Source organism: Prinia subflava, chromosome 31 (genome assembly GCF_021018805.1).
Source record: "Prinia subflava isolate CZ2003 ecotype Zambia chromosome 31, Cam_Psub_1.2, whole genome shotgun sequence".
Classification (NCBI taxonomy): Eukaryota; Metazoa; Chordata; class Aves; order Passeriformes; family Cisticolidae; genus Prinia; species Prinia subflava.
In genome coordinates, this window is record NC_086277.1 from 977,044 (window position 1) to 1,104,233 (window position 127,190).

Consider the following 127,190-nt stretch of genomic DNA (forward strand, 5'->3'; position numbering starts at 1 on the left):
CCGTTTGGGTGGGGGGCTCGGCGGAGCGGCCCCTCCCGCCGCGGCCCCGCTGCCGGGGAGCGCAGCTGGAGCCCTCCCAGGCCCTGCCGCTTTAACCTGCCTCTCCCACGTGCTGTCTGGTTGTGCTGGAGACGGTGACGCAGGCAGGACGTCAATGGACGCTGTGGGAGAATTTAGACTTGGAGAGGAAGGGGGGCAGGGAGGAAGGCAGCGTTGGCAGGAGCGGGGGCCGGCGGGGGTGCACGGCCGGGGCAGGCGGGACCCCGCAGCCAGCCTTGCGGGGTCGCCTCGGGAGCATCGCTGGCAGCTTCGTCCGTGCAATGTCCCCCCCAACAAGGCATATGTTGGGGCCTGTGCCAGCTGTGAGGGCAAATAATCCTCCTCCCGCACCCACGCCAGGGTGGGCGGCGGGGGGGCCCGAGGGGCCGCGTGAAGGCGGCGCTTCCTCGGTGCCCGGGCTGCCCCCCCGCCTTGTCACCACACGGGTGACACTCTGGTCCCCTCGGGGCTGGGCACGGAGCGAGCGTGCCGTGCCGTGCCCTGGGCGTGCCAGCCCAGCGCAGCAGGCAGCAGGTCACGGTGCCCCACGAACAGGGCTGGCAGAGACCCTGGCGAGCAGCGGGGCTGTCCCTCGGCCCGGGGCTGGGGAGCTGGGAATGACCCTGTGTGTTCATCTCCGTGCACAGCTCTGCTCCTTTCCCCATCCTGAGATGGGCTGTGCCACTGCCAAGGCCATCAGCCCCACCCCGGGCCAGCGTCCGGCTGATGTGGCATGACAGGACCCCATCCCCTTCCTTCGCTTTCAGCTCTGCATACCGAGGGCACTGGCACTGCCAGGGACAAGCTGGCAGCAGCGCTTCCACTCCAGTGAGGGATGAGATGAGCCATGAACTTTAATTCCTCCCTGCATCCAAACCCAATCTTTAAGAGCTAAACTGATCGCCCCAAAACTCGCATGGAACTTTGCTCCGACTTGGTTCAGAGGAAGGAACACTGGCAGAGAGACACAAAAAGTTGTGGCAAGGAGGCTGGACATGCTGCTCTGCAATACAAGACTCTTCTCTTGGCCTCTTGGTTTTGCCCCCCGCCCTCACCCCACTCCCCTCCCTGAGCTCTGTGCAGGAAAGGAACAAAGCTCTTTCCCATTTTAGGTTTTTGGGTGTCTTTTTTTTTTTTTTAATAGCCTGAGGGTGTAGGTGGCTGCATATCTCAGAGGACCCAGGAGTCCTGCCTCCTTCCTGCTGGCATAGGGCAAGGGAAAGCAGTTTCCACTGTCAAGAGGCTGTGCACCAGCTGTACAAAGCAGCAGCCTGGTGTGGGAAGGGAGTTACTCAGCATTCAACTCCCAAGAGACAAAAAAAAAAAAAAAAAAAAGAAAAAAAAAAAGGCAGCTCAAACTGACTTTCCAAAATACTTTGAGGTTCATAGTAATGTTCTTGTCTTTGTCTCATAAATATCCTGGGTTGGATCCTTCCCTCATTTTCATCCCATAACTCACGGAAAGGCACCAGAGCGCGGCTGCTGCGTGTTATTCCGACTATTTTTATTTTTTATTTCTTTGGATACATGATCTCAGTTGATTGGAAAACAAACCCCAGAGAATCCTTGAGGAGAGACTGCAAACAGCTCTTGGTGAGATGACTAATCTCATCTCTATCTAAACCAACGGTGTGCTAAAAATAGCCTTATTTCTAACAATAAATATAATAAAATAACTAACTGACAACAAACATCCCCAAAAAGCCAAACACACTGAAAAGTCCACTAGAAATACATATTGGGATGGGGGAAGGAGCCAGCAGGAAACTGTGTCACTGAGTCAGAGGGGTGGCAGCGGCCAAGGTGTCCATGCCACCAGTGATGCTTGGTCAGATCCTGCCTCTCTGCTGAGACCATTGCTGCCTCTTACCCTTGCGCCTTTGCTTTCTTTGTCCCAGATCAGTGGCACCAGACCCAGGGGAAGCTCAGCCCAGAGTCACCATCCAGCCTCAAGCACCTGCTGGGAGCCCTGGAGTGGGACCCCCACCCCAGCTCCGGGTGCAGGTCTATCACCCCTGGGCTTGCTCCATAACCACCATCCTCCCCGGGCCCTGAGCTCACCATACACCTTGGATAATTTGGATAATTCTCCTCCTACTTTCCACACACCAGGAGCCTCCCACACCCAGCGTGTTGCAAAACAACCCCCTCAGCTGAGTCACTGGCATCGGGAACTTCTTCCTGCCCTCCTGGCCTGGGATGGGGCTCAGGGCAGAGCTGGCCATGACAAACAGCTGTGATGGGAGCACACATGTCCCATCCTGTGTCACCCCAGGCCTTTGGAGGAATTGGTTTGTACAGTGCCCTGTGTTATGGAGGCCAGTGCAGGGGGACCACGTGCTGCTGCATTAATGGCTACAGGCATCATCTGGGTCAAAACACAATGACTCTGCCCCCATGCCTGGCAGCTCCCCTGTGCTGGTTTTGTGCTCCTGTGACACTGGCAGTACTTATATTCCCAGAGCTCCAGCTGAATGTGATCCAGCAGGGCTGGGACATTCCTGTCACTGCCCCCTAGTCCCCCTTGAGCTGGGACAGTGGCTTTGTATCTGACAGAGACACCACTCAGTATTTTTGTGGGGCACTGGAGTTGCACCAGACTTGTGCTGGCTTCATGTCACCAGTATGGAAGGTGGGCTGCATTCTGCCAGTCAGGGGAACCCATGAAACATTTACTGTGGAGGCTCTAACCCCTGGCACCAGTCTTTTTCTGCCAGCAGCAGTCCCACACAGCCTGATTTTTATTTTTACTGCCTTGTTGGCACACGGGAGCCTGCCTAGGCCCACCATGCCACATTTGTCCCTGGAAAGGAAAGCCTGTGCTCCATGCTGACCCCCAGCCCTGCCATATGGCACTCCTCCAGCATTCCCAGTGGTGGGAGAGCTCATCCAGGGGATCACCAGGTCCCACCATGCCACTCAGTGCAGACCTGGGGTGTAAGTGGGTGGTCTGCATCCCCCCTGCCCCAAGGATGCTCGTGCTCACCAAGCATTGGCTCTGAGCCTGTGGATAAGCGGCACTGGACATGGTGGTGAGACAGGAACAGAACCAGTTACCCAAATGCCCTAAAAACAGATCTCTGCCCCAATTCATAGCCCAAAACCATCCTGGCACAGAGGTGGGAGTCACTGTTTGACCTGCTGGATTCCTTGTGGTTAGCACAGAGCAATTTGTCTGGGTTACAGCTACTTTAGGAGCCGGGAATGTGGAGCCTGGGCTCGGAACAGGGTCTGGACACTGTGGCCCTGCTGCCCAGGAGCACAGGGCGCCCAGGGCCGGTGCCGGGTGCTGGGCTGTGGACCTGGCACTGTGGGAAGGGCCAGGTTAGGTCTGGGAGCCCCAGGAAGACAGTGCAGCGAGGGCCAGAGGCAGCAGCAGCCCTGGGACTGTGTTCGGGCACACCGGGCAGCATCGTACCCACCAGGGCTCTGTGCCAGTGCCAGACACAGAACTGAGACCTTCCACTGCATCCGAGGGCTGGATCCAGCATCCCGGCAGCAGAACGGGGACCTTCGCGGGCAGCCCATGTCACCTGTGTAGCTTTAGGGACACTTGGATACCACTGACACACTGTCCTGAGCCCGACCCTCCACAGAAGCTGGGCAGAACCCACCATGCGCCCCTCATTACCCTGGCACAGCTGGGCTGGACATTCCTGCCCACCCTGAGGAACACGAGCGGGGCCAGGCCGGACCCTGAGGGTGGGAGAGGGGAGGTCCTGCCTCAGCACACGCCGGCTACGGCTCCCCCTCCCCGGCTCAGCGCACCCTCGGGCCTGGCTCGGGCCCCGGCTGAGCCCCGCTAGACCCCGGTTCTCGCCGGCTGAGCCCCGCTCGGCCCCGGCCCCAGCGCGGCCCCCCCGGCCCGCTGGCTCCCCCCCGCCGCGGCCATTGGCCGCCCGCGCCGCCGCCGCCGCCCCTGACGCTGGGCCGGGCCCGGCCATGGTCGCTCCTCGCCGGCTCCGCCGCAGCCCCGGCAGCGGCCGGTCCGCGCCCCGCTCAGGTGGGTCCCTCCCGCTCTCGCGCTTCTCGGCTCCCGGCTTTCCCCCCCCCTCCTTCTAATTGTTATTTTTAATTAATTTTGATTTCTTTGAACGTTTCGCGATTCTGGCGCTACTTCCGAGAAACAACCCCCCCCCCCCCCTTCCTTCCCCGGGCGGCCTTAGGGGGGGCGCGGAGCTCTGCTGCGCCCGGCCGTGTTTGGGGTGGGGGAGCGCAGGGACCCCCCCGACCCCCGCGGCGCACGGAGCCGCCCCGAGGCGCGGGGATGGGCGGGGGCGGGAGCAGCGGCGGCGGCGGCAGTGGCACATCCTCCCCCCGCGCCCCCCTCCTCCCTCCTCCCCCCTCGGCTTCAAAACAAACCGTCACCAAAATGGTGCAGAGGTGAAGGAGGGAGCGGGAGGAAGGGGAAGAGGTGGCGGCTCGGCCTGGGCGCTGCGGGGACAGGTGAGGGCGGCGCGGGACGCGAGGGGACGCGGGACACGGGGGGACACGGGGGGAAGCGGGACGCGGGACACGGGGGGATGCGGGTGCCGGGTGCGGCACACGGGGATTGTCCCGCTGGGTGCTGCCGGTGAGGTGCGGGCAGCACTGGGGGTGCCCACCCCGCTCCGGGGCGGGGGGCAACGTCCCCGTGAGACCCCCGCGGGGACAGACCGTGAGCCCACCCGCAGCACTGCGTCCACCCCCGAGTGGGACCCGCTGCGGCCTGGCGGGGACCAGGGAGAAGCAGGGCCCAGTGGATTTCGGGGGCTGGGGTGTGCCTCTGGCAGGACACAGGGTGATGACAGGGGGACTGTGGGGGGACCCGCCGGCAAGGCTCCGGGTGCCGCTGGGGGCTGCGGTTTGATTGGCAAGAGCAGATTTTGGGAGAGCCGGCGGTAGAACGAGTCCCGGAGCGCCCATGCCTTGGCCGTGCGCCGGCTCCGGAGCCGACAGCTGGGATTGTTTGTCCGGGGGGGCTCAGCGCCTCAGCTCCATCCGACAGCGGCCGGAGCGGGATGTCGTGGTGGGGCCAGACCGCGTCACCACTGCCACGGCCTCCCCGGGGTGCCGAGCGCTTCCTTGGCCGGAGGGACCGGCGATGCTGAGCAGGGATGCGGTGACAGGGCATCCGGCATCTGCGGCTGTTCGGCATCTGTGACGCCGGTTGGCCCGCAGCTTATCCCTTCCCTGCAGCTCCCAAACCCTTTTCGGCTTTGTCGTTGGTTTTTATTTTTTTATTTATTTTCCTTTTCCCCCCTCACGCGCAAGAGCAGCGCACCGTCAGTGAGACACACGCGTGTGCCACACACGCAGCTCTTCCCCCTGCACCCGTGCACCCGTGGAGCCCCGTGATACCCCCAGCTCTGCACGGCCACCAGCTGGGCTGTCCCCTCCTCTTCATCCTCCACAAGTGTCGGAGCTGCCACGAGGTTTTGGCTGGCGACTCCCCCTTGCTGCGGGCAGGGGTCTGGGCAGGGACAGAGACACCTGTGCTGGTGCAAATTCCCCTGGCACTTCAGCTCAGCACCTCTGGCTGCCCCCACCCCGGGAAGGCCTGATCCTGTCCCTCCAAAGCCCCTCCTCCCGCAGTGATTTTTGGGCTGGTGTTGCTTCACCAAGGTGGGTGTTCTCAAACCACTGTCCCAGGACAGGCAGCCTGAAATCTTGCTCCTGACGGGGAAGGGGCTGTGCTGGCCTCAGTGTGACGGGGACGCTCATCAGGCCAGGGATACAGGTTTGGGTGTTGGTAAGGGTTATTCTAATATATTCTATATATTTCCTTTCCTGAGCTAATTCGGTGCTGGTGACCCTGGTCTGGGAGTGCTGAGCTGCCCATGTCTCTTTGGAGCTCCATAGCGAGCTGCTTGCCCTGTCCTCAGGATCACTGCCATGGGCTCTTGAAGGTCACAGACCTCTGGACGGGCCTCATGGATTCTCCTTTCCACCCCCACCACCTTGCCCTTCAGCCCCTGCAGTTGTCGTGGCTTTGCCAAGCTGAGGCATCTGCACTTGTGCTGTCTCTGAGCAGGTGGCTAATGTCCCTGCAGCCGTGGGGGCCACTGCTCGGGTTTCGCCGGTGCCTCCGCTACAGCAGGGATTTAACGTGCTCGTGTTGAAGGGGCATTAGCTCCCGTGTCAGGTGGCTTGGGGCTTCCACTCCTGCATGGGCTCTGCCCCGGCACAAACCAGCTCGGGGGCTCCTCATGCTGAGTGGTCTCGTCCCTGTGTGTGATCAGTCCTGCTGGGGGGCTCTTGGGACCTTGGGAAGTGCTGGCTTTGTCAGCAGGTGACCTTGGACACGTCCCTTTGCTTCCCCACGCTTTGGTGTTCCCGGAATGGGGGAGGTGGTTAATGTGTTTAAACCCCCCCTCCTCACTGCTGTGGGGCTCTTGGCTCCTCTTGGGAGGTACAACTGCAGAGCTGGAAAGGGCTGTTGCTATTTTGTGCTGTCCCTGAGCGGGCAGGGCGGAGGCATGGACGGTGCCGGAGTCACCCAGGGTGGATTTTTCCCAGGCTGCCAAGTGAAACAAGTGGGGTCTGAGTCTCATTTAATGCTGCAGCCCTTTACTGTGACTCTGGCAACATAAAGGAGCCTAAATATGGTCATAAGCTGCATCCACTTCAAGGTCCCTTCGTGCTGCCAGGGCAGCCTCACGGCGGCTTTGTGAGAGGGAGAACAAAGCCGAAAGTGTCGGATGAAAAGTACGGGAGCGGGACCCAGCTGCCGCGGCGCTGGCGTGTGCCTGGAGCTGGTGCTGGCAGCTGCCTGGCAGGGAGGTACCGATGCTGGTGCAGGCCCTGGCTCATGAAGGAAGGATGGATGTGAGGGTGGGGGGAGATGCTGCTCGGCACATCCTGAAGGAGCAGGAGGGCTTCAGCTAGGTGTGGAGAGCTCAGCTGCAAGCTCTGCATCTGGCACTCTGGGCGAGTCATTTGAACCTAAGAAAGCATCTGTGGCGAGGGGCAAGAGATTGCTTTTCCCTCTTTCTTTCCAAGCCAGAGTGCTTCCCAGGGTCAGGTTGGCATCGCCTGGAGCATGCTGGGAGGAACCCGCTGTGGGTGCTGCATGGCACCTCTGCTCTGTGATGGATTGCAGGGATGTGACTGTTTTGGCAGTGAAGGGGAAAGAGGGAGAGGGTTGTGGGTTGCTGACATTGACTCCGCTCCCCTGGACCACTGCTGCCCTTCTGGGTGCCCCTGGCAGTGGTGGTGAGATGCCATGTGGAGCTGTGATGGAGTGAGCTGGCCTGGAAGGTGGGGCCTGAGGGGAGGAAGGGAGCAGGCAGCATCCCATTAAATCCTGGTAAGACCCGGGAGTGCACACGGAGGTGACCCAAGCCACGGTGAGCTGCACGGGTGGTGATGGGGCTGCCGTGCCGATGCTGTGCTGGACTTCCCCATCTGCAGCCAGAGCTAAAAATATCCCCCTGCCTCACCCCGCCGCCGTCCCATCTGTTTGGAGGGTGAACTCCTCAGGCCAGGGGCTCTTTCTTATTTTTATCACTATTTTGGCACTTCCTGGAGGCTGAGCCGTCCCGAGTTCAGAGGTGACTCTATTGTAAATGACAGTCCTGCTCCCGGGAAGGTTCAGCCCTGCTGCTGAGCCCGACGCAGTGAGCAGAAATCAAGTGAGGAGGAGGAAGGGGAGGAGGAGGAAGGCTGGGGAGGCACGGAAATGTGTGGCCGTGCTGGTGCCACAGGGTGAGCGCTGGGTGCCCCTGGCTGTGCTTGCCCTTCCTGTGCTTGCAGGACTGTGGGGTGCATCACCCCCTCACCTCCCCCCAACGCTGTCTGGGACTTCACCACTCAGTGTGAATCCTGGGGGTTTGGTTTTGTTTTTCCTCTCCTTTTTTCCTCTAATTAGAGAAGCTTTCAATAAAAACCTGAGATTTGTTAATCACTTTGTTTGATCAGAGCTCAAGACCTCTAGGTTTTTCCCTCTGCCTGTGTGAGCAGCAGTTTGCTTTTGCTTTCAAGATGGATCTCGCCGTCTGCCTGCCAGCAGCTCTGCCTCCCCGGATCTGTCGGTTTGCATCTTGCACTCCACTTTGCTTTGCTTGTGGTTCTTCTTTAATTTTTCCTTTCCCCTCACTCTTGGTGTCTCCCTGCTGTAGCTCCCCACTGCTTGCAAAACAGACAAGAGCCTGCATCCTTTAAAAAATCCTAAAAAAGTGCCCATGTGGAGAGCAAAGGTTTGATAAATACTCCAATTTGGAGTGATTTATTTGGGGGGAGGTGGGGTCTAGGTTTGCTTTTTCTTAAATGGAGTCTCAAAATACAGGGGCCTTGGGTCTCTGAGCTGCGTGGGAAGAGTTTTTGGGGGAAACTTGGCCTGTTATCGTGTGGGTCATGACAAGGCTGGGGGGACACAGCAGCTGCTCCATGACTCCCAGGCTGCTTCTGAGCCATAGGTAAGCACCTTCCAGGTATAAAAGAGGGCAGTGAGATGAGATGCATGCAGTGGTGGTGGGTCTGTGTCACCTGGAGGGGCCTGGCCACAGTGAATGTCCTGGTTGTGGTTGAGTGCTGGAACAGCTGCCGGGGCCTGTTCCCAGTGCTGGGCGCTGCCGTGGTGCCCAGTGAGACTTTAAACAGCTTTGTGCCCTCCAGTCCGCAGTGGAACGGGCGTGCGGTGCCGCTCCTGTGCTGCCAGAGCGGCAGGAGCAGTGCGGGGCAGGTCCTGATGTGCACGGTGAGGACACGCTGGAAGGACGGGATGGTGCCTGTGCTGGGATGTGTCAGGCTTCAGCCACCACCCAGGAGCCACCGTGGTGTCCCAGGAGCCACCGTGGTGTCCCGTCCCAGCTGGGCTGGGCCATGTTGGGGCCGCGCGTTTCGCTCTTTGTGCCGAGCAGGACGCGTGGCATGTCCCAGCTTGGTTTTGCTGAAGGGGGCACACTGCCCTGCCCGTGGGGGTCGGCAGTACCTATGGCCCGACCCTGCTTGCTTTGAGTGACCAGCACCAGTTGGAGTGCAGAGGTGGGGAGCTGAGCCCCTGCCATCTGTGCTGGCTGTGCCCTGACAGCCCGGTCCTGCTGGCACAATGGCTCAAGGTCAAAGCCGTGCACAGTGGCTTTGGGCTGCTGCTGGGCAAGAGCCGGCGCGCGGTGGAAGCACTCCCACCTCCTGTCCTGAGTCAGTGGTGGCTGGGCTTGGAAAGGGGGTAATTAAATGACCTATTTCTGGGCAGGGAGGAAGAGGAGGAGGAGGACGAATTGTTTCTCTTTCCAGAGCTTCAAACAGCTTCCTGCAAACGTCCGGCACAGAGCCCAAACCGCTTCCAGGAGGAGGTGCCTGCAGCCCCCCTGGCCGGGGTGCTTGAGGCATGGGTGGGGAGCTGGGGGCTGTGGGGAAGGATGACCTCCCACTGCAGCACTGCTGTTGCATCAGCCTTTTTTTTTTTTTTTTGAAGGAGGCAGGACAAATCCATGGCTCCTGAATTATTTTTTTACCTTTTTTTCCATCCCCAAAAAGTAGTAACGAGATGTGGGAAGCGGCACCTGCCTGTGGGGCCAGGTCCCTGACCCCAACCCACCCCAGGGCTGCCAAGGGGTCACCTTAGGATTCCTGGTAGGATTCCTCCTTCTCCTCTCTCCTCCTTCTGCCTTAGGAGGATTATCAGTATTTCCTGCGTGATGGATCCTGCAGCTCACGGCCCCGGGGGTGCTGAGGCTGTGGGCCTGGGGATGGCTGCTCTGGAGGGTGTGGTGGAGCTTCAGGTGCAAGGTGTTATTGATGGATATAAGCAGTGGTAAAAAATAGCCCTGCTTGGAAGTTTTCACCCTCCTTTTTAAATGGAAGAGCCTTTTGGAACAAAGTGACTTTCCTCCATCCTTTTCGAAAGCATCTTTTTTCTTTTCTTATTTTGAAGATGAAGTTTTTCTTTTTACTCTTAAAATTTTTCCTTTCCAATTATTGGAAGACTTCAGGGAAAAATTGCTTGGCGCCATACCCAGGAACACATCCCATGTCGTGCAGGTGGGGAAAATATGTGGGGTCAGATTCATCTGGTTTGGTTTTCTTTAAAAAAGAAACTGAGAATTCAAAATGTTAATGGCATCGGCGAGAATTTTCTATCAAAGCAGACAAAATTTGAGAGGCTAAAAAAATGGAGTTTACTCAAACCTGCTACATTAAGTGTAAAAAAATATATAAGTTAATAAATTAATTGGATAAAGAACTTCTGTTCAGTAAAAGACTGGCAACGTTTCTGGGTTTCTGTCTGGAATTTTTCAGTTGTAAAACCTGAAATCCTCCCCCACCCCTAGCAGTAACCTTGAGACATGGTGCTGGAGCAGGAGTTTCCACTGGCAGGGAAGAAAAAAATTACAATAAGGAATGTGGACAAATTATTTTGACCGATCAGCCTTTTTTTATTTTGCACAGGCAGTCACCGAGACCGTCCTGCCCTGCAGCTGCTGTGCTCAGTGCTGGGAACAGGAGATAAACTGCTGTGATGAGGGGCTGGGGCAGGGATCAGACTCCAGGCATGGCTGCTCTTGGTCCATGGTGACACACATGGCCAAGGACCTTCTGCAAGCTTGGGACAGCTAAGAAATGGGTGTTTTTCACCCATTTTGGGTGTACAGAGGCAGAGAGTGGCTGTGTGTTTGTGTAACTACAAGTGAGGGTTGAGCTGTCACTCTTTGTCTAAAATATTGTGATAAATGTCCCCGTGGACCTGGTACCCACAGGCTTGTTACTGGCATCTGAGCGAGCTGCCAGCCCTGGGAGGAACAGCCCACTTTGTCCAAATTCCAATAATTGGGAATGGTGTCCATCCCTGGGGTGCAGTGGCCTGTGGCACCCATGACGCCTCCTCTGGGTGGGGACCCTGGTGCTGCTTGGCTTGGTGATGTGTGGCAGCTTGGAGTGGCTGAAGACCCCACAGCTCGTTAAAATCCTGGTGTTGCTGGAGCCTGGCTCTGCCCCAAGCACCCTCCTCGTGCTGGGAGCTGTGTGCAGATTTTGGGCCTTTAGAATCCCCTGCAGGGAGCTCTGGCTTTGGCTCTGTCGGACACGGAGGTGCTTGGACCGGTTCAGAACTTGCTGGAGGAACCATGGGGGAAAGGAAGGTGTTTGTGTGTCACCAAGTGTCTCTGGTGCTGGCACTACTGAGGAGGTCACGGAGGTGCCTCTAGGCACAGTTATCACAGATATATGGAATGGTTTAGGTGGGAAGGGACCTTAAAAATCATCTCATTCCAACCCTTGGGGCTATCCCGGGGGATAAACCACATGTTCCCTGGAGACATGCCTCTGCCCCTAGGAAAACCCTGTGGTGGCAGCGAGTTTATTTCAATAACTGGAACAGGATGCGGGAGGGTTGGGTGAAGGCAGGGCTTACTTGGATGTGGGCTTGTGGCAGTTTTTCCTTGAGTGTTCTGGTGAGGAGCAGCATGTGGGATCACATGGATGGTGTGTTCATGCCCAACTCTCTGAGAGCATGGGCCAGTGTCGGGGCTCCTGGAAGGGCTCAGGGGGTTGGCGTGCAGCCAAGGGCAGGCCTCATCTCCAGCCTGGTCCCTTGGGTGATGCTTTCCCATAGAGCTCCATGGAGCCACTGGACATCTCACTTTGCATGGCTGAGGAGGATTTGACGCCCCATCTCCGGGGTTTTAAGCACAAGGATCAATCACGGATCCATCCTCAACCTTCCCCGACTCGGCGTGGCCGTCCTTCCCACGCGCCGGCAGCGTGCCGCCGGGAAAACTAGCACCTCTCGGATCGCTCGAGCAAAAATATCCCCAGTCCTGCGTGGATGCCGCTGCCAAGATGGGAGTGGAGCCGGCGTTACCTCTTAGCAGAAATCTGTCGCCTTGCTCGGCGGTGGGGAGGCTGGGAGGGAGGCTGGGATCTGCGGAGCGCTGAGCCCCAGCGCTTTCGAAAATAGAAGCAGAACAAATGGTTGGAGCAAGATGCTGGTGGTGAAGGCAGCCAAGGCCTCTTCCCGTGGCAGCTGGTGGCTGCTTCTTGCTCCTCCATCAATCCTCTCCCCAGAGCTGGCGTTTCCTTGCGGGGGTGAGAGGTGAACATCTGGCTCTTGGGGCGACCTGGGGCGTAGCGATGCTTTGTTGGGTTCGGTGTGATGCCCTGGGGTTTTGGCACACTTGAGCTTTGAGTGAGTTGTGGGGATGGCAGGGCAGGAGGGGATTCAGTTGGTGTGAGTTGGGGAGGAGACGGGGAGTCGGGTGGCGCCAGTTCCCAAAGGGACTTTGTCCCAAAACAATGGGACAGGTGCCGGGTTGAGCTGTGGGCACGACGTGGCAGCAGGTGCTGGCCTGGTGTCAGACAGCTGAGCACAGAGCTGCTGTGCCTTCCGCCTGCTCCTGGGAGGGATGGGTGTCCTGCTGGGGGTGAGCTCCTCGTTGCTCCTGGGGGCCCCGGGGGTCGTGGGAGCTGCATTGGGGTGGTGCTGGGGAAAGGCCAAGGCCTGGGTTCCTCACCTCCTGCTTCCCCATGGGCACTGCTCCTGAGGGGACAAAGCCACCTGTCCCTGTGCCAGCCACTGGCACCCGGGGGAGGAAAATGGTGAGCCCAGCTCTCAGCACAGATTGAGAGAGTTTGGAAAAATCCTGTTAGTTGCCCTCAGGTCTTTCAACTTTAGGGCCAGATGTGAGTGCGTGGTTTAGCCAGCAGGACTTCACACCTGCCTTTGTGATGGAGGGAGATGCTCCAGCTGGACGTGGGGTGGAAGTGGGAAGGTTGGGAAGATGCTTTCCTTTTGGGAAGATGTTCTTGCCTTGTCCTTTCCAGTGGAGAGGACCAGCCACGGTGAGCTCAGCATCTGCCTGGGTGACCTTCAGCGCCTTTGGTTGTGGAGAGAGGCTGCTTTGCATGTCCTCTCCCCTGCCAGCAACACTTGGACCAAGCATCATCGGGGTCTTTTTGTTATGCAAATGCAGCTTTGGTTTTAGCTTCTCAGAGATAAATACCTTTGAGGCTAAATTTGGAGCTCAGGGCACTGCTGAAAGCGCCCTGATGGCCCAAGGCCTGACAGGTCAGATGCTGAAGGTGGTAGTTTGGGGGTTTGGCTCCCCTTCAGCCAGAACGGAAACAAAACAGTCACGATATTTTTTCCACTGGGGTTATACCAGATTTTTTGAGTCCTGGTGGGGGATCCTTGGCACTTGCTGCCACCCCAGACCTGGAGTTCTCACTTTAGCAGTGATGTGCTGTGGTTTTATTTAGGCTTTCAGAGCTCAGGAGGCCCTTTTGCCCCACGCTGTCCTTCGAGGATCTCCACTGAGCTGTGCCCAGGCACCGGGGCTCCAGTGCAGCACTGGGACAGTGATGTCTCAGTGCACCAACACTGGCCACCTGAGTTTTGTGGTCAGGATCTCTCTCCCACCCCTCAGAGAGGCTGAGGGGTGCAGGCTGCGTGGCCAGAGGATGTGATGCCAAGTGCCACGCACCAGACCGGAGCTTTTTCTCACCTCCCCAGTTGCGCGTGGTGTGGAGTTGGCATCCCCCAGGGCAATGTGACTTCCTTTGGGACCCCGTGAGTCCCTGCAGCCCGTCTCTCTTGTGATGGGGTCACGGGCCGTTGGTCCGGGCTTGGGCAGAGGTGTTTGTGTATGATCTTATTTTTATTTGTGCATCTTTCGGAAATTTTTCGTCACAGCAGGTGCCGGTTCAGTGCCTGGCAATGGGGCGGGAAGGGGTGCAAGTGGGGTGGAAACGTGGCTAAAACTGGTTTGGCTTCTGTTCAAACAGTTTTACTATTTCTGTGCCACAGGAGAGCTTGAGGTCCCTAGGGTCTGGGGGGCTGAAGCCGTTGGGTTCCTGGTTCATCCCTCCTGTGGGATTGTAGGTCACCTGCCAGCCTGAAAACTCACAGACACCAGCCCAGGGGCTCTCTAGGGCTGAACCAAAGTAGAGTGATGTTAAGAACACCCAGAGGTATCTCATGCCCATGCAAAAACATGGGCAGGGGTGGTTTTATTCCAGCTGAGAGATGGACACAGGGTCTCCCACATCCTGCTCTCGATGGGATACCTTGGGAACCTGCTATGGGCAAAGTGGATGAAAAGGGAAAGGTGGTAGGAAATAGAGCTGTAAAGGGGAGGGCTGCTCCTTTGGAGCTGCTTCTTTGGAAAGTTTTGGCACTGGCTGGATGCTGAGCTGGGCTGGGCTGGGCTAAGGCCACCCCAAAATAGGGTGTTGCTGCTCAGGGCCGTCTCGGATTCCACAAGGTTTTCTGGGGGATTTAGGACTTGTCGCTGTGTCCTGGCAGGGTGGCAGCCTGCATCCCCCAAAGCCCTGCGGGGTCTGGAGTATCCATGCCCAGGGAAGCTGCTACCCCAGCGATGCCCCAGATTGGGTACTGTGGCTGAGGGACAGGAGCAGGTCCTCATTCCAGGGAAGGGAAGACTCTGGGTAAACCTTAGAGCCATTTCCAGTGCCTAAAGGGCATCAAGAGCGCTGGTGGTGACTTTGGACAAGGGCCTGGATGACAGCACAAGCAGGGAACAGCTTCACGCTGACAGGAGCCATGGTTAGCTGGGATATTGGGAAGAATTTCCTCCCTCTGGGGGTGGTAAGGCTCTAGCAAAGGTTGCGTAGGTTGCCCCATCTCTGTAAGTGCCAACGTCCCGGTTCTACAGGGCTTGGAGCAAGCTGGTCTAGTGGAAAATGTCCCTGACCGTGGCAGGGGTTGGAACAAGACCATCTTTATGGTCCTTTCCAACCCAAACCATTCCATGACTCCATGATCCCCTGCATCCCATCAGCTGTGACATGGCCCTGCTCCTCCAGCCTCTGCTGCCCAAGCCGAAGTGCTACCTTGGTTCTTTCTTTTTTTTTTAATTCTTTTTTTCTCTAAATGCATTACCAGTGCAGCTCATCCATATTTCCACCACCTTCTCCCTCCTGTTCTCGCACTGAAGTCTATAATGCTGAAATTATAGCATCCCCCTCGTCACCATGGCAACGCTCAGGGATGTATTTAAAAAAAAAAAAAGACCAGAAGCCCTCCAAGGATTATGACTTCAGTGAGGGATCAGGCTGGAGGGGAATCTGGGTCACGGCTGGAGCAGGCTTTTCTTCCAGCCTGTCTTCAGTAATTCCCCTTACAGTGCCCGGGGCCACGTCAGGGCAGGGCAGAGCAGAGCAGAGCTGCTGCTGGCACCCATGGGTGCCCTCAAGGGGGGGTCCAGCTGCTCTGGGAGGTGCTGCCTCCCTCTATATGAGATTGGTTCTTGCCCATGTACACTCTGGGAAAGAGCATCCTCTGCAAGCTCAGTATTCCCACCCAAAATTGAGGTGTTTTATCCAAGCCTTTCTGATTCCCAAACGGGTGGTGCCTGCAGGAGTGTCAGAGCCTCGCTCCCCCTCCACCCCACTTTGTGCAAGCTTTCTTTCTCATCCCCCAAAATAAACAGGATTTTTTAATATATTTTTTTTTTACCTCTTTTTATTTTTTTTCTCCCTTTTTCCACACCCCCAGAGCCGCTGTTGCTGGTGGCAGGGAGCCCAGACTCTGTAGGAACTCAGAAATGCTGCGAATCCAAGCCCTGGCTGCCCTCTCAGTTTCGCAATCCTTTGGAAAGAGGGAGAGAGAAGGAATAAAATGGGAGGGGATTTTTTTTTCTTTATTAGAGATTTATGGACTTTCCCACCAGTAGGGACAAGGAGCTGGAGCCGAGCAGCCAATTTCCTACACTAAGTTTCCAACACTGCTCCTCTCTGGGCTCTGCAAAACCCTCTGCAGCCTCGCCTATGGTGGGTTGGGTTGGTTAAATTTTTAGCAAACCATGGGAAATGCTGGTGGCGGGGGTTGGCAGGGTGAGGGGCTGCTGGTGCAGGGAGTGGTGCTGCAGCTTAGTGGGCCAGCACCTCCCATGGGCTAGGTGATGCTGAAGGGTGGGAAAAATCAGCTCAGGTGATGTTTTTGAGCTGTTAAAGCCTTTTTTCTACCTATTTTTTGGTTGCATGTGAACCCTTTGGCTTGAGCTTCGTGGTGGTGCTGTGACAGCTGCTCTTAGTTGCTGGTCCCTCCAGCCAGGCCCTGCTGTCCTCATCCCCCTCAGCCATTTGGCCTCTCGAGGTTTGTGGTGCATTTATTTTTAGGTAATTGCAGTGTCCGGGCGCTGGAGAGGCCGGTCGGTACCGCACAGCCAGACAAGGGAGGGGTTTGTTGGCCAGGGTATTTTAAGCAGTTGGTTTCTTCCAAGCAAGAGCTTGTCCAGCTCCTTGCACTGGTGTGGAGGGGCCAAGCCACTGCCACGGTGGCTCCTGTCCCCACAGATGCCACTTTACCCATGTCTAGTGCTGGACATGGGGCAGGGTGTGAGGGTTCAGCTCCTGGCTCTACTCTGCACCCTCATGCAGGATCTGACCCTCTGCCAGTGCTCCTGCTGGAGGAAAAAATCCTCCCTTAAGCTGTGCCTGGATGAGATCTGAGTGCTGGCAGCTCTGCTCCCAGTATCCAGTGATTAATGGGATTAAATTGGTGCCCCTAGTGAGGTTTTTTTATTTTGCATCTGGTTTTCTCAAGACTTTTTAAGCGGGGGGAGGCTGGGGCCATGTCGCACTGAGATCTGATTAGATAAGGGAGAGCTGCCTGTGAACAAAATTCCTACCGGATAATTATTTATACCTCCATGTGCGTCACTAATAAACATCTGGATCTGCTCCAAACATCTTCATTTGATTTGTTTTGTAGTCTCTCAACAGGGATGTTTCTCAGCTCCCCACCTCCCTCTTGTCGCGTGGCTTCTGAGGACTTGGCTGAAATGAGGGGTGGGTTTGAGCAGTTGCCCTGCAGCAGCCCCCAGCACCAGCCTTGCTCACCCATTTCCCCCTGGGCATTGGCACTCCTGGGGCTGGTTTAGCAAATTCCCACTCCTGGATTCCCGTGATGGGGTGGCAGTCACGTCGCCCTTTCTCAGGAGGAGAAAATTTGTGGTGTTGGTGGTTGCAGAAAAAAATACGAGTGGTCAAAACAAGCCAGAAAGCAACCCCAGATGTGTTGCCTTCTATTTTAAACATCCTCGTTTGATTTGGGGGCGAACCAGACTCCTGACCTTTCAGAGCACGTGGGGCTGGCAGTCACGCCAAGCTCTCCCAGGCCAGGGCTGACTTCTTGCTCTGTTTGTGTAGAGCCAAGAAATTACTATTAATAACTTTCCCTGAATGAGAGTTGAGTACCTGCTTCCCTGGGGCTCCTTGGAAGGCTCTGGCTCGGGCGGATAACATCAACAGTCATTAGGAACGGGACCGAGAGCATCGGGTGCAGCTGGGATGCAGATGGGAAGGGACTGGTGTGGGAGGGGAGAGATGAAGGAAGCCTCTGGCTGGCTGTGAAGCGCCTTGGGCAGGGCTTGCAGGCGCCACGAGCCATTTTTTGTGTGTTTCTCCATCCTTTTTACAGCCCTGGCCCCTCTTTGCATGAATGCGATGCAAAAACCATCCTGAGTCGCCAGCGGCGATTGCCAGCTCTGTCCGTGTTGTCTGTAATCTGCGTCTCACCTCTGCTGGGATCTCAGAAAAAAATCAAATAAATAAAAAAGTTTCAGTGCTGCACCCAGCCTTAATCTCTTTAAACTGTATTTCGCTAATCCTTCATTAGGATCTCATTGTGAGCTTGTTATCCCGTTAGGGCTGAGCCGTGCGTGGCGGCGCCCGTGGAGCCGGGTGGGAAGGGGCTGTGTCAGCCCTGCTGAGGCCACGTGCTGCACTGGGATGTGCTGGCAGAGCCAGCGAGGTGGGCTCAGCTCTGGGGATGGGGGTCTGTGCTCTGTCCTGCTGCTGGGGTGGGTGCTGGGGTGGGTTCTGGGTGGGTGCTGGGTGGGTGCTGGGTGGGAGCTGGGGGGTGCTGGGCACTGGTGGTACAGTCAGAACTGTGGGGAGGTTGTTTCTGTTTTACTTTTTCCTCCATTTCTTGATGTGCCCATCGGGAGTGCTGGAGCTGCGGAGGGGTTGTCACGTAGAAAGTGCTGGTTTTGGTTTGTACCAAGGCTTGGTCAGTCTTTGGAGTGTTTCTGGGGCCGCCTGCAGCACTGGGGTGGGTTTTAACTGGGGTTGTTACCCAGGAGGCTGGCGGGAGGTGATCCCAAGAGTCTCGCCAGGAGCGGGACAAACTTGATGTGCACTGATCCTCCTTCCCACTGCCACAGTAGTGTTAGAAAAGGGCATCAGTTGGACCCAGCATGCATAGGCAGATTCCTTCCTGAGGCTGTGCTGGGGCCCTGCTTGGTGCTGCCAGTCCTGTGTCCCAGGGGGCACAGCCATGCCAGCACTCTGCAGCACCCAGCCTTGGCACCCTCCCCTCCACATACTGACCTTCTGGGAGTGACTGGCAATGGCAGCAGCTCTGCTGCACCCACAGGGCTGGGATACCTGCAGGCCATGTTTCTTGAAGTTCTTGGAGGAGGAGAGTGGCCCTGCATGGGGCTGTAGCCGGAGAAGTGGGAAGTCCACCCTGCCAGCTGGTGGAGCTGGGCTGAGCCCTGCAGGCTGCGGTCGGCGAGAGCAGGAGCTGGTCTGTGGAGCCGGTGCAGAAAGCAAAACAAACCCCACACACCCACACATCCCCACATGGCAGCGAGGCAGGGAGGGGATCTGCCAGCAGCCAGAGTCGAGACTCGAGTTAATTTGCTGGAAAATGAAAACCATTGCGGCAAGCGAGAAGGTTCCTGGTTTTTCTTTTTCCTTCCTCAAAGAAAACGTTAGGTGGGATTTTTACCTTCCCCAGGTTTTGTTTTGTACAGAAACGTGGCTCTGAAGAGGAGGTTGATGGTTAAAAGAATTGCTGCCTGTTTTGTGCTTCCCTGCCCAGCCTCCTCCCTGCCGGAAGGTCTCGTGGGCACATGTGTCACCATGTCCTTGTCCACTTCTGCAGCGGGTCGGGGGAGGGAGGTGGCTCCTGTGACATTGCTCAGCAAGTGACAATGAACCCGGCTCTAAGCCCGCACGTGGCTTTGCCCGAGAGCCTTGGCTGGCGTTTCAGTTAATGCACGTTTATTTGCCTCCAGGCTGGGGAGCATCTCTGCAGGTTGTGCTTTTGGGCAGTGCTGGGTCACAAGGGCACAGTGAGGGGCTCGTGGCATTGTTCACCTTTGGGAGAGGGGGTCTCTGTAGGGACCCCAAGCCTCTCAGGTTCTGGGTGTAGGACTAACAGGCTCTGGTTCTGGGGCTGTGCTGTACTGACACCTGAGCTGTGCTGGAGCAGTGAGGGTCCTGCTCCCCCCGAGGGGCTTCCCCTCTACACCAGAGCACTTTGGAATTGTGAAGTATTGGGAGATGAGATTTATGCTGGCTTTCATCTTTCCAGAAAATGAGGATAGTGAGGTCCAGGAGGTCCAGATCCCTGGGATTCACTGTCCTTCCCTGGGTTTTGCAGCCCTTTGGGGTGCTCCCATCAGGAGCTTGGCTGTGGCCATGCTGCCCCGCTCCCCTGGCTGGGAAGGTAGAGTTTTTCCAAATGCCTCTCTCCCCTTTTCCTGTGCCTATAATTAGCCCTGGCTCCCCGCCACCATATACTGTACAATCCTGGAAAGAGGTCATGGCTTTGCTGAAATTCTTGGGAACAGAGCTGCCTTTGCAGCTGGGAAAGCAGCGCAATTTCCAAGCAGATAAGAAATAGGGCAAATGCAACTCTGTTCCCTGCTGTAATTTATGAGCTCTGGGGATGGCAACCAACAGCCTCCTCCCTCCCCTGGCTCTCCACGTGCTTGGGAGAGTCTGGATTGATGAAGAGGTTCCAGCTGGTTCCCAGCTCCGGTGTGCTGTCCAGTGGTGGCAGGTGAGGAGAGTCCTGTCTTCTCCTGGACTGCTGGGTCTGCTTTTCCCCTTCTGCTGGATCCTGTCGAGGTCTTGCCCACGGCTGGAGAAGGAAACAAACCCCTTTTTGGGTGTGCATGGTCCTCTGCACTTCTAAAACTTCTAATTTTTATGAACTTCCCCAGAATGGAACTTCCTTTGCAGCAGAAAAAGGATCATCTTGATGACCTTAAAAGTCTTTTCCAACTGAAATGATTCTATAATTCTATGATTATATGATTCTGGGCAATAGTGAGAAATAGGACTTGGATTTTCTCCCAAGGAGGGCAAAGCCCACAGAAGCAGAAGGGTCTGCAGGGCTGGGGAGGGTTTTCCCACCTCCGAACCTTCCTGTGCAAATTGGTGAAAAACTCAAAGTGAAAAGAGTATTTTGAAAAGAGAAAACTCCCCTCTTCAGAAAAGAGAGACAGAAACACAGCAAAATCCCCTGGTCAGAAGTTTCCCAAAGTTTTGCTATTGTTTCTCTGCCCCTGTACAGTCATTCTGAGAAAAAAACCAGGATAAATCCACCCAAAAAGAACAGGATTGGAGAGCAAGGACTTGAGTTTCTATTCCAGCTAGGACTCCACGCGTGCTGTATCCCCCTGGCAGCATCCTGCTGTTGAGCTGATCGTCCCTTTCCAAAGGAGAGATTAGCTAAAAACATCATGAGATTAAAAAGCAAAACACTTTCCATTGTAATTGTAATTGTAATTGGCTTCTGGGCCAGTGAGCCCCTTCCCTTCCCTTCCCTTCCCTTCCCTTCCCTTCCCTTCCCTTCCCTTCCCTTCCCTTCCCTTCCCTTCCCTTCCCTTCCCTTCCCTTCCCTTCCCTTCCCTTCCCTTCCCTTCCCTTCCCTTCCCTTCCCTTCCCTTCCCTTCCCTTCCCTTCCTTCCCTTCCCTTCCCTTCCCTTCCCTTCCCTTCCCTTCCCTTCCCTTCCCTTCCCTTCCCTTCCCTTCCCTTCCCTTCCCTTCCCTTCCCTTCCCTTCCCTTCCCTTCCCTTCCCTTCCCTTCCCTTCCCTTCCCTTCCCTTCCCTTCCCTTCCCTTCCCTTCCCTTCCCTTCCCTTCCCTTCCCTTCCCTTCCCTTCCCTTCCCTTCCCTTCCCTTCCCTTCCCTTCCCTTCCCTTCCCTTCCCTTCCCTTCCCTTCCCTTCCCCACTCAGTTTTGCTTTAGCGACTGAAGGATTTTGAGGGGATGCTTTCTGCTGGGTCCCCTTATAGAGCACTACGAGTTTTTCTGGTGATTCCAAGACTTAATAACCCCTTTTTTTTTTGCATTTACTGTTGCCAGTATGTCCAAACTGCGAGCAGCATTTGGGATTTGAACCTTTTCCAAGGGTGGTTCTGTGGTTCTACTGGAGGGAGGTGATGCTTGTACCGGCCACGGAGGTTTTGTTGCCCCAGGGGGGACTGAGTTGTTTGGGGAGTGCAGGACAGTCTCCTATGGATTCATGCTGTTCGTTGACTGATTAACCAGATTATGCAGAAATCTTGTTTTTTCTCTATAGGTGCCTATAAACCCCCTTGTGCTCCCCCCTTGCAACGGTGTACGTGGGGGGTGGTGTAGGAGTTGCTGACGACGGCACCGAATGTGCAAGTGTTTCTCTGCACCTCACTGGGGAGAAAGATTTTAATCTTTTGTTGGTTTTTGGGTTTTGTTTTTGTATTTTTTTTTAAATAGTGGATCTGAAGTTTGGGGAATAGGCACCTTCCCCACAGAGATTCACCAAGGATGCAAAGGGAACTGGGGCTTGAACTGGGAGATTTGGGTAACCCCAGGGATGATTTTATCTCTGGCTTGGGGTTTTCCCCTGCTGGCTTTCAGAGGCAGAAGCCTTGCTCTATCAGTATGTGACACCTGCTTCTCTGGATGCAATGCTGCCTTTGCAGCCAGTCAAGAGCCCTGCTCAGCCACGGGACTCTGAGTTTGTGTGAGGGGTCAGGGTTTGCACGCTGGGTGTGGGGCGAGCCCCCTTTTTGCTTTCCAAGGCCGAGCAGCCCTGACTCTGGCTCAGATCTGTCTGTGCCAGGTGATTTTCCAGCTGTTTGCAGGGGTTTGTCTGATGGCGCTGCTGTTGATGCTGGCACTGCTGGGCTGGGTGCTGGGGTTGTTGAGGGGTGCTGCAGGCAGCAGCCCTGGCTGTGGCTGGCTCCACTCCGGACACACGAGAGGGGTTGTAGCACAACCTAGAATTAAGTGTGAGTTTCCCAGGTGCTGGTATTTGACCATGGAGCCCCTCTGCTCCCTACAAGGAGCTCTCTTTTCTTGTTTGCGAGTTGCCCTTATAAACAGGTTTAAAAAAAGCTCTTAGCTTCCAGCAAGGGTGGCAGGGCTGAGCCAGGATCTGTCCCTGTTCCCTGTCCCTGGGGGGCAGCAGCATGGAGCAGGGGCAGATTTGCCTGATTCCCCTACCTTGCATGTGCCCACCTCCTCCTTCTGCCTTTGCAGTGGTGCTGGAATGGATTTTGGGGGATCACCTGGCAGCCCACGCTGGGAAAGTCCTCTGCCAGCCCAGCATGTCACCCAGCTGACACTGCGAGGTGTCTCAGGACCTGCTACCATCTGTCAGAGCAGGGAGATGGATGGGCTGTAAGTTTTGGGCATGGGTGATCATGTTTGTTTGGTTTCCATGGGAGAGGCCAGGCCCAGTGACCGGTGGTAGCCTGAGCCACCTGCTGAGGCTGTGGCAATGAACAACGTCCCCATGGTTGGTGATTCCTGACTCAGGTGATGGCACAGCAAGGCCGTGAGGGGCCTGGGCTTTGCTCTTGGTGATGGTGATTGTCTCCTGTGCTCTCTCCCACCTGGCTCAGCACACGCTACTTGGCCACACCTCATCCTGTGGCCCTGGAGTTTGGACCTGTCTGGCAGAGCCAGAGCTGGGGCTGGGGCTGAGCTGGCCTCGATGCCAGCAAGGGTGGAGACACCCAGAGCGGCCGGGTGTCTCTGGGAGGGAGAAGTGCTGTGTCTGCCTGGGGCAACTCCCATGGGCTCCTTGGAGACCTGCCCAATGCAGGATCCTTCCCAAGGCAGGAGGTGAGAGGAGCTGGCACCCGCTTGCCAGGGCTCCGTGTGCTTTGCCCGTGCTGGGCACACACACGGCAGCTCCTGGTGCCTTCCATGAGCTGCTCACTTGGATCCACGTCAGTGCTGCAGACATGTGAACCCTGCCTGCAGCGAGGCCATGGTGGTGCCAGGCTGGTGCTGATGTGTGTACAGGTGTGCTGGGATGAGGTTGTGGGTGGGTTCCCTTCCAGCACTTGATCCTTGTGCCTGTTGCCCATGCCAGGCCCTCCCAGACCTGCTGCCCTCCAGGGACAGTGGCAGCTCTCATTGTGTGTGTTGAAGAACCACACTCTGTGTTGGTTTTCCTCCGCCGCTGATTGTGTAACCTATGGGCAGTTGTGTTGGTCAGTGGCCACAGAGTGTCAGGGATGAATTGCTGGTGTATGTCAGCCTGTGTGCAGGTGGGATTTCCACTCCCCTGTGCCTCATGTGGATGGGAAACGTGGATGGCTGGATGCATGGATGGCTGTAGAGCAGTGGCAGAGGATCAGTCCCCCCATGTGAGAGAAGGGAGAGCATGGCCTGAGAGACAGGTGAGAGTTGGATCCCTGGCCTCTGAGGAGAGGCAGCAGCAGACAGGAGAGGTTATTGGGGCATCAGAAAGGCTTGCGATGAGTCTGGGGGACAAAACAGATGATGGTGCCATCTCTGCTTTACCTCTGCCTTGGAAATGCCAGCAGGAGCTGGAACTGCAGATCTGGAGCAGCTCTCACTGCTGCTGTGAAGTCCCCTCACCCCTGGAGCAGCACTTTCACGGGGTGCTCCAGACAGTATGGGGGGTATGAGCAGGGTAGGGGCATCCACAGCCCCTCTCGGCACCCCTAGGATGGGTTTGGGTTGCACATGCACTATCCCAGGTTGCCATGAAGTTGGATAAAGTTAGTTCAGGAAAGGGAGCAGTGGCTGCTCCAGCTGGATGTGGCAGTGGCCCATTGTACCTGAACCTGGACCTGGACCCAGACCCAATACCCAGCACAGAGCCACTTGCTGTCCCCATCACGGAAGGTGCCAGTGCTCTTGACCCCCAGGGCTGGTGCCAGCAGGTGGCAATGTGGCCTGAGGTATTGTCACTGTCACCCGAGTGAGGGCAAGCACTAGGTGCTTTGAGTACGCAGCACCCACATCTTGGTATTCCTGTGCTCTCATGGGAGTCCCATGAAACTGTTCTGGGGTTCTGGGCTCAGTTTTGGGGTCTCCCTTGTGCTGCTGTGTCAGCAGGCTGGGACAAGGAGGGAGGTGAGTGGGGGGTGCTTATGTGTCCAGCTCTGCTGTTTGCTTCCCCTCTCTGTGCCTCAGTTGCCCTGCACTAGGAGATGCAGGTGGTGCTGCTGGTGCTGGGGCCACTCCATGCAGGCAGTCGTGGTCCTGCTGACCAGCACTTGCCCAATGGACTGGGATTGCAGTGTCCTGCAGCAGTGTCAGTCCCTCGTGGAGTGGGGACATCCCAGCTGGAGCTTGCCCAGGTGTGGGTACCTGCATGCCCAGGGGTAATTCTGCTCCCACCAGATGTGCTGGGTGCAAGGAGATGATGGGTGCCCAGCTGAGCAAAGGGGGCAGAAGCAAGATGGGGCACTGTGAGCCAGAGGAAATCCCTGTCTGCCTCTTGTCTTATGCTTCCCCTGCCCCCCCAGCACCCCTTGGTCACTGATGTGGTGGTGCGTGGCTTTGCTCTGAAAGCTGTGCTGGTCCCCAGCCCTGCTGCACCTCCAGCCGCCCCCACGTCCATACAGCTGGAGGTTTCAGTTCTGCATCTCTGCTGCCCAAGGGGAACTCAGCCAGCGAGAGTGAAACTTGGCGGCTCCAACGGCTGCACTTGTGCCGCCCCCCTGACACCCCCTCGTGTCCCCTAGGTCCTGGCAGGGCCAGCAGCCACTGTTGCAACACTTGCAGTGACAGCTGTGCTGCTCTGGCCTTCCCTGGAGCGGGCTCAGCGAGTAGGGAGAGTGGCTTCCAGCTCCCCTGCCCAAATCCAGGGGCTGGCTTTGGTCCCTTGCAAGATGACTTGGTGGAGCAGGGGTGTGAGCCCCCACAATTCCTGTCCTGCCGTGATCTGGGGTCCCTTCACCCCATCCCTGTGTGGCGTTTGGAGGAGCTCCAGTAGTGGTGGTCACGCTCTGCGTGTCGCCCATTGCACGTGCCCTTGGCACAGCTGGCTGGTGCCATTGTTCTTGGGCATTGCTCACCACTGCAGTGTCACACTGGGCAGCTGAGCCTCCCGTTGCACTGGAGGTGGATTTCCTCCTCCTTTCCCAACCTGTCCCCTTTCCACAGCCCCTGGTGCTGTGCTGCTGTGACTCTGGCATCACTGGATGCTCGGGAGCTGTGTCTGACTGCCAGCCTGTCCTGCCTGATGCTCCTGCTTGGAGTGAGATCTCTCCCAGTTTGTTCCTTCCCACCTCTTGGTGTCAAGCCAGAGGAAACCCAACTGGAAAAGGCTCAACAGGTCTCATTAACCCTAGGGATATTCCCAGTGGCAAACTGAAGACTGGCCCATGGCTGAGATGCTTTAGTTCATGGGCTGGGAAAATGGAGAAAGTACTTTCTTTTAAAATTTTTTAAAATTTTGCGTGCTCCTTGCTGTTGTTGGGACTCCCTGAGACTGACATGGGACAGCTCTGGGAAACAGGGTCTGGGCTCTCCCTGGTTTGGGGTGGGAGTCCATGAGCACCTGGCAGAGGAGCGGCGGGCTGGGTTGGCAGCCCGAGGTGGGGAAGTTCGGGTTTGGCATCCAATGTTTGCAGCCCCGAGCCCGTTGCTAGAGGAAACATGAAAAAAGAGGAAGGAGAGATTGCGGTCATGGCTCTTCCCCTCCGCAATCTGCGCCTCCCTCTTGGCCCCTCCAGCTCCAAAGCTGCCCATCCATCTCCTGTTGACTTTCCAGCTGTGTGCTTGGAAATCCCCATGGCAGTGGCCATGGATTATTTATTTGGGGCTATTATATGTATGTATGATGTAGGCAGGGGTTGTATATATTTGGGGTTTATATACGTGGGAATAAATATGTATTTGGGGGTTTATCTATATGTATGGGAATATATATATTTGGTGGGTTACATATATGGGAATATGTGTTTTTGAGAGGGCTATGTGTATGGGAATATATATATTTTGGGGAGTTATATGTGTGGAGATATATATATATGTTTGAGGGTATGAGCAAAGACCAGCTGTGGCACAGGGGCTGCTAAGCATCAGCTAAGCAGATATCCAGGGAAGTCACCAAAAGCCATTCCTGCACATCCTCCAGGATCCTTATGGGCTGGCTGGAGCAGCTCCCAGCATCTGCTGCCTTTGTGTGGCAGGTTGTGCCAGCCTAACTGCACCTGTTAAAAATGGGGGTCCCAGGAGGTTCCCCTCATTCTCCTGCTCTCAGGAATTTTGGTTTACTTGTGAAACCAAAGGTTTGGTTTTCAAATAGGAACAGTGTTAGCACCTGCTCAGAATTTCTGCCCCAAAGCTGGACACAAAGATTGTCTTTTCTTTACCCCTTTCTCTCCCCTTCTTTTTTCATCAGAAAAGGGAAATCACTTGCCTTTGCCACCTCCATCCCTCCCCTATGTGTTTTCTTCCCCTCAGCTTATAAAATAACATGAACATGTTGAACATTTTGAAAACATGATCCTTTTCCTCTTCCCTGGGCACCATTTCTCTGTTCATAACAAGAAGGCTTCCAAGGCATGTGTGTGGTGTGGTGAGAGCTGGGAGCTGCTCAGGAGCCCTGGGGGCAGCCAGTGGCCTGAGCCAGCCCCCGCCCCTCACGGGGGCCTGCTCTCCCCATGCAGGTCACCTTTTGAAATACTCCAGAGTTTCTGGGAGCAGTGCCAGGATGCTCGCTTGGCGGGGCAAAGGACATGCATGGACAGGCAAGGGAGCTGGCAGTGCCAGTGAGTGGGGGCTTTGCTCCTTTGTACCAGCCCAAAATGTTGCAAAATAGGGACTTGGGGGTTCACTGGGGTTTGCTCGTGTTGGATGTACCAGCAGGTCCAAAGGGCAACAGCTTCTGCAGCTTGGGCAGGGCACGAGGCAGCCCTGGAGCTGTTGGGTTGGAGAGGGTCAGGGCCTCAGGACTGTCACCCCATGGGTGCTGTTCCTCCCTGTCTCAGATGACACTGGGCTGCAATCCTGCAATGTCAGAACTGCCTGCAGGCTGAACACCCCAAGAGCAATCCTGCTCGCCCTGGAGTGCCCCACCTTGGCCCTACAAGGGGCAGATCATCTGCCAGATTGTGTTGGCAAGGGCACTGCCGTTAGTTGTCACAATCTGGGGACTGTGGGGTCGGGTATTGTGCAGAAATCATCGTCCTTATGGCCTGGTGGGCTGTGGGAGCCAGGGATGTAGCTGCTGCCAACCACCAGCCATGGGCAGTTCTGTCAGTCTGTGAGCGGTGGCTGTGTGGCTGTACTGGCTGTCCCATGGCACCGTGGGCATCCTGGAGCCTGTGGAAATGGACATTCCTGGCTTGTCTAGTGGCGTCTCCCACTGAGAGGAAACAACTCTGTTTGCAGACATGGGAGGTCTTGCGTGGCCATGTGTCCCCCAGTCCATCCTAGTGGGCTGTAGAGCTGGCCACAAGCCCCCAGAGCAGAGCTAGCCTGGACGCAGACCTCGGCCACATCCTCCACTCAGCCTAGCCTGTGGTCCCAGGTCCCCACGGGCTGTTCCACCAGCCCTGCAAAGCACTGCAGTGCTGAGACCAGAGAGAGCTGCTGGGACCAAGAGGAGGTTCAGGAACCCATTAAGAGATCCTTTGCATTAAACACCACTTCCCTCGTCCTGGCATGGCACTTGCCAGGTAGTGCTTCTTCTGTGTGTGTCCCTGTCCCCGAGTGTAGGTCATTCTGTAGGACACTGTTTTATTCAGGGAAATAAAGGAGTGGTCCTGGGACGGTGACAGGTTGGTCTGGGAGTAATGGGTGCAAAGTGTGGCAGTAGCTGGAGCCCCCATCCTTGTCCCCACTCCTCCCCCGTTGTAGAAGACAGACTCGTCTGTCTGTCTGTCCTGATGAGGGAATCCCTGTGACCGGTCTGTTCGCAGGATCCAGCCCAAGTGCTGTGAGGTTTGAGGCTGGAGAGCCACTTGGCACCTCAGCTTTGAGGGGTGTCCCCTCTGCTTGGCTCCTGGGGAGCCAGAGGAAGGCGCAGCCCCGGACGGAGCCACGCGCTCCTCACTCCGGCTTTGTTCAGGCTGAATTTTGTAATGTCAGGAAATGAGCTGGCTGTGGGAGGGGAGGCAGCCGGGGGAGGAAGGCTGGTTTTGTGGTTGGAGCAGAGGATGAGGACGCCGGAAAGCTGAGCACAATTCCTCGCTCTGTTGCAGGTGCTGGGGTTGAGGCTGCAGCTTGGGAGCTCGTGGGGCATTTGAAGAGCGGGTGCTGGCCTCCGTGCCTCAGTTTCCCTTTTGTTCAGCACCATTCCTCTCGTGGGACTGTGCTGTGGTAATGGGGTCTGCACAAGTGCCAGATGGTTGTGACCACCAGTAGATGACCAGCACAAGGCCAGCTGAAGCCACTGGGCTTTGCCCCATGGGTCTCCTCCCATCTCCAGTGGTGAGTGGGATGAGTTTAGGAGCTGTATTTCCTTCTGGGCCATGGCAGTTTCTCCTCGGGCCAAGCGCATGTGCTGCGTGCATTCCCTGGGAGAGTGTCTGAGCAAGTAGATCAGTGCTTTTTCTTGTGGGATGTGCATGAGAATCTTCCCAGAAAACACAAAGTTCACCTAAACTTTGAGCAACTCTCTGCCGGCCGTGCTGTTGGCCTGGGCCACATCCCTTGTTAATGTTAACTTGGTTTATGATTTGCTTCGTTCCTGAACTCCTATTAATTTCTTTCCTTCTGGTCTCACTGAGATGCTTTCCACATTGCATAGCCCCAGAGCTCCTGGATCCCTGGATCCCTACAGGTGCCTGGCCAGGTCCCACCCAGTCTGCATGGCCCTTGCAGTGATGCTAAGGATCAGGGCAGTGCAGGGGGGCCCTGCAGCCCTTGTCCCATCAGGGGTTACTGGGCTCCCCTCAGTGTTACCTCCATCTAGCTGTGCTTGGATGGGACTTGTGAGGAGTCCTTGTCCTTGCCTCTGTCCCCTCAGACTGATGGCTGGTCGCTTTGTCTTTGCAGTTGGATTGAGGAGCGGTGGCTGCAGCTCATCTCTGGCAGGAGCAGAAGATGCAGGAGGCTGCATAGCAGGTATGAGGGAAATCCCAAACTTTGTGTTTGTTTGGCCATGTGTCCCCCCTGCTGCAGGCTGGGAGCGAGCAGAGGGTCCCACAGAGGATGCAGCTGGATGCAGCTCCAGGGTCTCAGGCTCCCACAGTGGTGCCAACTGGACCCTGCAGCTCTGCTCCAGGGACAGGAGGAGCAGTGAGGTCTGCTGCTGGAAGGGCACAGGGAACACGCTGCTCCCCTGTGCCCTGTTCACTGCTCTGCACACGGGGTCCTGGTGTGCGAGGTGGGACAGCAGAGCCCCCAGAGCAGGGCAGCGAGGGGGTGCCCAACAGTGGGTGCTGCTGCTGTTCTCCAGTGCCCATCTTCCCCTTCACTTCCCCATCTGGCACAGCTCTGATGGCTCCCAGCCGTAGCTACAGCACTGATTTGAGGCTTTTGGGGTGTTTTGCAACACAGCCCTGTGTGTCAGCAGAAGAGGGATTTCCTGCCCTGTTTTCTCCCGGTGTGGCCAAACCTGATGCTATTTTGTCCCTTGCATTCCTCTGAAATAAGATGCTTCTGGGAGAGGGCCTCACGTCCAGGTTTTCTTCCTTTTCAACCTTCTTGGCCTGTTTATTGCTCTTACAGTAAATGTTTGTGTCTCCTGTGTCTGCAGTGAGGTTGTGGTACAGACACCACCTCAGGCTGGTTTATGAGGGCTCTATGGTTTCATGTAATGCATCTTCTGTACCTGAGAGTGAAATCAATAAAAGGAAAGATTTTAAAAAATGATATGCCCAGCTCCTGAACGGAGGGGGCTCTGTCACGACTGCTTAGTGAGCACTTTTGTGGGGTTGTGATGGCTTTTAGTGCTGGAGAGGGGGCAGGTAATTTATTTGGAGGCCTGGTAGTGGGAGATGGGTGCAGCATCACTGTGTCCTCTGCAAGGTCAACACCAAGGGCTTCATCTGCTGATAGAAACCAAGAGCAGCTCCCCAGGCTGGGTCAGGGGGAGTGTCTCAGGGGTGCTTGGTGTGTGCCAGCAATGGGCCATTCTGTGCCAGGGCACAGGAGGGTTGGAGGGCTCGCCTGAGTCTGTCCCACTGTGAGCTGAGCGCTCCAGGAGTGTTCTGGGTGCTGGTGTGGGACCAGCTCTGACCCATTCGCTCTGGGCACAAACAAGTACCAGCTATGGGGCTTGTGTTTCTGTGTGCTGGATGATTATTTGGAGTGTTGGGGTGATGGGGTCTGTCTGCTGTGGGGTGTGCATGGAGGGCAGGACCCTCCTTGGCTCCCGAACAACGCGGTCCCGCTGGACCGTGCACATTCCCTGCCCAGCGCGGGTGCTGGTGGGCAGTGACAGGATCTCTCAGTAACTGGTTCTCCCCCACATCACTCCTTGCTGCTGGAGACAGCTCTGCCAGCTCCGTCCTGACCAGTGACAGCAGCTCCTTGTTCTTTAGTTTCACACAAATTCTTGGGGTTTGGGTTGGCAGTGTCCTTCTGCAAAGCCCTTGTGCTGCTGCTGGTGCCAGCACAGAGTTTTGAGTGGGGAAGAGCTGTTTAGCAATTTCTGCAACTGCAGCTCAGCAAGTGGTGCGCTCGGGGAGGAGGATTTTGAAAAGCACCTCTGGGGACTGCTTTAAGACTTGTCCCCTTCGCTCTGCGAGTGACAGGAGCCGAGCAATTAGAGGAGCAATATCGACCCAGCCTCGGAAGCGTGTGACGGCCGGCACCGGGCAATTTAATCCCACTGAAGCCACGTCCTCGCGTCCTCGACGTGCAGCATCGCTGCCTGCGATCAATAGGCATTTTGTCTGAGGCCAGCCCCGTTTGAGGCAAACCAGGCAAACCTTCTTCTGTGACAGAAGACCCGTCTAGGGCCTGTGACCTTAATTGAATCAACTCTTTCATGTCCTGAAGATGGGAAACACATCGTCTTGCTGCAGCCATGCTCAGTGAATCACGTGTCTGTCCCTGCATGCAATGTCTGTGCCACCCTGCTTCTCTCCCGGTGAGATTTTGCAGCCTGAGGCTGATTTCCAGCTGCTTGAAAAGAGCCCTTGGGTCACCAGATCTGTTCCTCTGCCGTCTGATGCCTTGCCTGCGTTCTCTTGAAGGCTCTTTGGCAGTTAGAGTTTGCAACTTCCAGGCTCCCACTCTGCCCGAGGTGTGAGCGTGCCACCATACCTGGCACCTGGCACTTGGCATCTGGCAAGATCCTCCCGATCTCCAGGGAGAGCTTGTAAAATCCAGCCAGTGGATGCACTGAAACCCCCACTCTTTTGGACGTGCAATACTGAATTTGGTAAAGCAGTGTGTTCCTGCTGTGTTTGCCGCAGCTGAAATGTGGCCGAGTTGTTGGAGGTCACCTTTCCAGTCCCCGTGGAGCCGGGTGGCCTTCTCTGGTCATGGCTCTGCCCTGCGCTTTGGGTTCTGAGCTCATCCGCTATTTTGCCACTGGTCGGGAAGAAAAAAAAACAAAAAACAAACCTGTCTTCAAAGCCCTTTTCCCTTGGGGAAAAGCCAGCTTGGTCAGAAACGTCGGCGCAGAAATGTCATCTGACCCAGCAGCTGGCTCACGCCTCCCTCCCCGGGGGTCCTGCGGCGTCCCCTGCCCCTGTCCCAGTCCCGCCGCGGCTTCGCGCTGCCGGAGGAAGCGAGCCCGGGCGCTGCTTTTGGCAAGCTCTGGCCGCTCCCTTCCCCCCGCAGCCTTCACCACCCCCTCCAGCCTCCGCAGCTGCCTCTGCCCTTCAGCCGCTGAGCCCCGCTCGGGGTTTCGGGGGGCTCGGGGCCGGCGCTGGCCGCGGGCTCCATCCCGCGCTTCCTGCCGGCCGCCAGCGCGCAGCAGCCGTGGAGAAGGACGCAGCCACCCTGTCTCCTGTAAGTACCTCTCACTCTTTCCACTGGAGAGTTAAAATTAGCAACTTCTTTTTTTAAAGCAGGCGTCGCTTTAAACCTCGCCAGCCCAACTGGGTTTCCTTTTATTTCCCCCCTCCCCCGGCTCATTTTCTCTTGATTTTTTTTTTTAATTTTGTTGTTATTGTTCAACGTATACGCGCACTTTTCTCCCTTTTTCTTTCTTTCTTTCTTTCTTTCTTTTTTTTATTCCCCCCTCACTTCTTTTCGTTCCTTCCTGTTTTAAACACGGGTGACGCTGCAGTGTCGGTGCGGAGTTTGGAGCCAAATAAACAGCCCGGCGCTCCCCCACCCCGATCGCCTTACAGAGCCCGGAGCCCAGCGCCCAATTTAGACCCTTATCTATTGTCAGCCTCGGCGGTCGGCGCTGCTCCGCCGGGGGGGTTGCCCCGGACCCCCTTGTTGCTTCTGACACAGATCCTCGCTGTGAGTTTGCCGCTTGTTGCTTTTCCCTCTCCTTTGTTTTCAGAAGTGCCCGCAAATCAGGACCCGTTGCTTTTTTTTTTGTGGTTTTTTTTTTTGTTTTTTTTTTTTGTTTTTTTTTTTTTTTTTTTTTTTTTTTTTTTTGTTTTTTTTGTTTTTTTTGTTTTTTTGTTTTTTTGTTCCAGGGCTGGGTGGGCAGCGAGGGTGAGGAGGGTTTGAGTGATGTGAGGCTGCTGTGCTGGAGAGAGGGGGAAACTGAGGCACAGAGGAGGGGCATGGCTCCCTGATGGGGAGTGGGTGAGCTGAGATTTCCTCTTTTTAGAATCAAAACATAGACCAGGAAGGAAGAGGCAGCAGGCGCGGGCTCAGATGCAGGGTCAGTGCCTGTCTCGGGGGATAAATTTCTTTTGGAAGGCCGTGGTCCCCTGTGGCAGGGACGATTCCGGGTCCTGACGCTGGGGTGGGAGGGTGCCGCCGCTGGCACGGCCCGAGCTCGGCTGCGCCGGGACGGGATGGGGCCAGCAGCTGGAAGTGGATGTCCCAGCCCGGATCTGCGAAAGCAAACAGGAAGGCGAATGGGGAGCAGCCGCTGTGTTTACTCAGAGGTTATTTATTGTGGTTCCTCAGAGGTTGGTACTGGGGACTTTTAACACCTTCCTGCTTGGTGCTAGGTCCTTTTGGCCAGGGCTGGATGCCCAGCAGGAGCTTGGGGCCACGCCGGAGGTGAGCCGGGTACCAGGCACTGGATGTCAGGCGAAGTGTCACACTGGGGCTCTCTGTCCTGGTCCTTCTCCTCCCTTGACTGTTTCCTAAATGTTTGTTTTGCTCTAAAGCCCAGCCTGGCTGGGGTGGATGTGGTGGGGATGGATGTGGTGGGGCTGGGAGCAGTGCTGAGCTTGGCTCATCCTAGAAAAATCCTTTTCCATTTGATTTTTTCGGGGTTTTTTATGCCATTGCTGCTTTGGGGTTACAGTTAATAATGCTGATAATCTTTATATCCATGTCTGTGAAAATGGAGGTGCAGAGCCCATAGGAAGGGGGTCTTCCAGAAGTACTTTTAGTGTTTTCTTCCCAAGAGGGAGAGAGGGAGAAGTGTTTCCCTTCCCAGGCATGTGCTGCCCTAGCTCTGATGCTCATGGATGGGGCTGGAGGATAAACTTTGGGTGTGCTTTGGGTTAAACCCAGCCCTTTACCCATTGCTGGGGGTGGGTGGGGTGGGTTCTCCCCTCTGCTTGACTTGGAGGGACTTGTCACAAGGTGATCTCCTTTGTTGTCAGAACCACTACAGGGTCCCAAGGTTTCTGCTTTTGGAACTCAGTGGCTGCCCTCAGTACTGCCCTGGGCAACAACAGCTGCAGAGCCCTTTCCTCCTCCTGCTCCTCTTTTGGGCAAACAACCCATTTGGACATCTCTGTATTGATACATTTTTACATCCCCACCCTTCAGCAAAGATTGTGACCGAAATATTTTCATTTCTTTCTACAAACTCATGCCTCACTTTTTCTCATCCCACCTTTGCATGGGGGGTATTGACAAAAAACGGTGGTATTTGATTTTCTTCCCCAGTATTTTTCCTTTTCCAAGAGGAATTGTGATTGGTGTTTATCCGTGACATTCCTGCACTCACAGTGGCTCGTTATCTGCCCTTGGGGTCCATCTCCTCTGTGTTGGAAGAGCATCCCAGTGGTTTTTCTGCCATCCCTCTCATAATGTGGCTGGCCCGAGCTATGGTCATGTGCCAGTGATGTTCTGGCACGGGATTTTGGAGTGTGCCAGAATGTGATAGTGCTTCTGGAAAGTGCCAAATGCTGCCATTTCCCACAGTGTCTGGGCATCCCTCTTGCTCTCCTAGCATCACCCTCAGCCTTTGCTGGGATGTCCTTTGAGGGGCATGTGGGCATCCCTAGGGCTGGCCAAACTCATCACCCCTCTGGCATGGGGCTCTTGGTGCACATGAGAGAAGGGCTCAGCTGGTTGGGGACCTTCCCCCACCACCTAAATCCCCCTTGCTGAAACACAGAGTTTGGCCTTTAAAAATCCCATTTCAAGACAGAATGTTGTTCCTGGAGGATGTGTGCTGGGATGGGCTCTGGATGAGTCTGTCCCAGTGGAAGCCATCACCCAGGTCTGTGAGTAGCTGCCGTGTCAGACGTCACGGCCTCACGGCGGTGGCCCAGGCGGTGCCAGGGAGCAGGAGGACGGGATTTGTGTGCCTGGGACAGGAATGTGCATCCTGTGAGTGAGCAGCAACAGCTGAGAACCAGCTGTCCTGGTGCATTTGAGCTGCCTCATGAGCTGGGGCTGGATTCTCAGCCCTCTGGCTCGTTGGCATGTGGCTCAGGATGCATGTGGGTACAAGCTGTGGCTGAGCTGGGGAGCGAGGTCAGGTCCTGGCTGATGGCAAAGCCTTTGTGGCATGGGGAGCATCCCGTGGTCCCAGCAGCCCTGAGTCATGCTGGGGACGAAGGACCTTGAGCTGGTTCGTGTCTCTCTCCCCAGCCTGGCTTTGGCTGCAGCAGCTCTGGGCACCCTGGGATCCTCCAGTGGAGCCCTGCTTGGGCTCTGGATAGCGGAGTGCTGGTGGTGGCTGATGTTATTTATGTGCTGGGTTGGAGACACCGTGTTTTCAAGGCAGCACAGGGGAAGGGGAAGTTAAACCCGTCTTTGCCATGTGGCATCTTGTCCCGGTTCCTCCTGTTTGGTTAGAGTGAGTTGGGTTGGGGTTCAGTGACAGCCGGACCATGGTCTGTGCCTCATGGTGGGATTTGGTGACTCCTCAGCTGTAGATCTTGGGGCCAAGGAATCTTGGGGCCTTGATCGCTGTTTTTAATGCTTTTGCAGTCCCAAATAATTCATGCTGGGTTTGGGCCTTTGTTTCCTTTATGAAATGAAATAACAATCTCGTGGTGATTCTCCAGCTGTACTATGGCAGTGTGCTCTGGGCACGAACCTGTGGCTATGGACCAAAGTGGGTTTTGGGAAATGTGTAAAGATGGGTGGGCATGTCCACCTCTGAGAAAGGCAGATAGCCAGAATGATGAATTTTGTGGCTTTGTTTCCAATCTGGGAGTGCCATGGGCAGGTTGGAGCTGTGACGGTGCAGTCTGAGCACTGGGATGGAGACAGGAGCATGATCCTGCCTGGTCCTGTTGGTGTTGGTCAGATTTTTTCCATCAATCTCTTCAAGGGACTCCTCTAGTGATCTCGGCTATGGCATCACCCTCACAGTAATTAGCATTGCCATATGAGTGACAAATTAAGATCTTTTGCTTCTTGTCCTTTGACTGGTCAAGTGGAGCTGGTGAAGCTCCTGACTTCAGCAGCTCCTTTGCACCCCGGATGAGTGCTGCACCCTGCAGCCCATGGGGACCTGGTGCTTCCTTCCCAGGAGCTGAAGACACGTGAACCCTGATGGAGAGTGTGGCTTGGGACAATGCAGGAGCAACATCTGCTTCTGCATTTCCTGCTTAGGACCCAGTGGAAGTGATGGTTGCCTTGGCCATGGATGCAGTCAGCAGTGGGTAGATGCAAATAACAGCAGCAGCCCCGTGACTTTGGGCACCACGGCTGTTGCTCGCCAGTGCTTGGGGGAGCAAAACCAACAAAGAAATGATTGTGGGAGGCTGGTTTGAAAGGTCTTGGTGGCCCTTGGGAAAGGGCTGAGCCCTTGGGAATGGCGCTCCTGAGGCTGTGCACGGGAAGGGAGGATTGTGCTCAGGGGCTGAGTTCCAGGGTGACACTGGGAACCTCTGGCCTCTTGGCAGCCCTGGCTCCCAGGCTGAGCCCGCTCTGGACCTTGGGTGCTGGAGGGTCTGCAAAGCTGCTCTGGGGTGTCCCTTCCTGCGTGGGGATGGCACAGAGTTGCTGAGTATGTGTCTGGGCTGGAGATGGAGATGGGGCTGGAAGAGCTGGGGCTCTTCAGCCTGAAGAAGGGAAGGCTCCAGGAAGACCTTAGAGCTCCTTCCAGAGCCTAAAGGGGCTTCAAAAGTGCTGGAGAGGGACTTTATCCCTGGATGGGGAGGGACAAGGTAATGATAGGACAAGGGGGAATGGTTTCCCACTACCAGCAGGCAGATTTAGATGGGATATTGAGAGGAAATTGTTCCCTCTGGGGGTGGTGAGGCGCTGGCACGAGGTGCCCAGAGAAGCTGTGGCTGCCCCATCCCTGAAAGTGTTCAAGACCAGGCTGGATGAGGCTTGGAGCAACTTGGAACAGAGATTGGAATGAGTTTTAAGTTTCCTTCCAACCTAAACCCTTCTAGGATTTCATGATTTGTGCCACAGTGCCCTTGTGTAAAGGGTAGTAGGATGTCCCAGTCTGTGTGCAGAGGACATATCCCAAATCCTCATCCCACTGACACAAGAGGGAAGAGCAGAGTTTCCCCTGGGACAGTTTCACTCTCAGCCATGTCCTGTGGGGCTGCTGTGGGTTTCTGTTGCTCTCATTGATGGCCTGGAGCAGCAGTTGGGTCTCATGGAATTTCCCCTGGGTAAAACCCATCAGGAGGAGAGAGGTGTCCCCTCTGTTACTGGAGGAAGTCCCGTCCCCTTAATGGAGAGCCCCTAAATTCCCAGCAGGGAGGACTTTGCCCTGATGCTGCTGAGCTGCCCCATTGGGTCCCAGTGCTGAGACCCTGCCCCCTGTGCTGGAGCTGAAGGCAGTGATTGTCCCCCTTGGGCGTGTTGTGTTTGGGGACACACAAGTCATCAGTGTCCTTGGTGACCACAGTGGTGGCGGTGACCCAAAGTGAGGGTGCTGCACCCAGGCTGCACTGGGGGCTGGGTGCACCCTCAGGATGGGGGTGCCGAGGAGAATGGAGGTGATGTTGGGATGCTGCTGTACAGTCCATTATGAGAGAAAAGCCCTTGAAGTGAAATATCCCTGCCATTGGGTGCTGAGGCTTTTCCCTGATCAGATCCTCCCACCCCAGAGCAGGAGGCAGCTCCATGGGGAGCAGAACTGGATGTCCTCAAAAACTGTAGCCATGTCCACCCCCTCCATGCCTCCCCTTTCCTCCCTGTGGCCTCAGCACCAGCGAAAGTCCCTAGTGTGGGGCTGGTTTGTGGTCGAGAACTGCCTCTGCTCCCCACCAGTGCGGGGTCGGCTGTGACAGCCTCCTGATTTGCTGAGCGCAGGATCCGACCCCGAATTCAGCTCCCTCTCCTTCTCGCTCTTTTTTTTTAATGAGTCAACCTCTCATCTGTCATATTAAACCTCCTCATTACCAGGTATCTAAATTTTGCTCTGACAATAGTGACAGGGGAAGCTGCGATCTCATTGCCACGGCGCGGGGCTCTGGGGAGCTGGCAGGTGGTTATTTCATGCCCTGCAGGGAGCCGTGGGGGTGGGCGATGCAGCCGGATAATGGGCTCTTGCTTCCCATCATTTAGAAAACCCTACTTAGTGCAGAGGGAAAAATTACCCCCAGTCTCTGACTCTGGAGCTGGTGATAGATGGAGAACATGGGGGAAGGGGAACAGCTTTGGGGGTCTGGCTGCTCCTCTCTGGGCGTGGAGGGTGGATTGGGATTGGAGTGGTTGGGGATGGAGGGTAAGTGGGGATGGAGGGTGGAAGGAGATGAGGATGTGTGGGAGTGAGGATAGACAGGGATGGAGGATGGATGAGGATGGAGATGGTGCAGGGCTGCCCCGTGCAAGGAGTTGGTACCAGCTGGGGAAAGGGATGCTGTGCCAATATTGGGGAGCCCCCGGGGCATGCAGGGTTCCCAGCCTGGATAGGCACATCCAGGGAAGCTGCTGAGCCACCTGGAGACCACAGTCAGGCTCAGGGTGGTGGATGACCTCTGCTGCGAGGATGCCACCACCAAGGTCACTGCTGAAGGTCAGGAGGCTTTTTTGGCAGCTGCATCAGCCTCTGGTTGCTGTTGTCAGGGTGCTCTGAAGGTCACTTTAGCAGGGGACTGTCCAAGCCCTCCCATTTAACAACAAGCCCTGCAGCGGCTTGTCCCTGCCAGTCCCTCCCTGTAGGATCTCCAGGAGAGAGGACCAGCTGCCTCTCTGGGGAGCCACATGGTGTGAGGGGTTGCAAGTCCCTGCTTGCCCTGGTCCTGCAGGCTTTTCCTTGCTGAAACTGTGTCCTTACCTTGGGTGAGGGTTCCCTGGCTGACTTTTGGACAGCACCAGGCAGGGCCGTGGGTTTGCCAGTGACTTTTCCTGGAGCTCTTGCCCAGCCTCCTTTCCCCTCCAGGCTCTGCTGTCTTTGGCCGTGCTGGCAGTGCAGAGAAGGTCACTATAGCTGCTGTCACCCTGCGTCTGCAGAACATACCCCCAGTCTGGGATGTGCATGCTCCTGTGGTACGGGGTGTGATGGCATCCCTGGCTGTGTGTGGTGTGGGATGAAACTGTGATTTGGGGTGTCAGGGATTGGGTTCCTGGTTTGGGTGCTGCCTCCAGTTCTTGTGCTGATGTTGGGATTGTCGTCCTTTCTTGAGGGTGTTGTCTGGCTCCACACTGGCACACAAATTGCAGGGGAAGAGAAGATCAACCCCACTTTAATAATTTTCCCTAGATACTTTCTTTCAGCCACCCTTGCACAGCAAACGCCGGTTCTCCAGCGCTGTGTCAGGGCTGTGCTTTTCCTCAGCCTCTGCCAGGCTTGGCACGGCACGAGGTTTTGTTACAGCTCAGCAGAGCTGGTTGCACGGTTGGCATCTGCTTTTCTTCAGAGAGTGCCTGAATCTGGGTCAGGAATATATGTGTCTCTTTCAAATTCCTTGGGGGCCTGACTGAATCCAGCCTCGCTCCTGCTGCCCTGAGCTCCCAAGGTTTTCACCTGCAGCTGGCGGGACTGATGCCCTCCCGCAGGCAATAGCTGAGTACTGGTTTGGATGCCTATTCCAGGGAAATCAGGGCCCTGACATGGGGTCAGGGGTGCAGGAGGGATGGCAGCTCAGCACTGGGTTGGCACCTGCCTGGCCAGTGGGATTTGGCCCCAGGCAGGGTCAAGCAGTCGTGTTTCTGGGCAGGAGCTTTGCTCTGGAGCCATGTTTCAGCTGCCTTCCTCTCCCCTCCCCCTGCCTGCATCTGGAGGTTCGACACAGGAACCCAGATAGCATCATCCTGAAACCAGAATAGAAGCTTTGGAGGAGACTCGAGCATGTTTGTGCGGTTTTTATCTCGGTTTGGAGATAAAGAGGTGCTAAACAATGCTAAGCTGGCCAGTTGGAGTCCCTCATGGTGTGTGCAGTGGGGCTGGGGACTCGCTGGCACCTGCCCTTGCTGCCTCCTGTCCTGCCAAGGACGTCCCCACGTGTGTCCCCATCCCTCCTGGGTGCCACAGTCCCCTGCCAGCGCTGCCACCCATCCCGGAGCAGAGCAGGGGTGATGGCCAGCACCCTGCCAGTGGCTTTGCCAGAGAGGAAGAGCAACATTAACATGAGCGTTGGCACCGTGTTTTAGGGAAGGGAGCTTTGCAAAAGAGAAGGAAGTCAGTCCTGCTGATCCAGAAACCACACACAAGGAAACTAAAAGTCCTTGGTGTCAGCATGGAGGATATGTTAAAAAAACAACAATTAACTAACAAAAGGCAGCAAGAAAGGAAACAGGAAGGCAAGAACAGGCGGGTTCAAGAGGTGACCTGAGCTAAATCCATGTCCTTAAGGGATGGGATGCAGCCCTGATCATGGGTGGGGAAGCGACTTGGTCTTAGTGCAGGACGTGGTATCCTCAAGGTGAGGCTCAGAGACCTCGGCTGCAGTTGCTCTTTATTTGCAATTGCTTTTGGAGTTCTTTGCAGCAGGCAGAGGGTCACAGCAGTGCTGGGGCAGTGCAGCCGTGTCACCTTCTCAATGCAGCTGCTTCTTGTGGTAAAAACTGCAGGTTTGTGGCAGGAGTGAAGCAGCAGAGTGAGGGGCTGCTCTTGCCACCTCCAAAGCATCATTGCCACCTCGAGAGCATCTGTGCTCCCTCCCTTGGCCCAGCACCCAGCAGGGGCAGTGAGGGCTCCTCAGAGGCTCAGCGTGGTGGGTGTAATGCACTTCCCATGCCAAGCCCAGGGGCTGTTTGCAGCACAGCAGCATTTCCTCACCCTCACTCTCCTGTTGGGAGTGGACAGACAGGATGAGTTGTTGGTGGGCAAGAAGATGGGAATGACCCAGCTCTCAGTGCTGGCAGGCCGGAAAGCTGTGCCCAGCTGATCCCATGGCACGGGCAGCGTGTGAGGGGCCAGGGTTGTGCCCCTCTGCCCGGCTCTGGTGAGACACTCCTCAGTGCTGCCTCCAGCTCTGGGGTTCCCAGAGCAGGAAGAACACAAATCTCCTGGAGTGAGTCCAGAGGAGACCATGCAGATGCTCTGAGGGCTGGATCCCCCCTGCTCTGGAGACAGGCTGGGAGAGCTGGGGCTGTTTTGCCTGTAGAGGAGTCTGGGGAGACCTTAGAGCTCCTTCCAGTGCGCAGAGAGGCTCCAAGAGAGCTGGAGGGGGACTTTGGACAAGGGCCTGGAGTGATAGAACAATGCTTCCCACTGTCAGAGGGCAGGGTTAGATGGGATACTGGGAAGAAATGTTTCCCTGTGAGTGGGTGACAGAGAGGTGGGGTGAGATGAGCTTTAAGAATCCGTCCAATCCAGACCATTTGACAGTTCTGTAACACGCTGCACCTTGTACTTCACATGCCCTCTGGTTGTGTGCTGAAGCTCCCTTGCAGTGACCTTTTTCCCACAGAGAAGCTGCAAGACTGGGACACGTTATTGCTGTCAGTTTTGTATGTGGATAAATCTGACACCCCCCAAAATGCATTGGGGCTTGGGTCAGTGAATTCAGTCGTGGCAGGTGCCCTGATCCTCAGGGCTGGATAGTGGCAGGGAGGACCCTCCCTTTACTCTCAGCCAGCCCCTTGACTTGGTGGAACCTGTTAAGGAAAAACGCACCTTGGAGAGCATTCTGCAAATCTTGGATAAGAGATGGATTGGTGCCACAGCGAGAGCATTGCCTGCAGGGAGCAGTTGCTGGGATGGGCTGTGATCTGCCAAACCTGTCACCTGCATTTCTCCCTTCAAACTGGGACTTTCTGTGTCTCCATAAGATGAGCTGCATCTTCACAGGGCAGCATTTTTCTTCTTTTCCCTGCCTCCAGATGTCCTTTGGAGCTCCTTTTTGCAGGTTTCCTTGCAGCCAAGGATGTCCCCATTGCACCAGACCTGTTTTGGGGATGGAGATGAGGAAAACATCCCTTGAACTGGTGCCCTGTTGAGCCCATCCCAATTTTGCCATCACTCGTGTCTCTGGCTCTGCTGTGTGTTCCTGCACAGGCACGAGTGGACTGCGGAGCACGGTGCCACACGCTGGGAAAAGCAAAGAGCTCTGAAGGAAAAGACATTTTTGGAAAGGATGCATTTATTTGCCTTTATTTATCTTCCTAAAGCTTTCAGATTAATCTTTTTGATCTTCCTTCTGCAGCTGCGTGGCCAAGGTTTGGTTTCTTTCAGCTTACATTGTGCTGAGAGCACACAGCGTTGCGAGGCGGGTGTTAAGGAAGGCCAGCTGAATTCCTTCACCCTGGAGAGGGGCGGTGTTTCGAGCTAACTTTAGTGAGGAGCAACTAAAAAGGGATATGCAATAAAAGTATATTAAAAATAGCAAATGGCTGTAGAAAGTGGATGTGAGACTCTCAGTGTCCCTGCTCGTGCCGAGAGAAACGTGGGGCTGTTCAGTAGGGATGGAAAAGTGACAAGTTATGGAGCAGCGCAGAGCACCCCGCTGCTCGTGCAAAGCAAAGGTGAAACCACATAGAAGTAGGTGAGATAGATCAGAAATTTGTACAGTAGATAAAAAAATCTAGAAATAAAGACTTGAAAGAGGTATCAGGTCCTCTGTGTCCCCAGCTCTTGGAGCTGGGGATTCAGCCCCCCAAATTCCTTGTTTTGTAAAAACATTTCACAGCTGAGATTCCTCTGCGCTTTTTCTTTCTTCCCCCATTTGCAAAATGCTAACTCTGCTCTCTCGCCTGTCTCTCCAATTTGGAGCAATTTACTGGGAGCCGGGGATGAATTACTCAGCACAGAGTTAACCAGCACCTGCTCGGAGTTAATTGGCATGTGTGCTAATTGCTGTGATAGTCACACTTGTGCGAGCGGAGCGCAGGGAGGGGGAAGCGGGCGCTGGCGGCTGCCTCCATCCCAGAGCTTCTCGCTGCCTCCCCAGGCAGTGCTGAATTCCCTGATCCTTGTTGAGATTCCTGGGAGGGGAAGAGGGTTCGGGTGGCCTTTTTCCAGTGCACCACCCGTCATTTGTTTTCCAGTGGGTTTGTAGGTCCCTTTCCACGCCCTTGGGGTTGTTGGGGTGTAGTAGCTGGGATGGTTTCCTTGGAAAACGAGGCTCAGGAGAAAGAAAGAAGCTGCTGTCTGAGAAGGAGGAAATGATTATTTAGTACGTGGGGTTATTGTATATAAAATCATTTGAGACCCCAAAAGTTAGAAGTTATTTAGGAGCTCAGCTCCTTGTAGCTGTCCTGTGCTCTGGGTGCTTGGCTAGATATGCATTCAGGTGCTTCAGTTCCACCTGGTCACGGAGGAGGGTCGTGGATGATCTGGGCAATCAGGGAGCCAAATCATTTTGGTGGGGAAAGAGAGGGAGTTCCAGGGGCACAGGGGATCCTCCTGGGTTGGGGCTGAGCCACAGCAGCAGTGCCAGCAAGAGGGACAGGGGAGATGAGGGCGGCTCTCCAGGTTTCTTGCTCTTCCAGCTGCTGTTCAGAAACTCGAGCCAGTGGTTGGGCTTTCTGAAACAGCCACCTGGGCAGGAAACATGAAAATACCTGGGTTTAAAAATATGATGGGGGAAAAAACCCAACCTAAAACCAAATAAATTCACCTCAAAACCCCAGTCCAATGAAGAGAAAAGGGAGGGGTTTGAAATCCCCTCTGTCAGGTGCATTTGAAGGGCAGCAAATGTGCTGTGCTCTTCTCCATCCCTCTTCACCCCACCAAAGGGCTGCCCTCCCCATTGGGGGTTTCCCTTCTCATGCAGGGTAGAGGGGTCAGGAGCATCACATGGCAGCTCCTTTTCTCCCCATGATGACGAGCAAAAAACTGTTACATCACCTTTTTCCTGTGGAAGACTTTATCCAGCAGCAGGAGCAAACCCTGAGGCTGCAGCACTGGTCCCCATCCTGCTGAAGTGCTGAGGATGCAGTCAGGATTGGGAGCAGCAGGAGGAACCTGGTTTGGTGGTTGAAAAGGGGAATTTGGTTTGAAACACTTGGAGTGTGTTTGTGGCCTGGGGAGAGGAATGTGGTCTGAATCCCACTGCTCCCATGCAAAAAATGCCAGCTCGTGTGGAGCTGAGGGCAGGGATGAGCAGCACTGGGGTTTTTCCCTCAATCCCTACAAACATCCCATCTCTTCAAACACTGTGGAGCTTTTGGCTGCCATAGCATCCTGTGAACAAGTCCCGCAACGAAATGGTGTTAAAATATGTTTCCTTTCACTCCGTTTAAATTTACTGCCCGTTGTTCTCCAGTGTTTATTGTTGCTTCTGGAGAGTTCCTCTCTCGTTTGGACAGTAAATCTGCTGTCTTTCAGAGGGTTTCTCTGTCCAAGAGCTGCAGCACACGGAAAGAATTAGCATCTTGCCCTGGGTCTGGTTGCAGAGCTGTTGCCACTTTGTGCTGCTGCTGGTGGTTTTGAGGATGCTGAAGGTGAATATTTTTCAGCCATTTTAGAGACATGGCAACTCCAACAGAAAAAGAGGCAGAGCAAACCTTACAAAAAGTTCCTTCTCTTCCAAAATTTCTTTGTGTGTGCAAAATCCTCGCCTGGGTTCTGAGCCTTTGGGCTGTGGGTTCTCTCCTGTGTGGGCTCACAGTGAGGGAAACAGAGCGGACACTCGAGGTGGATGAGATAAAAATCCTCATTTTCCTTTTGCCTCTTCCTGTATCACCGACCTTCGAGGGATACTTCACGTCGTGCAAGCTGCAGCAGTGATGCTCTGGAACTGGCAATACTCTGGAAGTGCTGGTGCCCCAGAACTGGTGATGCTCTGGAACTGGTGATGCTCTGGAAGTGCTGGTGCCCCAGAACTGGTGATGCTCTGGAACTGGTGATGCTCTGGAACTGGCAATACTCTGGAAGTGCTGGTGCCCCAGAACTGGTGATGCTCTGGAACTGGCAATACTCTGGAAGTGCTGGTGCCCCAGAACTGGTGATGCTCTGGAACTGGTGATGCTCTGGAACTGGCAATACTCTGGAAGTGCTGGTGCCCCAGAACTGGTGATGCTCTGGAACTGGCAATGCTCTGGGACCTGTCTTTTTGGGGCTACTCATGGTGGGATGGGGAGCAGCAGGCAAAGGAAATGCCTCTGGCACTGGCTCAGTGTTCCCCACAGTGACAGTTTTTCTCAGAGCTGGATGGTTGCTCCCGTTTGCTGCTGGGAGGGAAACATGCACCTATTTTGGTAAATAAGGATTCAAGAATTAAGTGCCATCCCTGTATGGTCTATCCCTGTAAAGAGTCTTACTGGTGAGATTTATGTGTAAAAAAGCCAGATTTTGCTGCCCTTTGTCTCTCTGGTCTTGTTCCTGGTTTCCCCATACCTCATCCTCCGTGGAGGGCAGATTGTGGATGTCAGGATGGAGAAAAGACTCCCTGTTCTCCTCAGGGCTCCTCAAACTTGCACTGAAACCGCAGAATATGATGCATGATGAATAACTTTACCCAAAAGAAAACCAGAGAAAAAGATTAAGTGACTCACATGACTCAGTGAACCCCAAAAACAAGTGTGGGAGTGAGGCCATTTGGGCTTGTTTGTTGTTGGAGCATGGTCTGGTGAGGAGGCAAAGTATGGGCCAAGGTCTTCAGCAGGGTCTGGGGTGGGAGAGGGGCAGGAGGAGCTTGGTCAAGTGGGCTGTGGCTGCTGCTTTGAATTTGGGATGATGGTTTGGGAGAAAAAGCACTTTTTTTTTTTAATGCCTTTTGTAACAAGACCGAGGGGTAGGGACTGCCAAGTTGAGGCAGATAGGAAGCTATTTTGGGACTGGTTTTTCCCTCTGCCTGTGCCTTGGCACAGGGCACCTCGCCTTAAATGCAGCATTATCACTGCTGTTATCCAGCTGCTCAGAGAGGCAGCAGGGAGAGGGACATACCTGTGGAAAGCAAACTGGCTGAAGTCCCCTCTTTGTCCCCTCACGGCAGTGCAGCACATGCTGGGAAATGGGGTGAGGTGGGCTGGGGGGCTGTGCCAGGAGGTGCCCTGGTGCATCTGGGTGCAGCCTCTGGTGCTGGGGGTGCAGATTACCGTGGGAAGGCTGCAGTAGGAGCCCTGGAGACCTGCAGCAGTCTTCCCTTCCAGGAGAGTTTGAGGCACAAGATACCCCCCAAGATCCATGGAAACATCTGGTGTCTGGCTGTGGCTGAGCCCAGTGGAGGGCCAGGCTGTCTCAGCTGCCTTCAGCATCCTCCTTCCCCATAAGAATTAGGTTTCTGTGCCGGTTATAAGGTTTCTTTCAAGTAATCAAATAAAGACATTTTAAAATTCCAAATTGAAGATTAGTGCAGAAACTGGAGACGGATTTAAATTGCCCAAGCTAATCACCAGCCACTCGACTGCCTATGACTTTATTAAGAGAATAAAAAAGTCTGGAGTGTCACGGAGGAATAGTGATTCACGGGCACATTGCTGCCGTCTCCTCCTCCTCACCCAGCGTCGCAGTGCCCGGCCCACACGTGTCCTGTGGCACGGGTGTTCCTGGCCTCCATCCTTGGGCTGCTTTGAGACCAGGTTGGATAAATCCCTCTGCAGCTGTTCTGGCCCCAGAGCTGGGTGGGAGAAAGAGCCAGAGACCACCCTGGCCTCGGGGGTGGGCTCTGCACTGGCAGTGGGAGGATGCCGGTTCTCAGGGTTGCTGTTCCCTGAGATTCTCCTCGGGGTTGCTGTTCCCCGAGGCAATCAGGCTTTCGAGCTTTTCTTGCCCAAAAGGTCTCACGCTGGAGCCAGAGCAGACAAGCTGAGTCCGCCAGTGCACGTTTCCAAGGTTGTTTATTCTTCATTATCTCTCAGTTCTTTCCCAGCTCTGCAGGGCGTCCCCAGCAGAGCAGGACACGGGGAGGACTGGGCGGGTCAGAGGGTCCCGGGCTTTATGTCCGGTCTCCCTGACCCAACCACCGTCCACAACGTTCTTATTATTTACAAAATCTTACCAATACTTACTACCTATGTTAACATGTCATTTCTACTCTAAACCAATCCTTGTGATCCAACTCAGCAGAAACTGGGGGGTGAGAACAAGAACAAGGAGGACAGGACCACTCCCCAATTCCTCCATCTTGCCTCTTCAACCCCATCTACTGAGAATCCCAGATTCTACATTTACATTCTATGATAAACTAGCTACTACTCATTTTGAATTCTCTCAGCTTGTGATTCTTCATACAATGTGGGCATTCTCTCCCATGGCAGGGATCAGAGTCAGTGTCCTCCTGGGCTCTGTGTGAGGCTCTGACCCCCTTGTACAGATCCCAGACCCCCTGTCCGGTCTCCAAACCCTCCAGGGTGGCCAGAGGGATGTCCTGGATTCTGACAGCTGGGGGGGTGCTGGGTTGTGGATGGGATTTGGGAACAGAGCGTCTCACTGGTGTCTCCCTCACTGTGCAGGTTTCTGAGCAGCTGCTGACGTCTCAGCCCCACTGGATCTGGCCGCACACAACGGTACCATGAACTGAGCACGGAGCCACGCCAAACTCTTCTTTTTTGTTTTGGCTTTTTTGGGTTTGTTTTCGCCCGAGATAAAAAGCCCCCTGCGCTCTTTGATGCAAGCGTTTTGAAGCGGGGTCGCTTCTCCCCTCCCCTGAGCCGAAGTCGTCCCGGGTGCGGTGAGGATTTCCGGACAAGATGGGGAGAAAAAAGATCCAGATCCAGCGGATCACGGATGAGCGCAATCGGCAGGTCAGTGCTGTCTCTCCCTGCCCCCTCACCTCACCCTTCTCCTCCCACTGGGGATTTGAAGTGGCATGTTTCAAAATGACCCATTTCCATCCCATTTTGGGCCACCAGGGCTGTGTTTTTCCCAGTCCATAAAGGAAGCAGATGGGTGAGACCTGGTGCTGAGGCCAGATCCGGCCCCGTTGTGCTGCCCCCATCCAGGCACTGCTCCTCGCCTTCCAGCTCCTTGAGCTGTTTCCATCTAAGTGCTTTTCCAGAAGAAAGTATCTTCTCCACTTAGTTAGCTCCCTCTTTTATTTTTTATTTTTGTCCTGTAAAAAATGTATTTCAGTTGACATTTTCCATGTGGTTTTTCCAATAAAAAACAGCCACAAGAAGTATCCATTTTGCTGAATGCAAACAACTCAAATTGCTCTTTTTTTCCCCCTCAATTGTAAACTTAAATAACTCCAGGGCTTTTTTCCTTGGGCTGTCTTGAAGCCAAGCCCAAGACACAAACGCATGTGCATGTGTGTAGGAATGCGTTCATGTATCTCAGAGGAGAAACAAAAACCAACAAAATTTTCCCAAATTTCCATGTTCCTTAAGCTGGAGCAGCAGCACTTTGCCAGCCCAGGTTTCCTCTGGGATGACTCTGTTATGTATTTCCCATAACCACAAGACTTCAGGCAGGTCCCTTCTCTTTCTGTGCTCCTGGAGTTTGGCTTAGTGGATCCAAAACTCTGCCTTTAGTCCAGCCACTACTGCACCCCAGCATGACCTGCCACACTTCTTTCCTGCAACTTTCACTCCAGAAAAGGAGAAAAAACAGTAAAAAATCATGTGGATATATTCCTAATCCTTAAAGAGTGGCAAAGAGCAGAACTGGATGAACTACTTTCTTGCTCCGCAGCAAAACAATGGGAAATGGCAGGTTTTCCTCATTACAGCCTCACTTGGTGGTGGGGGACGGGACAGGCATCAAAATAGTTTTTGCTGATGTCCCAGTTGCTCCTGGGGCTGTTTATTTCCATCATGAGGAGGAAACAGGGCCTTAGGGGTTATTGGGGGATCCAGAATGTATTTTATGGGGCAATGCTGCAGAGGGGAGTGAGGGATCTGTGGTGACTGGAGCCCTGCTGGAGGTTCAAACAAATGGAAAATAATTGGTGATGCTGGAGGGGGATGGCACAGCCTGGCCCTGCTGGATAGATCCTCAGAAAAGGAAAGAGGCACTTCTCTGCAGAGGCAGCAGCCGAATGATGGGACTGTTTGTGAGGGATGAGCTGCTCTTTGGCACTGGCTGGAGACAGAGACCCTTGCTGAGGTCTCACAGCACTGGATGGGCTTTGGCAGCAGGAGTTGCTTTTCATGGCCAGGTGTCATGGCTTTAGCACATCTGTGTTGTCAGGTGTCCCCAAAGCCCAGTTCCCTGGCCTGGGGGACTCTGGTTTTCCCCTGGCTGCATCCCTGGCTGGGCTGGTTCTTCCAAAACCCAGCATGGGAGCATTGCTCCCCGCCCCAGTGCAGCACATCTTGCTTTGCTTCCCAGAAAGCAGCCTGATCAAATCGGGTGTCAGCAAAGCAGCAGCTGTTTAATTGGTCACCAGCACAGCTTTGCAATCAATTTTCACTGCTCCCTTTCTTTAGGAAAAAAGGACATGCCAGGAAGATGGGACATTTAATGAAAAAGGACTGCTCCAGGGAGTGGGATCTGCTCTATTCACCGTGGTGGGAGCTGTAAAGAGGGTGAGAACCCTCTTGCTCCACTGTCCTGGTCCGTGCTGTACATGTGCAATGCCAAGATCCACTCCCCCGAGTCAGAAGTGTCCCATATTGCTTTATCTCACAGAATCATGGAATGATTTGGGTTGGAAGGGATCTTAAAAGTCCATCTCGTCCCACCCCCCTGCCACGGGCAAGAACACCTTCCACTAGACCGGGTTGCTCTAAGCCCCATCCAGCCTGGCCTTGAACACTTCCAGGAACTGGGCAGCCACAGCTTCTCTGGGCAACCTGTGCCAGGGCCTCACCACCCTCACAGGAAAAATTCCCTTCTAATTTCCCATCTAAATGTCCCCTTTTTCAGTTTAAAACCATGCCCCTTGTCCCATCACTGTCTGCCCATTCGAAAAGTCCCTCTCTGTCTGTTTGATAAGCCCCTCCAAGTGCTGGAAGGCTGCAGTGAGGTCTCCCCAGAGCCACCTCTGGCTTCTCACTCTCCTTCCCTCGCTCTCGTGCTGTTTCTGCGGATCAGGGACGAGGAGCATCCGTGTGTGCGTGCCCGCCGTGGCTGCAGGCTCCCGCCTAAGCTGGCTTAAACCCAGCTCTGGGAGCCTTCCCAGCCCTCCCCTGCCCCCGTGCCAGCCCTCCCGCTCTGCCTGGGGGCAGAGGGCACGGCCAGCTCTCCCTTAGCGCTGATGGAGTATGGATGGGGCTCATTCTGCTGCCGGGATGCAGGGCTGGCTGCCCCGGCTGTGCACTGCCCTTGGCGTGTCCGGGTGGCTCCAATGACACCTGTGCCTTGCTGGGAGAGGAATGGGAACAGTGCAGGATGCCCTGGAGAGGGAGGGATTCACCAGGGACGTGGAGGCAGAGCTGCTTTCGACACCTGCGTTTCCATTCGCGTTGCCAGGTTCATCCCGAGCTGTGGCTTGGGGCTGCTGAGGCATCGCGGCCTCAGGGAGATCTGAGGCTGAGCAGGGGCTCTCCAGAGCCTTGGCTGGGAGGTGAAGCTCTTTCCCTGCATCTCACACTGAGCTTTTGCCATCAGCTGACCCTGCTCGTATCCCAGATTTTGCCTTCCGTGGGGGCACAGACCATGAGCCCACATGGAAGCCCCAGCAGGATGTGGAGCTGCTGGAGTGGGTCCAGAGGAGGGCTTGGATATCCTCTGAGGGCTGGAGCACCTGTAGCCAGGCTGGGAGAGCTGGGGGTGTTCAGCCTGGAGAAGAGAAGGCTCCATGGAAATCTAAAGGGGCTCCAGGAAAGCTGGAGGGACTTTGGACAAGGACCTGGAAAGACAGGACAAGGGGGGGTTGCTTTTCAACTGAAAAGGAGATTTAGATTGGATATTGGAAGGAAATTCTTCTGTGTGAGGGTGGAGAGGCCCTGGCACAGGTTGCTGAGAGAAGCTGTGGCTGCTGCATTCCTGGAAGTGTCCAAGGTCAGGTTGGACAGGGCTTGGACTAACCTGGTCTAGTGGAAGGTGTCCCTGTCTGTAGCAGGAGGGGGGGACAAGATGAACTTTTCGATCCCTTCCAATCCAAACCAGTGTGTGACTCTGAATTACAGTAGCAGCCAAAACCAAGGGAGGAGAGCAAGTAAGAGTCACTAATGTCATTAGGGGAATTACTGGAGAGGATTTGCCACAACAGATCAGGCATCAGTCCTTCAGGGCCAGGCCGCTGACTCTGGCAACTGCCAATATGGTTTGCATCAGGGGAAAGGCAAAGAATCTCCTGCTAGTGTGGAGCAGTAATTCCTTCCTGACCCCTTTGGTGATCGGCTTATGCCCTGAAGCATGAGATTTGATTACCCTCTTAGACTTACAAGGTTAATTCTTCTAGATGAGACTTGTGCACGGCGTGAGGGGAAGGTTTGAGGTTTCTGTCCTGGGTCATGATGCACAAGGCAGTGTTAGGTGATGCTCTTGTGTGATACGGTGGCTAAATGGCAAATCTTTGCTTTTCTCTGCAAGATGCAGGGGTGCAAATAGAGAGGAGTGCCCTTGTGCCCTGTCTGCAGAGGGAGCATCGCCTCATCTCTGCAGGGATAATTTGGTCTTTTGTGTTCTGCTCAGCTCTGCCCAGGTTGCTGGTTGATTTGGGGAAGATGACCCCACACTCTTCACTACTCAAACCATGCTTGTCACTGGTCTTCAGTGCCAAGAGCTGCCCCATTGTTCAGCCCCCACGTCTCGGCCTCGCCCTGTTGCCTCCAGTCTTGGTGGCTGGGCCTGTCATGGTGCCTGGCAAGAGGTGTTTTGGCAAAGTGTCCCTGACACCAGCGGCTGCAGAAACAGCCACCCTCAGCTGGTCCCTCTGTTGTGGTGTGTTTTCCTCCCAAGTCTCTTGGAGCTGCCTGGAGGCTGAGTCAGAGCTCGGGGGCCACCCTGGCAGGGACAGCGAGACAGGTCATGCTGGGGAAGGGGGCACAGAGACAGGTCCTGGTTTAGAGCCTGCCCTGCCTCAGCTGCAGGAGCAGAACTGCAGCTGGCTCCTACCTGAAGTCACAGTGTGGCCACAGCTGTGCTGTGGCACTGCTGGCTCCTGGTCTCTCTGGCCCTGCACAGCGCCCAGCAGCAGAGGGTTTGGGTGGCTGAGAAGTCTGGAATGCTGCTGGGGAGGGGGAGTTGTTGGTGACACGGGAACTGGCCCTCAAGTAATTTAATTTTCACCAGAGTGTGCCGGGGCTGGAGTGGCGCTGGAAACGTGAGTGGCCCGGCCACAGCCTGGCCGTGACCAAAGCAGGCACACGTGGCAGCCACAGCAGCACAGGGCACCAGCCCTGCACTTTCCAAGGGATGAGGGGATTAGAGCTGAATCTCGTTACTGCTTAATCATCTCTGCGAGATGGTGGGGCGGGGCAGCAGCTCCCTTTGCCAAGTGTGCCCAGAGCTGGCCCTGCTCTGCCCTGCTGCCACCAGCAGGAACGTGGTTCTGTCTCGAGGGGTGCAGGACCCTGAGGGTGGCATCATGGTGGCACTGCTCCTCACCATCTCTGTGAAGTGAGAAGCTCCATGTTGAGCAGTTTGAACCGTGGCTGTGATGCCACTGACAGGCTGCAGCCTCATTCCCTCTCTTCCCTCAGCTCTGCGAATTCAAGCTGATTGTTTGCAAAATTGATGCTGTGGTGGAGGCCCAGAGTGGAGTCAAGCCCTCCCATGTGGAGAGGGAGCACCCAAGGCTTTGGCACCCAAGGGCATCTGAGCTCACCTCCAGCCCTTCCCCTGGAGGTTGCTTTGCCCCCAGAGCAATGCTTCGCACAAAGCAGTGAGCTCTTGCCTGTTATTTTCTTTCTCTGCTTTTTATTTGCTGAGAGGGCATTGGCCAAGCATCCCGCCTTCTCCATCAGTGTGCAGCATGTTCTGGGGGGGTGGGGGACCCTCAGCAGCTGCAGCCGGGACGGGGAGCCCCAAACCAGCTCCGTCTCCACCAGCTGGGTCCTGTTAGGAGCGCGGTGGTGAGAGCTGAGCGTGGGCTGGGAATCGCAGCCCGATGTCTGCCCGGCAGCTGGAGCTGGCGTTGGAGCCAGCACCCAGCCCCAGTCCTGGCCCCAGCCCCCAGCCAGCTCTCCAGGATCAGCCCTGCAGGAGCTGCCTCGTCAGCCCACAGCTCTGGTTACAGCTCGGGGCAGGGCGGGTCGGAGAGACAGGGATCCCAGTAGGGCAGGCAATGAGGAAAAACACCCCAGCGAGGTGACACAAAGGGACAGCAAGAGGAAAGTGGCAGCTGGGGAGGTCCCTGGCGCAGGGATACTCGTGGTGCCCTTGGGGAAGCATGGCCTACCGAGATAAGTGGGGTCTGGGGGGCAGGAGAGTGGGTCAGGGGTGGGGTGGACACCCCTGGAGAGTTTTGGAGGGCTCTGTGGCCCCCAGGGTTGGGCACTCGCAGTGCAGCTGCAGCAAGCGAGGACAGGATCTCCATCGCTTGAATATTCCACTTAAAAACCCGCAGCCCCCGGACAGATGGCAGCTCTGCTGGGGATTTTGCTGAAATTTATTTTCTCTTGATTTGGCAATATGTGATTTCCAACGCTGATAATCATCTTTGTGCTTGTGAAGTGTCTGCCTTTGGAGGATCCCAAAATAGGCAGCAATATGAACTGTTTGGAAGAGGGAGGCGAGCTTGGGGTTGGGTCCAATTGGGGAAACTGAGACAGAATATTCCCTGTGCATTCCCCTTCCTTTTGCTCTTTCTCCAGTGGTCATTGCGTGTTTCTGTGGGAGCTGTTAGGTCTGTGTGGCAGCACAGACACAGCTTCTCACTGTGGCTGTCCTCGCTTTCAGGTGACCTTCACCAAGCGCAAGTTCGGCTTGATGAAGAAAGCCTACGAGCTGAGCGTCCTGTGCGACTGCGAGATCGCCCTCATCATCTTCAACCACTCCAACAAGCTGTTCCAGTATGCCAGCACCGACATGGACAAGGTGCTGCTCAAGTACACGGAGTACAACGAGCCCCACGAGAGCCGGACCAATGCAGACATCATCGAGGTGAGGCTGCCCGGCCGCTCCCCGGCTCTGCCGCTGTGGTGGAGCCAGGGCTGAGTCTGGTACCACACTGGGTGCAGAGGTTGGTGTGGAGTGAGGATGGAACAAGCAGATCTCCCATACTCGGTGCCAGATGGATTTTGCATGGTTTTGGTTTAGCCTACAGGAATGCTCCATCCTGGGTAGTAGAGCTGAAGCTGTCTCCAGTTGTGTGTTGACATACTGCCTTGAAACTTGAGGTGCAGGTTTGCTTTGTGGGACTGCGCTGTGGAATCCAGGCAAACCACAAGATGGGTTTGGAGGCAGCTCCTGGGACTGCTGCCCTGGAGTGCCTGGTGCAGCTGGTGACATTGTTCTGAAGTGCCTGGTACAGCTGGTGACACTGCCCCAGCCTGGATATTCAGGCAGGGTTGTGGGAGGGCACCAGCGGCCAAATGGCAGAGGAATTCAGCTGGGATGGACCTTGTGCCTGTGGTCCAGTGCCTGCTCAAAGCATGGCCAAGCTCATGGGTTGGTGGGTTTGCTCAAGGCTTGTCTGGCTGCATTATGTGTCACCAGGGATGGCCCAACCACATCCAGTGTGACCAATCCCCAGCACTGCCACTGGCACCGTGCCCGAACTGTGCTCACTTCAAGGCTGCTCTCCTCCAGCCTGCTGGCCTTGCAGGAGATGCTCAGATGCCATGTGCTGATGGTGCCCCCGTGCTGGCCCTCTCCACAGCTTTGTCCTTGTCCCTGGTGCTGGCAGAGCATCGCTGGGCTGGAGCACAGGGCACGTTTGGCCTTGGTCAGCAGTCACATCCTCTCCCTCAGTAGCTCTGCAGATGGAGCTGTGGGGTCCTCAGCATGGGGGCAGCTGCCATTAAACCTGGACAGACAGGCAAATGAAGGGCTTGGTTTTGTAATTACTGGCATTGTGGGCATCAGTTAATGCCCTCAGAGCCACTGGTGGCAGAGTGGAGCAGCACAGCCTGCACTGCTGGAGGAATTTGGCTTCTGCTTCTACCTTTGAATCCCTTTGGTGCCCCTTGGCCAGTTTGCTCAGGCTTTGATTTCATGAAGGAGAAGGAAAATACCCAGCCTGCCTCTGGCCCAAAAATTCTTTCTTTCGTTTTCTTTTTTATGCTCTGTAAAATGTATCTTTTTGAGAGATTTGGACATGAGGTTTTCACCCCATGGCTGAGCCACGGCCAAGCATCTCGCAGCATCTGCCTTCCTTTGTCGGGGTTTGGAAACTCCTCTGCCACAGCACAGTTTGGTAGGGGCCTTCAAAATGGTTCAGAAATGCCCTTTTTGGCCTCTTTGAGTCAGGTAATGCCCCTTCACTGTGCAAATGCCAGCCTCTCTGGGATGCTCAAACTGCGGCGCTCGCAGCATTGAACAGATTTGTCTTAGCCTAAAAATACCGTAAACATTTTGGGCAGCGTTCTCTGTTCCCTTATGGTCCAAGATGCAAACACTCCCAAGCCGACAAGTTACACACAGTCCTTGGCACCCAAAGAAACACTGTGTTTGCACCACATGAAAAGCTGGATCTGCATCCAAAGCCAAGGAGAGGAACATCGGGAGCGGAAGGATATTGGTGGATGGCAAGGAAAAGAGCCCAAACGCGCTGGGCTCGGCATGTCTTGCTGGCAGAGCTGTCATGGAGCAAAACCTGCTGGGGTGCAGGCAGGTTTGGAGGCTGCTGAAGCATCCCTCCTCGTCCTTGTCTTGTCTGGGAGCAGGGCTGGGGCTGCTCTAAGATTTTTGCTGTTTTCTGAATCCATGCCTGCAGGAGACCATTCCTGCTCTTGGTGCTGATTTCCATTTCCCCTCACCCAGGTCGGGTTCCACCAGACCAGCTGTGTCCCCACTGCACACAAATCCAATTTATCTCATGTTTCTTGGTGGATCCCAGTTGAATTTGACTCACAAAAAGTATCTTCTCATTCTGGAAGCTTCCCCACATTGAGCGTTTAGAGACCGTGAAAACCCTGGCTGGGAATTTGCCACCAAATATGATTTTTAAGTGGATTTCCAGGGGCTGCTGCAGCAACCCATCTTCCCTGTGACGCCTGCGACCCCTTCCTGCTAAGGGATTCAGCCCTGAGTGGCTCTGGCAGTATCTCAGGAAGGCTGAGGAGCAGCCAGGACCTGGAGGAATTGAGGCAGAATCCCCTTGATTTTGTTTTTCTGGTGGAAGTGGAGCGAGCAGTGGCTCCAGAGGGCTAAACCACTCTGCCAGCACTGCCAGGCTGGGGGCTCTGGGGCCAAAAGCACTGGTACCACAGCTCAGGGCAGGATGAGTTGCTCTGTCCAAATTACATTTCAAACATGAGATCTCCTGGTTTTTAGTCCTGGGGAGGTACATCTGAGGCTGGGACTGGGGGGACCCCGTCCCATGCTGCTCAGGAATGTCGTGGGGGTTTTATACCCTGGATATTTAGTGAGAGGCAGAGCTGCTCCATGCAGAGCATACACAGCCCTAGTTCACCAGGAGTTCCACACCCCAGCTGCATTTTGGGGTCCATTCCCTGCGGGGACCCCACATTTCAGCCGTGCCAGGGCTCGGCGGCGGCTGTCAGGAGTGGGATTCAGCCACGCAACCCCTGTGGCTTCTGTGTGCCCGGCAAAGTCCTGGTTATTGCAGGCTTTTAAGTCGGAGCAAATCTCTCTAATGCAGCGAGGGGGGTTTCCTTAATCAGGCGGGGGACAGCTGAGCCCCCAGACAGGCACGCTGGGTGCCACGTGCGCGCCCGCCCTGGGATCACGCCGGCTTTGGTCCTCGCTGTCGCTTCTCGTTTCCTCACAGCCTGCCTGACGTGCCAGTTCCTGATAAGGGACTTGGACAGAGCAGAGCTCACTGGGCACCAGGATGCTCTACAGCCAGTTAAAGCCACACAGCCGTTTCTGCCCTTTCCTTGGCTGAACGTCCTGGAGGGGCTGATTTTCCCCTAATTTTTCTTCGGGGGATTGTCATTCCCCGGGATATGTTAAATCAGACATTTTGCAGGATGCTGGGGAGATGGTAAAATGCAGAGGCAGTTGCCAGTGTCATATCTTCATTCTCATTCTCATCCTTATCCTCATCCAGACTTCTCCAAAGCCCAGACTGGTTGAGCCTCCCTCCCCTAAGGGAAGTCAACTGCATCCTGGTTGAGCATCGTTTCCTCTCACATGTTCTGCATTTCCTGCTGCTCTCTTACCCTCTTTGAGATGGAAATCTGCTCCCGTGTGAGCTGGGATCGTGGAAGTGAGAATATTGCCTGGCAAACCAGGATGTGCAGGGGATGGTGATAGAATGGGGGGACCTGAGTGTGGTGGGAAGAGGGGCAGGTGATGGCCAAGGTGGATTTTGGCTGTGAGAAGTTCACACCGTGGTTTTCTCTGCAAATTTTCTGCAGGAAAGGAATTACTTTTAAATCTCTTCCATATGAAAAATTGTTGTGTTCCACTGGCTGCAGCCCAATGACAGAAAGGTTTCCTGAAAACCTCTTTGCATCTTGTGTTTTTTCCCTGGCAAAAAGAAAGAGGAGGAATGAGAAGGAAAGTTCTTTTCTAAAAGACCTTGCAGAGATCCCCAAAACAGGAATCTTTGGGTTTGGTTCCCGCTCCAGCAGAATTGTTTTCCTTTTACATCATCTTGACAAAAAGCTAAAAATGTGGGACATGCTTTTTTATTTTTTTGTAAAAAAACCCCAAAGAACCAGCAGCCAACGCCCGTGTGGCTGGCAATGGCATTTTGTTGTCCCAGACCTCTCGTTGAGCAGCAGATTGCTGCAAGCCCCGCTGCCTTGGCTCACGTCCTGCTGTGACTCCGGCCCGGTCACTCCCGGTGCTTCCCGTCCCGCCGTGCTGCAGATCGGCCCCAGGTCAGCCCTGCCAGCTCTGGGGCTTGTCCCCATCCCCTTCCTGCAGCTCTGGCAGCCCCTCACGGTGTTACAGGTTGCAATCCCAGCTTCAAGGTCACAATCCCAGTTTGGGGGTCACAGTCGAGGCTCACAGGTTTACAGTCACAGCTCACGCTGCTGCCTGTAGCATCCAGGAGGGAATTCTTCCCCATGCACAACTGGCTTGACACTTCCTGGGGCTGCTGGTGGCTTTCCTGCAGGAACAGGGGTGGTGGCACCACAGCTGCCCCTCAGAGCTCACCCACCCCTGTGAAGAACTCTGGGTCTCATAGACAATGAAGTTAAACTGATTTTACAAAGCTGGTGGCTGGGGAGAGCAAAGAGACCAAGGCAGAGCTGGGACACCAAATGTGTTAGGCCAACAGAGAAAGACCTTGGGAAGGACAAAGGGGTGATGCTGTGAGCTGTTTCAGGATCTGAGTGAGCAGAGCCACATCCACCCTGTTGCGCTGCTTTCCTTGACAGACTTGTTGAGGGAAGATCTCCAGGATGATTTCGTGTGGACTTAGAAATGGGAAAATCCTGTGACTGGTGGTGGCAGCCCCTCACTCGTCCCTGTGCTTGGTTCAGGCCTCAGATATGGGCAGAGCTGAGGGCACTGGGAGCTGCCTGCAAACCTCCCTGGTGACAGCGCTGCTGCAGCTTTTAGAAAGAAGAATATTGTTGGCTGAAACCTCTTGAAAAATCCTGTTGTGAGGTTCCCTCCTTTGAGGGTCCTGGGGGATGCTGGTGGCTCGTCCATCCCCACAACTTCTGAACCTGCCAGCTGGTGCTGAAGGAGAGGAGTTCACAGGGGTGTGAGGGATTCCCTTGCTGATTCCCAGGGAGGGATGGGAGGGCAGAGGGGAGAGGTCCAGCTCCTGTCCCTGCAAAGGGAATCGTGTCCAGACAGGCACAGCCCCATGTTAGACACCAGAGAGTCCCTTCAGTGCCTGAAGCCAACCCGGCTTCATTGCTTTGCTGCTCATGGAACAACTTTTTCCATTTTGCCTCTGAAAGAGAAAAAGGAAAAACTTTTTTTTTTTTAAAGAGAGAAGCTCAACTTTCCGTCTTTCGGCTGCATCGGTGAAACAAAAGGTTTTGGAAAAAAAAAATCCACAAGAAGCAGTTTCAAAAAAAAAAAAGGCAAAGCTTTTCCTTCCCCACCAGCAGCACCTCTTCCTCTTTTGGGCCATTCTGAGAACAAACAAGGACACGCACAAAAATAGAAAAATAATAAGGAAAAGTCCTCGGGAAACTGCAGAAAAAGCCTGGGAATCTCCCAATCATGGCAGTGACTGATTCCCACTGCTTTTCTCTATAGAGAGTCAGCTCAGGAATTAGGGATACCAGGAATTATTAGGTATAAAATTAATATTTGGTATAAGAATTATTCTTAATTGTTATTATTAGTTATAATATATAGTTATAATTATTAGGTATCAGGAATTACTGGTGACACCAAACAGAGCATCAGATGCCACCGTGGTCAGGAGTGAGTTGCGTCCTTCTCTTGTGTATGTATGTGAACAAGGACATTTCCCCTCTGCGACTGGATCCAGTAACAAGAGTGAAAATGGCACCTGGGAAGGCCCAAGAAGGAGTAATTTTAATGGAAAATATTGTGAAAAGCTTCAGCTGGATGGAGAACAGGCAGGGGTGGGTGTGGTGCCCATTGCTTGGCCGTGGCTACCTGGCACAAGTATCCATCCAGCCCGACCTCTGGTGCAGTGTGTGCAGCAGAGCTGAGCAAATCCTACCCACAGTGTTCCTGACCCTTCTGGAGACATCCTGCATTTCCCTCACTCCAGCAGCATTTCCCCCACAAGCCCTGTGTTTCCTGGAGCTTGCAGGTAGTTGAAGAGCCACTCCCAAACATGCTTTGGCCTCAGAACGGAGATATTTGTTGCTGTTTAGGAAGACAGAGAATTGTCAAGACTTTTTTTTTTTTTTTCCCTGCTGAATTTGGCATGAAAAGGGATCAAGACTTCCAGGAAATTCTGTAGCTTTGAATTCTAAAAAAAAAAAAAAGAGTTGGCAAGCGCTGGTTCCGTCATAACGCCTAATTGCTTTTGGTGTGTTTAAAATAGAGGGATTCAAAGTGGATCTCCATTGGCTGCTGAATATGAGGAGGGATTTTGGGGCACCAGGCTCCTCCTAAGGATGATTTGTTTTCTCACCTCATTACTTCAATGCAGCAGTGCCCAGGACCGTTCCTGTTTGTGAGCCCAGTCTTGGCGTGGGGTTTGTCACCACAGCCCCCTGTGTCACCCCCAGCAGGGCTGGCAGCTGTCACTGTGCCACATGCTCTGTCCTGTGATTCTCTTCCTGTGGCACCTTTGCATTTGGCAAATGCCACTTGTCTGGTTTTGTCAGGAAATTCTGACCAATTTGACAATTTGCCTGTAATTTGGGGGTTTGTTTTCCTGTCTGGCTGTTTGTAAGCAGCTTTTCCCTGTTTTTTGCAGGCCACAAAGAGCATTACGGTTTTTTTCCCCTCCGTGTTGCGGCACCTGAAAGTGATGAAGATGCCTCAGTTCATGCAGGGCCAAATTCAGTCCTGGTGTCAACAGAACCTTTGAGAACAAGGAAGTTTCTCTCCCTCGCTCCCTGTGCTGTTAATTCCTAAATTAGAGACACCGTGGCATCAAAACCCAGGGGCTGTGTCCTGACTTTTTAACCCCTTTTTGGGGGTGATGGTGTTGATTCATACAGGGGCAAATCCTGGTCCATCCAGGCCAGGGGATGTTCTCCAGGGGGACCTGCCCGTGTTCCCCGTCCCCACTCCCCCATCTCAGACTGTCCCGGTTGTGTTTTCAGACGTTAAGAAAGAAAGGTTTTAACGGCTGTGACAGCCCAGAGCCCGACGGCGACGACTCCATAGACCAGAGCCCCTTGATGGAGGATAAGTACCGCAAAGGCAGCGAGGATTTGGATATCCTGTTCAAGCGATACGGTGTAAGTACCTGCCTGTGCCTGGAAAACCTTCATTATGTGTTCTTTTCTGTTTTGTTTCTCTTCTGTTCGACTTCCCCTCGACCTCGTCCCCCACTCCCTCCCCGACGCCCCCGTGTCCCCCCACACGTAACAGGCACTGAACAAGAAGCACAGGGAGTGCGAGAGCCCAGAAGGGGATGAAGTGTTTGCGCTGACCCCGCAGACGGAGGAGAAATATAAAAAGATTGATGAGGAGTTTGATAAAATGATGCAGAGTTACCGGCTCGCAGTGAGTAGCTGGTGGCCTGCAGCCCCCTGGTCCCCTCCCTGGTGCCTCCAGGTGTTGGGGGGTGGATTTTGCATGGCTTTGCTTCAGAGCTGTGCCATGCCTTGGGAGCCGATGCCAACAGCCCCTGCAGCCCTGAATGCACCTGGCCCTTGAGGGCCCTTCCTGTGTCCCATCCTTGGGAAAATCATTCTTACTAGCTCTGGCATTCCTGACCCTCCTTGGCTCTGGCCAGGCAGTTCAGGAGTGTATTGCTTGTCTCATCTTCTCTACTGCAAGTACAGGATTAGGGCTTCCTTTTTCACCCTCTTTTCCTCAAAAAAACAGATTTTAGTGTGGGTTAGGATCCCAGTGCTCATGTGAGCTGGTCGCGAGTGCCGACCCCTCACCTCATCCTTGCAAAGCTCAGCCTGGTTTGGGCTATTCCACATTAATTCCCCCCAAATCCACTGAGCCCTCAGCACAACTGGTGGCCGTGGCAGAAATCCAGGGAGGTTTTAGCCTGTGATCCCAGAGCTGTCACTGGCACCGGGGTGGCATCAGGACAGTGCTGAAAGGGATTTGTGTCAGGAGACAGGAGGAGGAGGGGGACATGTTTCAAATTAGTTGTTAGTTCAAGGGAGCAGAGACTATTGATGCAGGCAACGGCTCTTGGGGGGATTAGCCCTGAGTCGCTGCAGCCGTAATTAATGCTGCCGGAGCAGGGGGGAGGCTCCTTTTCCAGGGGTGGATGCAGCACAGCAAAAATTACACACACAGCCCCACCCAAAATAATCTGCCCTTCTGTGCTTTGCGAGCTCCCACAAGTTAAAATTCTGGCTTTTCTCGAGAACTGGGCCTTGTGAAATCCTCAGGTTTTATTTTGCTGACTCAGCACTGTGTTGCTCCCTGAGCCTCACAAAGATCCCAAAATCTGCATTTCCATCCCCTAGATCTCAGGGTGGAGGGGGTGGGGAGCCTGCCCTGAGTCCTGGGAAGGCTGAGGAGGTGGAGGAAAGTGGGGTGCAGGTGGTGGTGATCTCTGGCAACTCTGCTGTGACAATGAGCTCAGACTCACGAGAGGGGTTCAGGGCAGGATTAGCTCTGTCAGGACATGGATCTACCTCAGCCTCCCTGGTTTCACTAGGGGGGTACAGGTTCTCACCCTGCCAGGGTGTATGGGGTGGGAGTAGAGCCCCAGCAGGACACACACCACCCCAGCACCTGGCACAAGCCCTGCCACTGGTGGAAACAGGCTCAAAAGCCACCTGAGCTTTGTCCTTTAGTGCAGAATACCCTCGTGAGCCGGGACTGCTCAGCATCACAGTGTGTCTGCTGCAAAGGGAGGGCCCCGAGTAGGCCCCCCACCATCCAGACATGCCAATGCAAGGGTACAGTCCATGCCCAGAAGTCCTTTCAGTGGGTGGCATTCAAGTGCTGGCTTCTCCTCATCAGGGCATAGCATCTGGCTCCCCCACTAAACCTTCCTGGCAGTAAGGGGCCAAGCAGTGCAGGTGGAGCGTGTGCGGATGGAGAAGACGCTTTTCCATTTTAACCGCTGGGTTGGTTTTGTGTGTGACCAGAACTAACCCAGCGGGGTGGCCGGGGCCAGCTTAACCACAGCCACGACTGCTAACGAAGGGCCTTGGCGGGGCTTCTGCCTCTGGTGTTTGCCCTCGCTTCTAACGAGAGCAGGAATGGTGGATTTTGGCTGATGTGTGCCTCTTCTCCCCAGACTTTGGACCGATGTGCAAACTGCCACGTCCGCCGTCGTGCCCTCTCCGGGGCAGGGGGGTCGGGGTGGCCTGGGTGTGCCAGGGCAGCCTCAGCCTGACTCTTGTCTGCAGGTGCAGTGGGGTGGAGCTGGATTAAGGCAGACCTCGGCTCTTGGGCCGGTGTATCCAGCTCGTGGCTCTGCCACAGCGTTGTTCATGCTGTGGTGTGGAGGAGCTTTAGCTCTTCCTCTCCCTCCCTGGGAACGTTGCGCACACACGGGCGCGTTGGCAGTGATTTATTACACAACGCTGCTCCGGTGTTCGTGCAACGCCCAAGAAACCTTCCTCCTCCTCCTCCTCCTCCGATTCTGCTGCCGTGCAGGATGAGCTCCCGGGCTGAGCAGAGGGAGGGCTCCGTGCTCCAGCTCCGGTGGTGTAGGAATTGCTGAGCCTGTCCCTGTGAACGGCAGCTCCAGGAGTGGTGCCACAGCACGGGCTCAGAGCCGCTGTCCTCGTGGCTTGGCTGTGGCCGCGGGATCTCTCTGAAGGACAGGATGCCCTTGGGAGGCAGGTGGGGAGAGTTCCTGGCAGCGAGGCGTGGGTGAGCACTGTCCTACTCCTTCCTCCCATCCCCCTCCCTCACCTAAGGAGCAGGACCTATCCAGGAGCAGATTTCTGGAGGAGAGGGGGCAGCAAGGCAGCAGGGAGCTGCACAAGCTGCCGTGGGGAGACCTCGGCTCCCTCTTCCCTTGCTGGTGCAGCCTGTGGGATTCCACCTCTGGTCCCATTCAGTGCTGGGCTACTCTCCCTCTCCATCCCGGTGCAAATTAAAGTGGGACTTTAGCAAAGCCCGTGCTAAAGCCTCTAAGCAGGTGCCAGCTCCTGTTAACGAAGAGCAAATCAGTGACATAAGACCAACGGCCGGGATAATCGCAGCGGGTTTGGCTCCCACGGGATGCTGGTAGGTGAAGTTGGTCCACAACCTGCAGCCAAGGATAGGGCTTTAGCCATGCTCCTGCGTCCCTGGAGGCAGCTCCTCCTTCCCAGCAGCTCCCAGAGAAGACAGGATGGATCCCAGAGTCACCCAGGGGCTCTGCAAAATGAGTCTTTCCCAGGTGCTGGGCCACCAGCAGCAGTGCCAGCCCAGAATGGGGATCCACTACTGACTTGCTGCTGGCTCAGAAATGGCCTCATGGAATCCTGGTTGGGCTGAAGGGTAGTGCCAAGCTCGGCTGCTGTCAGTGCTGGTGGGGGCAGACTGCCAGGCTGGTGCCCACCTTCACGCTCTGGGCTGCTCCCAGAGTCTCTCCTTCATGCCTGCCCTGAAAACACAGGGGGTGAATAAATGTAGCCTGAAAATGAGGCCAAAGTAGTTGTTTGCAGAGCTCTGGTATGTCCGAGAGGATAGCCCATTGCTCCTCCTGGTGTTCCCTGGTGGGGAACTGGGCTCTGGTGTATCCCCCACAAGGTGCCAGTGTAGGTTGGAGTACAGCACTGCAGCTCAGCAGTGGAGGTTTGAGGAGACCTGACTGTCCCCCCTTGGTCAGCAGCTGTGCTGTGCTGCAGGAACTCAGCTCTGGCTCCCCTTTACCCCCTGCTCTCTGTTCAGTCCACAGTGCCCGCTCCCAACTTCGCCATGCCCGTGACGGTGCCGGTGACCAACCAGAACACGCTGCAGTTCAGTAACCCGGGCAGCTCGCTGGTGACCCAGTCCCTGGTGACCTCCTCGCTGACAGACCCCCGGCTCCTGTCGCCGCAGCAGCCGGCGCTGCAGAGGAACACAGTGTCCCCAGGGCTGCCACAGCGGCCGGCCAGTGCAGGTGAGCCACGCTGCGCCCCTGTGCACCCTCACCCCCTCATCCTTCCTGCCTAGCTGGGCTTGCAGCACCGAGCGTGGGGCGTTCCTGAGGGAGGGGCCCCCCCTGCTGCTTTCATCCCCGGTCCAGGGGTCCACATCCCAGCACCTGTGGGTGGAAGGAGCATCCTGGGAGGGTTGTTGTCCCTCGGTGTACACTCCTGCCCTCCTGCCAGACATTGATGCCCTCTGTTTGTGCCTTGGCCCCAAACTCAGGGCAACCTCCCCACCTCACTTGGGACTCTTTGAGAGCTGGATCCCTGCAGGGATCTGTTTGGGGTTGGGCAGTGCAAGATGAGTCACCCAGCGCCATTCCCGGGCTTGGGGGTGGCTGCCGGCATCCTGCTCGCCGGTGGCGCTCCGGTGACACGGCTGCCTAAAAAGGGCTGTTCTGAGTCGGGCCATGCTGGCTGCAGTTGGCCGTGGGCGATTACTCATGTGGCTCTGCTGACAGATTGGAGGAGCAGGCATTTCCAGCGGGGACCAGCAATGGGTGGCAGAGGCAGGGAGAGGGAGAGGAGCTGTCACCCACGTCCCCTGCAGTGGCAGCGGGGGACAGGGACAACGTGTGACCGCAGCCCGGCTCGCCCGCAGTATGATCATAAATAATAATAGTGAGCAGAAAGCCCCTTCTGCTATTTTGGATGTCACAGATGGTCCGTAAAAGTTGCCCGGGCTGCAAATGGCAGAGCTGGTGTCAGTGACCACCCAGACATCTGGGCCCTCAGCTGGGTCCCCTGGGGCTTTGAGAGTTCCGGGGAGCTTTGCAAAGGGGGTGGGTTTGGAGAGAAGGGCTGGGAAGTGCCTCCAGAGGCAGATGGTGTGGTGGGTCAGGGTGAGCAGGAGGAATGGCCTGGCTGGGATGCAGCAGGAACCGTGGTTCAGTGCAGCTTGTTTGTGCACTGCTCTCACCACAGAGTCTCCAAGGTGCCTCCAAGTACTCAGGTATCAGGATGAGGCCCCAGACCTGCAGGACAGGGGTCATTCTGCTCTAGGACTGGTCCTAGGGAGCAGCATCTTGCTCCAGGCAGGGTGGCAGAGCCCTCCTTGGGCACAGGCAGCCTTTGCTGCGGCTGCAGGGATCTCCTGCCCTCTCGTAGGCCCCTCAGCTGAGAACAGAAGAGGCTTCCTGGTAAAGCAGACCCCTCTGGGGGCTCGCTGTTTCCAGCTCGCTCACTGCTCGTTTGAGGGGGATCATTTTGCGGTTGTGAGCACAGAGGTGTTCCAAGTCCGGCCATCTGTGTCTCATTCACTCGCTGCCTGGGACATGGAAGAAATCCTGTTTATAGGAGCCAGGGCCTTGCATGTTAGAAAAACTCCTTTTTTCCCTGATTTTTTTTTTAGCATTGCACCAGAGCTGGTTGTGTTGTTTCCAAAACAAATGCACAGCAAGCGCTGGGTGGGTGCCTTTACAGTGCCTGGTGCTGTTGGCTCGGGGATGGTGTGGGAGAAGGGCAGCCAAGGGGGCTGTACAGGGCTGGGGGCCGGGTTGGCATCGCTCACCCAAGGAGGTGAGCCCCCTTTGGCAGCATAGGCACCAGTGCCTGAGGTGCAGATGGGGTCCCACAGCAGGGCACAGCCACAGAATCCTGGTGGAGTCCCTTCTCTGGGACTTCGGAGGCACAGGGACCTCTGGCTTTGCATTCCCGTCTCTTGAAGGCACAGTGCTGCGGTCACATTTGCCACTTTTAGGGCTCACTTCACCCTTTCTCAGGCTCTACAATTTTTGGGACCACTGCTGTTCCTAATCCTGCTCCCACACAGGGAGCAACTGTGCTTCCCTGCACAGCAGCACCTCAGCCCTTCCACCCTCCTCCAGCTTTCGGGGGCTCATTGCAAGCCCAAAGCTGAGAGCCACGGGCTGGATAAAGGTTTGTGTCTCAGGTTTCCCCATCTGGGTTGGGAAGGGCTGAGCCGTGGTTAGAGGTGGGGTTTGGCATCGAAAGCCCCTCGTTCACCAGCCCAGGGCTCCGGGTTGACTGCGGTCGCGGCTCCGGAGCCTCCGCGCCGGCTGCTGGCTGCAATCGCCGCCCGCGGCGTGGTCAGGCAGCCCCGGCTGGAGAATAGGTGGCTTTCAGAAATAGCTTCGTAACAAGGCAGAAAAAAGATCAAGTCTTCTTGCAGGAGGCAAAACTGTTTTTTGGGAATAAAAAGGTCTAGTTTCTCCCAGCCTGGTGGTGAGCGTCGGCGCTTCACTGCAAGTGTTGGGACCATGGGAGTGTGGATTGCTGTGGCATCCTGGCAGTGTGGGATGGTTTCCACTCGGTGTGAACATTACAGGGGGGATTGTGTTTCCCATCGTGTTGCTGGGGCTCTCTCTCTCCTGGCAGCACCAGACCTGTGTCCCCCAAAGGGGGGCTTGGAATAAAATAGCTGCAGTGTTTCCCAAGCTGCCTCCTTTGGAACAGGCTCCCGTGCACCTGGCTCCTTCCCAGGGGAAACGGATCTGCCTGGATAACATTTCCCAACCTGATCACCAGGAATGCTGCTCGTTTTGCCCAAGACTTTCTCCCCAGGAAGGCAGTCCTGCTTTTTTTTTCCTCTGCCTTCCTCCGCTGTGCTCCCTGCCTTGCTGCCCCTCAAAAGCAGGGATGCTCACCCTGTTTCTGCACTGATGGTGATCCCATCTCTCCGCTTGCTTTGCAGGGGCAATGCTTGGGGGAGACCTGAACAACACGAACGGAGCCTGCCCAAGCCCCGTGGGTGAGTAAGGAGCCTTTCAGCCCCACGTCTCTGGCTCCGTGTGACAGTCCTGCCCTTGGTTTCCCCTCGTGTCCCATAGGATTTTGCTTTGCTGTTGAGCCCTGCTGGTCCGTAGGGAAGCACTGGGGAAGATTTTGCTGCTCTTGGCAGTGGGAAGGGTTGGCATGTGGAGCTCCAGGCCAGCGCCTTTGTTGGGGGTGTTGGTTTCAGTGACCAGGGAGTCCCCATGTCCCCAGGATCTTGGGGAGAGCTGCAGATCAGGGAGGAGACCCCGAGGGCCAGGATTTGGGTAGGTCTGGGTTTAGCTCCTGGTGCTGCAGCCAGTTCTCTTTTGGCCTCAGGTGATCAATTAACACACAGTTCCTCCTTGCGCTCGGGCCCTATAAAGGAACTTTACTGCAAGGAAATAAAGCTCATTAAGGGCCTTTTCCACTATGAGAGCCTCAGTGCTAATGAGGCTCAGGCCTCATGGCTCAGCTCCTCAGCTGTAAAATGCACTAACAATATCTCCATCCCCACATCTGCCTCTGCTGTGTGCAGGCTGAGGATGTTGGGCCACTGCTGGTGTAGGCACAGCCCAAAAACCAGCCATGGCCCTGGGTCCTGCTGGGAAGCATCTGCTGCTGTCGGCACTGGGCTTGGCAGTGGTCCGAGGCTTGGCAGGGTAGATGCCATCCATCCCAGGGCAAAGGCAGCCTTGCTCCAGGAGCCTGAATCCTCACCCTCTTGGGGCCTTTCTGCGGTGGGTGTCCCGCCGACAGCACGGAGGAGGAGTGTGGAATTCCACATTGCCCCAGTTAAAACCAAACTGGAGCCAGGTCCCGCTGGTTTTTGGGTGGCATTGGTCCAGCTGTGGTTCTGCAGCACCATGGCCACCCGACCCCATCCCCTGCACTCTGGCTACTGCCAGGAATAGCCATTTCCCTGTGCTGGTCAGCAGCCATGCCAGTGCCAGGGGGAATTCTTCACAGAGCAAAACCTGCTGGAGTGGTCTGTGGGGCAGTGTCTCCCTGTGTTCTCACAGCACCCAGCACGGAGCTTTGCTGATCCTTGAGGGCAGAGGGAAGGGGCCATTGTGCTGTGGCCCCCGGGCACCCCTGTGGCCCCCGGGCACCCCTGCGGCCCCCGTTCCCTGCAGCCGCCCCCGTGTCAGCTGTTGGGAGCAGCCATGGCGGGTGCAGAGCTTGGCAGGGCCCGTGAATGTCAGCATTGACGTCACCGGAGCATTCCCTGCGTTCCTGCTGCCACTGCAGGAAAAGGGTGTGAGGAGCAGGGACAGCCCGGCCGTGGCCAGCCCCAGACCCCTGCTGTCCCCAGACCCCCACCCTCCCTGGGGCTCCCCTCGTGGCTGCAGGAGGGGACTGTGGCTCTGGCACTGCGCTTGCAGTTTTCAAATACCTGGTACATCTCCTCCTCCTCCTTCTCCTCCTTCTCCTCCCTTGCAGTCTCTGCAGCACTGAGTGATCACCTGCTGCCTCTGAGTCATCAGCTGCGGGTGCCTCTGGCCAGATCCTGCAGCGATGTCGCTGGATCCTGCCTGGATCCCTGCACCCTGCCCACGCTCCGTGCAGTGTGCTGTCCCCAGGATGCAGCACCCCGTCCCCTCTGCCTGGCCCGTGGGGGGGATGCTGAGCCCTGACTGTCTCTGCTCAAATTCACACCAGGGTGGTACAAAGGCAGGCCAGAGTGCTCCTCTTTTAGACACTTCTGGTGGGGGCCCTTGGCTGGGAAGTCCTGGAGGGAGTGTAGCCCTTGTCTCTGTGGCTCACACAGGGGTGGCTAGATCCATGCTGGGACATGGTAGTAACAGCAGCAGTGACAGCCCAAGGCCACCCATCTTTGGGGTGAGGGGCAGCACTGGAACCCAAACCAGCTCCTTGCCAGCACAAGGAGCCACCCCAATCCACACCCCAGGTCATGCACAGGTAACATGGTGTGCCTCAAACAGAGAGTCACCGTGGCAGCCCCACGTGCATCCATGCCAGTGGTGCCTTGGGAAGGAAAATATCAAAGGGTTTAACATTTCTTTTGGCTTTTCCATGGCCACCAGCACTGCAGGGAGCCAAGGTCACCTGAGGAATTTCTGCACATTCGTTGTTAATAAATCTAAAAACCAGTGGCCTTGTGAGCAGGATTCCAGCAGCTCACAGTGCACAGAGATGCCAGGGCCTGATGCACCAGGCACATGCCTTATGCATGGCTGCTCATGGCGATTTGGGACTGGGAGGACACCTCGGAGGGCTGGTCCTCTCCCTCCATCAGGGACACGGATGCCACAGATGCCAGCCTGTAGCAGCCTGCCCACCATGGGTGTCCCTGGGGCAGCTCCCAGGAGCCCTGGGACAGCACGTCCCATCCCCGGTGCCATCTGTGGGATTGCAGCCGTGGCTCCCAGGATTGCAGCCGTGGCTCCCAGGACTGCAGCCATGGCTCCCAGGAATGCAGCTGTGGCTCCCAGGACTGCAGCTGTGGCTCCCGGGGAGCGTGGCCACCCCCTGTGCCTGGTGCAGCCCATCCCGTGTGTCCATCCCAGGACAGCTCTAGGGAGGCAGGGCTGGTGCTCGGCCCCGTGTGCTGCGGCGTCACTGCCACCAGCCGCCTGCTGAAATGCAGATGCAGCGCAATGGTGGATGTGATTAATAATGCAATCAGCGACCTATTTTCCCGGTCTAACGTGCAATGAATATGAGGGCTGAATCCTGGTGATTGCTGAACGCCTTTCTATCTTTGGGGCCTATTCATGAAAAAAAACCAACCCTCATCAGAACAGTAATCTGATCCAATTTATTCCTTTCCTGATGTTCATCAAATCTTTTCCTTTTTATTTTTTTTTCTTCCTTTCTTCTTTTTTTTCCCCTCTCTTTGCACATAAAATCCTTAAGTGGGGCAGCAGGAGGAGAAGGAGGGAACCTTAGATCTTCAAAGGGGCAGTAGGAGCAGTGAACTGAGTCCTCACTCTGCCACAGCCCCTTTTCACTGCCCCAGTACCATAAAGAGACCTTAAAAGTGAATGTGCCAGTAATTACCCATCTTGGCAGGGCTGCGGTGCCTTGCCAAAGCACAGAAAGAGCCTGGCTGCTGATCAGGCTCTGAGATATTCTGGGTGTTACTGCAGGAACAAGGGGGAGTCCCTGCAGGTTGAGGAGCTGCCCTGAGCGCTGTGGGGCTGGTTGTGCCTGTTTGTGCTTCATGAGCCTGCTGGGGTGCAGGAGGGTTTTGGAGAGCCTTGAGGGGCTGCAGTGCTGCTCTCCCACAAGGAGGAGCACTCATGGAGCCTCACTGCAGCACCACTCACCATGCATATATTTACCACAGCTGTGCATTCACCATTGCCATGCATTCATCACTGTGCACTGACCACTGCCCCGTGTTCACTATCACCACGTGTTCACCACCACACCTTCAACCACTGCCCCGTGTTCACTATCACCACGTGTTCACCACCACACCTTCAACCACTGCCCCGTGTTCGCTATCACCACGTGTTCACCACCAAACGTTCACCACTGCCACAAGTCCAACCGTTGCCTTCACCTCCTTCCTCTCTGTTCCCCCACGTCCCTGCAGGAAATGGCTACGTGAGTGCCAGAGCCTCTCCGGGTCTCCTTCCCGTGTCCAATGGCAGCAGCCTGGGCAAGATCATCCCTGCCAAGTCGCCGCCGCCGCCGTCGCACGGCGCGCAGCTGGCCGCCAACAGCCGCAAGCCGGACCTGCGCGTCATCACCTCGCAGAGCGGCAAGGGGCTCATGCACCACCTGGTGAGTGCCCGCAGCTCTGGGGACACCGGGCGGGCTGGCAGGGGTTGCCCTGCCCACGGGCAGGCCACAGGGGGGTTTGGTGCTGTAGTGGTGGGAACTGGCTGGGGCCACGCTGCAGGGGAGGTCTGAGAAGGAAGCTTGGATTCCTGTGTGCGCCATCCTGGATGGTGCAGACCCTGTTGTATCAGCACCATTCTAACCTGCATGTGCCCCGTGGGGCGAGGGTGCGGTGCCAGCGGGCACAGTGGCGGCGGGGATGGGTGCCTGAGTTAACGGTGCCTCTCGGTTCTCTCCCTGTTCTCCCACGGGCAGACCGAGGACCACTTGGCTCTGGTGAGTTCCCCGCTGAGCGTGCATGGTGGTGTGGTGGGACACGGGCTGCTTGTCCCCTTGGTCCTGCCCTGGCTTGGCGAGGCATGGGGCACACACGGGGGTGGACACTGCCTCCCTTGTGTTGGGGATGCGGCGAGATGTGGGCACCGGCGTTACATCCAATCCTGCTGTCGAAAATAAATCCCAAGGAAAACATGCTTTTAGGAAAACCAGGTTCCCTATGGAAAAGAAGGAGCTGACATGAGCTGCAAAGTGCCTGTTTCTCCACCACGGCCAAAATTGCTGTGTCAGTCCCCCTGGGGAGGTCAGCCAGGGTCCCTGTGGGGACTGTGGAGCTGGGCTGGGCACAGCCACTGCCCTGGACCTGTCCATGGGGCTTTGCTGGAGCCACCACAGCTACAGCACAGGAAGACCTGGCCCATTGCCAGCCCATGAGAGACAGGGAGTAAATCAGGCTCTTCCCATATTAAAGATATTATTTAAAGCCTGTGTAAATCCACTGGCTGGCTAGCGCACTCCCTAAACCTCCCTTGTGCATGGGGCAGTTTTCTGTGTTATTTTTATGGCTTTTTTCCCTCTCCCTGCCAGCAAAGTGAATGCCACCTTGTTTGTGGCAAGGATTCACTCTGCTCTGTTGCTATTCTGGTGCAGGGCAGATGGGAGACAGGTCAGCACAGCAAGGGAAGGGCAGGAGCTGCTGCGGGATGCGGGTCGTGCAGCCAGGGGAAAGCTCTTCAAAAACACAGGAGAAAGCCAATCCCCCTGGCAGCCTGCACAGAGACACTCTTGGCCAGGGCAAGGATGGGCCAGAGCTTTGGCAGACATGAATTCTGCTGCTCTTTGTGTCCCCAAACCCTTCCTGCTTAGTGACCCCCTTCCAGCATCTCTGTGCCTCAGTTTCCCCATGTGTGGAGGGAGAACGGTCACTCCCTACCTCCCCATCTGCTCGTTCCTGATCCCACTGCCCAGGGCATTCCCTGCCTACACCCTGAAGCAGCATTAGCTAAAAATCCACTGCGGTGGCATTTGCAGTTTTAATTGTTGGTTTGAATTAACCTGCTGAGTTTTTCCCTGAAGGGAAAAACATCCTCGCCCCAGCTGAGGTGGCAGCAGGGGATGGAGGATGATGAAATGTGGGCAGGGTGGGACAGGGACCTTGGCACTGCTGGATCAGCAAGGGGACTGCAGGTTGTCCCTGCAAATCCCTCCTGCCTGGTACAGGTGCCCCCCTGCTCCGCTAACCTTCTCCTCAGATTTGCTCCCTCCACATTGCTCAACCTACACACCAGATCCTCTCTCCGAATGGCAGCTCCCACTTCTTTCCAGGCAGCTGCAAGATGAGTCAGCCCCTCCGCTGTGTCCCCACTGCCCGCAGCCCCAGCCCTGCCACCCTGGGCGCTGCTCCTGCAGCTCTGAGCCTGCTCTCCTCCCTCAGAGGGTTCAGAGGGTGTCCCCCCAGTTCTCTCCTAACATGCCGGGGGCAGCAGGGTCCATTCACTGGATCTGTTCCCTGGGAGCATGCTGCATGGTGTGTTACCAACTGGAATGGCAACTGGGAGTGTTTGTGGGCACGGGGTGTGAGCAGCACGATGTGGGGGGCAGCCTGCACACCTCCCCCCTGCATGGACTGTGGTGAAAATCGGGGTGCTTCCCTCAGTGCAGCTGGGGCTGACATCCCCACACTCAGCTTGGGAGTGTCCCCAGGTTCCTGGGGCTGGCACGCCCTGCCCAGCCAGTGTCCCACCAGCCCAGCCCTGTGGCACAACCACACTCATCCCTGTGCTCACCCAGGAAAGCCACAGAGCCCTGGAGAGACGGGCAGAAGGGATGGGACCATGGGGGCTGCATCCCACTGGGCTGGCTCAGGGTCTCATGGGGGCAGGACAGGGACAGGACTCTGTCTTGCCTTCTGTGAAGACATTTCATGCCATGTCCTTAACCCACAGCAGTGGGCACGGCCAGAGGTGGCTGCCAGCAGGATGTGTGCCAGGAAAACGCTCTCCTACAGCCCCCAAGAGCTTTAGCAATTAGAGCCCTGGTAATCGCCTTCCCCAGGCCACGGGAGGGACCTGCAGTGTGTGGGCGCAGGGTGAGCAAATCCTGCACTGCCAGGTGCTGCTCCCCTCTGGAGGTGGCCAGGGCAGGGCTTTGGCCTCCAGCCTTGTCCCAGGAGAGTCTCCCTGGCCATGGGGAAGCATTTCAGCCAGTGCCCAGCCCTGCAAGGCCCTGGGAGCCCTCAGTTCCACTGCTCACTTTGTCCCAGCCGGGCATGATTTAAGCTGGGTGATGCCCCAGTCTTCACAGGGTGACGTGTGCTGGGGTGCTTCGGATTAGAGTCAAGCTCCTTGAGTCTGATTTAAATCAGATCAGCAGAGACAGCCCAGATTATCTGCCTTGTAAACAGGGCTGAATCTGACCTGCAGATCTGACCACGTAACTGCCTGGAAAACCATGGGGGGAGGTTGGTCTTCACTGGTCCAAGGGCAGAGTTTTTCCACAGTGGACCTGTTTGTACCTGAGTCACCAAAACCTTGTGAGGGCACCGAGCCAGCAGGTTGCTGAGCACTGGACTTCGAGTTTAGGGATGCCAGAGTCCCTTTAAAATCCTGAGGCCAGTGCTTAGCATCCTCAGGTTCCCTTGTTCTTGGCCACCAGAGCTGCAGGGAGATGCCAGCTCTGTGCTGCCTCAGCTAGTCTTGGTTTGCTTTGGTCCCTTTGTCACCCCTTGGGAGCTCAGCAAGCCTTACATGCAGCCTGGAAAGCAGTGAGGAATTGTCTGAGGCATCCTGCTGATCCTCCCTCTCCCGGCACTCAGGGACATGGCTGGTGCTGGTGGGTGAAGCCCAGCCCTGGGCAGGAAGGGGACTCAAGGCTGTGACCTGCAGATGAGTGTAGCAAGGTCCAGAGTGTCAGTGGCTGGTGTGGTTTGTACTTTGCTTTTTTGCAGTGTGGAATGGCCAGAGGATCAATCCTGCTTGTCCCATGATCTCCATGCTCAGCCCCAGTGCATGCCCAGGGGGCTTGGGGGGGCCACAACCCATGGAAACGACCAAGTCCAACCATCTGGGCTTTAACCTCCTCCCTGTTTGCTCCCACAGCAAAACACGCAGCGGCTGGGTGTCTCTCAAGCAACTCACTCTCTGACCACACCGGTTGTTTCCGTGGCCACTCCGAGTTTGCTGACACAGGGGCTGCCCTTCTCGGCCATGCCCACAGCGTACAACACAGGTAAGACATGGGCAGGGCAGAGCTCTAACACAGGTGAGACATGGCCTGGCCAGAGCTCTCACACAGGTGAGACATGGCCAGGGCAGAGCTCTCACACAGGTAAGACATGGGCAGGGCAGAGCTCTCACACAGGTAAGACATGGGCAGGGCAGAGCTCTAACACAGGTCAGACATGGCCTGGCCAGAGCTCTAACACAGGTCAGACATGGGCAGGGCAGAGCTCTCACACAGGTCAGACATGGCCAGGGCAGAGCTCTAACACAGGTCAGACATGGCCAGGGCAGAGCTCTCACACAGGTCAGACATGGTTAGGGCAGAGCTCTAACACAGGTCAGACATGGCCAGGGCAGAGCTCTCACACAGGTCAGACATGGTTAGGGCAGAGCTCTAACACAGGTCAGACATGGCATGGGCAGAGCTCTAACACAGGTCAGACATGGTTAGGGCAGAGCTCTAACACAGGTGAGACATGGTTAGGGCAGAGCTCTAACACAGGTGAGACACGGTTAGGGCAGAGCTCTAACACAGGTCAGACATGGCCTGGGCAGAGCTCTCACACAGGTCAGACATGGCCAGGGCAGAGCTCTCACACAGGTCAGACATGGCCAGGGCAGAGCTCTAACACGGGTCAGACATGGTTAGGGCAGAGCTCTCACACAGGTCAGACATGGCCTGGGCAGAGCTCTCACACAGGTCAGACATGGCCTGGGCTGAGCTCTCAGGTGGGTCAGTTAACACCAGAGGGAAATGTGCTGCTGCAGGCACATGCCTGGTGCTTCCCCAGCAGCTGCTGTGATGCTCGTGGAAGTCGCTGCTGCAGGAGGTGGTTGACTCCAAGGGTTAAAATTAAGGGGAAACTCATTATATAACTGGTGAGAAGTCATTGCCGTAGCCAGAAGGGCTGTGAGGGCTGATGTAGCCCATTGCACTGTGCAAGTGGATGCTGATTACAGCCACACCCATCCCCGGGCTCTCACCCTGCCCAGAACTCGGGGGATGTTGTAATAATGGCAACAAGCATAGGCCCCCCAAAAGTTTGGGAAGAATGCAACCCAGCTTGCTCATAGGCACATCTGATTTGGGCTGGTGGATTGAAATCAGCCTGAGGCGACAGTGACTGTGCGGTTGCCCAAGCAGCAGAGTTGTTCATCTGCCACCTGTCAGACCTCCACCAAGACTCTGAGGACTTGCTGGCTGCCTGTGTAACTTGTTCTGGCTCAGAGAAAAGTTTGCAAAAACGTAAAAAGCTGCCTGTCTGGAAGAACCCAGAACTGGCATGTTGGGAACTCCCTCTCCTAATTAGTAGGTGTAGCCCCAAAGATGCCGGCTGTGCGTGATGAGGCTCCTCTCCCTGCGTGACCATGCGGTTTACCAGCCAGGCTGGGCACAGCCAGAATCCCCAAAATAGGTTTTAATTGAGCCCTGTGCCGCTGCTCAGGGTGGAGGGGCCTGAATTTCAGCTCTCTGTAGTTATTTTTTCTCACAGCTGACCATGGGTAGAGCCGTGTTCCAGCCCAGGTCCCAGTGGGGTCTGTGCTGAGGTGTTTGCAGTGGGGGTGAGCAGGGGGGGCACCACTGTAGGGTGCAAACTCTGAACCTGACAGTTCTACCAGAGCTGCCCTGTTAATTGTCTTGATTTGTGAAGGGTCTGGAGCACAAGGAGCTGAGGGGATTCAGCCTGGAGAAAAGGAGGCGTGAGGGGACTTTCTTACCACAATTCCCTGACAGGAGGGGGCAGCCAGGTGGGGGTTGGATTCTACTCACAGGTAACAAAGGGCAGGACAAGAGGAAATGGCCCCAGGTTGTGCCAGGGGAGGTTTAGGTGGGATATTAGGGAAAAATTCTATGTGGGAGAGGTGTTCAGGCTTTGGAACAGCCGTCTGGGGTAGTGGTGGTGTCACCATGCCTGGAGGGATTTAACAGAGTTGTGACTGTGACACCTGGGGACATGGGTTAGTGGTGGCCTTGGCAGTGCTGGGGGAACAATTGGACTTGATGGTCTTGGACAGCCTTTCCAACGTAAATAATTCTGTGATTCTGTGATGCTGCAGAGGTGATCGTTGTGTGGGTGGTGGAGGGGTGCAGATGCCCTGAGCAAACTCCCAGCCTGGGGCATTGCCACTTGTCCTTCCAGGACTCGCCTGTTAATGGGATGGTTATTGCCTGGATTTCAGGCTGGTGCAGTTGTGCTGAGCTGCCCTCTGGCCAGAGTTATGTGCCCTTTCCTGCACTGGCTCTGCCACTGGATTCAGTCAAACCTGACCTTTCCCAGCTCTGTGATCTGGGGTGGCTCCAGCTCAGGCCCTGGTGGGGAGGCAGTCACTGTCACCAGTGAGTGTCAGGAGCTCCCAAACCAGAACAGCCGGTGCAGGGGGTGCTGGATGGTGTGGAGCAGGGAACTCGCTGCCAGGATGTTGGGTGGGGTGTGCCAGTGCTGTTGGCAGCAGTTCAGCACCAGCACAGCCACCTCTGTGTGTGCTGCTGGGGTGGGGACAGCCAAAACCACAAGACATCCAAAATTAGAGGGAGAAACGGGGAGGAGAGGGTGCTAGGAGGGTTTGATGGGTGTCTGTGTCAGGCTGACATGGCTGGCTAAGGTTTGACCACCTCCTGAAGGAGCAGCACTTTCCTCCCTGGCTTTCTTCACCAGCATTCACGCTTTCCCCTTTGTGAAATTCCCACCTGGTGTGAGGTGCTCCACTGGGATTTTCGATGCTCCCGAGGTTCTGCACGGGAAAGGCATTGCCCTGCAGGTTGGGAGAGGGTGAAGGTACCGGGACGTGGGGTGCCCGTGGAGGGGGTGGGAGCAGTGGCTGCTGTGGGGGAGGGAGTCCCGAGCTGTGGGGTGCTCTCAGAGGGGGGACATGGTGACAGTTCCGTGTCCCCATGGCGGGTGGGGAGCGCCCCCTGCTGCTACCCGGGACACCGTGAGCATGGGGCTGTCCCAGGCACGAGTGGGGCTGTGCCAGGTATGCCCCAGGTACAGATGGGAATGCCCCAGGCACAGGTGGGAATGCCCCGGGTACAAGTGGGCATGCCCCAGGCACAGGTGGGAATGCCCCAGCTACAGGTGGGAATGCCCCAGGTACAGGTGAGGGTGCCCCAGGCACAGGTGGGGATGCCCCAGGCACAGGTGGGAATGCCCCAGGTACAGGTGGGAATGCCCCAGGTACTAGTGGAGATGCCCCAGGTACAGGTGGGAATGCCCCAGGCACAGGTGGGAATGCCCCAGGTACAGGTGGGGATGCCCCAGGCACAGGTGGGGATGCCCCAGGTACAGGTGAGGGTGCCCCAGGCACAGATGGGAATGCCCCAGGCACAGGTGGGAATGCCCCAGGGACAGGTGGGAATGCCCCAGGCACAGGTGGGAATGCCCCAGGGACAGGTGGGAATGCCCCAGGGACAGGTGGGAATGCCCCAGATGCAGGTGGGGATGCCCCAGGGACAGGTGGGAATGCCCCAGGCACAGGTGGGCATGCCCCAGGCACAAGTGGAGATGCCCCAGGTACAGGTGAGGGTGCCCCAGGCAAAGGTGGGAATGCCCCAGGCACAGGTGGGAATGCCCCAGGTACAAGTGGGCATGCCCCAGGCACAGGTGGGGATGCCCCAGGTACAGGTGAGGGTGCCCCAGGCACAGGTGGGAATGCCCCAGGCACAGATGGGAATGCCCCAGGGACAGGTGGGAATGCCCCAGGCACAGGTGGGAATGCCCCAGGCACAGGTGGGGATGCCCCAGATGCAGGTGGGGATGCCCCAGGTACAGGTGGGTGTCAGGGAGGGAAGGAAGTGTGTCTGTGCCCTGCACACCTGGCTGGAGGTGGCTCTGGGGGTCTCACATGCCCATGGCTCTTCCTGGGGGAGGCAGACCCAGCTGCTCTGGCCACTGCTGTGCCTGGGGCAGGGGCACTGCTGAGGGCTGTGGGGTGTGGAGGGGGGAGGTCCTGCCAGCAGCTCATGCCTTGAGGGTGGAATACAACTGAATATAGGGAAGAAATTGTTTACACTGAGGGTGGTGAGGTGCAGGCACAGGCTGCCCAGAGAAGCTGTGGCTGCCCCATTCCTGGAAGTGTCCAAGGCCAGGCTGAACAGGGCTTGGAGCAACCTGGGATAGTGGAAGGTGTCCCTGCATGTTGGACTAGATGGCCTTTAAATGTCCCTCTGGTGGCACTTAGTTGGTGTAGTGTTTGGTCAGAGGTCTTTTCCAACCTAATTGATTCTGTGACTCCAGCACAAGCCATTCCACACACACTGGTTGTGTCTTCTGGCCAGCATCCCTGTGCTCCATGACCCAGCATTCTGTGTATTGGTGTCTCTTGTGGGTCTCCATCCTCTGTCAGTGCTCAGGGCACTGTGGGGGCAGGTCTGACGTTGGAATGACTGCAGGGCTCCTTCCCTTGCAGATTATCAGCTGACGAGCGCTGAGCTGTCCTCGCTGCCAGCGTTCAGCTCACCTGGAGGGCTGTCCCTTGGCAACATCTCTGCCTGGCAGCAGCAGCAGCAGCAGCAACAGCAGCAGCAGCAGCAGCAGCAACAACAACAGCAGCAACAGCAGCAACAGCAACAACAGCAACAACAGCAGCAGCCACAGCAGCAGCCACAGCCACAGCAGCAGCACCTGGTCCCGGTGTCACTAGGAAACTTAATGTGAGTGACACAAGAGGGAAACGGGGAATTCCTCTGAGGGTACCAGACCTGCAGAGCCCCATCTGTGACTACCCCCTGCATTCTCCAGACTCCCAGTATCAGGCCCTGGTGGGTCCATGCAGTGTTCCTGGGGGGCAGGAGCTGTGTGCCCATGCACAGCTGCAGGAGCGCCCAGCACAGCTGGCTTGTGAAGTTTGGGGAGTCCTGTCCCTGTAAGAGTGACCCAGAGTCCCTGGCTGAGATCTGGGGATGCTCTGAGAGCCTCGTCCTGCCTGTCCACTGTGGGATTGATCCCTGCACTCCCCTGGGGGGAGCTGAGAATCAGCCAGATGGGATGGACAGTGCAGGATGAGGTGTTGGAACTGTGCCCTGTTGGTACAGAAGAAGGTGGCTTTTAGTATTGCAAAGAGATTGCTTTTCTCCAGGGCACAAAATACAAGCACTTGCATCTTAGAGCAGGATTCTTGGAGTGAATCCGCTTTTAATGTGGAATAAAGCATCCACACACAGAATTACACAAAGATTTAAGCACTTGGCCGTGATCACATTGAGACCATGGGACAAAGAGAGGCAGGATTTGAAGAGGAGGGATCAGTGACTGCCCCAGCCACTGAGTCAGACACTGACACTGACATTTCCAGGTGGATGGATGGGTGGATGCATGGATGGATGGATGGATGGAGGGATGGAGAGATGGATGGATGGATGGATGGATGGATGGATGGATGGATGGATGGATGGATGGATGGATGGATGGATGGATGGATGGATGGATGGATGGGTGGATGGATGGATGGATGGAGAGATGAGGGGGGATGAATAGAGGACTAACCCAGATGGACCCTAACCCTAACCCAGATGGACAGATGAAGGGGTGGGATAGATGGATGAGTGAAGGAATGGATGGAGGAGTGGATGGATGGACCAGGTTTTTGTGGAGGAGTTTTGTGTTTCCTCACTGCCTGGTGCATGTTTTCCAGGCAGGGCAGGCAGCAGCTTCCTCAGCAGCTGTCTGGAGCTCCTGTGCTAGTTGGGCCATAAGATGTGTGGAAAGCCTGGACAAAAATATGTTGTAGTAGAAGTTGAGGAGGTTCCCAGTTTTGAGCAAAACCACCTGGCTGAGCCCTGTGCTGGGTCTGTGCAGCCCACAGGGATGCTGGGGCAGAGCCATAGGGACACCCATGGGACATGGGTATCACAGCCTGTCCCTCTTCTCCATGCATTTGGGTCATCGCTGAGGGACAGTGGGTGGGGTTGGGGCTGGATCATGGGGTGCTGGAGGAGGAGGGATGCTGCCCACAGGGTCTGATCCCAGCTCGGTGGCGATGCATCCTGGTGACTGCACAGTTATGAATTCTGGAGTCATAATTTTGATTCTGAAGTCATAATTCTGATTATGAATCCAGATTAATAATGTAATCCAGGTTTATAATCATGGGTTCATTCGGCTGTAGTGTGTGCAGGTTCTGAATTCTGTGCACTGGAGGGTAAAAAGCCACCAAAAAGATAATAATGAGAGATTTCGCATTATCTCCTCCTCCATCTTTTTCTCCCCCTTCCTCCCCTTCTGCTCTCTTCCTCTTCCTCCTCCTCTCCCAACCTCTTCCCCCCCACCTTCCGGATGCCCAGACAAGGGAGCCACTTGTCCCACACCACCACTTTGACTGTCAACACCAACCCCAACATCAGCATCAAGTCGGAGCCCGTCTCGCCCAACCGGGAGAGGAACACTGCCACCCCGCTCAGCACCTTCCCCCACCAGCCCCGGCACGAGCCCACCGGCCGCTCGCCCGTCGACAGCCTCAGCAGCAACACCAGCTCCTACGAGGGCAGCAGTGAGCGGGATGACCCCGCCCGCCCCGATTTCGGCTCATCCCTGGGCCTGCTGCGACCCGGCAGCGAGCCCGAGGGGGAGAGCCCCTCCGTAAAGCGCATGCGGTTGGATACCTGGGTCACATAACGGGGCCCCGCCGTCCCTGGGAGCTCCAGCAGGGCCACGGGGAGGGGCTGGGAGGGGCGGGAGGGGGCGAAACGGGTGATGGGGATGGGCTGGGGGTGGGTGGGGGGAAATTATCATAAACTGCCTGAGAAATAGCTTTAGGATTTTGTAGGCATTCATTCTAGCGCAGCAGGCGACGCATGCAGTACATACGGCGCTCCTCGGCCGCGGGTGTGTGGGAATGGGGGCTGGGATGGAGTGTCCGTGTCCTCAGCAGAAACAGCAGCCCCTGGCGATGCTCCCCCGCGGGCGGGCGGGCTGGGCACTCGGTGCCCACTGGCTGGCAACACCCCCTGGGAAGTGGGACCATATCCCTAAGGCAGAGCGCCTGCAGCAGGATGGGCTCCAGGGGGAGATGGGGCACAGAGCACCCCCAAAATGCTCTTTCCTGGCCATTCCCGGGTGTTCCTGGGTTCTTGTGCAGGGAGGGGCAGTTCAGACATGACCCAGCTCTCTGGATGCTTGAAGGGCTTTGGTAGGCACAGGTTTTCCTCCAGAAGGGTTTTCGTACACCAGTTTTCCCAAACCAGCTGGGAAGGGAGGGTAGGGTGTCTGGGAGAGCCCAGCTTCAGTATGAAGCAGGATGTAGCCACATCCACAGCCTGTTTGAGGCTCCTGGGTCCTGGAAAGCTGCATCAGGGGAGGAAGAGGCAGATTTTTAAGGCTTAATCATGTTTGTATGAGAAGTGGGTGCAGGCAGCGTCCTTTCCTACCAGAGCAGGGAATTCCTCTGTTTCTGACCAGAGTCACTGGGACACTGGAATTCCTATTTCCCAGGAATGCCTCACCTCCACCTGGGCACAGCAGGTGTGTGCAGAGGGGATGCGTCACTGCTGGTTTTGAGAGCAAATTGTGGATTTTAGCAAGCAACATCGATAGAAGCATTTTAAAAATGCGCTCTAATTGCACATGGGCCAAAGCTTTGAATCAGGAAAATGGGAAGAAACTATTCTTTTATTGAAAGATGCAACTGAATTAATGATCCTAATGAGATTTTGCCTGAAGGTTTCTAGGCCTCAAAAGGTGATGGTGAGCTGTGCAGAAGATCTGCTTGAGCCTTGAGTATTGATTTAGTGGAAGGAAAACGGAAAAACCAAGGAATTTCCTTATGTTGCCACTTGCTCTGGCAGTTTCCCAGGGCTGGGTGACAGTGCCCTGATCCCAAAACGCACCAGCCTGCCCATGGTTGGAGGGTTTGGAGGAGAAGGGACCGTTCCCAGCTGGCACAGCCATTAGGGATGGCCTTTCTCCCTGCAGGCGCTCTCCTCAGGGACGCCGGTCCCCCGTCCCCCTCCCAGCTTGCTGCCCTGTCACCCTGTGCAGGGACACCCCAGTCCCACTCATCCCTGTGCTCACAGTCCCAAACTGGCACAAAACCTGCCCGGATGCCACCTTTGGCAGCTGGAACCTGGCTGGCCCTGGGGGCTGTGGAGGAACTGGGAGCTGCCTGGGCTTTGGCTCTACCCTGAGACACAGCAAAGGGAGAGGAGCTGAGTCACCGTGGGGTTTATTCCCCTCCTGGATCCCTCTGCCAGGTGCCAGCAGCCAGCTCAGCCTCAGAATGAGGTGGATGGCATAAAAACATCCCAGGATGAGGGCAAACCAGAAGCAAATTTATGGGGTTTTATAAACTTTTCCCACCAAAGTATTTATCACAAAGTTTCTGATTGGAAAAACAAGACAAAAAAACCCTGATGGTTATTGTGAAATGAATAGGGCGGCCTAAAGGGAGTGGTTGGAGGAGGAGAGGAAATCCTTCAGAAACTGGGTGAAAATCAGTCGCTGTTTGGGTGTGGAGACCCGGTGGAGGGTTCAGGGTGTGGTGGATGCTCAGCAGTGCCAGCATTCTGAGTACCCACTCCTCACCAACATCCCTGCTTGTGGATCACGGCATGGAGAGATGTGCCAGATAAAATCCCCCCCTCCAGACCTTGAAATACCAAATTCCTGCCACAAAGGCTTTTCCAAATGACGGCTTTACTCAATGATAAATTTGGAATTCCCTCTCCTGTTCCCGTGCTCTGGAAAGGCCTTGGTTAGGCAAGGCGAGCCCTGTGGTGGTGGAAAGGACCCCTGGCAGGTTTTGTGCCGTTCCAATCCCCCGTGTCCCCTTCCCGAGCCAAACCCAGTGGGCACTACTGTGTGCCAGGGATGCGCTCGGGTCTCACCCCCAGAATGCTGGAGGCAGAAGTGGATCTCCCTCCCTCCCTCCATCTCTGTCAGCCCTTTGGGAAGCGGGAGAGATGCCGTGGATCCTTCCTCGCCCTCGCCGACGCCCGACCTGGTGATGCCGGATGTACTGGACGCGCACCTGAGCTCTTTGCACGGCCTTGCTTTGGAAATTAGGCGGGATAATGACGTCTCATCGCTCTCGTTTCGTACTTTATGTTTTGTTTTCTTCACAAAAAAACAAACTCAACCCAACGAGCCGGGGTGTGCCCCGCTGGGAGCGGCGCGGCGGGAGGGCCCGGCAGAGCCCTGCTCCAGAGACCCCGGCGAGGAGGCAGCAGCGCGGACCCCCAGGCGCTCGAAGCCGTCGGTTCAGAGCAGCCGTGACGGGGGAAAAAACCAAAAAACCACATTTTTTCTCATTAACTTCATGCCCTGACTCCCAAGTTCACACTTCTGCCTGGAAGCTGAGAGCCTGGAAACACAAAACCCAAGACACAAACGCTCTGGGTGACGCAGATGCGGGTTGAGGTGTGCCTGGCGGGGCAGGCACCGGCGGCTCGGTGCTGTGCCGTGCCAGGCCCTGCCGTGCCGTGCCGGGCCAGGCTGGGCTGTGCCGTGCTGGGCCATGCTGTGCCGTGCCAGGCCAGGCTGGGCCGTGCCGGAGCGGATCTGCAGTGAGAGTTCATCCCCTGCGGGACTCGACCATCCCTGGGCTGGTGCCACGGGCAAGTACGGCTCGTGGGGAGGCGGGGGTGCCCCGGGGCAGACACGGCGTCGGCCTCACGTCGCAGTGGAAGGGGTTTGGGGGCTGTTTGTGGGGGTGTTTAATTTTGTTGGGGGCTTGGGGTTATTTTATTATTATATTCTTTTTTTTTTTTTTTTTTTTTTTTTGTCCGGGTCATTATCCTTTATTTCCCCCCAGACTGTAGTATATGGTAAACTCCTCCTAATTTTCAAAAGACAACGAGAAGAATGACAATCTTAAGAAACCAACACCCTCCTTTGTGCTTCTATAAATACGTTTCTGATCTAATTTTATTTCTTGTGCTCATCTGTACTGTTGACAGTTACAATTGTGTATAATTTTTTTTTTAATTTGGAATTTATGCGTTGTATAGGGTTTAGTTTTAAAATATATATATATTTTCCATTTTTTAAAAAGGGGTGTTGCAAAAAAAAATTGCACGATTTAAATGACAATAGTTAAAATGCTGCAGTTTTTAGAGATGTGGAAGCAAAATGGAGCTTATTTATTCTCAAAGGCTATAAAGGTGTAAAATGCATGAAGAAAAAAAACATTTACAAAAAAAAAAAAAAGACAAAAAAAGTGTAACCTGAACAAAGTGTAGCGTTAAAAGATTTTAAAGGATGACAACAACAAGAAAACAAGAAAAAAACCAACAAAAAAACAGCTAATATATTGTGTTTGGGCTAGTTTGCTTTTGTTTTTAATTGTTCCTTTTTTGGAGAATGAAATACATTTGTGTATATTTTCATATAAGAAGTATGCACTGAGATGTTTCCAAACTGATATATTCCTTTCTAAACGTGTGGTTACTTACCAAAGTCTGTTTCTGATCTTTACCTTCTAAACTCTCTGTGGATCCTCCAGCCCGCACCAGGTAAGCCGGGGCGGGGGCAGCGGCATCGCCCCCTCCCCTCCCCGCCGAGCGCCCGGGGGTGCCCAGAGCTGGGGGCTGGCAGATCTGGGGGCTGTGACCCCCGGCCCAGGAAGGCTGGTCTTTCCCAGGGCTTGGCAGAGCTGGTTTTGGGGTGTTGGGGCGGGCTGGTGCCAGGGAGCAGCGTTGGGGGGCAGAGGCAGAGAGAGTTCATCCCCTGCAGGGGCACGGAGAGGATGGGGAGTGCCAGCATGGCCCGGGTGTGCCAGCATGGCCCGGGAGTGCCAGCATGGCCCGGGTGTGCCAGCATGGCCCGGGTGTGCCAGCATGGCCCGGGAGTGCCAGCATGGCCCGGGTGTGCCAGCATGGCCAGGGTGTGCCAGCATGGCCAGGGTGTGCCAGCATGGCCCGGGTGTGCCAGCATGGCCCGGGAGTGCCAGCATGGCCCGGGTGTGCCAGCATGGCCCGGGTGTGGTGCAGAGAGGAGGAGGAGGAGGAGGAGGATGGAAGGAGGAGGTCACTGGGTGTGGCTCAGGTGCTGCTGCTGCTGCCAGCTGTAGGAGCAAGGATGGGGTGGGAAGTCACTTGCCCACCCCTGGAGGAAATTCGGGGATGGAGCAGGACCCGAAATAATAGATAGAGCCTCAAATACTGGGCAGGGCTGCTGGGGGGCAGTGAGGATGGTGATGGGTCTGTGGGGTGGTCCCGCCCGCTCTTGGGGCTGTGGATCAGCTGAGGTGATGAGGTGGCATTGGGTGGTCAGCGAGGGGACAGGGTGACTCCGTGCTCCAGGGGCTGTTTTGGGGGACAGCAAAGAGCCTGGCTGTGCTGGATGTTTGGATGAGGGGGGCGATGTTGAGGGGGTCTGGCAGTGGGTTTTGTGTGTGTGAGGGGCACCTGAGCCTCACAGGGGTTGTGCTTGTGGCAAGGAGTCTCTTGGGGCAGGGGTTTGTTGCAATTTTTGTGTGTTTGAGGCCACTGCCAGGGTTGGGGTCTGAGGGCAGTGGAAGAGTTAAATCCAGAGCTGGTGGCAGCAGGCCACACGTGGGCCTGGGGGAAAGCGGGATGAAGAGGAAGAACATGTTTCCTTTCCCTTCCCCTTTTTTCACTTCCCTCTCCAGAATAATTTCAGCAAACCAAGGACAAAGCAAATTGACAAAAACGCCACCTTTTCCTTGAAAATGTCACCTACACTTTTTTCTCCCCTTGTGTTGCTTGGTTGGGGGATTCCTCCCATCACTTTGGGTGCAAATTGGGATGTTTGTCAGCAGTCCTGTGGAAGAGGCTGTGAGCTGCTGCCAGCCCAGAGCTCAGCTGGGGGTGAGGGACACTTGGTGCCCTGGGGGTCCCCTCCACCCTCACAGGGAGAGCATCCATCAGGTGGGGAAGGAGCATCTTCCCAGCCACTCCTTTAGCTCTGCCATCTGGGGTGCCACATCTGCCTCCCATCCCTCCAGCTGAGGGCACAATTTGGGGGTGTTTGGGGCATTTTCACCACCCAAATGATGAAAATTCACCCCCATCCACCTCTCTCTGGGCTGTGGGAGAGTCTCTAACAGTAGCCTTCAGCTGAAGGTTTGCTCTGGTTTCCGTTTCCCACATTTATCCTTTAATTCCACCTTCCCCTCTCACTTCACTTTTTTCTCTCTCTTTTTTTTTTTTTTCCCTTCCTCCTGTTTCTTTTCCACAAACAAACCCCAACCAGACCCATAAACCAAGTATTATGTTTTCACTACCTCCATCCATCACCGTTCCTTGTCCAATGCAGGAAGCCACGCTTGGGATGTAAGAAGGCCTTTCCCCCTTTATTTTTCCCTTTTCCCTGGCAATTTTATCTCCCTTCTGTCCCTCTGCCCCTCCTCTCTCTAGTCTCTCACCTGTAGTATTTTACCTGGCTACTGTAATTGTAAATAGCGAGTTTCAATCTGTTAGCAATGGTAACAGTACAGAAAACTGGTTTTGGGGTTTTGGTTTTTTTTTTTCTGTTGTTGTTGTATTGATATGAAATGAGATTATATTTTTGTCAGAGTATATTGTAATAATACTGACTTTGGACATGGCCGAGTTGTACAGCGATTTCTTGTTTAACCCTCTTGGCTCTTCCCGTGCCTCCCCTCCCCAGGTTCCCGTGTCCCACACCTGCACCGTGCCAGGCTCCTGGACAGGAGCAGGCAGTGGCTTTGTCCCACTGCTGCTTTTCCACAGGGCTCCCCACACGCCGGCGTGTCCTCCGTGGGTCCGAGAGGTCAGCAACACCCAGGAGGGTTTGAGTGAGCCTTGGAAACGGGGAGGTCCTGGGTGTGCAGGGATGCTCTGGGTCTCTGCTATGCTCCAAGGCACCTTGGGGCAGTGAGCAGGGTCATTCCTGCTCCCCTCTTTCCCCTAGCAAAGGGAAGCGCCGGTTCCTTCCCGGTTTCTTCCTCCGGAGCTCCGCTCTCTGGAGCGGTGCCTGTTTGAAATGTGCTTTACTTAAGCCAGAAGAGGGTGGTGTGGCTCAGGCTGCGTCTCCGAGCAGGCTGGGATGGTTTTCTGGGAGCTGAGGTTTCCCCACTGGGTGGGGATGGGCAGCTGCTGTCTTCCCCAGCCCCCCACATCCACTGTGGGCCATGGGGGGATCCCAGCACTGTGCTGGGGGACAGGGAGGGGTTTCTTCGATTCAGATGGGTTTTCAGAGCGAGGTTTTCGTGCCACTGAGGCGTAGAGACTGGCCCAGGGACATCCTCTCCCCAGGGAAATGCTCTGTCAGGCAGTGCTGGGCTGTCCCCGTGGGCTCCTGCCATCTCCAGGGCCCAGGGGTGAAGCAGCCCACCTTGGGCCGTGACTCCCCTCCTCCCCACGGCTCTTTTCAAGCATTTGCAGGCAAATGAGATGTTGGAGAGGTGGGGACCATCTGCTGCTCCCGCTTCGTGTCCCCCATGGCCTCCGGGTTGGGTCCTCGTTCTCCCCCATCCCCTTGGCTCCCCATAGCTCAGTTAAGCAGGTAGGTGTTAGCAAACTCTGGGGTGTCTGCAGAAACCTTTGTAAAATAGACTAGACCCTTTAAATGATGCACTAAAAGGAAAAAAAAATGCCCCCCGTCAGCTTCTCTGTGTGATGGTTCATTGGATGTCCCCGCTCAGCCCGTCTGCACCGGCACAGGCAGCTCTGCATCCTCCCCCCAGGGTGCTGCACAGGTAGAAACAAAACAGGACGTGCACTTCCCCCGAGGAGTTTTATTTATTGTTTTGAGAAGCAATTTAAAAGGGAAAAAAAAAAAAAAAAAAGAGAGAGAAACTGTATCTATTATATATATATATATATATATTTTTAACCTCTTTTTTTTCCCTGATGCTCCTCCACCCGTGTGTGTGGGTGTGTGTGTGTGTGCGAGTCAAGGGATTGGGCACCCATGGGTGGCAGCCGTGGGGTAGCCGTGGGCAGCCATGGGGCAGCCGTGCCCGTCCCCGGCCGGGGCACAGGGGCCAGGGCGTTCCCTTCCCCGTGCCCAGCTCTCCGGGCATTGCAGTGGGAGCCCAGCAGCAGCAGTGGGAGGGGAGGGAGGATTTATGTCGAGAGCTTGTGATGTTTTAACCGGGATATTTGACTTAATTCCATCTTTCTCTGGAGTGTTTGCACCCGCGGGGTCTGGCCTGACTGAGAACCTCCCGCGCCCTGGGGACGCCATCCCCGCTCCCTGTCCCCATTCCCTCCCGTCCTTGCTCCCTTGACAATCAGTGGCTCCTTCCCAGGGACTGCAGCACGTGGTTGAGACGTCTATTTCGTTTTTTCAATATTCCTTTTTTTGTGCTGTATGGTGATGCGTTATTGTATATTCCACAATAAGAAAAACTATATTAAAAAAATGATGATAATAATAATAATAACCATGAGAAATTCTTATGAGTTTTGTTTGGAAACTCTTTCACTATATTTGTTGTAAAGAGGTTTACTATTAAAAAGAAAAAAAAATACACGTTTCTGATAATTTTCTGTGCCTCTGGCTCGTTCTTTCCTGCTCTCTGCATGGCAGGGTGCAGCAGGGCGTCACTCGGGGCTGCAGCACCAGGTCCTGGTGAGGTGGGGATGCTCCGGTGTCACCTGCAGGGTGCAGGAGCAGGGGTGACCCCGCTGTCCTGCTCACGGGTGCCCAGTGTCCCCTCCCTGTCCCACCTCTGAGGGATCCAGCCAGGATGTGGAACAGGACTGCACCCCTGGCTCGGTGGAGAGGCTGCCCCGAGGCAGTGACGGCCCCAAGGCTGTCTTGGGATGCTTTTGGCTCCCTTGGGATACTCCTGGTGGAGATGGTGATTCCCACCAGCTTCTGGTGCCTCCCTGCAGTCCTTGGGCTGGGATGGATACCCCAAGATCCCCCAAGATCCCCCAGTATACCCCAGGATACCCCAAGATACCCCAGGATACCCCAAGATCCCCCAAGAGACCCCAGGATACCCCAAGATACCCTGAGATACCCCAGGATACCCCAGGATACCCCAAGATCCCCCAGGATACCCCAAGATCCCCCAGGATACCCCAGGATACCCCAAGATACCCTGAGATACCCCACGCTGTGGCTCCCGCAGGTCCTGGCAGCCTCCCTGCAGGTCAGGCGCTGCCTTTCCAACCCGAAGCTTCTCCTGGTGGGGTTGGACCAGCCCCTGATGCCCAAGGAGAACCATTTGGGCTGGATTTTGGGCATGGGCCTCCCTCCAGCTGGAGGTGGATTTCTGTGAGGATGTCAAGTGAGCGTGATCTGAGGACGTGTCTTTGGGGTGGCCTCTGGATTCAGGATGTGCCCAGGAATGCTTTCAGGCTGGTACCTGCAGGAAGGGCAGCAGGGCCTGGGACCCTCACCCCAACTCCTGGTTTCAGTTTTGAGCCCCTCGTGACAAGAAAGACCTTGAGGGGCTGGAGTGTGTCCAGAGAAGGGAATGGAGCTGGGGAAGGGGCTGGAGCACCAGGGGCACCTGGAAGAGCTGGGGAGGCTCAGCCTGGAGAAAAGGAGGCTCAGGAGGGACCTTCTGGCTCTGCACAACTCTTGACAGGAGGGGGCAGCCAGGAGGGGGTAGGCTCTGCTCCCAGGGACAGGGACAGGTCAAGAGGAGATGGCCTCAAGTTGTGCCAGGGGAGTTTTAGGTGGGGTATTAGGAAAATTCCTTCATGGAGAGGGAGTCAGGCACTGGCACAGACTTCCCTGTGCTCTGGTGGTGTCCGTGTTCCTGAAGGGATTTGAGATGTCTGGATGTGGCACCTGAGGACTTGCATTAGTGCTGGCCTTGGCAGTGCTGGGGGAACAGTTGGACTCGATGACCTCAGAGGCCTCTCCCAGCCTTAAATATTCCATAGTTCCGTGATTTTAACGAAACCACGCCAAAATCCCAGCATAAATCACCTTTCCACCCCCAACTGATGCAGGGCAGGGGGAGATCTCCCTCTCCCGGGTTCAGCCTCGGTGCTTTATTTCCTTTCGTGCTCTCACAGCCCGGTTCTTCCCGCTGCCCCTCGGTCCGGGCTCGGTGGGGGATGGGGGAGGGGTGGGCGCGTTTTCCCGTCGCGGCCGCCAGGTGGCGGCAGAGGGCAGCGCTCAGCGGCGCTGATTGACAGCTGTCAATCACCGCTCCGGGGGGGGTTGGAAATGGGGGTGCCAGGCTTTGGGGCCAGCCCGGAGCTGCGGTTTGGGTGCCCTTTTTCCCCTGTCTCGTGTGCTGCACGGCTGGGGAGTTCCTCGGTGTGGAATGAATTCCTCGGGAATGAGCGGAGCCAGAGAGGTGCTGAGTGCGAGCTGGGCACGGGCACGGGCAGCGCAGGGAGGCAGCGCTGTGCCAGGCACAGCCACAGCAGCGTGGGCAGCAGGGGAGGGGGGATCTGCCTGTTTGGAGAACAGGCTTTTGGAGGTATTATTATTGTTGTTATTATTATTATTATTATTATTATTATTACTATTATTATTATTATTACCTCTGGTGAGACGCCCCTGCAGAGCTGCCTCCAGCTCTGGGGCCCCAGCACAGGAGGGACCTGGAGCTGCTGGAGTGAGTCCATCAGAGATAATCCAGGAGCTGCAGCCCCTCTGCTCTGGACACAGGCTGGGAGAGCTGGGGGTGTTCAGCTTTGAAAAAAGAAGGCTCCAGGGAGATGCTGGAGCCCCTTCCAGAGCCTAAAGGGACTCTGGGCTTTGGACAAATGCCTGAAAGGACAGGACAAGGGGAATGGCTTCCCACTGCCAGAGGGCAGGAATAGATGGGATACTGGGAGGGAATTCTTGACTGTGAGGGTGGGGAGGCCCTGGCACAGGTGCCCAGAGAAGCTGTGGCTGCCCCTGGATCCCTGGAAGTGGTCAAGGCCAGGTTGGACACTTGGGCTTGGAGGAACCTGGGATAGTGGAAGGTGTTCCTGCCCATGACATGGGGTGGGACAAATTGAGCTTTGTGTTCCCTCAAAACCCAAACCATCCCCTGAGTCAGTGGGATGCTGACCGAGATGCTGACCCCCTGCTGACCGAGACAGTGACAGCAGAGTTCAAGACTTCCAACCTGTGCAAGTGAGTCAAGGACCTGGACCATCCCTGCCTTCCCCTCTGAGGCTGAGGAGAAACCACAGGGCTGACAGCAGTCCCTGAGATTTGTTTCCCAGTCATGGGAAGAGATGGTTTGAAGAGTGGGATCAAAGCCATCCAGCTCCGAGGGGCTTCTCCTTGCAGGGCTTTGTATCAATGTGCTCTGTTGGCTGAATTTGCCAGCCAGTCCCAAAATACCCCACACAACATTTTTGCTGAAAGCACCATTTGAGGCAATCTGCTTTTTCCAAGGAGCGGGCTGGGAGCTGCGGGAGCCAGAGCCCTTGGACAAAGCTCTCGCTCTTCCCTGGCCAACTGGAGCTGGGAATGGCAAGGCTGAGGGTTTATCAAAAGACACTTTTGGGAATGGTGGATGATTCTGTTTGTCTCACGCTCCCTTTGTGCTGGAGGTGCTCTCTGGGAAGTGGCTCTGCTCGCCAGGGATGTGGCAGCCAGGGGAAGAGGGAGAAAAGAGAAAATCCTTTGCCCTGCTCACTCAGCTGGCAGCCTGGGAAGGACCTGGAGCTTTTTCTCTCCTGTATTTCCAAGTTTCAGTAACGGAGGAGGGTGGAAGCTGAAGTTTGGTTCCTCCCTGTGCACGGGTGACCCTTGGTTAGAGCCTCTTCCAGCTCCAGGTCTAATCACTCCCAGCAGCCACAAAGTGTTCTCTGTGTGGTCAAAGAGCAGTAGAAGAATAGAAAAAGAGTAGTAAAAGAATAGTGAAAGAGTAGTAAAAGGGTAAAGCCTAAATTTGTATTTTTAAATTTTTAAGATGTGGTCTCAGCTCAGGAGAAGGAACCTGGAGTCAGTAGTTTGAGGGAATAGAGGTGATTTCAATCTCTTTTTGACTGTATTTAGTGTGAGGAGATGCCCAGGGAGGACCTTTCCAGAGCACAAAGTTTCTATCTGTGGAATCCCCTGCTTTGCACTGCTGTGTGCGCTTGCACCCCAAGACGCTCCAAAAGCTCCTGGCTTCTCCACAGTGTTTATTTTACACCCACCCTACTCACACTTTGAAGTCGGTTTAAGCAACAACAACAAAATTATAGGCCCAGTATAAATCTTTAATCAGAACATGTTTCCCCCTCCGAGCCTGCACTGCTGTGCACAATCAGAATGTAAATCAAAAGAAAGCGGAGTAAATTATTCATTGGGAATCTATTCCTGCTCTCCCTGTATGGGAGACTGGGAGGCAGAGTTCGGGTGTGTGGCTGTCTCGGGACTGTGAATATTCACTCCAGGAGCTTGAGCTGTGGCCACAGTGCCAAGGGAGGGACAAACCCCAGCTTTGGTTCCTCTCTGCCATCCACGGGGGTTGATCCACGGCTGGGGTGACCCAGGGGTGGGGGCTCCACCTCTGCCTCCTCCAGCCCTTCCTGCAGGACCCCTTCTCCCACCCAGCCTGTGGGATGAGACTCGCATGGCTACACCTCCCCTGACAGCAAAAAGTGTCTGCACGGATTTACCTCTGGGGAAACGAATCCCCTGAGCCAACCCAGCACCTCAGCAGCTCTTCCCATCCCTCCCTCATCCTGCACATCGCACCCACCTACACAGGCTATTTCTGGAGTGCCCAGCAGACTCCGAGCCACACCTGCCCACCAAGCTGCTGTTTGCCCTGACGGGACACAGAGATGTTGGAAGGAGCTGAACACTTAGGCAGAGTTACCAAAGCTGTTTGGAGAACAGGCTTTTGGAAGTGGTATTATTATTATTATTATTACCCTTATCATTACCATTACCTTTATCGTTACCTTTACCACTACCATTACTATTACTATTATTATTATTACCCTTACCCTTACCCTTACCCTTACCCTTACCCTTACCCTTACCCTTACCCTTACCCTTACCCTTACCCTTACCCTTACCCTTACTATTACCCTTACCCTTACCCTTACCCTTACCCTTACCCTTACCCTTACCCTTACCCTTACCCTTACCCTTACCCTTACCCTTACCCTTACTATTACCCTTACTATTACCCTTACTATTACCCTTACTATTACTATTACTATTACTATTACTATTACCATTACCATTACCATTACCATTACCATTACCATTACCATTACCATTACTTTACCATTACTATTAATTACTATTACTATTACTACTACTATTACCCTCGCAGTATTTATCCAAGGAATGCCTGAGCCCATCACTGCTGTGTGTCTGACACAGAGCATTGTTCTCAGCTGTTAGTGGAATCAACCCCCTTTTTTTTATTTTTTTATTTTTTTAAATTTTATTTTATTTCAGAGTCACGCTCCACGGCACAAACTGTAAAAATAAATTTTCAAATGGCCAAAACAGACAGGTTGAGACCTTTCTGCTAACAATCCTCCACCCCATCCTTGAAATCGAAAGTAGTGAAGGATTTTGCAGAAAATAATGGATCATTTTCCCATTTACCCATGATTCAAGGATTAATAACTAATCCCATCAAAGGACATCTGCTTAGATTGTTCCTTGTCAGTGAAAGTAAATAGAGCCTTTTAGTCTTTAGACCTAAACTCCTCTGAGGTTATTATGCAGAGGAACCTCCTACAAGCGGTCGCTTTCTCTGTCGCTCCTGCTGTGACTAACCCTGGAGGGAGAAAGCAAACTTTGCAAGTCCCTGGACATAAAGGTTATTTGCTAGAATGGAGGAGACTTTTATGAGAGGCTGGGTAAGCTGAGACCCTCACCCTCCCCTAAGGCTTGGCTCGGGCAGGGGGCTGCAGCCCCTCGGAGCCGCTTTGTGCTGCCTCCATGGCACATTCCCGCTTTGGGGCGGGAATGCCGGGGCTCTGCTCTCCCCAAAGCTTCTCCACTCCCTACCTGCTGCTTCAGATCAGCTCCTCTGGGGTGAAATGGGAAAATGAGGGACTCTTTGGGTCCAAAACCCCAGGGGCTGGCAGGAAAATTCTGGGAGGGGGTGGGTGTGGGAGGGGTGGATGAGATTGGTGCTCCACGGGTCCACGGGGCTGGCAGGGGAATGGGGACCTTGGGGAAGAGGGCTGGGGGTGACACAGGACTTGAGGAAAAAAGACCCTGGAAACTGTGACCTACTTGCCAAACAATGGCCTGTCAGAGCAAGACTTGGGTTTTCAGCAGTGGGGCTCCCCAAGCTGATTTTTGGGGGGATGGAAACATTCCCAAAAGGGTTCTGTCCAGGAGTTACTGAGCCAAAATGTGAGAAAAATGCCCCAAATGAGAGGAGCTCTCTCTTTTCTTCTGCCCAGCAGCTGCTCTCTGTAAATATTGCTGAGTGGCACTGCCCAGGGCCGAAAGGCCCCCAGAGGAGAGATCCCCTCGGGTCACCTGGGGAGAGCCTGGTGCAAGGCACAGCAGATCCTGGGCCCCTGTTCTCTCCTGCTGCCAGGGTGGAAATAACCACTGGCGCTCGTGCCAGGCCGTTGGAGGGATGCATGTTGTAAGCATTTCAGAACATCTAAAATTAGACTTTGTCTTTTTTCCCCCTACCAGAACATGGCTGAGTGTCTCATCCATCAACACCAGCTGTGGATTTTTTTCTTCTTCTTTTTTTTTTTTTTTTTTTTTTTTTTTTTTTTTTTTTTTTGCTATAGCTTTGGAAAAAGCTTCCTCGGAGATACAGACAAAAAAGAGACGCTGCTCCACCCTCTCCCTGGTGCACACAAAATACAAGAGTAATTACAAACCGGGGCTGTGGGCCTCAAACCCAGAGCCTGCTCTGGGCTATTGAGGGGAATCTTTCAAAATCCAAATGGGAACCAGCCCCATCAACCTTTTGCCATGTGGGGAAGCTGGTCCTGCTGGGCTCAGCCCTCCCAGCCCTCCGGACCCGCAGCCTCGGCGCTGCTGCAATCCAGACTCAGCTCCAAGCTCCGCTGAAGGAACAATTGCAGGCAGAGCCAGTGGGAGTTCAAAAGGAGCAATACTGAATTAAACGATAGCAATTTCCCTTATTTTCTGCCGCTTAAAGGTGCACGCTGGGAATGTTTAAATATCCTTGTTATCCCCTTCAATACCTAGGGAACATTTTTTTAACGAGCTGGGCTGTAATCAGGCCGTGTTCGTGCCAGGCATCCCTTACAACAGCCGTTCTCCAAAAGAGCTGTCCAGATCGAAGCCCTTTGAGGCAGAAGAAAAGGCACCTGCTGGACGGAGGGCTCCAGGCAGCTGAGCCAGGGTAGGTGCTGGGGGACACTTCACCCAATTTTAGTTAGACAAAACAGAGCTCCCTGCCAGCACAGAAAGAGGGAATTTTGATATTCAGTTTAGGTTCGGGGTTTGTGGGGTTTTCCTGGTTTGTTTATTTATTTCTTTTTTCGTGTTGGTTTGGAGGTCAGCTGAAGCTGAGGATAACGTCACATCTGAGGCCAGGATGGTCTGATATAAATTAATTTGCTTGTTTTCAGGCTTCAGCCCCCTTCCCCTCTGAAGCTACTGAGTTATATGGGTGCCTTTGAAGGGATTGAGCTACTCTTCAGCCTTTGAGTAGAACAATTAAAATATCCTGAATTACTAAAACCTCCCCCTGAGGTAGGAAAGCACTTGCTGGGGAGAGCCAGGAGGAAGCCACGAGGCTCTCCAGCCCTGAGGCAAGAAGGGTTTGTCTCACTGTGGTGTTCTTAGTCAAGGATGGAGCAAAGGGTCCTCACACCCAGGACAGAGGTTGTGGGTGCCCAGGACAGAGGCTGTGGGTGCCCAGGACAGAGGCTGTGGATGCCCAGGACAGGCTGTGGGTGCCCAGGACAGAGGCTGTGGGTGCCCAGGACAGAGGCTGTGGGTGCCCAGGACAGAGGCTGTGGGTGCCCAGGACAGGCTGTGGGTGCCCAGGACAGAGGCTGTGGGTGCCCAGGACAGGCTGTGGGTGCTCAGGACAGAGGCTGTGGGTGCCCAGGACATGCTGTGGGTGCCCAGGACAGAGGCTGTGGATGCCCAGGACAGAGGCTGTGCATGCCCAGGGCAGAGGCTGTGGGTGCCCAGGACAGTCTGTGGATGCCCAGGGCAGAGGCTGTGGGTGCCCAGGACAGTCTGTGGGTGCCCAGGGCAGAGGCTGTGGGTGCCCAGGACAGAGGCTGTGGGTGCCCAGGACAGGCTATGGGTGCCCATTACAGAGGCTGTGGGTGCCCAGGAGTTGCCTGAACACGGTTGGCAGAGCCCTGCAGGCCTGGGGATGGCTTCAGAGCTTCTCTGCCACTGTCCTTCAGCGTGCACGCTCTTGCTTCCAAATGCAGCTTTTGTTGGCATTTTCTTTGTCTGGAGGACGCTGAAGCGGTGGCACCGCACGGCCCAGGCAGCAGCGAAGGCACAAAAATGCCATCCATGGAGAGGAGGCTGGCACCAAGACAAAGACATTTATTTAGAAACCACCCAGCTTCAGACCTTTTCCCCTTCCCCTGAACCTACAAACCATTATTCTGCTCAGGCAGCTGTACCCCAGATTTTGAGGTGACTGGGACTGCTGGGAGAATCTCAGACAAAAACCAGTATCTGAACATCCCAGGGCAGCAGCCACACTCAGAGGCAGGGCTGGTTGTGTGAACATTGTCTACAGAAAATAACCCACAGTTTGTCTAAAGTCAGGCGTCTGTGTGGACATCTCAGTGCAAATACGTAAAAAATCAAATATCCTCTCTGACTCGTATGTGGCATTTCTTTCAGAGCTCACGCATCTCCCACACGGAGCCTCTCTGAGCTGTCAGGTGAAAAAAGGAGGGAATTTCCTTTTAAAAGCCAGCAGGGAAGCTGCAGGCTGCTCCACACCGGGGCCCTGCAGGCTCCCTGTGCTCTGTGGCCCCGGAGGTGCCCACTGGTGCCCAGCACCTGCCAGTGAGAGCAGGCAGCGCCCATTGCTTTTCCCCAAGTGGGGAAGGGCTGCATGCAGATTTGCAGAGGATATTTTGCACAGGGGCACGGAGAGCACCTCCCTGCCCTCCGTGGAGGGAGCCGGGAGCTGCTGGGGTCGGTGTCCGTGTGCAGCTGGGTGAAAATCCCACTGTGCTCCCACCCTGCCCGCGCCTTGCATGTGCCACGTGTGGGACACACACGCTGCGTGCACAGGGCATGCACGGACAGGGCGCACATGGATGAGGCGCACACAGACAGGGCACACACCAGGGAGGTGCACCCGGACAGGGCACGCTCAGGGTTAGGCACAGCCCAGGGGCTGCTGATCCGTTTTGGGGTCGCTGCTGCTGAGTTTCCCCCACCACACCCCCGGTGTCCGTGGCCTCTTCCCGAGTCTCATCCTGGCAGGGCTGGGGGGACAGAGCTGCACCCGCGGTGCTCGCAGGGATTCACCGGGATAACCCCGGGGGGCTGCGCTGCTGGGGGACGTCCTCCCCTCTCCCCTGGTGCGCTGCAAACCAGCTCCTGCTGGGGGGAATTACGGGCTCGCTTTGGGTTTCCTGGAGGGTTTTTTCAATTTTTCCTGGGTGCAGGGGCTGCGCGGCTCCGTGCGGGGCTGCGGGCGGCGCCGGGGGTCCCGCGGGTCCCTGCCCGCCTCCTCCCCCGGGACACCCACGCCCAAAATCGCGGCTTTCCCAGGTAAAAATCCTCCCGGATCATCCGAGACTGACCGCCCCCGCCGTCGCAGCCGGGATTTGCCTTCCAGCAGAAACTCCCTTCAAAAATAAGTTTAAAACACCCGTTTTGCTGCACTAACGCCCCTTCTCATGCCCCGTGGCAGCGCCTGGCACTGGGAAAAGAAATGTGAGATGAGACGGGCACAGAGTTCCTGAGCTGGAGGCAAAGGCTGCTAGCCTTCCACTGGAGGAGCCAGAATTCCAAAAAAAATAGGATAAATTTCTCTGCCGCTCTGCTCCAACCCCTCCTCTTTAAAGTTCAGTATCAGAAAAAATAAAGAGGCGCTTTGAGACCCAAAAATTGAACGTCTGTCCCAGCGGAAAGCAAAGGTTCCCACTTTCTTTAATTGCTACTTTTGGATCGGGAAGGGAAAAAATAATAATCCACTTTTTCTTTTTTTCTTTCTTTCTTTTTTTTTTTTTTCTTTTTTTTTTTTTTTTTTCTTTTTTTTAACATAATCTGGTGGGTGAAGCTGCCGTCCTCGCTGGCGGATGGGGAAGTGATGCCAGAGGCTCTCGAGTCTGTAGTGAGGATTTCTGCAGTTCCTCTCGTTGCTCGTCGGTAGCTGCGGATTTGCCAAGTGAGGAGGAATAGAAAGGGAATTTTAATTTTTGAAATTTCCTTTCCATACAGTGTTCCCTGCGTTTCCAAACTCACGGGAGGTTTGCGGGAAGGTCGGCGGGAATCCTGAAAAAAACCCCAAAACAAAACAAAACAACCCCCCTATAAAACCAATAATAATAATAATAATAATAATAATAATAATAATGACCGCCACCAATAGAAATGGTCGGGTTAATTCACGGTTCCTCTGCCCTCGGCCGCGCAGGATGTTCGTCCGTTCTGGCCATTTGCAGTAAATAAATGAATTTTTAAAATATAATAATAATAGTCATAATTAAAAAATAATAATAAATCCTGGTGACTCGGGAATTTAAGAGGAATGGAGTAGAGGAATGCAGAGATCAGCGACCCGGACGGGGCTGGGAAAAGCGGCAAAGCAGCCGAGGTAGGAATGAAACTGCAGAAAAAGGCTTTTCCTAAATATTAAAAAAAAAAATTAATAAAAATTTTTAAAAAAAGGGAAAAAAAAGAAAAAAAAGAAAAAAAAAGAAAGAAAAAAAGAAAGAAAGAAGGGAAGAGACAGCCGCACTTCTCTGTTTGCACGGCTGTTGCGCTTGCGAGCAGGAATGAGCCGGGCTCGGCCGGGCTGGCGGGGACGCTGCCGTGCCCGGGACTGGGCTGCTGCCACCCCACCGCCCCCGTCCCCTGCAGAGCCCTGGCGGAGGTTTTGTTCGCTTTAGGTATTTTTATCCATATTTTTAGCAGTTAAACTAAACCACAGAATACTCTCAGCGTAGGGAATTGGTTCCTGATTTCGAGTTCATTCTCGTTATTTGAGGGTTTGAACGGCGGGCAGAAGGCAGAAAATTATATTTATTAGGGAGGGGGAATAAGATAATCCTGAGTAGGGAAGAAAATCGGAGCCCACCTTGAAACCGGCGTTATTTTTCAATACGCCGGGATTACGGTGGAAGGAGGGGAACAAAGTAAATTCCCAAACTGAGGGGGGAAATCCCAGCGTCGGGGGAAACTTCGTGAGATGCCACCGGCGAGAACGCTCCGCTGCCCGCCCCGAGAGGAAAAACCCGCTCCTTGCGCCGCTCCTGCCTGACCCCCCAGCTTTAATCAGCATTCAGGAAATGCCACGGAGACTTTGCCCCTAATCTGTGCTTGTTAAGCAAAAAAAGCCCTGCGATGCTTTATAAAATCGCAGGTAACAAGGGAACTCGCGATGGAGCGCGTGTGCCAGGGATCTCCGCTTTCTGGAGGGGGGTTTGTTATTAATAAAATGCAAGAAGTCAGTAGTTACCTTTAAAACACTCCCTCGGGCCGGGGCTGGAGCGGTCCCAGCCCGGCACTGACCCTCCGCGCGTCCCCGAATTACTGGGTTATTCCCGGTGGGTGCTGAGGGCACCGCGCTGTTTTGGGAGGGGGTCCTGGGCTGGCGGAGGAACCCCTCCACTCAGTGCTGCTCGCCAAGCGTTTATGTCAAAGGGAGAAAAAAAATTTATTTGATTTAAGGAGCGAATTCGGAGCAGCCGTACGGGCCCCAGCCGCACGTGTCCGCGCCCCCCGAGCACTTTGCGCCCCCGCGGCTCGGCCGCTTTCCTCTAAAACCATCCAAATACCCTCAAATAACCCTTTCCCCCCCTTGTTCCAGTTCCCCGCACGCCTCACCCCGGTTCCCACCCCCAAACGCTGCTGCGGTTCTCTCCCCGCGCCTCCGTGGCTGCGGAGAGAGAAAGAGAGAGGTTGCCATATTTGCATATATGGTAATGAGCTCCTAATTGCCAGGCTTGCTGCGCTTTGCTGATCGATTTCGAGCGATCCAGAGGTTAAGGAAGCTTGGAAATAGCGCGGCTCCCAGCTCCCCCCATAGCCCCGAAGCCCCCCCTGCGCGGTGGAGCTGGCCCCGCATTTGCATCCCAACTTTTTTTAACTCTCACACGTACACTTTACGTATCGGCTACGTGGAGGCTCCTCGGCCGCTCCTATATATCCTTACGCGGGCACGGCCCCCGCTCCTCCGGCGGCGGCTCCGGGCTCGGGGCACGGCCGAGACCCGCGGGCGGCGGGGCCGGGCCGGGCAGGGCAGGTGAGGGCAGAGTGGGCAGGTGAGTGAGAGCAGCTTAGGCAGGCAGGGAGGGCAGGCAGGGAGTGCAGACAGGTAGGCACTGCACGGGGGCAGCAGTCCAGCCTGGCCAGCAGGGCAGGGAGGGCAGAGCAGGCAGGACCCGCTGGTCAGCGGGGGCATCCCCGGCCGGCAGCCGCCCCGAGGTGGGTGAAGAAGTCGAGGTAACCCGGGAGAAAGAAGGGAGGCCGGGCCGTGCTTCCCCGGCCGACCATCGCCCACCCACCCCCGCCCCGCGCTCGTGGCCGGGCAGGGGCGCGGAGCCCCCCGGAGCCCCCCGGAGCCCCCCGCAGCCTCCCGCACAGCCGGACAAACAATGTGAGACTTGGCGGAACAAAAGCCGCGGGGCTTGGGTTGCTGAACACGTCTGAGGCCAGACGAGCAGCGCGATTTATTGGACTCGGTGAGAAAACCATAATAAAAAAAGGGGGGGTGGGACGGGGGACGGGGGGCGAGGGGAGAGAGAAGACTCTCAAAGCGTCTTTATTATGGGCCGGGGGCCGCAGCGCTGCGGGGCCGGGGAGAAGATGCCCCGGGAGCGGGTCCAGCTCCTGCCTGGGGCTGGGGTGCCGGTCCAGCCAGGGCCGGCTGCGGGCTCGGAGTTTCTCCCAGAGCCCCGGTGGCAGCAGGAGCTTCCTTCCCTTTTCTCCCGTCCCGCGGCATCCCGGATTCCCAGCTAAGAAAGTTTGGAGGCGGCCCAGGGCGTCCCTCTCCCCCGCGCCGTGCTTTTCTCCCGGTCCACGCGCGACCCAGACCCACTCTGTGTGAGGGGTTCACTTCTTTCCCGTTCTCCCGCCTCGAGAATCCACATTTGGGGTGCGGAGACCCCCCTGCAGGCCCCCGCTATGCCTCGCGAGGGGGCGGGAGCGGCCTGGCAGGACACGGCCGTTCCAGGGTCTCTCGCAGCCCCGCGCTCGCCCGTGGATTCGCTGTTGCCTTCCACCTCAGCCCACGGGGCTTCGTGCTTTGCTCGAGGGGATGCTGGCGTGGGGAGCTTCCCGTGGCAGAGGCACCCCCAAAGCCTCGCTCCTGCAGCGCCTGCCCCGCAGGAGCGGCCGGGGTGCCCCGGGGGCCGGGCCGGGGCGCGGGCGGAGGGGACACGCACACGGGTGGCCCGGGAAGCGAAGGGCCCGGGCATCCCCACCCCTGGACAGGATTTGGGGAGGGGTGGAATGCGCAGAGCTGGATCCTCATTATGGAATGAGCAAACGCCAGCGAATGAAAGGCACGTGGAAATAAACCCAGGGCAAAGGTTCCGCACATCCTCCTCCGCCGTCCGCGGCAGAACGCGCCGGATCCCTCCCCTAACCCTAACCCTGACCCTGACCCTGACGATGACCCTGACCCTGACCCTCCCCACCTCACGGACTTCTCCTTGTGCGGCATTTCTTACATTTCTCTCCCCACCACAACAATGTGGGAGCCGCTCCATCGCCACTCCCAAACCCCGCGTGTTCCTGCCGCGGAGCGGCCCCGCTAAGGCTCCATCAGGCCGTGCAGGGCACCCAAAATTAAATGGGTTTAGGGTTTTTTTAGAAGTTATTGGAGCCAGACGTGATGCCCCGACCAAAATCCGCCTCTCGGGGACAGAGGGCCCGGGTGTTCCGGTCCTGCCACCGATGGAAAACCCCGCACGGTTTTTTTCTTATTTTTGTTTTTCTTTCTCTTTTTTCCCCCCTCCTGCCAAGGAAGTTTTAATCTTTATTTTAATTATTATTTTTATTTATACTTATATTTAAATTCTTATTGTCTTTTTTTTTTTTTTTTTTTTTCTGTTGTTTTGTTTTGATCTTAAAAAGCCTCATCCCTGCAGTCTGTTCTTGATTCTTTCCTCAGAGCGGGGAAAAAGAAGCTGCACTCGGAGTGCGCTGGGAAAAATCAACCCGGCTTTATTTTGGGCTATTTTTCGGGTCGTGGAATCTGCTCTGCAAAAAATCACCTGGTACCCACTGGATCAGGTCCTGCCCAACTCGGCTCCGTTTTTAGCTCCCGGACATTAAGTTTTTATATATGCACTGCAGTGCGTGGAAGTTTTAAGGCTGGAAATCCTAAAATCTGCTTTTATAAGGGAGATCCCGCGGTCGCGGCGGCGGCTCCTTTTGCTTCCTTGTGGTTTGGATTTTTTTTTCCCCAGAAAGACAGCAAATCACGGAGCAGGTTTTTATTTGTTAAGACACTCAAAACACACCCGAGCATTTTCTGCAAATCGCTCGTGCCCTTCCCTAAATCCTCCCAGATCGGGCTGGTTCTAACGCGATGTTAAATAAAATTAGAAATAAAAATGCACTGTCATCGGGGTAATCCCAGGGTGAATCCAAATTTGAAAGTGAAATCCTGTCTTTGCAGCCTTTTTCAGGATAAATCGCAAAATTCGTCGTGTTTTTTCTTTTGTCAGGTTAAAAATATATATATATACAATTTCTGGAAGGGACTGAAATAGAAATTTAGAAAACAAAAATACGTGACTTTAATAAAGAGGAGAATAAAAAGAAGGAAAGGCATGCGGTTGTGTCCCTAAAATCCCATCTCGGTGAGGATGAGGAATGGTTAAAGCCGGCCCCGCCGGGACCCCACGGAGCTGCTCCGTGGGCACCCCGGCGTGGGGGCTGCGTGTGCGGGTGTCCCTCTCACCGACCCCTCTCTGCTTTCCCTTCCAGGAGAGCCCCGGCTCCGGCTCCCGCCGCTGCTCCGGCCCCGGTCCCGCTCTGCCCGCAGGAGAAGCCGCTGGCACGGGGAGCGCGGCCCAGGTGGGTGTTGGGAACCACGGGGGCAGAAATCGCGGGGAGCCCACCCCGGGGTGCGAGCGGCTCCTGGAGGGGATGGGACAGGCCCTTTTCCTAAAAGAAGTTGGAGGCGGTGGTTTGGAATTGGGTGCAGGACCCCTGGGTGTCTCCAGTGGGTGCCTCCCTTCCCCCGTGAGCACCCACAGAGTCTTCCCGAAATCTGCGTTTTTCCCCCCTCCTAAATCTGGAAGTGGACGAAGGGAAAGGGGAAAGGTGAAACACAGCACCCCCGACCCCCTTTTGTGCGGGGGGGGTCTCACGGAGAAGAGGCAGGAAGCCACGGGGAGGGGCTGCCGGCAGAACAGCGACAGTCCTGGGGAGCAGAGCCCCCGCCCCACCGAGCGGGGCCGGGATATTTTGGGGCTATTTCCACATCGCTCATCCCCTTTTCCCCATTCCCAGGTAGGACTAATGGGGGGCAGACCAGCGGGTTCCCATTTTCCTAGTGGGGGCAACTGGGAGAGAGGGCCCTGGCAGGGTGGGCTTGCTGCACTGGGCGAATCCAGCCCCAGAAAGAGACAAAAGCCATCATTAACTTCCCAGCCCAAACTCACGGACCCAAACCCAGCTGGCTTTCCACTGGGAAAAAAAATAATTCCAAGGCAAAGAAAACTTTAGAGAAAATCAAAAATCCCAGCCCCAAACCTCTGTTCTTGTTCAAGGAAAAATCACGGGGGTTATGTTGTTGTTGTTTTTACAGTATTTGTATTATAGCAGGAAAATCAAAGGGTAATTCATGGTGGGGTTAAAACCACTGAGGTAAACCAGCATTTGATTCCATCCGGGATCTGCACACCGTGGTCAGGCCCTGCCGCTGGCATTGAGTGGGGTTCCCCTTCTCGGGGGCACAGCCTGGGGGGCAGAGGGGTGGAGAGCTGAGGGATGGGTGGTGATGCAGGGATGGGCATGGCTTGGCATTGGCCATGGGTGGTGGCCATGGGCAGTGCCCGGTGGTGCTGAGGGCGATGGTGGCGATGGCGATGGCATTGAGGGGCGTTGTGCTGAGGGTGGTGAAGCCCACGGTGCTGAGGGTGGCGATGAAGATGATGGTGATGAGGAGGAGGATGATGTTGGTGACGCTGGCTATCGAGGGTGGCGGTGGAGGTGCTGATGGCGGTGGCACAAGGGCGGGAGACACCAGAAGAGCGGAGCCCGTGGCGGCGATGGGGCAGGTGGGGGTGCCGGGGGGCGATGGCGGGGACGGGGGGCGATGGCGGCGATGGGGTGACAGGAGGGGGTGACGGGCGGCGGCGGCGCGCGTGTGCGCGCGGCCCCTCCCCGGCCCATTGATGAAGCGGGGAGCGCTGCAGAGGGGCGGGAGCCGGGCCGGTGACGTCAGGCGGGCGCGGGCCAATGAGCGGCGGCGGCGAGGGCCGGGAGTGTGAAAGCATGAATGAAAAGTGCCGCGCGCCGCTCCCCCCGGCGCACAGGCTGCGGGCAGCGGCTGCGGGCAGCAGGTACGAGCCGAGCCGAGCCGAGCCGAGCCGAGCCGAGCCGAGCCGAGCCGAGCCGAGCCGAGCCGAGCCGGACCGGACCGCCGGCAGGGCCCCCGAGCCGCCGGCAGGCCCTCGGCCCCCCGCGCTGCCGGCGCTCCGCTCCGCGGCACAGGCACAGGCGCGGGCGGGGGCGGCCGAGCCGCGGTGTCTCGGCGGGGCCAGCGCTCCGCGCATCCCCGCAGCGCCAAGGGTGAAAGAGGGATGCAGGTGAAGGAGGGATGGAGCGGAGCGGGGCGCCGGGCGAGGGGAGGCGGGAGGGAGACGGGGTGCCACGGGGAGGGAGAGGGATGCGGGTTCCTTCCCTGAAGAATGGAGGGATGCGGGCTGCCCTGGAGCAGAGGAGCGGCGCGGGGATGCGCGGTCCTCCCCAGGGGAAGGAAGGGTGGAGGGGCGCAGGTCGCTCTGGAGGAGAGTGAGGGTTCCCTCCCACCCCCGGAGAAAGGAAGGGTGGAGGGAAGCAGAGCCCCCGAAGCAGGGACGGAGGGATGAGTGTTCCCCGCCAAGAAGAAAGGACGGAGGGATACGGGGAGAGGAGAGCGAGGGATGCGGTTCCCTACTGGGGGAAAGCCGCGCTCTCCCCGTGAACGAACGGAGGGATGCGGGTCCCGGTCCCTGCCCGAGATGCGCGGTCCTTGCTCAGGGCCGGGGTCATGAGCCGCGAGCAGGAGTCGCTCCCTTCCTTCTTTCCTCCCTTCCATCCCTTTCATCATTTCCTCTGTGTTTTCTGTGTTTATTCATCGCTGTTCCCCCAGATCTCGGCTGAATCCAAAGCCTCACAAGTTACTATTTATATTAAGCGGCAGGTTTTTCTCGCAGTCATTTTGTTTAGAGAGCGTTAAACGCATCTGTGGGTGGGGAAATGTCCTTTTGGTCTTTTATGCATATTTTAAGTTGTGGGTGCAAATTATATTTGCTTTGATTATTACCAGTTTGAATGCATTAATTTGATAGTTATTAAAAATAATGTGGGCTTAATTCTCGGCACCTGCAGAATATAATTTGGTTTGCAAATGAAACAAATTGAAACTCGGCAGAAAATAGGCAGCCCTTGCGTGGTTATCCTGTGATTCTGCTCCAAATTGTGTTTCCGAGGGGCCTGATCCTGCCGGTGCCAGTGATGCTCGGGACTCTGTGCCCTGGGCTGGCTCGGCTGCAGGAGCAGGGCCAGGGCTGTAGCTGTGTGAAGATATTGTGGATCTGGCTGCTAATATTTGCATCTCTTTTTATTCGTTTTCCTCCCTCGTTCCTTCCTTAAAAGCCACGTGCCCCCGAGCCCCTGGAGAAGAGGAGGTTGGCTTTTTCCTGCTGATGCTGTAGACTCCAGGGGTTGGTTGTTATCTTTGGTTATCTAGCTGTATGAGTGGTGTCGATTCTTCATAAAGCTAGATAACCGAAAGTAAAAATAACCCCATTACACGCCTGAGGAGGATGTGGAGAAGAAAGGAAATTCATCAAAAGGAAGAGGAGGAAAAGAAAAAATTAAAAGAAAAAAAATAAAAAAGAAGAGAAAGGAAATGAGAGGCGGAAAAAATGGGGGAAAAGACAACTTTCAGAGACTGGAATTAAAACCCGAGGTAGGATTTTTTTTTTTTTCCTTTTTTGGTTCCCCCCCCCCTATTTTTTTAAAAGAATCTATTTATCTCCTGTGATTTTAAGAGTTTACTTATTCTGGGGAAGGGAAGAAACCGTCTGTGTTGAGAAAGACAAAGATGCTGCCGCTCTCTCCTCGGCCGTTAACTGTAATTGAATTAACAAAGTAAAACTTCCAATCAGATTATGAATTAGTTAAGTCCAGGACCCAGACTACAGATCAAGGATGAACTTTCATTGCATAACCAGTCGTAGAGCATCAGAGAATCCATAAATCAATACAGATTACTGTGTTGGATTATCTGTTTAATAAAGCAGCAACAGAGCAATGTTTATTAATGGTTGTTTTGCAAATATGACTACTGGATTATTTTTCCTTTTTTCTACCTTCCCTCCTCCCTCTTCCCTATCTGTTATACAGATACATATATTTTCCTCCCTGACAGCTATAACTTGATATCAGTATTAGAAAGAAGGGTATGATGATTTGGAAAATGGTTTCTTGCAGTTTTCTTTGTTTTTCTTCCCTTGTGTCTCTAACCAAATGCTTTCTTTCTTCTTTTAACCCTTTGTCTACGAACATTTCTTTGAATGGACTCAAGATTCTAATTTGGGGATTTACAAATTTATATATATATATATTTATTTATTTATTTATATACTTGTGTATGGAAATGCATGAGACTAATTAGGGAACTTGATTTTGCTTAATTTATCTTCTCTGCAAATTGATGCTGGTTCTTATCCCTCTTTAATGGATTATGCGTCCACCTCTTCCTTATGGAAACTGGGATTTTTTTAATCTGCTCTACCGTAGAAGGGAATTTTGAGGCAAAGAGGTGAACTGGGTTCTTCCCACTTGCTTTTAATAATCAGCCTGGGTGCCTGAGATGCCACCTACAAAACACAGCAACCTATTTGAGAAGGTGCCTTGATCTTGCTTAGAAGGACACAAAGATCTCATGGTGGATTAGGATAAAATAATATCATAACGGTGATTCCAAGGAGGAAAAAAAAACCCCAAATCCAAAAAAGGAGTTTATAATAATAAAGAGCTAATGTGGGTGATGGCACCTGAACTAATTTTGGAAAGGAGCAATTATAGCTGTGTGACTTTATGAAAACCCTCTTGTGAGAGATGTAGAAATGAGCTGACTTTTGACCTGTCCTGGACCCGCTAGTTTTGCTCATGTGCTCATCGAGATCTTTAAAAAACTGAGAGGGCAGAAGGAACTGTCCCTGTCCCTTCAGGAAAGGGCTGTAGTGCTGGGTGTGACGTGAAAGACTTAACCTGCTCATATGGCTGCTTGAAATTAATAAACAAATTATTATTCCTTCTCACCCATGGCCCTGTAATTCAGAATAATTTAGTGCATGTGTTAACTGGGAGTTCTGTAGTGATCTGCTTGGGGAAAGCTTGGGGAAAACCTTCCTCCATCTTCCCATTGAGGTTCACCTGGGTGTTGCCATTGCTCCTGGTGCTGTCCTGCAGCCTGTGTTGACAGCGACAGGGATGTGGGGAAGTTTTTACAAGCTCTTGTTGGATTCCCTGTTTTCTGTTGCTGTCCTGCTACTCCTCCCCGGGGGAGTGCAGTGCTGCTCTCCTGGCCAGGAGGTTTGGCCCCAGTCAGAGAGGGACATTGCAGAGGACAGGGCAGCAAGGAACCAACTCCAGGACCTTCCGTCTATGGACAGGGAGAGCATCCTCCAAGGAAGGGCAGACATCCTCCGGGGATGCTCCCACCCTGAGCACCCTCCAAGGAAGGGCAGACATCCTCCGGGGATGCTCCCACCCTGAGCACCCTCCAAGGAAGGGCAGACATCCTCCAGGGATGCTCCCACCCTGAGCACCCTCCAAGGAAGGGCAGACATCCTCCGGGGATGCTCCCCACCCTGAGCACCCTCCAAGGAAGGGCAGACGTCCTCCGGGGATGCTCCCACCCTGAGCATCTCGCAGGATGAGGTTGGACACCCTTGGCTTTGGTGACAAAGCCGTGACAAAGCTCTCCGCGTGGAGCTCTCCTCATTCATCCTTCCCAGGCAGACAGAGCCAGGAGAACTCTCGCTGGTCCAGCTGGGTGGTTGCCACCCCGGGCAGGCTGCTGGATCAGGAAGTGTCTGTGGGCAGATGCCAGCACCAAGCCCAAAGCCCAGGTGTGAAGGGGCGCGGTGGCTCCCCGGGGTGACGAGGGTCTCTTGTTCTGGGTGAGCACTGGGGAGCTGCCATGTGCCATCCACCATTGGCCGGTGGCTTCCCTCGAGGAGGGGGAAAAGCACCTTTTCTCCAATCAGGGGCTGGGAGTGGTGCTGTGTGAGCATCTTTTGGTGCTCCTGGGTGACCAATCCCGCTCTGTGCGCCACTGCCATAGGCTGGTTTTGATGGTGTCACTTCTTGGCTATAACAAAGGCTTGAGCAGGAGTGGGGGGGATGTGAACTGGGACAAGGACGAAACTCATCCAAGAATTTAGCAAACCATGTGTGGAGGGCCTGGAGCCAGGGGCAGGAGGTGTCTGTGCTGGTTGGTGATGGAGAGGGTGGGTCTAGAGCCCACCCAGGCCCAAGCTGGCTGTCTGGAGCTTTTGCACCTCATTCCCAGCTTCAAAAAGCTCCCTTTAAAATGCTTGTGACCCCCACCACCATTCAGGGACGTGGCGACACTGTGGGGCTAAAACACCTCCATGTTCATTACCCATCCCTTTGTGCTCCCAGCCTCGGAGGGAAATGGGAACCAGTTCCAGCCCACCCATTGCCCCTCAGCCTTGAGGTTCCTGGTACCACCAGCTTTGCTGCAGTCCCTGGGCTCTGTGGGTGCTGTTGGAGAATGTCACTCTTTGGCCGGGTGGAATCTCTTTTTAATTTGAGTTTTTGTTGTGGGGGTCACCATTCCAGTGGAATGTCCGTGTGACTGTGAGCTGGGCTCTCTCCAAGGGAGTTGAAATAGTCTTTCAAACAGCTGATTTTTAATTTTTTTCTTCCTTTTCTCCCTGATTTACTCCTGTAGTGCTCTAGCAGTAAGCCCCGTGTGTTTGCATGACATTGATCCAAATTGCAGTTTACATGTGGCCATTTAAGCTTGCTTGGACACTATGATTTGACTGGTTAACACTCAGCACTGTCTACTCTGTTCTCCCTTCTGGCCACATAACTGCTGGAGACATTAATGGGAGACACACTCGCATGTTCAGGAGCGAGGTATCAGCTCTCCACCTCCTTCTCTTGCTCAGCAGCAGTTTGGAGACAGGGAAAAAGAAAAAGGGGAGCAAATGCACGATTGTGTGACCTGCTGAGGAGAAGGAGCCTATACAAATAGAATTGTTGAAAATTATTAATTTCCTTCGGTAGATCCCCTTTAGCTTCTGTCTGTAGAGCTTATGTTGGCAGTGCAGAAATGCAGCAGAGCAGTTTGTTGCTGAGGCCAAAGCTTTTTTGCACCGCTCTCGTCGTACGAGCGACGCGCTGTGGGTCGGGGGACTGGCCAAAGGGCAGAGATACTTGTGCTGGTTGGTACTGCCAGTGGATATGAACTTTTACTTTGTGATGGATAAAATATATATATTTTTTACATTTCATATTTGAAAATTCTCAGCCCCGAATGCTGAAAAGTAGCTAAAAATGTATTTTAAAATCCCCAGATTTTGTGGTGTTTGAGGAAAACAGGCATTTCCCCTTTGAGGGATTTTTTTGGCTAGCCTTTTACAGTTTTAAACTGAAAACAAAAGGGGGCCTGATGGCTCAAGCTCTTCGGGGTCTCCCAGTACATGAAGTATCCGTTGTGCTCCGGCACAGTCCCATGCACCCTGGGTTGGGCAAGTGTGGAATACCACTGCAATGCCACCACAAAGAAATCACCCCAATTTGATAGAAATTTGGATGTATCTATTTGGTTTTGAAATACATAGATACAATTCTTTCCCACAAGCAATCGCAGCTGGATTTGGAGGGAGAGGGAATGGTTTTTAGAGATGCTCTCGCAGCAGGGCTGGCAGCCAGCAGTGACTTGTTCCCAGCACCAGTCCTCAGAGCTCTGCTCTTTTTGGGGTGCTGCATGGCCCAGCTGGTCAAGCTGGCTTTGGGGGATCTCTGTGCCAAGCAAAGCGTGAGGACTCCTGCCATGGGCACCTACAGGGTCAGAAATGCTGATTGAAGCCTCCAGCTGCCGGACCGGGGCTGAGAGGGGAGCACATCTTTGTGCTGAGAACAGAGTCTTTCCTCTTCAAACAATCAAGGCTTCAAACCTCTGAGCGTTTTCAAGGGAGCGATTTTTATGTCGGGATTATGATAAACCGGCTGAGTGGGCGCGCTAAGCCGCCATAGGAATCAGATCAGGCCCTGCTTTAATTTCAGCAAGTGGCGGCTGTGTGGGAACGGAGGCTGGGGTGATGCTCGGAATTAACTGCCTGGGCTCTGGGCCCCGCTGGCCCTTCCTTGGCGCACACACTGCAGGAGGGGTGCGGGCAGGACCGTGTTGTCCTTGTCCCCACCGTGGCTTTGCCGGTGGGGTCTGGCCACTGATGCACAGCACTTTGCAAGGTGCTCTGCAGTACCCTGCCATGATTTTGGGGTGGCCACTGATGCACAGCACTTTGCAAGGTGCTCTGCAGTACCCTGCGATGATTTTGGGGTGGCCACTGATGCACAGCACTTCACAAGGTGCTCTGCAGTACCCTGCCATGATTTTGGGGTGGCCAGTGCCAATCTCTGTATGGCAGGACCGTGGATTTCTTGAATTACCCCGCCCATTCCAGGGTGCAAATGTAGTGTTGGGTGCCCAGCTAGCGCGGCCGGGTGCCTCTCCCGCACCCTGCCAGCGGGAAGCAGGTGACAGTGGCCCGAGGGAGGTACAGCTGGAAGGAAAATGATGAGCTCTGTGGTCTTCAGGCAGCAGGGAGGAGACGGGCAGGTCGCTCAGATGCGGCGGGGGTGATTGGATGTGAAAGCGGAGCCGCGGCTCTCTCCGCCCGCGCTGGCAGCTCCGCTCTCCCGGTGCCCGCCGCGGCGCCGGGAGGTTCTGCTGGCCCAGCCTTGTGTCACAGCGCTGCCAGCGTGACGGGCTGGGGGGCTAAATATAGTCCTGAGGCCGAATTCCGACTTTCCCGGCGGGGTTTTCAAGGACGGATATGGAAAGGGACGTGTGCGTGTGAGTCCCGACACCTCTGTGAGAGCTGCGGAGGGTGGCGGCCGCCGAACGCCGGCAGGATCTGCTGCCGCCAAGGCTGTCACGGCCCTGGGTCGTTTTGAAGGAAAAGAGAGGGAAATTTTGTTTTCGGGGTCCCGTGGCAGCTGTGTAGAGCGATGCCCCGAATCCTGGGATTGTGGCTGGAGGGTGTCTGTGTGTACTGAGGTCTGCAAGGCTGATGGGGAGATCTTGGATTGACACTCCTGGCTGAATTCACCGCTGGTTATCAGAGATTTCTTGCTCACTGTAAAACTCCAGGATTTATCCTGCTGCAGCTGAGAGCAGCCTCGGACCTGGCATCTGTAACTGTACAGCTAAAGCTGTGTAATCCTCACCCAGCACCGACGGCCACGGCTCGAGCTCCGACTTTGACAGACCAGGCTAGGTGTAAAAACAATTGTAATTCCACTTTCAGGGATTTTAATATTACCGGAGCAGGGACAAAAGGAGTAGTGCCAGGATGCTGGTGCAGGAGGAGGGAGCCTCCATGTTGGGCGCATCTGCTGGGTTTGACTCCTTGGTCTTGTGAGATGCATTTTTACAGGCAAGTGGAGGACATGAGGTGGAGCTTGCTACAGGACAGGGAGAAAATGCAGGTCCTCAGAAGGGGGGGAAAAATACTGATTAATAAATGTTGGGAATGAAAAAGCCTGGATGCTCATTGGTGGTGGACTGGTCTGGTTTCAAGCCCTGTGTGGCTCCAGCGGGCTCTTGGCTCACCTTGCAGCCTTGCATTGTTTAGGTCAAGGCAGGTAAATCAGGTTTAATTTGACCTTCAGGAAGTTCCTGCCTGCTGGAAGCTCATCTTTTATTTAAAACAAAACAAAACAAATTTTTTTAAACAAACAAACACAAAAAGATTTTCTGCATCAGTGTGTGAGAGCTGGGAAAGGGAAAGGAGGTCCCTCAGATCCTCTTCACCCTTTTGGAGGCACAGAATTCTCTTTGGGAAGAAGGAAATGTTGTCCCTAAGGAATCTGCTTTGTTTCATCTATCTCTAGCCCTCCGTCTTTTAGTAAATTTCTGCTATTTTGGTTGAATGAAATATTCAGCTTTTACAGTATTTCATAGGAGTGGATTGTTCCAGGGATTCCCAGGCTGAACCGGGCAGGAATGTGTCTGAGCCAAACAACCTTCCCCTGGCATCAGCAGACACCAGCTGCTTAGGAGGAAAGTGCTTGAAACCCTACAATTATGGGATAATATATTCCAAGAGAGTTTCTTGGCTTTCCGTTCCTGAGCTGGAGAGTTTATTTTCCCTCCCTGATCCTTGTAAAATGTTGCTGAACTTGGATGTTCTTGTCACCTGCTCCTTGACGGTGCAGGGAGCGGGGACAATCCTGTGGCAGCAATTGGCAGGGCCTTGGGTCTGGGCAGGAGGGGAATATCCGAATTTCATGGCATTTGCCTTCAGTTTGCCTCTGTGCCCCTGCTTGTCGCAGAGGAATCATATCTTTGAAAAGATCTGGAGGGGCACCGGCTCCCACAGCCACCGAGTCAATGGAAAAGCGATGGGGGATTAACAGTATAACTTGGATTGTTCAAGTGAATTAGGAACATAACTTACTCAGGAACTTTGATTCATCTTGCAGGGCACTGTCAGTATCCAGAGGACTTTTCTTCCAGCTGGGGCCTGGCCAGAAAGTGCAGCAATTGACCCCTCTGGCTGGGGGGAGGTTTGAGGGCTTGGGATGCTACACTGGACTTGAGAGGGACCATGGCCCTGGGCCACTGCCCCACCCCACAATTTTGACTCCCTGGAGATTTTTCTCTCTTCTTCCCCTTTGTTTTGCCTTTGAGCAACAAACCCCACTAACAAACATGTGTGTGGCAAAATTTTCTTCTTATTATTCTATTTAATGAAAAAAGGTGTCTTCAACATTAAACCCACCCATGTGCAGGAGCATCAGCAGGGCTGCCTGAGTTTCTGCAGGTAGAGCTTTCTCGCAGAGCTGTGCATCCCCTTAAGCTCTTTGCTCTAGAAAATCACTGATTTTTGGAGATGAGAGAACAGGAGGAAACCTGCCTGGCCTCTCTGCCCAGCTCATCTGAGGCTCTGACAGCATCGGGACAAGCTGGCAGAGATGCCGGAGTGAAAGCAAGCTGCCTCCCTCCTCTGGTGCAAGGGATGGCCACGGAGCAGGTTGCCATGGAGAACCAGGATTATTCTGCTCGTGTGTACAGGCTGGGGAGAATATCGTAATTTTTTTAAGGAACATTTTTTGATGGAGTGCGATGCCGTCAGCGGCCGCGCTCGCCCGACCTTGGGAGCTGCACCCTCCAACCCCAGCCCCATCCACTCCTCCCCTCCTCCTCCAGCCCTAGCTCCTGCCCCAGCCCCTCCATCGGACTCTTATCTCCAATAATCCCCCCGTAAGAGGGCTTTCTGCTTGTTATGACACCCAGTGAAAGCGTGGGAGAAAGATCCTTTCTTCGCCCTTGTCCTCCACAGCCAGCCACTAGCCTGAATGGGAGGCTTTTTTGTGTCTCTGTGTGCCTGACTAATTGAGCTGAAGGACTTGCGTCTGGAAGGGCTTGAAAGGGACTTTTGTTGCCACTGCAGAGTTTGTGGAAGGCGAATGAGCCCTGCTTTCTTAGGGAACGCGGGGTCCTGGGCAAATTTGACTCTCGAGTGCTCACGCCTCCCAGTTCTTTGGGAAAATTAGAAAAAAAAAAAAAAAAAGGTGGTGGGATTGATTTTTTTGTGTTGTGTGTAGGGTTTTTTAGGGGGTGATTTTTTTTTTTGAGTACTACTGGCAGCCCCAGGCACTAGAGAATTGAGTCTGACAAAAAAAAAAAAATCTGGCCGTGGAAGGTTGGTGAGCTGGCTGTAAAAGAAGAGCTTGGTGAGATGAGTTAAAACTGGCTAAAAATAACAGTATCAGAAGCCCTCCAAAAATAACAGTATTGAGAGCCTGTGCCTCCTGCATTTTTTAAGGCCTGACAATCAAACCCCAAATCTTCTCTACGATTCCATGGGAGATTGTTTTGTGGTCCCAGGATGTTTTCACATCCCGTTGCATCCTGAGAGGTGCTGAGCATTAGCTATCACAAGACATTTTAAGTGGCTGCTGCAAAATTCCTCTTTTCCTCTTGGCTTTAACAGGAGTGTTGAAAAGTTGAGATTCTCCCTAAAAGTGGTTTAATTGTTGCTTGGTGTCAGTGAATCCTGACAGCACCAGTGGCAATGTGGGCATGCAGGAAGGAATCCTTCTTCTACCTAAAACAGCTCCAACCCCACATCTTCCTTAAAACACCCAACATCCTGCTTGGCAGGAAAACCAAGGGGGTTTGCTATAGCAGATTGGCACTTTAAAGGCTCTTTTCCTCTGAGAAATTTAGTTTGGTGCACCTGGACTCTCATCCCTGTTGGTATTGTCTGCTGCACTTTTATTCCCATCATAAAAATGGTGTTTCCATGTGTCCAGGATATTTTCTTGCTGCCTTTGCTGATTTTTAATGATCTGATACTGGATTAATTAAAATACCTTCTCCAGCCCATCTTTTCCCCATGGTGTGGCCATGCAAAGCCTACTGTTCTGTGTCTCAGTTGGAAAAGACCCTCTCACAAGGAGGGAACATGGGTTTTGGGAGGAAAATAGAACTTTTGAGGCAGAAAACTTCTTGGCATCTGGCAAAGACTCGACAGTGGCTTTTTAAGTGGCTGGTGGGAGAAATAGGGAAGAAAGTGGCTGTATGGGGTCACTTTGTTCCTGTTGCTTATTTCCCACAGGATGTGCAGCCCCTGCACTTTACTGTGAAGCAGCTTGAAATTATTGTCCATAATATATTTTCAATAAATATATTTACACTGTAATTTCTCAAACCTCTCTCCCTGCCCTCACACCCTCCCCTTCCTTCATTCCAGAGCCCTTACAGGTGCCTCCACACAAGAAATTACTGTGAAAGCTGCCAGGGTCCATTCCATGCCCTGTGTGGATAAACCCTCCCAGGGTGTGTTATTGATTTTTAATGACAAGGGAATAAAATGTGTTGAAAGTTACATTTTCAATGGGGTGATAGATAGATAGATAGATAGATAGATAGATAGATAGATAGATAGATAGATAGATAGATAGATAGATAGATAGATAGATAGATAGATAGATGCCCACGGTACCTCTTTTCCCACCCCGTGCCCAAAGGCTGCAGTTGGGTTCTTCAGGAGTTTTCCAGGGCCAAAGGGGTGCATCAAGGATGGGGGAAAACCAGAACAAATGGGTTTGAAAGAGATGTAGACATGAGCAGTGAAAATTGATAGAGAGGGGAGGTGAAGGCAAAGAGAGGTGAATGAACAAGAGGCCTTCTAAACAAAAAAAAAATCTATCAAAAATGTAAAAATCAGTTTTGGGGATGGAGCCAACCACCTTTTCCCATGACTCCACTTGGAGCTTTTAAACCCAGCAATTTCTGCACCGCTCTTTGCCCACATTGTGCTAAACACAACCTTGGTTTTGTGTCCTGCAGCCCGGGGCCCGTTCTGCCGCAGTTCCAGGGATGCCCGCGACACCAGGTATTTATTAAAGCATCCTGGCTCGTTACTGTCCCGGGAAATGACAATTTCTGTGTGTTTGGGTGCTTGTGAGGCAGCATCTGAGGGGTTTGTCCTGTCAGCCCCATGCCAGAATAATGCAGTTGTGTATTGGTCGTTAGTGATGAGCAGGTCTTGGCCACCAGCATCCTGCAGCCCTCCTCCTGCACAGGACTTGGCTTTTCTCTTTCTTTCTTTTTTTTTTCTTTTTTTTTCTTTCTTTTTTTTTTTAATATACCTTCCAATAACTAATTTAAAAAGAGAAAAAAATCACCCAATTCCAGTTTTGAAATGATGTGCGAACTTGGAAATTGGGGCTTGCAGTCAAAACAAGATGAGGGGAGCAAAGCAAGGCCCCTGCTCTTATGGGCTGGAGGCCAGAAGACATAAAGAAATCAAATTACTGGTGCCTTTTAAAAAAATATTATTCATTATTTATTTATTTTTCCTTTTTTTTTTTTTTTTTTTTTTTTTTTTTTTTTTTTTTTTTTGTAAGAAAAGGGTTTGACAAAGTCCACACCTCAAATATATCTTAGCTTTTGCAGAGGCATTATTATGCTGGAACCAGCTTAACAAAATAAAAGAGTTTTTTTAAATAACTGACCAGTACTTCTGGGCTCATGTATTTCAGATCACAGTAAACTGACTCTGAACAAATAACTTCTGTGTGCTTCAACCAAACCCTTAAAATTTGGGAAATTCTTGTCCTTGCACAGATTATTGTTGCAGCACGTAACACCTTACAGCTCAAATAACAAGAGATTTTGAGTAGATTGGGGAAAAAGATCAACCGTAAAAGCAGGTATAGAAAAAACCAGGAAAATCAGGAGGTTTTGGAACAGATAAGGAATTTTCTAGGGGAAAACACAGCAATAATCCTAAAGTGCTTTATTATTGTGAATCAATACAATGTTGCTATAAAATATTTAGAATTCTGGATGCACCTATTTCTCCGCTTTACAGTCCACTGTAATATTCACAATTCCTGCAATCCCAACATTCGGTGAGCACGAGGTCACTACCCAGAATTTCCTTGTTTCACTTCCCAGCGCTGGGGCCTTCTCCTCTTTGGGATTGGGATCAGGAATCAGGATTTTTACAAAGGTTTGTAGGAATGGTCACACACTGCAGCCACGCATAGTTCAAACACTCTGAGCATCTCAGGATGCTGGACAGGTCATAGGGACATGGATTGGGGCCCCAGTGCCATCACTGCCACCCTCTGCTCCTCCCTTCTTCTCTCCTCGGAGAACCACAGGCTCACCCAGCACTGGGGGAAATTGTAATTTAATTTTTTTCCTCAATGAAAACACCGGGGGAAAAAAACATTTTAAAAAAGAAGAATGGAATCTTGGTGCATTCTGTGACTTTGCTCCCAGCAGTAGAAGAGCCAGGGGCTCCAGGCCAGCCCAGTGAGTGGGTTTGATGTGAGCAGCCAAACCCTTGTGGCTGCCAGGACCCTTCACTGCTGTGCAACCGGAGGGTTTCACCTTCTGCCAAGAGCGGCCTTCTTCTATTCTTCCTCTTCCCTTCCTTTTCTTTTCTATCCTTTCCTTTATTTTCTTGCCTAATATTTATTCAATTTTATTTTTCAATTCATTTTTTAATTTTCCTTTGTCTTTATTTTCCTTTTTATTTTCCTTTTTAGTGTTTTGTTTTCCTTTCATTTTATTTTCCCTTTTGTTATTGTTGTTGTTGGTTTTCTGGTTGTTTTTTTTTCCCTTTGTTTTCCCATTTTCATTTCCATTTTTCCCCCCCAATTTCGCGCTTAAGCCTGCTTAGTCTTGTCTCCTGCTGGAACGTTTAACGAAGGAGCAGCCGCTCCCACGCCAGTAGAGTTTTTATTGTTGTTGTTGGTATTTTCCTGATGCTTTGTTCCACCCTCCCCACCTCGGTGCCCATCGAGGGGTGCGGGTCGGGGTGCCCACGATGGATGGGGAAGCACAAAGCCCCAAGGAAGACACCAGGGCTCTTGTTATCCGGGCCGCGCAGGAAAGAGTTAACCCATTAGAAATTCCGAGCCCTTCTTCCGATAGTTAAACCTGATTTGCATGCATTTGCATAATGAATGTCATTTGCATTCTTGGAGGTTGGCTACTTCTGTGGGAAAAGTCAAAGCGGGATTGCGGGGAGGGTAAAGGGGGGTCGGTGAAGAAAAAAGAGAAGATTTTTTTTTCCCCGCACCCCCGCGCATCCCTGCCCCTCACCATCCTCACCAAAACGCTCCTTTTCTTCCCCTTCTTTCCCCCCATTTTTCCCCCCTCGAGGCCTTCCTGCCTCTCCCTTCCACAGGGCGCACAAAGCCAACCATCGGCGGCTAGGCCGTGGCGAGGCGCATCCTCTCCCGCTTCCCCCCCTTTCCCCTCCTTTAATTTCTGCCTCTAATTCCATCTTGGCTCCCGTTCCCGGCGCCCTCGCGCGCGGGGGGCTGCGGCCCTGTCCCTCCCCTCCCCGTGGGTGCATGCGTGCTGAGGGGGAAGGCAAGGTGGGAGCCACCATTTTAGGCAGCTGATGTGTAAAATGGCCGATTCCCCTTCCCCTGGCCCGGCCACGCGGGTGGGAGCGTTCCGGCAGCTTCGATGGGACGGGACGGACCCGCCGGCGGCGCTCTGGGTGCCGCGGCCTCGCCGCGGAGCCTTCGGCCTCAAGGGGCTCATCCCGGCCTCGCCGCGGGCATTTGGGATTTCCCTTTTCCCGCCGTCGCTGGGGCGTCGCAGCCGTGAAACCCCTCGGCCAACCCACACTCCAAAATCAGCCCCTTTTGGTCTCATCGCCAGGTTTTGCGTGTGGGAATGGCACCAAAGGCAGCTCTATCATCTTTTTTTTAATCTTTTTTTTTTTTAATTTATTGTTCAAAATACCCTCCGTGCCTCCTGGGGACATTGTGGGGCTTGAGGCTTGGCTGCAGAAATTTTTCCTAGATGCACAAGATGACATTTCGCTCTTTGTGTACTGTGATAACATTAGTGAAACAGCTGTTTAATTATTTTTTTTTACCCCTCCTCCCTCTTTTGGACTAGAAAAATTCAATAGCCTCATTTTTTTCTGTTGCTGAAACCATTTCATGGCTGTTTAAGAAAGGGGAAAAGAATGAATGTGAAACAAGAGTGACTTCATCCCCTCCTGTGCGCGATGGGCTGAGGCACGAGAGGCTTCGCCTGATCCAGGTGATCTGTGGGCGTTATTGTGCTCAGGTTAATCTGAGAGAGGGGAAAAATCTCTTCACACGGCTGGTGGGGTGGGAAGTGATTAATTTTACTACAGCACTTGAAATACATTGGGGTGTTTTATCTGAAGACCCATTGCAAGAGGTTTGTGGTTGAGGTGCAAATCTTGGTGTTCCATGAGGCCGCGTTTGTTGTTCTTTTTAATTTCTCCCCATCCCTCTGTTGCCATGAGACCTGGAAACTTAAAAGCCTAAATATGCTAAGTGAGTTTAACCCTGGTGTGACGGGAATTTTGAAAGCAGATTAAAACCAACTCAAAATTTATCCTTAGAAGAAAAATAAATCACAGTTTTTGCTTGCGGGCTGATGCTGGAGCCCCAGACACGCCTGGCTGGGGGCAGCCCCGTGGGGAATGTGGCTGGGCTTGGCTCTAACCTGGTCCCTGGGGGAGTCTGAGAGGTGGGGAAGGACTGGGGAAGGGATGAGTGTCACCATTGCAGCCCTTTAGCTGGAGCTGTGAAGGGTGTGCGGCCACGCGCTCCACTCTGCCTGCCCAACCTGCTTAGTCAGGAATGGGAAATACTTTCCTAAAACTTGCAAAAATGCGCTAAGGCTCTTAGCTCTTGGGCTAAGCTGCAGCTACTTAATTCATTTCTCACTGCTGTTATTTATAAACTTCAGTCTGTCCTGGGAGGATTTTTTGTTGTTGTTGTTTCCTTCTTTTTTTCTGGTTCTTTCCCTGAGATGGGGCACAGGAATGTGTTGGAAGTGGACCTGGAAGGAGAGGATGGGTCTGGGCATTGCTGCTGTGCTCCCACCAGTGCCACTCACGGGCTTTGCACCACTGAATTTTCACAGGACCAGAGTGTCTCTGATTTCTGATTTTAGAGATGATTTATAGAACTAATGGACAGGAGAAAGAGCTCTTTCTCTGGCCCTTCCTTGGTTAAGCCACATCAGTTCTGCGCTAGGTCTCTAAATCAATGTGTAGCCTGTGTGTAGCCATGGCTGGAGGCAGAGTTTATACAGATGGAAAGTACATAAAGTGAATATTAATATATTATTAAAATATAAAACAATTCTGTAAGGACACTCCAAAGCATCCAAAGGGTCAGGGCTGCTCAGTTTTGATATTTTCAAACAGGGATGAACAGTGCTGGAGCTTTCCCACTTGGTTCCTGCTGCACTGAGGGTGGCAGTCACAGGGTGCATCCATCAGGCTCCTCCTTTGACCCAAGACCATTCCCTCAGGGAGGTTCTTGCTGGTGGTGGCTCTCCCTGTGCTTGGCCACAGCAAAGAACTCAGGATGGCCCCTGGGATAAATCCCCCAGGCCTCAGGGTGCTCTGGGCTTTGGTTTGGGTTTTTGCTTGGTGGAGCAGTCACTGACCTGGACAGGGCTGGAGATACAGAGAACACAGCTCCCCAGAAGACAAAGAATAAAGAATGTGGGGTTTTTACTTCAATTTTGAGTTTTTGGTCCTGCTTGTAGCTTTTGAGTTCTTGGAGTTGGTTTTGCTGCACACTGCAGTGAGATGCTGGCTGGCAGGGACAGGGAAAGGTGCAATGACAGCTTTTCCCCATTTCAAACTGCCCCAGAGCAGACCAAGGCTCCTCTTGCTCCCTACAGGGCTGAGGCCCCACAGAGGCATCTCAGGTTAGGAAACCAGCCCAGTTTCAGAGATGTTGAGAGTTTTCCAGATGAATTCTCTCTTCCTCAGCCCTGTTTCGTGTCAAAAGTGTGGCTGTAGTCTCCCTATCCTGGTGTAATCCAGCCAGGGAACACGACTGACATTTAACGAGTTCCGATCCTCTTTTCTCTCTCTTGCCAGGCTGGACATGGGTTCACCCTACATGATGCTCATTTTCTGACTGATGAATTGCAGGTCTCTGGCCCTGGTGAGAGTTCACTGGGAATACCCTGGTAAGTGGATTTTTAAAAATTTTGAATTTTTTTAAAAAGACTTTCCCTAAGCTCTTTCACTGGGTCTGGCACCATCAGGCTGCTGGGATGGGCTGAGTGTCTCCATGGAAAGTGCTTGGGGACTGGTGGGAGCTCACGGTGACTGTGGTGGGGAAAAAGAGGAGCCAAAAATCTCTGTGGTCACCAGCACCTTCCTTGCTGACCACTTGGCCCAACGCCTCAAATATCTGGGTTTTTTCTGTGTTTAACATCTTTTTTTGTGGGTTTGTTAACTCATAATGCTGAAGTCCTGGGAGAGGTGTCTGTCTCATCCACAGGAACAAAGGGCTTCTTTGGGGCTCTTTGGGGAGGGGGGGTTGCCTGTTCAATGGAAAGCAGATAATAAATGTGTTTCTGTTGTGTTTGGTTTTAGCTCAGATTGGCTCATTATTACACGAATCAGGAGTGGGGGTTACATAGAAAACCCCACCCTCCAAAAGCCATGAGCTGTGAGGAGCTGCTGGCAGGACCTTGTCTTGAGGGACCCTCAACAGAAGCCCCTCACCACGGCTGATCCCACCTCAGCCTCCTCCTCTCCCTGCTCCTGATGGCAGAGCCTGGAGCACGATGTGGATCCTGATTTACACCAGTGTCTGACCAGGGCTGCTGACCAGCACCAGGCCTCGGCGTGGGGACACAGCACCAGCCCAGGCATGGACAGGGTGCAGAGGACACCGGGACATCCCCGTCCTGCCACCGCACATCGCCCCGTGGGCCGCTCACCGGTGAGCCTGGGGCTGTGCCACTGCTGTGGTGGGTCACACTGGGGCGTGGGGAAACTGCATCCCTGAGGGATGGGGAGGGCAGGTAGAGCCCACACTGGGGGGCAGCTGGCCCGAGGTGGAGGTGATGGGCAGGGGGAGAGGTGTTGGGAAGGGACAGTGCGTTTATTCTTGAGGCGCAGCTGAAGCGGGGCTTTTGCCAGTGGTCAAGTCTGAATCACAAACTCCGCATTGTTTCCGAGTGTGCTCAGCACATTTCCCTTCTCCCCCTCCCTTTCCCTTTCCTCTCCTCTCGCCCTTGCACAAAGCTGTCATTGTGCGGGGGACTTCGTGATGGCAGCGTTGTTATTTGGTAAAAAAAAAAGAAAAAAAAAGAAAAAAAAATTAAAAAAAAGAAGAAGAAGAAGAAAAGAAAGAAGTGGGGAGGGGGGACCCAACAAGGTGAAGAGGTTTAAATCAGCTTAGCCCAAATGCCAATTAAAAACCAAAGAGGATTAGGCTTGTGATCAGCAGAATAGACAGTCATTGTACCCGGAGGAGGTTCCCCCTCCCCAGGCCCGACGCGGTGGTGCCGCAGGTTTCACTCTGCTCCCTCGGGGGAACAGAGCAGGACAGAGGCTGCCCCTGATCCCAGGGCTCTGCACCCACCAAAGCACCCGGCAGGGCAGAGACAGGTTCCTGGTGCAAAGATATTCTGTCACATTCTTTAAGTGTGCACAAGGACTCTTGTCTCACCTTGAGTTCAGCTGAGCAAGGAGAGGTTTCAACCTCCCTGCCAAGGAGAAGGTCTGCCCTGAAATCAGCTCTGGGGCTGGAGCATCCCTTGGCCAGGGGATGGTGCAGGGTCCCTGGGGTGAGGTCCTGACTGGGGGTCTGAGCAGACACTGTCCCCATCTTGCCAGGCCCCCAAATCTCAGGTGCTTGTGCTGGCTGAGGGCTCTCTCCAGCTGTAGGACCCTTGGTCAGAGCTTTGCCCCAAAGGAATCTGTGCATCACCTTTGGCCACAGGCCGTGGTGACAAAGTGCCAGGACCATCACACGAGTTCTACTCCAGCCAGTGGCCATCCAGAGAAGATTAGTTCTTCTCTGCTCCATGGCCTGAGCTGTGATGTCAGTCTCTGTCTGGTTCAGTCCTCTATGCTGCCCACTAACTCGCTGCTTCCGTGGTTTGGAGTCTAAGGTAGGCAGAACCCGAGGTCCTTGTGGCCCCCTCACCCGTGAGAGGAACCCAGACTGGGTGAGGTGTGTCTGGGTGACTGCTTGGACTCAGAGTCATGGGGCTCACCCAGTTCTGTCCCAGTAAACTGGTAAAACTCCAGGAACAGGAAGATGCTCTGCACCATTGTGGCAACAGGAATCAGTCTGTGGCTGCAGCCATTTCATTCCTGACTCTACTGACAGAGGAGTGAAGGCAAATCCCTTGCAGCCAGAATGGCTACACTGGTGTGAAAAGGGTGCTGCCAGAGCAGGACTGTCCCGATGCCCCACTGGCTGCTTAAAATGTGTCCTCACTTAAGTAGAAAATGTGATTCTACACTAACTTTAGGGCTATTTTGTAAAGGAAAGTTGCCACGAGTAGGTGGAAGCTGGGCCAAGCAGGGAGAGGTTTAAGGGACATCAGCAACAAACTCAGGTGGAGCTTGAGCACCTCTATGTCTGAGCGGGGGGGAGCAGCCTGAGCCCCCCCTCTTTTAGCCTGATGCTGCCTGGCAGCTGCGGGTGCAAAGTGACCCGCTGTCCTGCCTCAGTGTCCCTGCAAGGTGGATCTTTCTGCTAATGGGGGCCATCTCCTGGCTGAGGTCACCTTGGAGCCTGGTGGATCCCACTGTCCTGCTTTGCACGGGAGTCCACGTGGATGAGCAGGGCAGCCTGGTCCAGCTCCAACCATCTCCTGGAGGACACTGAGCTGAGACCTTGCTGCTGGCGGCTCTAGATGCAAAATGTTCCCAGCAGTGAGCCAGGGAGAAGAAAAAGGGAGTGAAAGGGCCCTTTTCCCCTCAAGAGTAGAAGAAGGAGAAACTGTTCTGCTTCTGGACCAGGAACTCCTCTCTGATCCTGTGCACAGTCAGCACCGGCTGAAGGACCAGAGCCGTGGTGCAACAGGCGACTCCAGTGCTCGGGGGAGGCAGAAAGCAAGAAAAGCTGTGGAGCAAAGGAAATGTGCTTTGAGGGGACAGGGAAAGGGTGAACGGGACGCTGTGGGGCGGGAGGTGCAGCGCCTCCACCTCCTTCGGAAACCCCCGGTGCCTGGGGATGCCCAGCGGCGTCCAGCGAGCGCCCGGGCTGTGGGAGCGGGGGAAGAGGGCAGGATCCGTTGCTTTTTGTTGCTGCCGTGTAATTTATGATATGAGAGAGAGCCATTGTCTGGACCCATCCTGTATTTTTCCGAGGGCTTTGCCTCTCTTCCCAGACCCCCGCTGTGCTCCCGCTACTGTACGGTTGCTATGGGGCTGCTCCCCGCTCCGCGGCTATGCGGGGCAGTGCCGGGGAGGGCTGCCCGCCGCGCCCGGACCCATCTGGAGCCCCGAGCCCGCTGCCGCAGCCCCGCCGCCCGGCGGCCCCGCTGACGTGCCGAGGGCCTGGGAATGGGGCTTTCGGCCCATCCAAGTTCACGGCCACCGGAGGCATTCAGCTGCCGGAGGGGCGGGGTGGGGGGCAGCGGGATCTGGGGCGTTTGGCTCCATTCTCCCTTCCCTTTCAGGGCCGGCAATGTCCTCGGTGCATACAGATCCCCCGTCCCTTTCTCCTCCTGACAAGTGCGCACATAAATAAATTACCCCACCGGGCGAGTGTGGAACAATCTGTCCCCTAAATTCTATTCATCGCCAGACAGGACTCATTATTCCCCCGATTAAAGCCGCTGGAGTAGCTTGCAAGGGTTACAGTTACTCTGTCAAACTGTAAATAAGACACTAAAAATAAAGGGCGCTGGCGAGAGAAGGGGGAAAGGGAAGCCAGACTAATGCCTGCTGCTAGGGAAACCGAATGAATCCCTAATGACGCCTGTGTACAAACTGCAAATAATGAAGGAAAAGTGACAAACAGACCTCAGCCAGGCTGCGGCGGGGTCTTCGCTCTGTGATGGCCGTGGGGATCAACCCAGCCCTTCCTCCAAGGAGAGCCAGCAGGAGAGCAGGACCCCCTTCCACACCCCTCTGAGCAGAGCACTTAAGCCCTTGTCCTTCTCTTACAGGAAGGTTTAGTCTTGTGGGTGTGATTATTTTTCAGGCACAGAACCCACCTCTGCCTGAGCCCACATTTGGAGGTTGTAGGGAAAAAATATCCATTGCCTGTGGCTTCAGGGCAGCTTGCAAAGCAGCAGCCCCCAAAGTTTAGCTTGTGCTCTGCTGTTAGAACAGCTTGGAGCTGTGACCCAGAACAGGGTTAGGACCAAGGGGGCTTAAATCCATCCTTCTGCCCAGATTCTTGAGGCATGCAGCCCAGGCTCCTTCCCACCTGCAGCATCTCATGGCTGGGGATGGAGATGCAAGGCTGAGTCCCATGTCTGAGCAGTCTGGGTCTGCTCCTCGCTGCTACCTGTGCCATGATAGAACACAGGGGAGGATGTGTCCAGCCCTAGAAAGCCTCTTTGGATAATACAGTTCCTTCCTGGCTGGTCTCTTGCCAGCCAGCAAAGATAGGGACATTTGCCTTGCAGCAGATCCTTTTTCTCCTTTGATATCTTAGAGCTGAAGAAATGAGGCAAAAAAAAATCAGCTATAGCCTTGTTGTGGGCGTTTCTCAGTTCCAGAGGGACTGAAATGTGAGAGTTTTATTTCAGGTCCTGCTTGAACTATTCCTGTCACCCGCGATGAGTGAAATGCTGAATTCTCTGTGTTGCTCGGGGAAATATTTTGATTTACACCCCCCAAGCATATAAAAGACAGAGAAAAGACAGCTCTGAGCTGTGCCCTTCCAAGTGGATTCTTGCTCTCCAGAGGAGAGCACCCAGCAGGGAAGGTCCTGGTAGGGCTGTGCAGTCGTTGGGACCCAGAGCAGGCCAGGCTGTGATCAGGCTGGACACTGAGCCCTCATCCCCCAGATCAATCCTCTCCCATCCTCCCACAGAGCCCAGCAGCACTGGGGCCTTTCTGGAGCCTGACCTCCACCCAGAAGGGCACAGCCAGGAGCAGGAGGAGCAGCAGAATTCGATGTTCCTGCCCTGTGGATGGTGTTCAGCACGGCACCCACCTGTTCTCCCACCAGCAGCAGAATTGCAGGGGGCCTCATGGAGGCAGCGACTTTTTGAGAGACGTGCTCTGCTTGGGGCTTCTACAAGTCTCAGACATCTTAAAAGGGATTTTTCTGGCCAGCCAGGCTAGTCTGGAGCCCAGTTGCATTTCCCAGTCAGGTCAAACCTAGGCTTAGCAGATTTCTTTCCCTTCTGTCTTAGGGGAAACAAACTCTTTTCACCCCCAGTTCCCAGCTGTGAGGCCTCATGACTCCAAAGCAGCATTCCTGGGACATTCCTGATGCCATGGTATGTGCAGAATTTCAAACAGAGGCATGTGTCTCCACCTCTCCATGTGCTCTATCTGCTGGACTCTATTATTTGGGAGAAGCTGCAGATTGGAGCAGGAGATTCATTACTGCCATTGGTAGTGGTGGTGTCTGTGCAGCTCCCACAGACTCAGGTCGTGATGAAGGAGGGGCTGCGCTCCTGTCCCTCCCCTGCAGCCTTTACCAGCTTAGCTGCTGGAAAAAGAGCAGTTGGAAAAAAGTCTCATAACCAGCCAGTCCTGGTTGTCCTGGTGCTCCCCAGCCATGGAAATGCGCAGCTCTTCACCATCCCTGCTCCCTGGGGTTTGCCTTGAGAAGAGTTCTGGGCTTGGGGAATGTCATGGTATCCTGGGAGAGGGCTTTGATCCCATGGGTTTTGCTCCCTACCAGGAAAGCCTTTTCTTGAAGGCTCAGGTCCTGGGAGCAGCATGGGGGCCAGGGATGCAATTGGGAATACTCAGATCCTCTTGAGACCACACCAGGAATGGCAAAAAGGAACTTACTTGCCTTTCCCTGCATGAACCTCTTGGCTCACATTTTCCAAGGTTCCTCTCAACTTGTAAATATAGGATTTTTGCTGCTTTTTAATGGAATCTATGATTCCCCTCCATCTGGGTGAATCACCCAGTGCCAGAAACTCAAGTTTTACCATGGTGTTTGAGGAGAGTGGGGGTTGTTTGCCTTTGAGCAAAGCCCATCCTGACCAGGTTTGCCTTATGGCCACCTGGAGAGATGAGGACAATCAGGGAGTCCTCAATTTCAGATACGTCCATACCAGTTCTGAGAAGATTCTGTGCCTCCTATCATTTCCTCAAGGCACCTGACTGTGCTTTTTCACCTACCCATGGATGCCACCTGGCTGTGTCCATGAACCAGAAGCTGGCAGCTCACTCTTGGACCTCCAAAGATAGCTCAGCAAGGTCCAAAGCGCCGTGTTTCAGCCACACCACTGT

The 127,190-nt window shown here is 54.6% G+C and overlaps 1 protein-coding gene across 8 annotated transcripts; it reads left to right on the plus strand.

Annotated features, from left to right (window-relative positions):
* Window positions 1-3,949: 3,949 nt before the first annotated feature.
* Window positions 3,950-80,759, plus strand: MEF2D (myocyte enhancer factor 2D). 8 transcript variants are annotated; one of them, XM_063420445.1, is made up of 12 exons: window positions 3,950-4,042; window positions 28,971-29,039; window positions 46,947-47,237; window positions 53,224-53,427; window positions 60,117-60,254; window positions 60,388-60,522; window positions 63,823-64,033; window positions 66,715-66,771; window positions 70,339-70,529; window positions 73,961-74,090; window positions 78,491-78,734; window positions 80,364-80,759. In XM_063420445.1, exons 3-12 carry the CDS (start codon window positions 47,184-47,186, stop codon window positions 80,692-80,694), a joined length of 1,695 nt encoding a protein of 564 aa, XP_063276515.1. In that variant the 5' UTR covers window positions 3,950-4,042; window positions 28,971-29,039; window positions 46,947-47,183; the 3' UTR covers window positions 80,695-80,759. The 8 variants fall into 8 exon arrangements, with proteins under 8 accessions (XP_063276515.1, XP_063276506.1, XP_063276513.1 ...); XM_063420436.1 differs by lacking the exon at window positions 60,388-60,522 and adding an exon at window positions 70,842-70,862 and having other exon boundaries at window positions 3,951-4,042; XM_063420437.1 differs by lacking the exons at window positions 3,950-4,042; window positions 60,388-60,522 and adding exons at window positions 4,401-4,485; window positions 70,842-70,862.
* The last annotated feature ends 46,431 nt before the right edge of the window (window positions 80,760-127,190 follow it).

Bases quoted from the DNA above. Each gene is read 5' to 3' on its own strand.
- MEF2D (XM_063420445.1), top strand. From the start codon at position 47,184: ATGGGGAGAAAAAAGATCCAGATCCAGCGGATCACGGATGAGCGCAAT. The intron at 47,238-53,223 runs GTCAGTGCTGTC...CCTCGCTTTCAG, and splicing joins CGGATGAGCGCAATCGGCAG to GTGACCTTCACCAAGCGCAA. The intron at 70,530-73,960 runs GTGAGTGCCCGC...TTGCTCCCACAG, and splicing joins AGGGGCTCATGCACCACCTG to CAAAACACGCAGCGGCTGGG.